The sequence below is a fragment of the Scleropages formosus genome, chromosome 19 (genome assembly GCF_900964775.1).
Source record: "Scleropages formosus chromosome 19, fSclFor1.1, whole genome shotgun sequence".
NCBI lineage: Eukaryota > Metazoa > Chordata > Actinopteri > Osteoglossiformes > Osteoglossidae > Scleropages > Scleropages formosus.
Genome location: NC_041824.1, coordinates 15,119,801 through 15,239,158, shown reverse-complemented (window position 1 = coordinate 15,239,158; position 119,358 = coordinate 15,119,801). Strand labels below are relative to the sequence as shown.

Below are 119,358 nucleotides of genomic sequence, written 5' to 3'. Positions count from 1 at the left end.
ATTGTAGGTGGCTGACAGGAACGTGTCCTTCGCCGGGCGTCCTCTCGTGATGTTGGGTGTAAAAGTAACATATCTTTCTACCTCTTCCTGATTTAAAAGAAAAAAAAAAAAAAGAAAAAATTTCTGGCACTTAATTCCAACCTGCAGAGGCTAAATTATGTTATTTTTACATCCAAACAATGACTTTTATTGTTGAGTTGTGCTCTGGAGACCCGGAGGCCTTTGCAGCACTCCGATGGCATCACTGTACAGCAGTGGCTTTGTGTTGTACGAATCAAACCTTGTAAGTCAGCTTAGGCAAAGGTGTTAAGGAAATAAAGGTTTTTGTTAGTATTAATAATAATATTAAAAATTTTACATGACAAGTTTGAAGGAAGTCCACGTAGCCTTGGTGTAACATCTGCCTCAGTGGAGCTCAGGTCCGAAGGTCATTCGGTGTGGTGTCCGGGAGAGTTCAGCAGTTTCCTACACGCTTCCAGAATGGTTGCGATCCTCCGCGGGTTTCGGAAGTTGCGGTCTTTTGTACCTCCACCACGGAATTAATTCTCATCGATATTTCCCTTCTGCCAGATTCGTGAGCTTCGTGTAAAGGCTCCATAAAGCATAGATGACTCTGGGGCAATCCGTTGTACTGTGTGTTTCGGTTAATGGTCTCGTGTCTTTGTGTTGTTTTTTATACTTATTTCTAGTGCTTGTCATTGTATATCTCAATCATCATCATCATCATCATCATCATCATCATCCTCCCTACCTTTATCAGTATAGTTCTTTTTGTGGTCACAAAAAATTGGTTTTAAGAGGGTAGTGAGTTCACGGTCAAGTAGAGAGAGCTGTAAAGTGAATGGACCGAAGAGCGGCACATTCTGGTCAACTTCTTTTTCCTTAAAGGCCATTTTACCAGTGATGTAAAGAAAACTGCTGTAAGTGTACATGGAACAAATCTCTCATAATTGGTATCTTCAGTAATATTTACCCTTAATGAAAGTGTGAAAATGTAATATAATTATCTTCATATTGGGAATATGTGAATTTCTTCAGTGCACTTAAATCATACTTATTTTTTCAGTGTTGATTAAAATGACCCATATTAACTTATATCTTTTGGTTCTAGAAATTTTTATACTATTAAAGAATAAATGAAACCATAGGTTTAGAGTGCAATGCGGTAGTCACTGTTCGAGTATAGAAATGTACGTAATATATTTTGCACCTGTTTCTTTGGAAGCAACAATGCATTGAAAAGGTTGAAACCCTCGAACTGGACTGGTGACGCTGGACGAAGTGTTGGATTGCTCTCAGCGAACGTGGTTCAGTTTGCGGTTGGAAACGTGCGCCACGTTCGGTCTGTCATCCTGCTACTAAAGCTGTCCGGCCTGTAACCGCGTAACCGCGTTCCCGCGTCTTTGCTCGGCGTTCGCCGGAGGGAGGACCCCGGGCTTCCAGATTGGAATGTACAGTTCAGCACCAGCAAATGATCAATTTGCAAAGCCCTATTCCGGCACCTTCCGCCGTGGCTATGAATAAAAACAGGCCAACTCGACACTGTCCTCGTGCCATCAGACTGAGTGCATCTTTCAGTGCCTTTCAGCCAGTCTCGCTACGCTCCTCAAACTGTGCTGTCATCAAGTGTTATTCTTGCTGTGTCACGAGTTGCCGTTGGCGGCGGATCCAGGCAAAGCCTTTAGTCGCTGGGCGCACCGCGGCACGGTGCGATATCCCAGCCCTACGGGGCCATAGCTTTGGTCAGAACAGCAAGAGCAGGTTTCAGCTGGACAGCGCTGGCGTCTAATCTTAGAGGCACGTCCTCAAGTAAGGGTGACAAACAGACACGTCGTGCATTGTGAGCCTGGGTTGAATTTTTTTTTTTTTTTTTTTTTTTTTAAAAACTACGTGAATTCATGTGTTGTTTAGGTTTCTTCAGAACATTTTCTTTGACGGTAGGACTGGCTTTGTGATCAGTTTTCCAGTATACAAAAACAAGTATAACATTTTCAATCAAATGGATAGCATTTAGCAAGTGAGTTTTTAGATATAGAGTAGGTTTACCGAAAAAGAAAAAAATGGCAGCTAATTTTTGTTGTTTTTGGTTGTTCTATATGTCTTAGGAAGTTTTGCCTGGGGGTCATGGCATGCTTTGTGTAACGATATCAATAGTTGCTCCTGTTAATGTCTGTATCAAGGGTTTTCTTTATCTTTAAAAATAACTATAAATATGTTAGTACAAACATATGATCTAGGTAACCTTTTTGGGCAAACATAATCATCTACATTTAATAGAACTCTGTCAAATGTGTGGATCTTTTCAATTGTATAATTGTGTATACAAACATACACAATGGAATGCATAGACTTTTCTTGTATTTTTTTAAATAAATAATTTTAAAATGGTTCTGATTTGCATATGACTGGCCTTTCTGAAAGAATGCATACTATTAGTGTGAAACCTCCTCTCTGGGAAATAATTTAACTTTTTAAAATGATTTCTGTGCCAAGTAGGAATTAAGATTAACACTTGAGAAATTTCTGGAAGATTTCTTCTTCAAAATATACAATAACTAAAGACTGCTTGACAAAAGAATATATTTGCATTTAAATTCAGCAGTTCTTGGGTTTTAAAATGGAAGAACCCCTTGGAAGACATCTATATTCATAAAGCATTTAAGAATATTTTGAATAGGAAGAGGTTACCCATTATATTACTCTTTAAAACGAGAATTCGAAAGCGACTTCTTTCCTTGAGACTTAGCGCTGCCAGGACAGAGGTCCCCTTGACCCCAAAGCCTGTCTCATGAAAGTGTCTCCCCCAAAGCGTGTGAGATAACGGTGCTTGTCCCCTTGGTAACCTCCGACGGTGGCGCTGGTTAACCAGTTTTAAAGTCACAAGGTACATTATGCACAAATCTTAGCCCCAGCTGCGCTTGTTAATTATAATAATTGAGTAATACGAATAATAATGGTCATTACGTTCAGTCATGTCGCACATTCCCATTAGCCATTTACAGATATTTTCCTCAGAATTTTATGGATTGACTCTCTCCTGACAGCTCTCTACACTCGCAGGGCATTCGTCAGCTTTAGCTACAGGAGATCCCCCCCCCCCCAATAAACTATTAATATGTTAATATGTACACAAAATGGTACATGATGACATCAGTTAAACTAGCCAACACATCTCAGCATGCAGTCGTGTGAGTCCCGACTCTGCAAAAACCACAGATGTAACATTCATCATTACTGATTTTATTCTTATTAAGAATATTCTGAAGACCTACATTCAAGTGGACCCGCAACACCAGGTGCACGTCGATGGATTGTGCTGCAATACATTTTGGATGAGATGGTGCACCCAAAACAAAAGACCAAAGGGTTAGAGAGTAACTGATTATAATCAAGCAATAGCGTCTAGAGGTAATACTTTCACACCCTGTATAGTAGTAATAGTAATAAATAAGTGGGAAATAAGACAGTGCATTGCATTCTATCTTGTACAGATGAGGACAGAGGCAGATACCTGCAGTTATGTCAACAACGAGGCAGCAGCATCTGGTGAGGTACAAGATGTTCTCACCATTGCACCATAGTAGGCCATGTGCTCACAGGGCCCTACAGTGTCTCCATGGGAGAACTGGACTCCATGTGACTCTGAAGGCCACACAAACAAAATTAAGCGTGGAGGCATCGCTCAGGTACTTGTTCCTGTTCCCGATGGGCCACCCGAGTGCCCTGCTCCTACACCCAGTTTTCCGGCTGGTTCCTTGGCCCTTTGGGCTTCCTGAAGCGGTTCCCAAATCCTTAAACAGGAAAAACACACACAGAAACGTGACTGTTCTGGGACCCGGCAGAACTCCGGCTGAGCTGCTTTACGCGAGTGGTGAAAAGAGGGAAGTAAAATTATACGTTCTTAGTGTGACGATTGCACAGATTACTCAAGATTAGATTTAAATGCATAATTGTACTGCCCGGTTGTGCAGCAAATAGCGCCGCTGAGTCACAACGCCTGGATGGTATGAGAGGACATGGGCTCGAGCCCCTCTGTGTGTGTGGAGTTTGTGTGGGTTTCTTCCGGGTGCTCTGGTTTCCTCCGACAGTCCAAAGACATGTGTTTCAGGTGATCTGGTGACTCTAAACTGCCCAGAGAGTGTGTGTGTGTGTTAGTTACCCTGCTGTGGTGTACAGATGAATGATTGACTGTAGGTAATGTACTGTATTGTATCTAATACTTTAAGTTGCCTTGGATTAGAAGGTTTCGGTTAAATACCAGGTAGCATTTGCTGTAAGTCGCTTTGAAGAAAAGTGTCTGCTAAACAAATGAATGTAAATTACATTATGCAAGGTCAAAGAGAAAGTGGGACCTATGGAAAAACTCCTGGGCAAGAAGATCAAGCTGGGGTGCAGGCAGACTGCGAGGCCAACGGTGATGTGATCACTGGAGCTGAGCGAGCCTTTGAAACGGGAGCAGAGCGATAGAAACAACAGCAGCCCACGGAGGAGACCTTTCAAAGCAATCAAGCCGAGGCACAGGGTGGTGATGACTGCAGCGCTCCAGTGGAATGTGTGTGCGTGCACGCTTGCGTTTAAGGGTGACCTTCACGCAGTAGGGAACGGTGTTGGCGGAGCGGGGACATACCAAATCTGAAAATCGGGGTGATACCATAGGGTGGAGCGGGTGCAGAAGGTGCTGAGGATGGAGGTGGATTTTCCTTTGCTGAAAAGGGTTTTTTTTTAAAAAAAAAAAAAAAAACCACAGTCATGAGCTGTTTTAACCATGAAACCGAAACAACATGTTGGTTAGAAGTGGGTGAGTTTTTGTTTTCGCTTCGGTTCTTCTCAGAAAAGACGGTGTCACGTCAGGTGCGAAATACAAATTCACCTACTCCGATAGGCTGTGAAGACGAGCGTCTTTTGCATGACAGAAATGTGCGAGTTTATACTGTGTGCTTGTCATTCTGCTTCAGATGAGCTTGTTTTAGTTAAGGAATCCAAACGTGTCTCCTGAACACCATCGCCTAAAGGAAAGTCAGTTACCAGCAAATGTGTTTAATCTTTTCTTTTACATTAAAGATCACCATTGACCATTGAGTTAGCTATGATGATTGAAGAACATCCAGAAAATACAACTGAATGAAAATCTACATTAGAAAGAGCATCCTTCTCCAAGTAGCAACTAGGTCAGAGCTCCGGTCAGCACCCACACTCCTACACCTGCTGGGATCGCACTTCTTCCCAAACTATTCAGCGGGCGCAAGGAAAAGGATGCGACACATTCGGATTCGGCCAATTATGACCTTTGGCTGTCTGAGCCTTTCCTGCCAGTTGGCAATCTCACAGCTAAAGCCTGTTAACGGAAGGCTGACCCAGAGTAATTCACATTGATGTGTTGATGATGAGTTTTTGAGCATCCCCCACCCTTATTTATTTATTTACACCGTGCGAAGGTCTGCACTCTTTTAAGCAGGTGTTAAATCGTGGGGATGTGAGTGGCACAGCTTGCGAAGGCAAAGCACGTACAATAACTCAAACCCCAAATATAGGCTCATCTGCTTCCTCTGGACCAGGCTCTTCTCAGTCACTTGTTTTCATGGCAGCTGCCAACACTCCTCAATGGTGAGGTATCATCTCTGCGCTTGTGTGTGTGTGTGTGTAAAGACAGCAGCGGGCCTGGAGGGGGTGCTAGACCCAACAATTTCAAGCTAGATATGAGGATCCACAACAGCGCCAAGGACTTTGTACCTTGCGGTGCAGTGAAGCAAAATGACAAATGGGGGCGTTTTCTGAAACGTAATGACGGTAAAAATCACAGGCATTGTGCGGCGAGCGAAATCCCACACTTACGTTTCCGCATATTCTTCAGGAACTTGAGACTCTGCAGAGAGACAAGAACAAAGCCCTTTATGGGTGCCTCAGCCATGGAGAAGGGCCCAGAATCGCAGTTCGCCAATACATGGTGAAAATTAAAGTCGATTAAACAGACCGGCCGTATTAGCAGTACGAACACTAACTGACGAGGTGATAGCTGGTCCCCTACTTGCAAACTTTGCAGTCGCAAACTCGCTATTACAAACTTTGAGAACCATCTAGTATTTATTTTTTCATGACTAGAGCTACCATATGTTTGAAATCACGTGGCAAAGCTTGACCCGATCAGCTGACGGCTAGTAATCGCGGATAGTGAGCGCTGCCTTAAGTTTCGTGACACCCTACTAGCTAGAGCTCAGGCCAGGGTTCTCAGAAAGTTCAGCTGAGTGCACGAGGCATCCCTGCTCACCAGAGGGAGAGGCTCTCTGGCACCCTGCTCTCTGCGAGCTGCTCAGTGAAAAGGAGGGAGAGAGAGAAGCTGCCGCTCTGTTCCTCTCCGAAACACGGAGCTGACATGTTGCTGACGTTTGTTACGTTTATTCATGTTTAACAAAGTGATGTACAAGTCACAGCAAAAAAAAAAAAAAACAAAAGTGCATTTCGCCAACAGACCGAAGACACAGATACAGACACGCGATTCTCAAAAAATAGTGACTAAGTCCAATATAACCATTTTTGCCGGTCCACGTCGTGCAAATGGATTCACAGACAATTGGAATATAAATATAGCATTGATTATGAACCCCTGGTCCGCTATGTTCCATATTTGACTATAAGACTTTGAGTAGCAAAGCCAACTCTTGCTTCCAGCTGAGTTTGTAAGTAGGGGACCCATTGTAAACTACTCAGCCCTCATGGCTTCGTGACCGCACTGCTGACAGCTCAAGGTCTCCTGTGCTGATGATGGGGGCCACACCTTAGTCCTTGGTTTGTTGGAAAGAGGGGTTTTCTCACTGCTCTGGTTCAGCCTGTCGCCTGGTACCGTGGTATCAGCGGCAGCTCCACTGTCCACAGCTTGGCTCCCCACTGGTACTGAGCACAGGGCAAAGAGGCTGCACTGAATATGGTACATCAGGCTCTAGTGTGTGTGTGTGTGTGGGGATGGGACTGAAGGCTATACTGGGAGTATGTGCTCGGCATCACTTACTGTTCCCTCCCGGCGTGAGGACGGCATTGCTACAGATGGACGGACATGCGAACAGCAAAGGCTCTGAAACAAACGAACATAGCTGAGCACCGGGCCTTTCTGTGGCCAAATCTACATGAAATAAAACATGAGTGCGTAAAGTGTGGCCCCGACGCAGCCTATTTCCCCTAAGCCGCGTGCCGTCTCGCACTATCCTGCAGAAACGAACATAACGGAGACACGTGGTGTGCCAGATGTCTTACTGTAGGCACTGTGTCTAGGCCTAAAGAAGGAGGGAAAACATTTAAAAAGCAGAAACATTTGGAAAAATAAGGAACATTTCTAAAACCAAATTGTCGGACAGAAATGCAACAGTAATAAAACTTCAGAATTACACTTCAAAAACATCATTCCAGAATTTCTAGGTATTTTCTAAGAAAGTTTCTTTCTTTGACTTCTCCATCAATCACACTGTTCAACGTTAGAATTGTCTGAAGTGCATCACATCAATCAATGTAATTCACCTGGTGTTTACCCCTGTCCCCCCCCCCACCACGTTTCGGATTGAAAGTACGTAGGGCCACAAACACCGATATCCAGCGCTGAACACAGAGTCTATTGCGAGGCTCTTGGACTCCACTCCTGATGGGCTGAGATTACCATGTTTTTCACCACTAACAGCTCCACAGGGGAGTTAAATAGGCTCAGCGAAGGCATTAAGTTGCACCAGTTGGTTCACTGCTCATCTGGAACAGCCCAGTTATTCTCAAATGCAGACTAAATGTCAAGTTTCCATCCTGATCTCCAACTGCCCTTTATGAGTCAAGCCCTCGGACTCCCTCTAGCGGCAGGATATGGTCTCTGCATTAATTGAAGCTTGACAGCAGCTGGTCAAACCAGCATCCAGAACATGGGTGTCCAGTTACCCTTACAAGAGTGATGGGCTCTGCAGGGGTTCTGTTTCCCATTAAAGTAAAAAAAAAAATAAAAAAATAAAATAACACCACCAAGTTTGGGTGTGGCCTTTGATAATTTATTGTTCATTTAGAACTTAGTTTTTGCCTGCAGATAGTTGTCGATGTTAATATCACCCTTAATGCTTAAATGGTTGCCAGATGACAACCAAAAAACCTGCAGACCTAGCTCCCTGGCGCTGCTCTTGAGTGCAGTGGGTCACGTGAGCATCCTTTACGTAATAACCCAGTCCGGTCCAGTCCATTCCAGCAGGATCTGAACTTGGGCGAGAGGGAAATTTCCTATGCAATAAATAGGTGCACGTAGGACAGGCTGTCGCCCCTCGAGGTCCTTCGCCAACCTGAAAAAGCACGTATGCATTCCCCCCGGGTGGTCCTCGTGTTTTTGATGTTTCGCTGCTCCCGCGGAGGGCGCCACGCAACTGAGCCAAACGCAGGTGGCTTTTACCGGGGAAATTTAATAAGGCAAAAACTGCAAGCTATTACGGAAAAGATGCGTGAAAAGATTACCTTGCTTTGAACTTCTCACTCGAACGCTCTGCAAGGGAAAGAGTGAGATGCATGAGGGTATTCATTTCTTAATAACCGTCGTGGCTGAGTCATGGACTGAAACGTGGGCTTCAGGCTTATTTGGCTTAATATGAGTGGAAAATCATTTCCATAATAATTTCAGCCACCACCTCTGAGCCCAACACGGAGCTTGGGCTGCCTTAAATTGCATTACCTCTAATTTGTGCATTATATGAATTTTAATTTGTATCATCTATACTTATTATGATGTCCAACCCGAGACTCCTGCGTCCGAAATGTGGCCTCTGTGCTCTCCGAGCTCATTCTCGAAGTAGCTGCAGATCTGATGTAATCGGCCATTTGGCCACATAGTAATTAGACGGTACGGGGAGGACAGTCCCTGACATGGGGTCACCTTGCTCCTGTTCATCACGGAATCCAGGTGCTTCTTAGGCTGGGCGTTTCCTGCCCACTCGCAGGATGTGCCGATGTGCTGTCTGTCTGGGGGATGGCTGGGACCCTCTATCAGGTGGTCTAGAGTCAAGAGCACAGGTTACGTGTCAAAGACACCTCTTTCATTGTGTGAAAAAGACTGTAACCGTCCGGCAGAGAAACAACAGCGAGCGCAACGTGACGGCAAATAAAACGCCGTACCCTGTAAATATTGTATTGCGGTAACCGATGACAGATAATCAAACAATATGGGCAGGTGCACAAACCGTTTTTAAACACAAGGGAAGAGGAAGAATTATTTAACTGAACAAGTCAGCAGGTGCTATGGTTTGAGATGTCACAAGTTTGAATCCCACCTGCTGTAATATCCCTGAGTAAGGCGCTTATTTTAAACTGATACGCTAAAAACGACCCAGCTGAATAAGGGGGTTAATCGGTGTAATTAGCATTGTATGTTGCTTCAGAAGAAGAGTGTCAGTTCAATAAATAGATATCATAACATCCCAGTGTGTCCATCCTCAATAAATATGAACATAGGATACTAATAAGCTTTTCGGGCCAGAGGAGGTTTCTCTGGGTTGTGCGTCGGAGGGCGGCCTACCCTCCTGAGGAGCCAGGAGAAAGGACTCCGGGGTGCGCTCCGGAAGAGGTGGCGTCAGACTTCGAGGGGGTCCTGGATGCAGAACAGGAGGAGAGGAGCCTGCTCAGCCAGTGAGGTGACAATACAAGAGTGGAACGGCAGGCCCTCCCCATAGAGCACGGCAGGGCGGGATGTGAACGCTCATGACTGCATCACTGAAGCAGAAGAACAGGACTATGGGCACTTTCTACATAGAGGACACGCTACAAAAACACAGTGCTGATTTGATATTAAGTTTTCATTAAGCAAATCCTTTGGTGGCTGTTGTGTTTCAGTGCCTGAGATGAGTCATTCCTTTAGATGGTCCTGCTGTGTTTTCGGAGCCTTTGCCGGACAGCTCACCCTTTACATGTCGGGGTCTGCGGAGGAGAAGGTTACGGCTCACCTGCGTCGGATGGTGGAGGAGCAGGAGGCGGAAGGGAAGGAACGGGAGGGAGAGGAAGGAAAGTCGTTTTCTCCAAGGGAGTAGGGATCGGAGGAGGCGCGAAGGATGGCACAGCTGTAAAAGGAGAGCGTCCATCATCGACCGACATGATCTGCATCGAACCCCAGTCCCAGGGCCGGCTTTAGGATAATTGAACCTATCTGAGCCAATGGTGCACCGCAGCCACACTAGGATTGCCACCTCCAGCTTGTACAAATAAGGAATGCTCTGCAGAAGACTTGGAAAACCCTGGAACTCCTCACTTCGAATGAGAGCTACAGGATTTCCGCGTTTTAATTTATCGCTGTACGTATATTTTTGACAATACTAGTCACTCTGGAGTCGGGGGAAAGGAGCTTTTAAAAGGGATTGTACCTTATCTAACTGGTCAAACAGGCCCCAACGTACATTCCTTGCAGTATCACCCGTTAGTATGTGACGAAGCAAAGGCCTTTTGAAAGAGTTTGCGGAACAGGGTCAAGAAGGACTTCTCTGCAAGTATAGTTTCAACAGATTTCATGTCATAATATAAGCCAATAAACAGTTATTGTTTTGATTTTTACGCACTGTAATAGCATACATTTATGACACCTAGTCTGAAATAATGTTAAGCCCAGAAGGTGCCACCAGAGCGATCCAGATTGGGCCCCACGGTCCCCAAGGCCGGCCCCTGCCCACCCTGCCCCGCCTCTCCAAACCCGCGTAGCCACAGCGTGTATCCGGCTGCACAGGGCTTGCTCAGGTGTGTTAGTTCAGGTTTTGTGCTGAGATGCACTTCACAAAGCGGTGCCAGGCAGGAAGAGAGGACACAACTGACAAACAAACCCCTGGGACGGCGACAAAAGAGTCCACGGTCCTGCAGGAGGAAAGCGCCGAGCGTTTGGCGTGTCACAAGCAGCCCCACCGAGAGCGAAACGATCAGAAGTTTTCCGGAAAGGTTCAATGGACTTACCTGGGAATGACATTCTAACTTTTAAGCTCTGAAAGAGAGCGAATTGGTGGGTGAATAATCACAGCTGCTTTAACTGAGCAGAAATACAGAGTCCTGTAGAGAAGCAAAGTCCTGAAGTGGCCGAGGTGCCGAGGCTCCGTGCGCCACATTAATACAGGAGCTCATATGTATCGCTTTTACATTTCATAAGTAGCGTTTTTCTTCATGCTGCCACACCTGCCTCCTCGCACGGGGTACGCGGTGTTGGCTAGAAATGTTAACGTGACGACCAGGTGCGCAAGACAACATTTATGATTATAAATGATCTCGTCTCTTTTTTGGCTTAACCTTTAAAAAGAGGACCTTTGGCTTTTAGAGCTGGTTGAAACACAGCAAAAAAACTCAACGTTTAGAGACGTAATTAGCAGAAACATTGATAGCATCTCGTGTTTATCTCCATGCACATTGGCGTTTGCGAAGCTAATCGTTCCCAGGACAGCGGGGAAAAAAGAAACTCGAGCTTTCATAATAATTTCATGAGACAGTGATCAAAGTCATCAGAAGGTTCCATGAGGCAGTTTAAATGGTGAAAAAAAAAAAGTGATCGCTGGTTTTTATTACAGCCGTCACTTTATTACAGACAGGGTGCTAACCGCCTACCTTGCTCCGTTTCCACATCTTCGTCTTTTCCGCCTGAAGCTCTGAGCTCCCGCACCACTCCTGGGATGTTCCAACCCGGGCGCAACTGGCACCAGGCGTGTCCCGAATCATGTTTACCACCAGGTCTGCAGGGGAACAAGTGGCAGCAGGGGGTGCATTGGTTAGGTTTGCTTCCTCGCACTCAAAGGACTCGGGTTCAAATACTACCTCCTGCTGCAGAACACTTGATCAAGGTGTTCAGGCTGAACTGATATGGTAAAAATGATCTGTGCTATATATGTAGTATAGTACACACACGTTTTCTGAACCGCTCGTCCCAGATGGGGTCGCGGGGAGCCGGAGCCTAACCCGGCAACTCAGGGCGTAAGGCTGGAGGGGGAGGGGACACACTCAGGACGGGACGCCAGCCCATAGCAAGGCACCCCAAGCGGGACTTGAACCCCAGACCCACCGGAGAGCAGGACCTGGTCCAACCCGCTGCACCACCGCGCCCCCTGTAGTATAGTATGAATAGATAAATCAGTGTTGCGTTGGGAATTGATGTAAAAATCTCCTGCGTTGCCAGTGCCGCCTGTACCAGGAGGCGGCAGGTCGGTGGGTCACGGCTGCACCCCCTGGAGGGCGGTAGCTCTTCACCATTACATCGGCAAGAAAGAACAGCTTTACTGGCTCGTCTGATGAAGCTGCGATATGAAGGGCTGCCATCGGTGTGGAGAGTCCAACACAAGAGCGAATAACATAGACACCCTGTCCTGGTTACTTTACCTTTGGCGATCGCAGGGCGCAATTTAGACTTGCGGTGAGGCCTCCTACGCTTATCATTGTTTCAAATTAGGTATCTGTTTTTATTATCTTACATTTTAACACACAACATGTTGAATCAAAACGAGTAACAAAGAAACGTTTCTTGCTTTCGGTTCTGGAAGCTCTTTTCAAACTTTGTCAAACTTTTTCACGTTTTTTGCTGCACCACATTCTGTGGATAATATTGTGAGGTGTCGAGTCCATCTTGGAGCACATTTGACCGTGGACAAGATTTGATGAGTTTTAATTTGGCAAAGCTCCTTTCCGCTGATGCTTTGTGAGCCATCCCAGACTTCTATAGATTGTTCCTTATTTTCAAAAGCTGGAGCTGGCAACCCAAGTGTGGCCCCTCGTGGGTCTGGAGCCTCAGGCAGGTTCCTGTGGCCTAAGGCTGGTCATCTGATTATGTACTGTAAATGAGCTTTGAATTTGCCTGAGTTATAAAGAGCAAAATCAAGCGTTCTAGAAAGACGACGTGCGTGTCGGTGTTCCCCGTACCTTCCCCGGTGGCCAGTATGTAGGATTCCGGGGTTCTCTCCGGGAGTGGCGGTACTGGGGACGGGGGCCCTCCTGCAGACACAGCATTTCTCACCATGACAAAGACACTCCTGTCCCACAGCCCACGTCCACCGGAGGCCAGCCACGTGGACCCAGATATGAACTTACCGTCCCCATGGAAGACATCTTCAGTGTCAGGGGGGTAGAGCACCACCAGCCCCCGGCCACGTCCCTCAGGCTCTGCGGGATAAGTCTCTCTTTCTGCTAACGTAATGCACACATTGTATTTTTTATGAGGTCGCTTTAGAGAAAAGCGCCTGCGAAATGAATAAATGTAAATGTAACTGCAGTATTCAGCGAAAGTGTCTTGACACACAAATAGCGGCAGCAGCACCAGCACCCGGTATCAGGCAATGTGAGAAATTGTAAAGTACCTAAACTTTCTGGAAAGTGTTGAAATATATTGTGCATATATAGTCTGATAAATATGGAGAACAAAAGTAATCTGGATCTTAAAACTCACCTCACCTTAATTACAGCACTGAGGTCAACTTTTCTAACACGCACTGAATGACAAGAACGTGATGATTCTATATATAATATATGTACTGTATACTGTACATGTATAATTGTATTGTAACATCCTGCCAGATGAATGACACATCTGCAGTTTATATTTACTAACCCTCTCATGTACTACATTCCAGCTGTACATTATATTAATTAAAATTAGACAAGAGTCGCTCCGCAAAAGTTGACACGGTGACCGCACCTGTCCCGAGGTCTGGATCCGGCTCCGGAACTGAGCGGATGAGGAAAGGCTGACAGGTATTGGGGAGAGGAGATACCAGCTTGCTTGACTGGTTATCCGACTTGTCAGCCAGGATGAAGGACTCTGGGGTGCGTTCTGGCAGCGGGGGCGGTTCATCGTCATCGGGGGAAGCCAGGGCCATACCTGTGAGGTGCAATAGCCAATAGGTCACCTGTTTGGCCCTTCTCAATAGAATAAAAGTTCTGCTGGACAAGGTGTGGCTTTGCTTATCATACACCTACAGGGACCCTCCCACAACATTTCCTTCCTGGAGGTACCTTGTCTTTTACTGGAAGAGGCAGCACTTTTGACTGATCCCGCCATATTGACAAGTTAACACTAACTAAGTTCTCCAGACCGACTCTGTCTATGCTTAGGTTCGGGAATGGAGAGACAGCGTACGGTGTCACGAGACCCCCGTGGCACATATTGTATCGTGTGCCTCGTTATTGTACACGAAAAATGCACCGCAAACATTTTGACCAAAGATGAAGAGCGAGGAGGCGATGCGTCCATCACCTGTGCTGAGGAACCCGGTGTGTGTGGGCTCCAGCACCTGTCCGTTGAGGGCCAGACTGGGGCCTTCACAGTAGGAGCTCCTGGTCCACTGGACACTGAGAAACCTCTCATCTACCGACTCACTGGGGCTCTTGTGCTCCAGGGCAGAACTGAAGTATGGGTCTTCCACAGAGGACCACCACCCCTCCGACTCCTCTGGGGTCTCAAGGATGAGGTCCGGCTCGATCTCCTTCTCCCGAGAGGGGAGCTGATCCACTTGCTGCAGTTTGTGGCCCACCTTGTCCTTGAGCATCAGAGAAGTTCTGGGAACAGGCTGGGGTTTTTGCCTTCTGACTACTTCCTCGCTGTGGTGGTTGCTCAGCTCAGGCTCTGTGGTCAGAGCCAGGAGGTCCTTTACAGGGTCTTTGGGTGGGAGAGACACATGGATGCTGGGAGGGGCCTCCTCCACTGCAGGACACGACAGCTTCAGGGATTCGGTCAGTTCAGGCACATGATGTGTCTGGTCAAACTGCCAGTTCCCCCTTTTGCACCTGAAAGAAGAATTAAACAGCCACCGCATATTCATGAATAGATCTGTATGAATAAAGTCCCAGGGATGAAGCCTCTGTGAATTCGAAACATATAACTTTTGATATATCCAGTGATCAAAGCACTGAGGGAGACTTTGTTTTTCTGGATGTAACACTCAGATGCTGGTAGATATTCTGGCTTCAAACTATGGTAATGCAACATCTGATAGACTGAAAAGAGAACAGATTTTGTTAAGTTATGTTTTACTAAACACTCCAAGGACTGTGTGTGTCTGGGTGGGTTTGAACATGTGTGTTCAGCTCCATACCACTCCACTGCCTTTGGGTCTTGCTCAACCATCTTCAGGAGAATCTCCAGCTCCAGCTCTGACGCTATCCCCAACTCCTCGCTGAAGTCTCTCTCGCTCTCCGCCTGGATGGGCAGGCTGGGTGCCGGGATCTGTGTGCAGCCAGAGGAGCCTCTGTGAAAAGCTCAGTTGGATCTTCGTATTGTAAAAAATTTGATTTATTCATTTGTCTGTTTTTTTCTTCTAAAAAAACTTCTAGTTACTGATCCATTTAAACAGCTGGGTAATTTTTACTGGAGTACCTTAAGATAAGTATTTTGTTCAATGGTGCTACAGCAGTAGGTGGGATTAAATCTGGCAAACTTCAGATCTAAAGACAGCAGCTCTAACAGTACACTACCTGTTACCCCCTTGTTACTGGAATAAGAGCTGAATAATAAGTGAGGTATTAAAAATCACAGCTTTTAATAAGGCAACTACCAAAAACAGGTGGATGGCAGCTCTCCAGGGTCAAACTTGTGCCAGTTTGTTGCTCAATAAGCCATTGTGTTGATGTTGCTCACGGAACAACATACTCACCGAGCAAAAATACTGCTGATTGATGCTGACATATATTGGTGCTGGTGCTTTATAATAAGTCACGCTATTGGTGGGCAATGACATTGCAGTGACGATGCATTGTAGGGGTCTTTATTAATCCCACTTTGTTGTATAGCTCATCATCACAGAAGATGAAAAACCAATTCAGGCCTCATAATCATAAATAAGCAACAGCCCTAAATGACCTTTCTGTGCAAAACACATTTCTCACAGACTCTCGATGGCACTAAACTAGTGATCCTCTCATGTGTCCTTCTGGGAAAAAAAGTAAATCAAAAACAAGCCTGTTCAAATGTTGGATATGGCACATAATTTGATTTCTGACTCATATTTCATTAGCGCTCACATGACAAAAATTAGACCGTAACCTTGCAGAAGGATGAATGGAATGTCTGATGACAGTTTAGACTGGGGAAGGTCGTCATGCCAAAGATGAATTTGTAAACAGTGAGGTGAGATGAGGTGGAGAAAGAGGACACCTCTTCATCCTTCTCATCCTGCACCCCTGGGTGGATCTCTTTCAACATGCTGGTATAGTGAAAGACTCGTGAGGGTGCGGTGCTGGTTTTGACAAGCTTGCATATGGGATGGGAATCACAGGGTTAAGAGCCCTTGTGAAAGATCTCAGTGTTCATACTGAGGCACAGGGACCAAAATGAATCTTTGTTGTCACCAGCGACGGGCAGCTAAACTGTACAACTGGGTCAGTCTCATGAACCATCTGTAAATGACATCTGTGCTCATTTCAATTATTTAGCCTTAAACAGGTGGTATTTGTAATATGACCCTTGATATTTTGAGATGACCCTTGAGGAAACCATTCATTTTAAAAAATACTGTTAAAAATGTGAAATAATGCACAAGTACTGTGAAAAATCTCCGCTATACAGTCCACTATAAACAAACAACCAACCAATGTAAACAATCGCTTACAGGGTGCGGGGCTGAGGGGGGGAGTCCTCCCTGGACGGGATACCAGTCCATCGCGGGGCACCTCAGGCGGGACATGAGCCCTGGACCCACCAGACAGCTGGCATGGGCCAAACCCACTACGCCGCCGCCGCCCCCCCGCCCACTATAAATTCTGAACGACTCCAAAGATGACTTGAGCACTGAGAAGGTGGCTTGGGGAGGGCTTTGGGTTGCTTGGTAAAAATGAAAGCTGTTTTGAGTGAAAATTCAGTTGTCTTGTGTTTTAGTCCCACCGTGTAGGGGCTGCCTCTGCCTCCACCACGGCCACAATACCTTAAAATGTTATTGTTTACTCCGCAACCTCTGTAACACCATGGGTTTCCAGTAGTGTAACAGGATTGATTTGAAAACAAGAAGGAGGTTAAAACAAAACGCTGAGTCATTTCGAAAGACATTAAAAGGCCTAAGATGGTTTTAGGAAAATTTTTGAAAAATCATGATGGCTGCCACCATTGTGAACAAAAACCTCAAGTATTCTAAATACCATTACAATTTTCTCATCCCATTTGGGTTAAAGTTCATGAGACTGAGACGACAGTGCGGGACAATAGAGACGCAAATAGAAATGCAAAGCCACCCACCCCACTGCACAAATGGGACTCACCTCCGTTCTCCTTGGGTTTAGGTCTATTGTCTGCAAGAACCTCTCAAACAGGAGCGTAACGGCCCGGTAGACCAGCTCATATTGTTCCTACGGTGAAAAACCGAATTAGCTGTCCATCACGGCTACACGAACGAATCCTCTTTTACTTTTTGTTGGGTCTGTAAGTGCAGTATATTGTGACACTGTATTGCATAGTGAACGGAAAATGAAAAGGCTTCTCACAAGCATAGCATAAAATGAAACTTTTTTGAACGGCAGCCGTGGCGTGTTGACCTGGTTCTATGGTGCTCCCATTACAGTCTGAATGTGTACTAGCAAGACGGACTCCTTCGATGAGCGTCAAGCTCTGTGTTGTACCTTACGTTCAAGACATACAGTGCTACTAGAAAGTATGTGATCTCCTTGTGTACCTTAGTTTTACCACAAATGGTTATTTAAAGAGAATATAGCTTTAAAGAAAACTGTGTGTAGTAGAAACAGAGACGCAGTGCAGATGCGAAAATAAGTGAATATCAAGTTCCCTTGGTTAAATTCAATATATCAGTTCTTGCAAGGGTGTCATTGAATGTTCTGAAGAACACCAGCACAAGAGACCCTGTCCCAGATATGCATTTACTGTATGTAGCTTACTGTACATGTCAGAGGCATGTTTGTTTATTGGACTAAAACGGAGGATACATACCTTGGTCTGAACTACTGAAGGCCGTTGGGTTCGCATGTCCTGGACTAGGTGGAAGATGCTGAATTTTTCTGTTATCAGCTGATGGAGAATATGCCCTTGAATTAGACTCTTGGCAATTTCTTTGAAACTGCATTGCCTGCATTAACCCCCTGGGCTTGCTAAGAGACCCCCCCCCCATGGTTCCCAAGGGACTACCACTGGCTTAGTAACATCTCACCTCATTCTTGAGCAGGTTCCAGGTGTAGTCAATTGCACATAGCGCCCCCGTCCTGCCGCAGCCAGCACTGCAGCCACGTGGATGTGCCAGCCAACGGAATATGGGGAGAGAAGAGCAGCAGAGCAAAGTGTGAGTCTGGTGTGACAAAGTGCAGTACAGATGGAGTTCACGCCCTACTGAGCAATGCACAGCTGACTTTTGACTACAGATGACTTGATGCCATGATATCACAGCTTATTACGCAGCTTTTCTGGATGGACAGTTTTCAGGCTAATCTTCTCATCTTTGTGACTGAGATGCACACTTGGTACTGCATAAGCAAGGAGCCAATCTCCCTAAAGGTGTTGCGGGAGTTCAGAGAATGCTCCTATGTAAGGAAGAGCTTCTCATTTATAACAGCAGGATGCAGGTTTGAATCCCATCCCTTGCTGTAGTACCCTTAATCAAAGAACTGGTAAAAAGTTATCCTGGATTAAAAATGAGTGAATTGTAAATAGTGACCTAATTATTTGCTATGCTTCTCCAGCTCTGGCTGATTGGTGGTCCCATGCACAAATCAAAAGCCTGAAGGTTCTAAGTTATAGCTCCAGTGTGCTGGAATGAGCTCCCTCTGCCCCTCAGGCTAATGAATTCTTCTCAGTGTTCAAGAAGGGTTTCAAAACACACCTCTTTCAAATTCACTTCTCTCCTAATCTCCTATGTGATTCACATACTTGCCCTGCATTATCAGTCATAAATACTAATATTTCAGGGAAGTGGCTGCTATTGCATCCGAAGGTTGCAGGTTTGAACCTCACCTCCAGCTGTAATACCCTTGAGAAAGGTACTTACCCTAAAATTGCTTCACTAACATTACCCAGCTGTATAAATGGGTAAATAGTTGTAAGCAGCTTAACATTGTAAGCTGGTTTGGAGAAAAGCGACAGTGAAATGAATAAATGAAAAAATGTAAATGTAATGTAAATTTTCTCCGTTCATTATGCAGCCACCCTTGTAATGAACACCAAGAAAGCAGTGGCATTGAACAAACCGGCAGAACATTGAGAATCATGTGTCTGCATCTGTTTCTCTATGTCGGGTGAAATGCAGCGTCTTGTTCTGCTAAATGCAGAAATGTGAATGCAGGTCTAAATATCTTAAAAAAAAATTAACTGAATAAATAAAATAAAATAAATGTAACTAAAATAACATCTATGTCAGTTGTGTAGCTTGCAAGCACTTTTATCCAAAGCAACCTATTCATACAACTTATTTAAACAGTGTCCAACTTTCACTGTTGCACCTATGGACAAGCTGGATATTTTGCATGGCGTGTCATATGGAGCTCTGCTGGGAGTGTGGAACAACAACCTTTTGACTAATTATGATCAAGTTTCTGATTACCATGCTGGTACCTCATTCTGCGGAGCAATGCTCCATTGAGCCCGTTGCAGCAAAAAAAAAAAAAAAAAAACTCATGAATGGATTCGCAATAAGGCTGCAAAACTAGAGGCTGAAACACGGAGCATCTAGAGCCGAGTACCACAACAGCTTCACAAATGCCTTTGTCTGACAAGTGTTGCAATCGCGCATCTATTCTGAGGCGGGGCGCTCAGGGATGCTAAGAGCAGCTACCAGTGGAAATCAGCATTTGACTTTTGTGCGCTTTTTTCTCGTCTTTTTCTCGGTTAATGAAGTTGGTGGTCAGCCACCCCCATCTTCCTGTGTGAGTACTTAGAGTTGTGGGGGGCAGGGCTGTACTAGCCGTGGGCCGTAAACAGGATGCTCCTGTGACTCAGGAACTGGTAAAGCCAACCATCTCGGTGTGCAGGGGCCGTGACATCAAACATGACCGCTGGTATGGCTCACAAGAGCGGTGCACGCAAGAGCTTTCCTTCTGATGCACGGCAGCTGTGCTCTCCGCGACTCCCTCTCTAGGCGCGAGCCGCTATGCTCCCCCTGCTCGTCCCAGTCACGGGCTGTGATAGAGGGCGGTGTGAGCTGCACCCGGCCCTACAAGCGAGTGAAGTTCAGAGGAAGGGGGGGCCCACCTGCAGTGGATGCAGATGGGGACGTTCTCATGATCCTGGTACATGCGCATCTCTTGGATCATCTCCAGGATGGGTGGGATGGAGTCCGGCACGCCGTGGTCCGGCCAGTTCATGTAGTGCAGCTGCCAGAATTTGCGGGTCAGCTACAAGCGAACATGGGCAGAGCAGAGCGAGTACGGACTGAGTATGGAATAAGCACACACGGCCGGCGGACTGACTTCACACCTTGAGGAATGCGCGCTCGGCTGCGGAGCACATTATAGCTCTACGAACACACAGTTCGCCTTATGACTGCTGTCTGCCTTTCGTGATTCTCTGTATCATTTTGACCTATAACACAACTTAATATTTTATTAAACGTTTTCATACTGAGTATATGTGTAAAAAACTGGAATGTTTGCCACTGTTAATAAAGCACTAAACGCATACACACACTCACATGCAATGGAATCTTTAATTACAATGAATCACGGTTTTTCTATTGATTTAAAGTGTTTTTTTTTTTAATTACAATTAATTTAACTATAATGCTGATGGGTGATTGCATGTGCTGCACATTTCAGTGTAACTCAAAGTGTTCTCCGACATGCAGAAGGAGCAGCACGCCACGGGGAGAGAATGATTTGACAGCGCGTTGCTGCTCACGAAGGCGTAGCACAGGTGTGCACTTACGTCACGGTAGGTCACTTTTAAAACCCTCGTCACGTAGTCCCCTTTATTTTCCTCCGACTCCTAAAACAGGGGTTAAATGAAAAGCGAGGATCAGTACATGCATGGCTCGCACTCACCCTCTTCAGCGCAGGCGGTTGATTACTTTTACATTTGCATTAATTCACTTACCACCAGACACTTTTCTCAAAAGCGACTTTCATGATAAGCAAGTGCGCAAAAATAATTTAACCACAGCCTAACTCATACGCTCTCATATTTTCACTGCTCGCATCTTAAGCAAATTTACATCCTTACGAAGTCACGGATAAAATAAAGCGAGATGAGAACATGAAGATTGGGTGTTAAGTGCTCTGCCGGATGTACAACTTTATTATGGGAGAAAGGAGGTCGTTCGGCTTTCATCTTCTTTTGATCTTCTGCTGGCACCAAAATGAAATGTGTTCATTTTTGGATATTGGACTTGTATGGAATCACGGACGCACGGCCACACGTTCAAGGCAGTAAAGAGTTAAGTATGTTTTGCAGGCGGCGGGATACCGAGGAGGATGTGGGAGCGATACCAAGACCGTGGTGTAGGAATCGATGGTGACGGACGGCCGACGCTCCGGGCCCCTTACTGCCAACAGAACCGCACAAGTTCGAACGAAAGGGGAACTGTGGAGTCCCCCGCGGCCGGCGCTCTGATTAGCCGAACCTCAGTCACTCAGCCTTCGTACCTCAGTCGCACGCTTAAGTCGGAATATTTGTTTGCGTCTGATTCACGGACGTTGCTATCGGGGAAGGAACAGCACATCATTTGCCAAATTTGCTGTTCCAGGTGCGACTAGGCTAGTGCGGCTGAAGTGCAGCACGTACATTACAATACGCACAACGATACGGCTGAGAGGGCATGAGCAGGGACAGCGGCTTGATCCTTCATCTAACTTCATTAATTCAGTAGTCGCTTTATCCAAAGTGGCGTACTATGATTATTATCTATTATTTATCTGACAGTTTTATCCAAGGTGATTTCTAGTGGTAGAGACACTCCAGTAAACTCACTACAGCCGTTCATTCACCCGTGCAGAGCATAAGGTTTTCCGACCGCTGTGTACGGAGTTTTGACGGGATCTGAATTTTTTTTTCTCACATCCCTCAGCAGTAAAAAAAAGTGACTTTGTTGTCGTCACACATATATTTGAACATTATCTCACTCGTCTCGGTTTTGTTCATTTGCTCAGTTGTTCGTTTAATTAAATTTTCAAGCCCTGGGGGGAAACGCAACGAGGAGGTTTTTGTTAAAATAAGCGCGCATGGCTGGAGTCAAATGACTGTAATAATTACAAATGGAATCGATTGGACTTGGCCCTTTGAGCACTCTCTCACACACACACACACACACACACACACTGAGTGGGAGTAGGAAGTGGTGGTGGCTTGACAGGAAGTACTCACGCAGCAAACGGTGAAAGGGTCACACACGAACACTTCCCCCAGCTTCTCCGGCCAGTAACGTTCACACTTTTTCTGAAAGATTCATTGTCAAAAGTGAGCGTTCGGCTGTGCGTAGCTGCATGTGCCGTGCGCCCCTTGCGAGACCTTTCTAAACGCAGCGTGACTGACAGAAGGGAGCACACGAGATGAATACAATGCATAATACCTGCACTATAACGGAATAAACTGATGTTACATTTGTTCATATCGTAGTATAGCACGGGGGTGTCCATCACGCGGCCAGAGGGCTTCATGTAATGTGGCCTGCAAGGACACTTTGTAAAATTATTACTATATATTATGCCTTCCATAAATGCTAGAAGTTCTGTTGAATCACGTGATAATACAGTTATTTTTAGGCACACACACACACACACTTGAACCCACACCATACCCAGATAGGAGAGAAGTGACAAAGTATCTGCAATAACCTATTTTCCGATTAATGCAGATCATTGAAGCGCTACTTACTGATTTATGCTTGAAAAATACAATAAAATAATAATCTTTCAATTCAGACATTTAAGATTCAGTATGTTACCCACTATGATTTTAACCTGCATAGTCTTCAGACCTGTTGATAATAACGACTGAGGCCTTGGGCCAAAACAAGTTGGACGCTCCAGTATAGGAATTTGGAAAGGAATATAAATAGAAGTGTACCTCCAAACCACTCATTTTGAATATGTAAATGAAATTTGTGAAAATATATGTCTTTAAGTACCATTTTCTTAAAGGGAATTTGCTCAATTTGCAATTTAAATTTTTTTTACTGCTTTTCACTGATATTTAAATATTTTTTACTGATATGGTGCAGTATGTGCTACACTGAGCTCAGTTCAGAATAAGAGGGTGTGGTGTGGCAGCAGCAAATGTGGCTTTACCTTGCCCATCTCAAACTCCCTGCAGGCCATCACGATGACCTGAAAAAGGACAGAGGCACTGGGTTATCATGGAGAGTTGTGCCATCAAATCGTGGAGCCCACATGGCTGCTCTGCACCTTGCCACTGCATAGCATCACCACTGGCAAACAGCCACAAGTGTGCATGCAGGTAAAGATGACAGCGCAGGACACTGTGACACCCTCGGGATGCCTAAAATATACCCAGAGAAAAGCACACGCAGAAGTGCAGACGTAAATATAGGCGATGAAAGATCCATAGAGACAGAGAAGCACAAACAAACGTAAACACAGTAAAGCAGAGGCAAACACGAACGCATAAACACAGCAAGGCAACCGTAGACGCAGACACACCAAGAGACACGTGTACGTGAACAAAATCGAGGCCCAGAAAGGTGAAGACATGAGAGGAATGGGCGGGCCAACAAGAATACGGTGAAATCTCAGAGCATCTTGGCGGTACGGTTACCTCCACATTGTACTCCCAGATCATCCTCAAGAAGTCCACTATGGTTCCGGCCAGGGGACCCTGGGTAGCGATATAAGCCTGTTCCTTGAAGACACCCTGCAAACAAAAAGCAGTGGCGTCACGCACAACACGTTCCGCTGCGAATAACCGAAATTAAAATCAAGAACTGGAAACGACAGCCTGCGACATCTAAATCTTTCCTTTAACGCTGGCCCTTCTTCCAGGATTAAAAAGCTGCAGTGAATTTAAAATGCTATGCAGATTTTCCATGTTTGCATGTCACTTTGGTGAAAACAATATTGGAAAACACTGTACATCACACACACACACACACATTTTCTGAACCGCTTGTCCCATACGGGGTCACGGGGAACCGGAGCCTACCCGGCAACACAGGGCGTAAGGCCGGAGGGGGAGGGGACACACCCAGGACGGGACGCCAGTCCATCGCAAGGCACCCCAAGTGGGACTTGAACCCCAGACCCACCGGAGAGCAGGACCCGGTCCAACCCACTGCACCACCGCACCCCCTCACTGTACATCAGTAAGCTATAATATTATAAATATTAAAAATATCCATGAGAGGCAATCAGAAAAAATCCATGACTATTTATAGAGCTTTTTCTTAAGTTGGTTAGCAGAACTTCATTTATACTGAAATACAAGCACATTTTATTTACTCGCATTCATATCGCATTTCTCGGCAAACACTTTTTTCAAGGCACTGCAAACAGAAGTGTAGAAACAGCGCAATTTTCAGCACACGCTCTTGTGGGAGATTTTCCTCACTTGGCAGCACATTTGGCTGGTACCACAAACACAGGAACATATGTCTTTTAGCAGCAGCTGAGCAATTCTGCCGAATGACGGACGCGGTCACGTACACACCCCTGCGTCCAGTCCCGCTGCCGTAGCATGCACGCTCGTCACTTGCGTAAACAAACGCATCAAAGTGCCGCACTCTCCTTGCCAGATAACCCCACATTGCATAAATATTTGTTTCATTTTAGGAGCTGAGCACAGAAGTGACACACACACACATCTGATACCGCTTGTCCCATATGGGGTTGCAGTGAGCCGGAGCCTAACCCGGCAACACAGGGCGCGAGGCTGGAGGGGACACATCCAGGACGGGACGTCAGTCCGTCACAAGGCACCCCAAGCGGGACTCAAACCCCAGACCCACCGGAGAGCGGGAGCCGGTCCAACCCACTGCGCCACTGTGCCACTGCACCCCCCTACCACCGAGACATATTAATAATATTTAAGATGAAACTGGAGTCATTTTGGTGGCTCATGCTGAGCAACAGAGAGCCTGAGAAGCAGATGTAGCACCTTTTTTGATGCTTTAGTCATTCCGAAATGAGAAGTGGCCTATATTTAATGCACCACAGCCCGGTCTTCAGTACAGATACATCTCTGTCATGCTGCAGAATTTGGACATTAATACTATTGAGTATTGTCATGAGCGTCCATGCTTCCAGGGTGGGGATTGAGAAAAGGAATCATAACACATTTGTTATTGGGCTGCATGTCAATGGTTTTGAGAATGAAGGCAAAATGAAAGAATATGCATATTTTCTCAGTCGTGGTGTTTTCCTTTGCTTTGATGGCTATTAATAACCTTGGGAAGCCTCTTCCTGCATATACTCTGGTGTGCACACGCTGCGAAGATGTTTTTCCTTATAGCTTTATTTACATTGACATTATGTAAAAAAGACGCTATGTATTTCTCGCACGCTGCAGTCGTGTTTTATATTCGTGTTGCTTTCTTCCGGGGAACAAAAATTCAGGGAATTGCGTTCATATTTCTCCAAGCAAATGAAGGTTCGGTGTGAGCGCTGGAGTGTGTGTGCAGATATACCGCTTACATTTAATTTTTGAGGACTGTTTTCCTTAGATCTTAATTGAGTTGTTCACCGTGCGCAAAATGAGAGCAATTTTGTGGAATGAACTGTTTTGACAACTGTATTAATATTTATGAGAAAGTGAAATATTATTTTAAGAACCTGGCATAAACATCTGAGAAGAACTCTTGTGCTGTGCTGCATGTTTACTTTTAATCCACTCTTTCAAATAATGCTTAATCACTTCTATACATTTTAGTGTAGCAAAAATTGATAATTCAACAAAATTGCTTAGATCCAGCCATGTAGGAAGTAAACTCTGCCGTGTAACATCGCCTCTAAAGGGGAGTTTGTTTTCAGAAAGGGACCTTATACTCTCTTGGAGTTAAACACTGCTCATTTCACAGTGTACTACAGTGCACCATGTTCTCCTACTGTAGTGTACTCTACATGAGAGAAACAAGTGGTGGGGAGTCTTGTCTTACCTTGATGAAGTTGGCGTTGATGTAGTCATTGTTGCTGGGTGAGGTACTGAGGGAGAGCCTCACTCGACTGTGGTCAACTGGAAAGTGACAGAACAGGACAGGACAAGACAGTGGTTGATGCCCAGAGCAAGGACATGTCATAAAAGAGAGAAGCCTTTGAGGGCAGTAGATGACGCAGTGGTTAAAGCTGCTGCTTTCAGGTCTCATGGTTGCAGGTTTGAAACCAGCACACTGCTGTAGTACCACTGAGTGACTTACTTACTATAAATTACTGTAGGAACAATTGCCCACTTCGGGGGGGGGGTGCGGTGGCACAGTGGGTTTGACTGCGTCCTGCTCTCCGGTGGGTCTGGGGCTCGAGTCCCCGCTTGGGGGGCCTTGCAATGGACTGGCGTCCTGTCCTGGGTGTGTCCCCTCACCCTCCAGCCCTACGCCTTGTGTTGCTGGATTAGGCTCCGGCTCCCCGCGACCCCGCATGGGACAAGCGGTTTCAGACACTGTGTGTGTGTGTGTGTGTGTGTGTGTGTGTGTGTGTGTAATTGCCCACTTGTGTAACTTGGTCAATCATTGTTTGTAGCTTAACACTGCAAGTTTGATTGGAGAAAAGCATCAGCTAATTGAATAAATACAAATCCAACAATGTCGCTGCATTCCGACTGACTTGTACATTGACGTTCTTTTCGTTTGACCCTATTTCTTGGGGTTCTCTCCTGGCAGTGTGTACTTGCCAGCGTGTGGTGAAATGCACTCTGGTTTTAGGTGGTGGTTTGCGGGCTCTTTCTAACAAAAAGGGCAGCCCTGTCACAGTGGAACTGAGGCCAACAGCTCTGCCCAAGCCGGGAGTTTTAGGTTTTACCGGTGGCACCCCATGTATTAGCCACACCAGCTTTTAAAGGTGAGGTGAGCTTCCGGGTTGGAAGTGAAGAAGGGGGGGTTGACTCACATGGTACAATATCTTTGTATCTGTTCTTCTTCACATTCTCCTGTCTTTCTGCAGCTTTTGTCGGGTATGTCTTCTCAGCGCGATACTTGGTGGACTGTCTCTTTAGCTTCTGTGGACGACAGGCAGGTATGTCATTGCTATTCCCGGACAGAGAGTGTAACACCGATGTGGTGATGAACCAGCGTGGCATCTACTGAAGGGCAGCTCCAACCCCTGGTGTCCTCCTGCACCACGGACCCCTCGCGTTGCCGCCAGCCTCGCCCTTCCTTCCCTGTGCCGAGCGGGTGTGCGTGCTGGTGTTTGTCTTTGAAGGCAAAATGGATCTCTCTCTTCAGTACGAGGCAAGCCAAGAACAAACACTTTGCCCCATAATCTGTCTGACACCTGCCCCATGCTGGGGCCCGGCTCATTGAGCAGCCCAGGCGGTCGGCCGGAGACAGGACGTCCCTCGGAGGAAGTGGAAACTCACTGGTGGCAGTTTCCATAACACCCTTTTTCTCTGCTCCACTGTACGTGAGAGACTCAGCTCAGGTGATGTTGGCTGTCACTCATGGTATTGAGACACACAAATTTAAACACGCACACCTTCACCATTTCAGGGCTTCATTTATAAGGAAATGCATACTGTTTCTACATTCCTTTGAGCTCTGTGTAAAGCAGGAACTTAACATTGACGTCATGCTGGTACCTCACCTCAAGCTTGTGATTAGTGCTGCATTATTTTTATTCCCACAGGGACCTTTGGTAACGCTTAGTAAACATTTTGGGCTTAGATATACAGGCAATAAACATACTTTGATTTTCACACAATATTTTTTTTGAAGTGTGCACTTAATGAGTTTGCATGAGTTGCGCAGTTTTTTTTCTACAAAATATTGGTTTAAAAATTATTGGCACACCCACGATTAATGCTTGGTGATGCCTCTTGTGAGCCTCTTCCTGTAACGTATGACAGTGGATCAGATGGATAACATATGGAGGGATCTCGGGCCACTTCCGAAGGCAGAAAAGATAAAAGTTCCTTTATATCCCTAGCAAAGTAAAATTTTTCTGAGAACAAAAGGGGATTATTTTTTTCTGTACAAAAATTTGTACTACTTGGGAAAACTGTTTATGTTTAAAAAAAAAAATGCTGTTAAAATGAAAGTATATAGTGTCCCCTTATATTTAAGCCCAAAATGTTACCAAAAAAAAAAAAATATGGGGATGCGGTGGCGCAGTGGGTTGGACCGCAGTCCTGCTCTTTGGTGGGTCTGGGGTTCGAGTCCCGCTTGGGGTGCCTTGCGACGGACTGGCGTCCCGTCCTGGGTGTGTCCCCTTCCCCCTCCGGCCTTACGCCTTGTGTTGCCGGGTAGGCTCCGGTTAAGGGACAAGCGGTTCTGAAAATGTGTGTGTGTGTGTGTGTGTGTGTTACCAAAATATCCATTTTATACGTTCATTTTTGCTTGTTTCCAGAAAAGGCACCAATAATTATGGAGTTGACTGTAGATATCAGTTAGGTTCTTTTTTCATATCCAGATGCAGTGAAAGTATTTACTGTGAAGTGTTTGTCTGCAACTTTCATGTCTTTGACTACATTTTCACACTATACACGCAGAGAAACCTGCAGGACGGGCTTGAGAGAGGATCCTTTCAGGAATTACCCCAGGAGTCCCTGGGAATACGCAGATGTAGTACGATGATGATCAATGCGTGCGCGCACACACACACACACACACACACACACACACACACACACACACACACACACACACACACACACACACACACGCACGCACACACACACACACACAGACGCACACACCTACTGGAGAGATGTTGTAACAAAACCTGTTGGCCCAGCCCTGACGAACTTTCTTACAACTCACTTCTTCCTTGCCCTGTCACATCCTGGAGAGCTTGGGAAACAACCCCCCTTCGCCAAGCAACAGGCCTCTCACACCTCCGTACCACATCGCACTAGGTATCTACACTTCCCGATCACGTAAACGATGACTCAGTCGCAAGTACGGCTTGAGGCGCAGACCCCTACAAACGAAGTTAGCTGAGTACCCTGAGACACGTAACTTTTCAAACTATTTAGCCTCATCTCACTCTTTGCTCTTCGCTTCAGCCAGGAAAGCCTTCAGAACAGTTTTGTGCAATAAATATTTACATACTTTGCGCAGCATTCAAAAACAAGTGTGACTGCTCACCTAGCTGGAGGACGGGGAAATGTATCCATATGTGAGAAATGATCAGAATACACAGCTGTGTGGGGTGTATCCGGTGATGTTTAAGATATGAAGATTGCTCACTCGACAGGCCATTCTTTTTTTATCTATGTGTTGGAGGTGCATCGGGTGTTGGTTTTCTTTTTTGCGAAACACTTCGGCAATTCGTTGACGCGGACATCGGCGTTGAAAGTTTATGACCTCCATACCGCACATAGTGTCTCAGATGTAAAATCGGACTCCTCCTCCTTTGCTTTGTGCCTCCAGCTTCCACTCTTGGAGGGGGGGTTTGCATGCTGGTGTAATTTCAGCCCGTCATTCCCTTTGCTCATATCATTGTGTCTCAGTTTGGCAGCGGGGAAAATTTCAGCGGTGCATTCTGGGAAATAATCCACCAAATTTCAATTTCAGTTCATTTAAATTATTTTTTTTAGCGTGCTCTTCTCAGCAGAGTGACGCAGAGGGCAGAAAAGCTGAGTCAGAATGCTCATAAAAACAAATAACAGAAACAATAATGGTACAGAACAAAGGGCAAATAAGCCAGCTGTAGCTGAGGTGAGGAAAACAACAAATATTCCTAGCCACAAAGAAGGGGAGAAAAATAAACCTTTGGAGGTCCAGGTACGAGTGCCTGCCTCTGTCTCCTTGCCATTTAAAAAACTAAATCGTCCAGGCAGCCAGAAAATTTTGGACAAAGCAACAATTAATTTTAAAAATTCCAAAAAGAAAGGTCTTTCATTCCCTGGTGTCAGCTACCCCTCCCAGTCTGACTGTGCTGTGACCCCATATTCGCCCCGTCAGATTTATTTCTGGTGTATGGTTAGTTCTTCTCCTCTGTGTAAAATGCTTTTGAAGCATATTAAAGTGATACAGAAAAAAAAATACCGCTCAGGCTTACAGAACTAAACTGAGACTTCACGACGAGCCCGTATGGAATCCCTTGAGGGTGGCATAAGTGATTTCGGTGAGGCCCCTCGATGATAGGAGATGTTACAGGGCAGCAGGTCTCTTTTCTCTATACACTTGGTGAGGGCACTGTGGCACTTGCTTAGTAACCAGCAATGACAATGTTTTTTGTTTCCGGCGCAGATGGTGCCACAGCGGGATAGCTTAACTAGGGAGGTTTCATGACTACAGATATGCAAAGAAGCCTGGAGGTCTGATGAGGACTGCATGAACCACAGTGTCCAAGGGGAATGGTTGTGGAGTGGAATGATCATGCTTTGCTGCCTGGGTGAGATGAGCAGAGTCCTCTATCCTGAATGGCCATTCTGGCCAAAGTGTGAACAGACCACCAGCAAGCTCTTGAGGAGACACGTTAATGCTTTTATCCCGAGCAAAGTACCATACTCAGAATAAAAAAAAAGGGTTTTCAGTGATCTCAGAGATGATTAAGTTAATTCTGACTTTTTATATCATGACCCTTCCTGTTTTAGATATAAGCAGAAAGGTTTTCATGCATATTAAATAGATGACATTTTTCACTGAAAAAACGTTACTTTAATGTATTCGGATTTTAATTATTTATAATCAATACATTACGGTACAATATTGCTAAAAATGTGACATGATGCACAAATACTGTTAAAAATTTCCGTCTGCTGTCAACAAAAATTTTAAGTAAAATTATGGTGTCTGAGCATGATTCTCAGCACTGTTACATTTTTTCAAGTTCTTGTTATACCTACAGACAAGGGGTAAATAAAGTCTGATTCTTCCATGATACTTCATCAAGATGAGTTCATCTTTTGTTTTTCACACCTTAAAAATGTAATTTTTTTTCTGTAATCCCTATAACACTATGAGTGCCCATTGGTACAACATGATCTCCTTGAAAATCTTAAGGAAATCAAAATAAAACCATTAATCATTTAGACAGACAATAAAGCGCCTAAGATGATGTTGAATTCTGAATCATCTTTCTTCCACCACTGTGGGCAAAAATGTGAACAGTTCTTATTATTCTAACACCATTTTCTCAGCTGCTTTGGTTTAAAGTTCATGAGACTGAGCCAGCTGTCAGGTGCCTGTCCTTTGCCCATTCACACATCTGGGCGTTTCATGGGAATTCGTTGAGGTAACTACATTGCCGAGCTCTCCGCTAGCACATCTGCGGCAGAGGCAAGGCAAAAGCGACACAGCAAAAATAGAGCTAATAAAGAAAAAAATCACAACTGTCACCGTGTTCTTGGTCTGTGTGGCAGGGTTAGTTTACTCGTGCCTCTGGGGAACACAGGACTGGGCTATTAATTGCTTCTCGTGGGCACAAACCTGAACCATTTTATTTCTGTTTACTGTATACCGAGCAGATCTGAATTGATACGTTCATATTAATCTGTATTTTCCCCAGAAAATTCAAGTTTGTATTTATTTATTTAGCTTTCCTCCAAAGGCACATATGATGTTGATGAACTTGTATTTATCTGACACCTTCATCCAAGGTGGCTTATAGCGTTAGATACAATGACTCCCTACGGTCATTGACATATCTAGTCTCGGAGCAGCGTAACACACAAACGCTTCAATACCTCCAGAGTTGTCTTCACTGGCCTTAACTTTAATGAAGACACAAGTCCATCTTAATCCGCTTGGGTGTGAGACAGTTTAGCCGATATGAACTATCCCCCAGGCGGAGGGATGGATGTAGGGTAGTTTATACTATTAGGGTTAGTATTGTTGGTGGGTGGCAGACTGTGGTGCTGCCCACTGTGGGTCACATGTGAACATGTGGGTTAGCATGTGAGGCTGAAATTCAGCTCATATGCATGTTCATGCGAGTGCACGTGTGTGCAAGCGAAGCTGTGAGCATTTCGTACGTCTGCAAACGAACCGCCCTGCCAGAGAGAACCGGGGTGCAGAGCTACGAGCGAAACCGGCCTGGTCAAACGTTTCAGCGATGAACACGGGGCTTTAAACTCACGGTGGCAAAAAGTTCGGCACGATCTGAGAGAAATCGACATCGATAGCGTTCCCATCCCGCGGTTCTCCCTGTCCGGCAGAGACGCAAGATCTGGCACGTCTCCTCCTTCTCTTGCCTCGAACATGGACAGCAGCGTGACGGCAAAGACGTGTTTAAGCAACCGACTTCTGCGTTCATATCTTTAGTGCTGCTTAGAGTTCCTTTTTTTTTTTTTACACCACTTGTTCTCAGAGTTGGGCAACAGCGTGTGAAGCGGAAGGTGGGGGATGAGTTGGTCAGCAGTCCCCAAGTACAGAAAGAAGTTGTGCGACACGCCGGGGGGGGGAACCCTTGTGGAGGCGAACCTCAATGGGTTACGTGTTGGAGAAAATGATGCTCCCTGCTTCATGATTCACTTTTTCAGGCTGTAGTCACACGATAAGAACTGCGTGCGTGCGCGCGCACGCACGCACGCACGCACACACACACACACACACACACACACACACACACACACACACACACACACACACACACACACACACGCAGAGCTGCATGTCCTTGCCACACTTCATTGTTTCCAAACTCCTTTGCTTGTGTCGAAAGAAGGTATTTTGCAAAAAAAGAAGGAAGCGACAGGTGGTCGCTGGTCCACAAACCGACAAAATAGTGAGCGTCACAGGAGTGTACCGACCCTAATCGATTGCTCTCCGTTACTGATGGAGGGGACCTCAACTTACAGAAATCCTCCATCGCACTCCGGTGTGTCCTGAGACACAGGAGCTGTCACTGTGGACACTACGTAGTTTATCTCCGCCATCCGGTTCTCAAGCACTGTCAACATCAGAAGGCACAAACAAGAAGAGAGGACAGTCCTGCAGCCCAGTCATCGGACCCCCAGGGCAGCGAGAGACAGATGATGTCAAACTCACGAGGAACTCCCCGACAAAGCCCCCGTCAGCCTCCGCTTTTGCCTCCTTGCTCCTCACGTGGGCCAGGAAGCCCCTGAGGACCTGGGTTTGCTGCTCCATCCTGGGGCCGCGGCAGCTGGACACGTCAGGGCATGGGTGCTCCGCGTGGGAGGGTGACGGGAACTCCAGTGGCGGTGGTCTGCGCTCTCTGCCTGGAGGAGAGCGGCACACAGGTTCTGTAGACGGGTTCAAAATATCACGCACCCTCTTGCCCTTGGCCTCCGGGTCCTAAAGGCCGCCTAGTGAAGGAGGGGCTCCCGCGTGTGCAGATGTGTGTGTGCTTGCGTCCGTGCCTCCTGCGACAGTCTCTTAACCAGAGCGCGGCAGGCCGCGCAGCCAGTTTGGTCACATTTAGGAAGGCGGAAAGGGGGCGGAGCCAGACGGGTCAGACGGGTTCCTCCCCTCGCCTGGCATTCCTCGGCGCCGCGCAGTTGCTCCTGCTCTGCTGCGGTGCACTTGCAGTGAGAGACGCTCTGAGGGTTTAAGAGGACAGACCAGCCCAAGGCCTCGAGGTCCTGAATCATAGGTTTGGTATGCTCCTGCCAGAGAATTGAAATATGTCCACCTCCCGTGGTGTGAGTGACAATTTTTTTAATAGGCTGCCACGCTCAGACATTGTGCTGTCACGTTTTATTAGCCATAAGATCAGCATCAGCTTGTTCTTCGCTGTTGGTGCTGGGGCACTGAAATGCCCTTCCTGTCCATCGGTGGCATCTAGATTGACATAATGGCATGCGGGCGATGCTATAGCCCACATCACATCCGTGAACTCAGTGAGTGCCAAGTGAAACTTTTGCTGCACGGATAACAGACTACAGAGGAAGCTTGAGAGCAGCACGATTTCTCCGATGTCTTGGACAAAGGTGCGAAAGCTCTGAAAAGATATACACTGGCTCCGTGACTTCTGAACAGTTGAGTTAGGAATTTTAAAATGACATAACTGGCCTTTGAACAGTTTTTTTTTTTTTTTTCCATTTTTAGCTGTGTTTTCTTCACTTACCTGTTTTACCTGTTATAAAAATCCTGCTTGCTGTGGAGCAAATGGGACCTGCATTTATGCGTCCAGCCTACAGGTGTCAGTATAATGCAGAAAAAGAGAACAGGAGTGTGGGCCCATACTTCCACACTCTGCCTGCTCCAGACTGATGTTCATCGGCATTGATGATCAAAGGCAAGATGATGAACACCTGTGCGTGGAACGAATTAATCAACAATAGGCATTAGTTAAGAGTTTGTGGAGACAGCATGTTTTTATTTTCAGTCTTTTAAAATTTGTTTTAACGTCGTTTTACGTTAATAGAAATATTGTCTTGTCAAACCTTTTTTTATTAATGCTATTTCCAAGATTTTTACTGAACCAAACACATAAATAAATCAAAGGAGGTCAGTTTTATTAACATTTTGTTGACTTAATACTGGAAGTGACTATGGATTTATGAACAGACATGACCGTGTTCCTAAGGGGACAGCTGGTAGCGTAGTGTGGTTAGAGCGACTGCCTCTGGACTCAAAGGTTGCAGGTTTGTGCCTCATCTCTGGTTATAGTACCCTTGAGCAAGGTACTTACCCTGAATAGCGCCAGTAAAATTACCCACCTGTATGAATGGGTAAAAGATTGTAACCTTAGCATTGTAAGTTGCTTTGGAAAAAAGTGTCAGCTAAATGAAGGGGTGCAGTGGGTTGGATCAGGTCCTGCTCTCCAGTGGGTCTGGGGTTCGAGTCCCGCTTGGGGTGCCTTGCGACGGACTGGCGTCCCGTCCTGGGTGTGTCCCCTCCCCCTCTGGCCTTCCGCCCTGTGTTGCCGGGTAGGCTCTGGTTCCCCGTGACCCCGTCTGGGACAAGCGGTTCTGAAAATGTGTGTGTGTGTGTGTGTCAGCTAAATGAATAAATGTAAATAAGTTTTTGACTCAGTATAGCTGAATAGTTTGACCAGATCCATCACTTTGAACAAAGGTGATGAATTATAACAGTTTCTCCCTGGTCTAAAGGGATGCAGAACCAGTTATGACTAAAGGGTATCAAGGGGAGAGGCACTGAGTCCACACTGGATGTGTGCAGCTGGATCATGCTGGTTCAGCAGCAGTTTGATCATGGCTGATATTGAGTACCCTGCTGTACAGGACTCGAGCTCTTTACCGGCTTCCTGTCTCATTGTGGTGAGCACATGTTCAAGCCCCTCTGTACTTTTCCTTCCCTATAGTACTTTTAAAGGCCTTCAAGCGGAGACTCAAAAGGAGGCACATTTGTCATGACCTTCGTTTTTCATTTAATCGCGAACTGCAGTAGAAAAGTGAATACAGATTCAGAAGTTCAGAACAGCCCTTGCGGTCAAGTATAAATGGCCAGGTTGCAATCTCATTTTATCTACAGAGCCCATACAAAATTCATATGTTTTCAGTCACTGTAATGCAGCAGCAGGCAGGGGCCTCTGTGATAGATCTGATGCTTAAAAATCTCTCTGAGTGACCTCTGCGAACTAGTTAATAAAGTTTTACTTTCGAAAAAAAATTTCAATATGCTGCCTGGGCTATACTCACTACTGTCCTCTCAAACCCTCCACTGCCAGATGTTTTCAAGACCTACAGCGTTATGCCGGCGGCCTGTACAATGTCAGCGCGTTTGAATCCCATGAAAATGATTGACAGGTTCATATTCTGGTTGCCCTAAAGAATACATATTACCCATGGAAATGAACGGTATACTATCTCATTTGCATTACAACCGCATTTTTTTGTAGGCATTGTGGCAGTTTTTTTTAAATGTAAAATTTCTGCTTTCTTTGAGGCTTCAGATTAATTGTTATTTTTTTTTTGTAATATATATACATATTTTATGGTCAGCACGGATGGGTGTGGAATGAGAACCAGGGGCCTGCAACATTCTGGAGACAATCTTAGATCTGTTGCGTTTGTAACCTTCTGCAGGCAGCCCATGTGTCAAAGGCGCCATCTAGTGGTGTCATAGTGAGGATACAGTTCTTGTTCACATGTAGTTGGTTTCTGAGATTTAATGTATACATTTTTAATTTGAACCCATACTCTAAAGTCACATCACAGTGTCTTTTTTTCCCTCCATCCCTGTCCTCAGTTATTATTTTGAGTAATTAAATGCCTTTATTTTGGTGGTTTTTCACCAGGTGTTAAGATGTCAGAAATAATAGGAAAGCTAAAAGGGCAAATAATAAGAAGAATAATAGAATCCCTTTCGGTGTCATACTCTGGGTCGTCTTATTCCACTATAACAACAGTCCCATGTAAACAAGGCTAGAGGTGAGAGGTTGAGTTTAAAGATCTACACGTGTGACTTCCAAAGGGTCAGAAACCTTGTCTGTGTCCCACAGTTGTTCTTCCACTGAGCAACAAAAAGAACTTGCTTAACCTCCGAAATGTATACATTGACTCCTCAAATTCTGAATTTTCAAAGTTATGGACATTTTCCAGTTTATTAATGTGTTTTAATTGCAATTATCTCTAAGTATGTCTTTTATAAAATTCCTGCTTGTGGAGCCAAAGTGAACTCTATCGACACCGTCTGTCGGTAGGCCTCAGTAAAGTGTGGGACCTTCTCAGTTCAACTCGCTTCCGCACTGTTTACAGCTCAGAAATGGTGTTCATTGGTGTTGGTGACCAGTGACAAAATTACAAATTCTGCATGTTTATGGGAGGATTCAGTCAACATCTGGCATTGAGAAGGAGTGTGTGGAGACCAAGTTCAAATGAATGTAAAATAAAAAAAGGCTTACGAAGAGTTTTTATTTATTATAGAGAAATGCAAAATTTTTACAGACTATAAAATATATTGAGGGACATTTATATTATTAACTTTTTATTGAATTAGTTGTCAAAGCGACTTTGGACTTACGAATATGTCGAGTTATGAACAGACTGTACAGGGTTTGTACTGTAAAATGAAGAGCCAGTGTAGCTAAAAATTGAACAGGATCAGTCACTAAACTTAACTTTTGACATACTCATAGCAATCACGGACTATGTAATTTATGAAACTTCCAGTTCAGATTTAACGGGGACTAGGCAAAGTGGAAATGTGGTAAATGTGAACTCACAGGCCTGTAATAACAGCTCAAGTGAAGAATATTTCCACTGTTCCATGCAATTCTTATTGTAAGTATCATTTCTGAGCTCCACCTACACAGTTAACAAGTGTCTTTGTAAACCACAGTCCACTTCAGCTCTACATCCTGTTTCATTTCAGCTTTAGACCAACAGTGCGTTATGCAGCTTATATGGCTTCTGTTGCTTTTACAAGGTACGTATTTTAAATCTAAGAAAAAAATTGAAAATGTAAAATTTATTCGTAATTTAAACAATATGCGCAACACCTTGTTTGTAATAAATTTTAAATCTCACAGATTTTAATTTTCTTTAAAAATTATTATACTTTTACCAAAGTCGATATACTAAAGACCTCTGTTTTACAGCACGTTTTTAAATCAGCCAATAAATTCAAAGAGAGAAAAATGCGTCCAGTGCTAATAACTCTTTATATGAGGACTCTGGTTTAAGTACTGTATTCTGAAGGTTAGTTCCACTGTAGCTCACTGTATGAAGCCATCTAATGTCACTTTGACAGTTTTGTAATGTTTCCAAAAAGGCTTAATACCTAGAACTCCATAGCAATAATTCAAAAATGTGCAAACTGTAGAAATGCAGCTTATGAAATTTGCCTTCTGTCTTAGAATGATGATGTTGATGAAAATCCTCCTTGTTGTACAAATTTGTGTGAAAGCCAACCTGCAGGTAGTGCTAAGTGGTGCTGAGACAGGTGCTCCGCTCCTTGGCTACATGGTGCCCTGAACTTGCATGCTCTTTCCACAGGCAGTGCCCAGCTGGAGTGTGACAGGACACACCTGCAGGGCATTGTGGGTGGCAGTCTGATGGTGATGTGTAAGTACAACACACATCGATTCATCTTGAGCAAAAAGTACTGGTGTCATGGGGATTCCAGGTCCACGTGTGAGATTCTCGCAGACACAGAGGGCTTCACCAAGGCAAACGTCCGGGATCACTTCCAGATTCGGGACTTGAGGCAAAAGGGCTTGTTTGTTTTGATGGCAAACCTCCGGTTGGACGACAGCGGGGTGTATTGGATCGGGATCGACAAGATATATGCCGACATCATGAGCCGAATCCAAGTACGGGTGTCTGAAGGTACAAGGCCGCTTCACTGTGCTGTCGGTAAAAAACGTGATTAAACGTTGAATTTTTTTATTAGATGTTTATTAGATGTTTGTTGCTGTCGCTTGTATCAGCTTTGCCCTTGGAGCTTCTTAACAAGGTGCAAGTGCACCTTTTGACACCTCATTTATATACACACCACAGGATGTAAATCTGTATCTAAAGCATAACTGACATCAGAAGGTAAAAATAGATTTCGGGTTGCATCTCTATTTCAGAGATTTTAACAAAGCCTAGGGTGTGGTTTCCAAGCCCACCACAGTCATCATGTTGGGGTCAGCCCGTGACCGTGCTCTGTTCGAGCGACCGCGGGACCCGAGTCCGTTACGCTTGGTACCAAACTGGAAGGACCCAGGATGTGAAGATAGCAGACCAGGATAGCCTTCATTTGCATTGCGCCGCTATGGAGGAGGATGGGCGCTACTACTGTGTGGCGAGCAACAGCCTTGGCAGCGAGAGAAGCCGCACCGTGACTGCGCAGCTCCTGCAACCTGCTGAGGAGGACTGTATCTACGCTGTTACTGTAAATAGTAAGTGCACTTGACTGGTTCCATTCCATCATTTGCAAGATGCCACATACATGCAATTAAACAAAAAACGCATATCAGAAAGTATGCGTGAGTTTAAAATGGATGAATGAAAGGTTGGATATATAGGGGGTGCGGTGGTGCGGTGGTGCAGTGGGTTGGACCACAGTCCTGCTCTCCGGTGGGTCTGGGGTTCGAGTCCCGCTTGGGGTGCCTTGCGACGAACTGGCGTCCTGTCCTGGGTGTGTCCCCTCCCCCTCCGGCCTTATGCCCTGTGTTACCAGGTAGGCTCCTGTGACCCCGAATGGGACAAGCGGTTCAGAAAATGTGTGTGTGTGTGTGTGTGTGAAAGGTTGGATGGACAGATGGATGGTGTATTACAATAATTAAAACTTTTCTCATCAAAGATCTCCTGCACAATGAGGTTGATTCCATCTTTAAAGTACAGGGTAAATTTGTTCTTTTAAAAGCACCCTCACACTTACATTTATTCGTTCAACAGACACTTTTCTCCAAAAAAAGGGAAAAGTGCACTTTATCAACAAGCTGAGCGATATAGATACACACAAGGGGTTCTTGAAGTACAGTCAGTTTTTCTAGTGCCACTGATTACAAAAATATTTCATTTTTTCAAAACGCATAATGAAGTGCAAATTTTTGGCTGTAGACGTGATGATTCAGAAAGAAGTGAGTCTGAAAGGGATGTGTTTTCACTCTTCGTGAATGTTGAGAGGGATTCAGCAATCCTGAGTGAGGGAGGGAGCTCATTCCATTTAATCTCCCCTTATTTTGCCCAGGGGTATGCTTCAGATAATTACAGGTGTTTTGGACATATTGTGTCTGGAGGAGCAGGTCTGTGTCTTAGTGGTGTGTGTGTGTGTGTGTGTGTGTGTGTGTGTGTGTGTGCATGATTTGTTTGTGTCTCTTCATGGTCAGATGAGAGCTCATACAACTGCAGAGAGAGACTGGGTACCACCACAACTGCGCTGTCAGAAACCACACAGGAAGAGAACGAGATCTGCTTCGGCTCCTCAGCCATGTCCATTGATCACGCCACAGGGCTCCAAAACTCCAGGTGAGAACCAATATCCAGATTGCCCTTTATGAAGCACCGACTCAGTCTTAAAGGGCGAATATGAACAACATGAGCTCACTATGTCTCCTGTAGGACGATGTCAACATTGCCATTGTGGTACAAGGTTCTCAGGTGGCTGCTCCTGTCTGCTCTGCTGCTGATTCTGGCTCTCGTACGGAGGCGTTCAAGAACAGCACCCCGGCCCGTCCTCAGAAGAACTTCTTACCCAACAGCATGCAGGCATCGTGTTACATTCACAAAGACTATGCATGAGGTGAAGCTTTGACCCAACCTTCACTGCTTCACCCCGTGCATACTTTGACCTTTAAATTTGATCTAAATGCCCCGTCACTCACCGGCTGACCACAGTCAAATGAAGTTCTTGTCTATTATGTGAAATAGTGACAATGGTTGCAAGAAGGTGCTTGGCCAACACAGAGAAAGCTTCAGAGAACTGCATGTAGGTTTACTGGGCACCAGATTGCCTTGTACTTGTAATACATGTTAAATCCCAGTCTTCTACACTGCGGTTTAAGCCTGTAACTCACATCTTCTGAGCTGCTATGTGGTTGCAGGGCTCCGGTCCTGGTTTGCATGTTTTCTCCCGTGTTTGCAGCAGCAGACATGCATGGAAGAAGGCACAGACAAACCATTTCCGTTCCTCCCTGGTCTTGAAAACCGCGAGAGCGGGGTCGACTCAATGGCACGTCCATCCATAGTTTAGCCCTGACTGCATCACCAGTAAGTCATGGTCTCTTAGGCATCAGATTAATTCCTCTATTTTTACTCGTTATTGTGGCTATCATTATTATCAATATAAAATTCTGAGACGTTTTTGTCTTGGATGTGAGTTGAATATGAACTTGAGCAAATAAAATATTAAAATCCATCAGTTGCTTTGAATTGAAACACAGAGAAGGTCATGTTTAGCTTCACTCCCCTGCGGTCCATGGCGTACCAGACAAAGACCTGAACAACACAACAGGAACCACATACCACAGTGTTTTTTTGCTCCCTTTCTGCTGTCGTTTTCAGTATTTCCATGCGTTTGATATGGCTGTGTTTCACCAGCGTTTGAGATGGTCAGAAGAATGTAAAAGTCAATAGAAATGATCCCTTTTGGTGTCAGTTTCTGGACCCTCTTAAACAAGTGTCAGTCTGACTGTATCCCCAAGGAATGCACATTCTCATTGATTTTTTTCAGTAATTAAAATTATAATAGATTAAATTCTCTAAGTAAAACCAAGTAAGCAGGAGCTGATTTGGAGCTTGAAGATCTTAATTTTGATTTCAGAGAGGCACTTGTTCTAACCTGGATTATGTCATAATTATGCCATAATTATGTCATAATTTTCATATATATGAACATTATAGTTTGAACAAAGGTTCTGATGTATCTGTGCTCCAGTTACACAATCTGAATACAAGCATAAATTGTGAATTTTAGAAAACTAACATTTTAGTTCACATCCAATGAGGAGTAGCCAAATTAAAATTTGTGAGAGAAAGTTATGTAATATCTCCACAAACAAAGGCCATTTCCACCAATTCATGTTGCGCTTGTGGTGAGTTAAGTGCATTTGAGCACCCCGTAAACAGTAAAACAAGCGTCTCTGAAAACCACAGTCCACTTCAACCCTACATCCTGTTTCATTTCACATTCAGGGCACAGCATTTTAGCATCATTCAGCTTAGGTGACTTCTGTTGCTTTTTCAAAGTACGTATCTTGAAGTTAACGGAGAACATGCAATCCAAAATTTATTTGGTGCTAAATCAATATCAGCAATGTCTGCTTTGAAAGAAATTTAAAAACCTTGTTTTTTTTGGAACATCAAGTTCCAGTTGTCTTGTTCATGTTATACTTTTGCCAAAGTTTGTTATACTAAAATCCTCTGTTTTTGCAGCGCTTTTTAAAATCAGTCGATATAATTCAGAGTGAGAAAAATCTGTCCATCGCTAATAACTTTTTACATGAGTTGGTAAACCCTGGTGTAAGTACAGCGGAGATTCGTTACACTGTAGGTTACTGTATAAAGTCATCCGATGTCACCTTTACTGTTTTTGGGTTTTTGTAATGTATCTAATAAGGTATAATACTTAGAACTATTTAGCACTTTTTTAATAATGTATAAATTCTACAAAATAGAATTTAGAAAACATGCCCTGCTGTTTATTATGAAGATGTCAATAACAATTCCTGGTCCTATATAAACTCTTGTAAGCAGTGCTGACTACTTTTGTAAGTAGGCACAGCCACACAGGGAGGGACTGCTTGTGGTTCTGCGCTGCATGGTGCCGTGAACCGGGCTGAACCAACGCCGATGCCCTGCTCCAGCTACAGACACTGCCCAGCAGGAGTGTGACAGCGCACACTTGCAGGGAACTGCGGGTGGCAGCCTGGTGATGAAGTGTAAATACGAGGCAGCAAGAAATACCGGTATCCTGGCAAGTACTGGGCATTCTGGGGATCCTTGTGGACACGGACGGCTTCAGCAAGGTGGAGCTCCAGGGTTGCGTCCAAATTTGGAACTCGCTCATTCAAATGGAAGACCCCCAGAGAGATCACACTTTGGTGTACTGGGTTGGGATTGACAAGCTATGCACCATCCACTGTAGTATAGTGTATCTAGCACTGCAGGTGACCTTGGGGAAAAAGGTCAACTAATTACTTCATAGTATTACATTTACATTGATTCATTTAGCAGATGTTTTTCTAAAAGGGACATACATCTCTGAGAACAATAGAAAAAGTGCATTGCATCAAGAGGAGAGATTTGGCTGCAGACACGTGATTCAAGAGTACAGTCAATTTGTCACATTCCACCGTATGAACCAGTGTACATTACATGAATAGCTGCATATAGGCTTATGTAGCAGAATGGTTGGGGTGTAGTGAGTTTTCATCATAAGTTTCTTTGGAGAAAAGCACCTGCTAAATGAATAAATGTAAATGACTAAACACTGAACCTCACACGAAACTGAAGCTCTCCATTTTTCATCCATTTTTTTCCCAGAGATCACCTTCTTGACATCTCACGAAAAACAATTGCACTCTTCTCATAAACTTTTTAATCAATGAAGTTTTCAAAATATGCATTGTAATTTAAAAATTACCTTTACATTTAACAAAAACATGTTCTAATTTTAACATGGAACATATGACAAGAAGTAGGTGTGGGATATGGGTAGAATACGTTTTCTGTGGAGCTGAATCTTTATTTTTTTGTTGCAAAATTCCACATTAGACCAAACATCCCTACATGTATACTGTACCAGAATACTTGTTAAAGAATTAATATAGAAAAGAAAATTTTTCTTGTTGCTTATATATTTAAATTTATTAAATACATTTATAATCAGTAAAGTTACTAAAAGGAAATAATAATCTTTCCTACTGGTGTTTTTTAATTTCTTGTACATTTGCACCTGGTATTTTCTAAATTGATTGTATGTTGTTTGGAAGTATGCTATATACAGCTGAATTGAATTATAGCAGTAGAAACTGAATTAAAAAATTCATTAAAATCTATAAGATATCCAAGGATATAACCTGTAATTTTCTTTGGAGAAATTAACCGTGACATACTGTTCTTCCTCAGTTTTTCTTAATCGTTACTATGATTCTGTGACTTTTTCAAACTAGACTTATAAGGTTTCTTATGATTATGAACCATTTAAACTGTAGATTATTCTTACTGTATCAATTCAGGGAAGATTAGATAAATAAATAAAGCACTTTGTTAATATTACAATTTCTAAATATAGCCCTTTGTAGCATTCATAACTTTCTATCAGAATTTCGATATGATGTTATACAAAGAGACTTCAGTTGTTTACGAGCCACTGTTTGCTGTAACGGGTGCATTTAAAACTGTATATTTTAGCACTTGTAGGAGCCTATTGTAGTCCATGTGCTCAGTGATGAGAATAAATCTACCGACAACGAGCCTGCATTCCAAAAACAGAAAAGAAGCTTTGTTCATTATTCCTTCTGACGAGAAGGAACTGTTCAGTCTTTTCTAACCCCGCCTTATTGCACATTAACGGTGTTGTACATATGCAGTATCTGCATCTTCTTGGGTAATCCAGAGGACTTCCTTCTTCCAGTGCTTTTTCTGAAATGAATTCAAGCCCTATTTTGGGAGCTAGGGTGGAATCTGTTCGTTTCCAAGGGGAAACAAAGACTGGCTATATCTTGTGACTGGTTACCACGACAAGCCATATATCAGAATCAAAAATCCAAATCTGAATATGTTCAAAGAGCAAAATAGGAGGTGCGGGACAAGGTACGGAAGCTATCTGTCCTTTAATCGTTGGACAATGCTGTGACACATTTCCTCCGCTGTGAGAGATTAATATTCTGTTGCTTTTGTAGTGTAATTCTTATCGAATGACACACTTTCCCTTATGACTATGCAGTTCTTCCTAGATGTTGTAAAATACATATAATTTTAATAGCAATACAATAGTCCCTCTGTGTAAGCAGGTGAAACAGGAGAGACCTGGCATCAGAACTCTGGGATTTTGATGACACATATCCTGTTTTCAAGCCACTCCTTTTTTTTTTTCACAGTAAAGTAGGCCACAGTTAACAAAATACAAATATTCCAGGTAGAAAAACAGCTGAACAATTACTTTGCCGTGTATCACGGGATCCTTCCAGGTGAATTTGCTGTATTATCGTTTTATTGAAATTGCTTAGGCCATCGTAAACAAAATGTCTCATGACAGCAAGCACCATAACTATATTAGCCAATAAATCCCTAACATCAGACAACAGCTTTACAGCGCATAAGCAGAGACAAAGGTGCAGTGTATCCAGGCGTTTGCTATGGTTTATACAGCATTTTCACCTCATTTGTACCTCAAAAAAAACAAAAAAAAAAACATGCTCATTGGACCACATACGTATAACTCTGTGTTTTACTGCTCAATGACAGGTGAACTCTTCATTGCAGTGCTTACAGTCATGGCTCCGCATTTAGTGAAACCTCCACAAACCTATTTTTTCAGATCTTTCTTCACAAGCATCGTAAATGGAAATCCCAGGAGGGCGGGGTGTGGAACAATAGGAAGAAACACTGTAAACATGCAGCAAAATCATCCTTTCAAATATTAAATTAGAATAGTTCTTTCCAGCACTTTGGTAAAAGAATGACAATAAGCAGCAATGACTTTATTAATGAATAACGTACAAGCAGCAGTGGAGATGAAAATGAGATTTCATTCTTCTGATAACTTCTTTTCTAAACACATAAATTTAAATGGCTGACAGGAAAGCTTGCTGGATTTTTTGCTTGATACTCTTTAAGTATTTTGAGGTCACAGGGTATTTCAACAAAGGGCTCAGCAGCTGCTCCTTTTATGACTAAGAAGAAAACTCGGGTTATTACCAAACTGGTTGCATTGTGTTGGTCAGTAGAATGGCATTTGTAAATGCTGTCATTAAGAAATATTCATTCCTTCAGGTAGAAAAGTATGTTTCAGTCCACTATCAACCTTTCCTTTCCTCTTTACAGCAGGGAAAGTTTCAACGTCCAAATGCTGTTGGCAGTCTTCTTTACAACCGCATGTGCTACACAGCTCTATTACATATTATCAGATAATTACGTGGACTTAACTGGAAGTAGAATAGTGACATTGTTTGTCCCAGGGAAGAGAAGGCTGACAGCAGGGCTTGCAGTTGATACTTTGGCAAAAACAAAAAAAAACCCACTGAACATGGAGGGGTGCCTGCCTGCATACCTCATGATAACATAGACTGTTCCTGGGAAAGCTATCTCCATGTTAGGCCAGTCTAAAGGTCATGACCAAGCAAACCTTCCTCATGAGTTTTGTCTATTAGCAACAACCATTGCAGCACCAATTACCTAAAATACCATGAAGATAACAAAAGACTGTTAACATTCAAATGGGGGACATCTGATAGATTGTTGCTGCAAAATCATTAAGGCACAATTAACTACTTTGTTTTTTTTTTCAGTTGTACATGGTGGCAATGACCTCATACCTTCTCTTTTGCTTAACCCCATATTATGTGATCTTCTTCTCCAAACTGAAGGTGACAAGCATTAGACTACCATATTTACAGATTCAAGCCATTCAGTGCAAAACACCAAACCACACAAGTCAACAGTAACAACGAATTTCCTCCCAAGCTGAATATCTGTCATTTCTCATTTAACTTCATTCTCCTGTCATACTTTGGTCATTTTAGTAGTTAGTGATAATAAAGGCTACTATTAATATTGACTCTGGGCATCAGTTTCCTGAAAACAATACAAAACACAGCTTGGTGTTGACATAGGAAGCAGAAAATAATTGACATTTTGAGGCATTTGGTTTCCCTGGAAGTGACATCTATCAAGGAAAGAGCTACTGCTTTTCTCTGCAACAGAGAGGATCTAACCTTGCATGCATGGCTGTTTTAAATGTTGAGGGGATATTTTGTATGAACATGGTTCAACTCTGGACTTTCTAATGCTTCGTGTGTGATGGGCAAAACTGACTCCATCAGAAACAAGGACAAAAATTATATTAACCGTCTTGCCTTATTTAACCTCATCAAAAAAAGAGAGTTTCTCTGATTTTCAGTGTATTCAGCCACTGCTTTAACCAATTGTAAAAGGGAACTAAGTAAATTTTGGCTCAGAATTCCTCAACGAAGTCTAGAATATGAAATGATCTAAACATCGATACTGGTGTTAGAATGATAGTACATACTGAAACTGCTCAAAAGAGAATAACCACGATAAGTTTCCTTAGACATACGTTTTTAACTGAAAACTACAAATATTCGGCAGAGTCAAAGAACTTATCTTGGAATTTCATTGATTTGCAGTAAATGTTAAGAGTACATTGAGTGGCAGGGCATTGGAGTTTACCCTAGAACTGACATGAGGATTTCAGAGGGCACCCCCACATAGAGACATGCTCACATTAAGGACAGTTCACAACTCACAACTTCACCTACACCAAATATTTTTAATATATGGCAAAAATGCAGACAACCATGGGGAGAATAGGCCATTTCCAGAGGGAGACCCAAATCTGTTACTTTGGAAATTGAAATTAATTATAAAGACTGACAACAAATAACACAAGCAGTACTATTTAAATTTCTTGAGCATATGCAGTTGCAGAGAGCCTTTCAGAGATTCAAAGATTCAAATACATGCGGATTAGAGCGATTAGTGTGCACACAGCATTTCCCGCACAGCCCATGTGTTAACCCAGAGGCTTTGTATTTTGTGAGAGTAATATCTCATGCACACAAGAAGACCACAGATTCTATCATACAAACTTTCTCAAAACAATTGCATGTTGCAAACTGGGAGGAAGGTGAGTCTGGCTGCACTATTGTTTTAATTACTCTGTGCTCTAAATAAGGACTGAATTTAGTAAAGTCTGGGTCTTGAAATAAATTATAACAGCGTACAGAGTCCTGATTTAGGCCGTTTCCTTTTCCGAGGCTCTTGGTTCGAATCCCATTTCTACGGTAGCAGATTTGGGAGCTTTTATTATACTGAAATAACACTATTGTAAACCGCTCTGGATTCGGTTGGGGCAGAGAAGGACACGGTGATATCGTTCATTGAACGTTATTGGAACACGGGCACGCTACAAAAAATATGAGTGAATTCCAATGGAAGTATTAATTTCTGTCCTAACACCCTTTTCCTCAGTCAAAGCCTTACACCTCAAAGTGAGCTTACAGTGACACTCCCTCTACAACTCAACTGTGTTTAGTGTTTTCACATTTTCCTCATGTTCATGTTGACGCTGTTCAGTAACTAACGCGGGTTCTTCGATGTTACATTAAGAATACCTTGCAGCGGAAACCGTAGTTTTATGTAAATCGATGTATGATATAATTTACATAAGGATCCCTGGGCAGCAGCGACAGAGAAATAAAGGTCAGCGAATATAACTAATGGCGCTCCGTCCCTCCCATAACTGTCTCACGTCCGTCTACATCCAGCCTGTGGGGCGGAGAACTGCCGCGAGCCGTTTAAAAAGCCGTAGTCAGCAGGGGGCGTTCGGTCAGAGGCGCGCGGAGACGGCGGGAGCAGCACGCGCAGTACGGTACGTTCACATTTTTTTTATTTTTTATTTTTTATTTTTTATTTATACATTTCGCATTTTACAGTACAGGTGCTCGTTCTCCGGAGCTGTTCTAACAGCGGTCGCTGGTAAAACAATGTTTCGGTTAAAAGAACACCGTTACCTTGTCTCGTTGGGGCACGTACGGACGGTTTTTTAACATTCAACGTAGCAGGAAAAGACTGGTCGTAACTCTGCTGCGTGATGAATGATTAATTTAGCTGTTCCTCCCAGAGTGACATACTTCATGTCAAATTTATGTGTTAAGTTGCTTAAAAATCATGGTTTCGTAGTTTATAACAGCTGGATCATAATTTTTACACTCTGAACTGAGGTCGTGGGGGTGAGTACCTCAGGACCCTAGGCTAAGGCTTACGGTACCCTTCACCTGTGCGACTTTCCAGTCCAGGTTAATACATTTTGTGTCTGAAATGTTCTATTTATTATTATTGTGCTTTTTAATTGGAAGGTCTGTTCCCCTAGGCTAAGATGAGAGATGACATGTCTGTCATTAATTGATTAATAACCATGAGATATGACCGTTAACATGAAGCACATTGATTGAGTCAATTGAGGCAGGCAGTGATTCGCACCTGTTGTAGTAGCGCACATTTTTGGTAGAAGATACGCAGTCCAGGTATTTGCCCCAAACACAAACTGTGACGGAGTTCTTATCTTCCTGAAGGCAACCATATGTTACACTACAGGCGAATACGGGTCCTGCTATATAGTATATGATGCACATATTATGAACCCAAGGGCTGTGTATAATAAAAAAACCTACAGCGCAGGGGGAATCTATACTTGATTGCTGGCAGGGCTCTGCTGGATTTGTGGCACATTCATTGTAACACACCATAATTTATCATATTTTATCTTCAAGAAACAGAATTTGGTGAAATAGTTTAATATTTAAAATGCCTTTTGTCCTGTATTTAATAGATTAGACAATGTGTTCATTGATCAGATTAGAATTTAAGCATAAAAGTCACTAAAAATTTTTCAAAATGAGAAAATAAAATGGTTGTATGGATTTATAAGATTTTCTTTTGGTTATGTTTAAGCTTATGTTTAAAACTGAAGGTGACTAAAATCCCATTTAGAACTGAGCAATAATAAAATTTCTCCTATACTCTATGTCATATTATCTGCTAAACTCAAATTATGGTTAGATTTGATTTTTTTTTTCCAGAAAAAATGCAAAAAAAAAATATCCAGATTTTGTACAATTAAAGAGATGCTTTCATTCTTAATGATTATTTTTCATGTTTGCCGTATAGGATTCAGACCACTGGAACTGAGGCAAATAAGTCTACATAGATACCACTGCACACTAGAAGAAGAAAATATGATTTTCTGCAAAATTTTGAATGTTTGCTGTTTACTGCTTATGGGCCTTACGTATGGCAATGTCGCTGTATACGGTAAGACAGTGTACGCAGGTTTCTTAAATAACTTTCTATTTAATTCTTTCCATTGCATTACTCTGTTAGGTGAATCCCCATTGTGAGGGGTTGGCTTCTTCTAGAAAAAAATAACTGGTTCCTGGATGGAGAATATTACCAAAAATTAATAAAAAATATAGAAAATGATCGCTTTTGGCACTTACCCTAAATTGCTCCAGTAAAAATTACCCATCTGTATAATTGGGTAAATCGTTGTAATAAGATTAACATTGTAAGATGCTTTGGAGAAAATAGTTAGTTAAATGATGATACTAGTAATACAGATTAATCTGCTATTTTAGTTGTTATAGTGTGTTATTGTTTGTTGTTCTGGTGATAAATGTCTATTTTTTTTCAAGTGATTTAAACATTAGTCATGATGTCCACACTTTACCCTGTCTCACTGTTTTTGGTAAGTGTCTTTTCTGCATTTCACCCATTCTAGCTCAGTGTACTAAACCCCCTGCGTACCCCAACGTGAGTTTGACAAGCGAGTCCTTGCAGCTCACAGAGTTCCCTGATGGTACTATAGTAAAATACGAGTGTGCTGTTGGCTACAGGAGGACACAGGGATCAACATCATCCACCTGTACTGCAGGAACATGGAGCAATCTGGAGCTGAAATGTGAAAGTAATGCCAACGTTTCTAAACACCGAAGGGATGCAGTGAGTGTAGTGGTTAAGGACACAAGCTTGTAACATAAAGGTTGCTAGTCCATGGTAGGACTAGAATTTCTATAGTAAAAGTGCCAGTAAAGCAATAGAGGAAACAGTAAAGAAGTTCATATTGTTTACTGCTTGTGTTTGATTCCCAGGATGAGCTTGAACTCTGATTTGTTTTCCCAGAAATATCCTGTGGTTCCCCTCCAGAAGTGCTGAATGGCAAATATAACTTATCACAGGGTCTAGAATTCGGGGCAGTTATTGTGGTGATTTGCAATAAAGGGTGAGTATGTTCACACTGCTGATTGTTGCAGTGCTGCGTTACTGGCACACCAATACTGGCAATACCGGTTATTACACAAGGGTGCTGTGCTTTGTCTTCTGCTCCTTAATTTGCCTTTGCTGCTTCTTGATTATGCATTTCATTTGTTCTTTCAATGGTTTGTACTTACAGTAAAAATATAAGACTATGCATACATTAGAATTTGTTACATTCAGAATGCCCATGATTCAACTCGTAATTGTAATTTTTTATTACATTTGCCTGTGTAACTGCTTCTTATACCTGAATCTAATTTGTTTATGGTTTTTTCTTAAGGTATGTACTTGCAAACCAGGTAACGTGGAGAATGTGTACAGAAAGTGGTTGGAGCAACAGAGATCCAGTCTGTGAAGGTGAGTGAACTGCATATGTATAAGTCGATGAGCTATAAAAAAAAAAAAAAAGGAAAAGAAAATTATGAATCCTTCTCAGCTGACCATGACTGCTGTTTATGATCTGTTGCCCCATGTATCCCCTCAGTGGTCAAGTGTCCTGCTCCACCTACAGTTAGTCATGGCCACGCCAATGTGGATCCAGATACGACTATATCATACGGAAACGTTGTTCAATATACCTGTGATGCTGGTTATGACCTCATCGGGAATTCGGAAATTGTGTGCACAGAGAATGCAACGTTCCAGCCACCAGCGCCTGAGTGTAAAAGTATGAATGTTTTTGTTCTTGGTCTTTTAATTTGCTACTTGTACTGTACAGAGGTTAGTTGGAATTTTAGATCCAGGTTTAAATTCTGTGTTTGACGTTATGAAAATTAGTAGGGCAGCAGCAAAATGCATTCACATACAGTGTTCTTACACTGTTCTCACTATTTAGCAATCCTTAGTGGTGTTACTTGCAGGACATCCTTTAACAGTAACTTCACACAGTTAAGACAATACAGTATCAAAACTGTTTTTTTTCTTTTTAGTGTTTAATGTTTCAGCACTTCTTCCATTATGTTTTGAACAGATGTAAGCTGTCCAAACCCAGTAGTTGAAAACGGCAACCGAGTGGGAGGAGGACCTCCACCATATAGATACAAGGCTTTTGTTGCATACCAGTGTAACCCAGGCTATGAGCTAAAAGGCTTAGCAGAAATAACCTGCGATGTGAATGGCTGGTCACCCCCCCCTCCAACTTGTGAGCGTCAGGGTAGGACTGATTCACCATTCTCCTTCTTACACTCATGCACACTGGCCTGCTCTTTTATGGTATTCTGCTTTTTCCCTCTACAATTTGAGCTGAACAACCCTTTCCTTGGCAAATGGGCTGAACTGCGCATGAAAAACTCAAGTTGCACTATTTCTCTAGTAACGATTAGACATATGCACCTTTCAGTGGGAGAATCATGAATTTAATGGGCCTTTCTTAGGAATGCAGACTAATTTTAAAGGCAGTTATCTGTAGCAAAAGGATATCTCAGTAACCATAGTTGCAGTAATTTTTTTTAACACACACAATGTCTACAATCTCTTGTCCCAAGCCGGCAGTGGGGGGGGATGCCAGCCCACCACAAGGCACCCTAAACAGGACTCAAACCCCAAACCCATCACACAGCAGGCCCTGGCCAAACCCACTATGCTACCGCACCAGTGCATCATTGCATCACCCATAATTCTTTAAAGGCTATGAAAATCTTTAGACATGTTACTACAGTGTTTACAAAACCTGCTTTGAGGTTTCTTTTTGGGAACTGTTAACTTGTTTCCCGGAAACAAACCTGTTTTCCAGAAACAAAGCTTTCTGTTGCCCAATCACTGCTTCATTGCTGTGCTGTCATTCAGACTCATTTGGCACCCCCGGGACATCTCAAGAAATGATTTTTTGGAGATAGCATATAATTTGAAATGCAAGCCTAGCTCTGATTACAAATAGATCTAATAATATGGTTGTACATGTGTCCTAACAAAATAATCTTTGCATGCATGGAGCTGTGATTATAAGGCTATAGAAGGGGCCAGTTGACAGGTCTGTGTGGTTGACTTAATGGCTTGGAAAAACAAAGAAATTACATTATGCAAAAATATATCTCTTTTTTTTTCTCTAACATATCCTAGCCTGGAAAATACATTATATTTAATATTTTAAGTTACTTATTTTACAGGTTCCCCTACAACAACAAGAACAACAACAACAACAACATCAACAACTAATACAACAAATACAGCAAATACAACAAATACAGCAAATACAGCTACTACACCAGGAACTCAGACTAAAGTCGTGACCACAGTAATGACAAAGTTTACAACACAAGGTAAAGTTCAGTTCATCCTGTCTAATCATTGACTGACCCTAATAAATTATTCACCTATCTGAATCATTGCCAGGGGGCGTGGTAGCACAGCGGGTTTGGCCAGGGCCTGCTCTCTGGTGGTTCTGGGGTTTGAGTACTGCTTGGGGTGCCTGTCCTGGGTGTGTCCCCTCCAGCCTTGTGCCCTGTGTTGCTGGGTTAGGCTCCAGCTTGCCGCGACCCCACTTGGGACAAGTGGTTTCAGACAGTGTGTGTGTGTGAATCATTGCCATGAAAATTGTCCTCAATATCTAGTTCAGTGGCAAATTTAATGTATTAACATATCTGGAACTAAGATGTTTGTTCATTTTTTTTTTTTTTTGTAACATCTTGTCTAGTGCTGATTCTCTCAACCACTGTGCAGCTACAGAAAATGTTTGGTTGAGGTTATTGCTGCTGAAGGAGGTTCTACCAGTTACTAAATACAGGGGATCACATACTTTCTACAACCTGGACACACACACACACACACACACACACACACACACACACACACACACACACACACACAATCTGAAACCACTTGTCCCAAGTGGGGTCGCGGTGAGCCGAAGCCTAACTCGGCCACACAGGGTGCAAGGCTAGAGGGGGAGGAGACACTCAGGACAGGATGCCAGTCCTTTACAAGGCACCCTAAGCAGGACTCGAACCCCAGAACCGCCAGAGAGCAGGATGCGGCCAAACCCGCTGCACCACCATGCCTTCCTTCCCAGCCTGGACTGTAAATGTTTAAACTATATATCCAGTATTGACAAGAATAAGTATAATTGTTTGCGTGTTATTAGTTTAAGCAGATTGTGTTTGTCTATGATTGTGACTTAGTTGAAGATCGTATTTTATGACTGTCGTTACTTTTAATATGGTTTTGTGATGCATACCTCTGTGCTATTTATGCCCTAAGGGTAAGTCAAAGTATCAGCAAAAATATCTGTAAAAATGCTGTTGTAAATTCTTTTTGACTTGACCTTGTATTTAAGTGCTATGAGGTAACCTATTCGAGAAGAGTATTTTACAACAAAAAACCTGAATCTAGTTCAACTTATTTACAATTTACTGACATTGTTTAAACCTACAGTAAAAACCACATTTGTACTTAAGACTGCTTTGAGCAGTGTTGCTTCATATGAACATACTGGTGAACTCCTTTCCCAAATTTATTCCACAGGTTCCAATGGAAAAGCCCCTGGCATGACCTCTCATGGTAAGTGTTTTCATTCACTTATGTGAACTATTCATTTTATTTTCTTCTGTGCGCTTTAAAACATCTGATAGTGGCATGGCACTGGACTGCATAGTTTTTGCACAGAAATAACCAATTACTGTGAACTTTGGTTAGTGGTCGACTCTTGCATGTCACTTTCAAAGCTGTGCGCTCACTAAAACAGTTTGCAGACTGCGTGCCTGGCTTGTACATGCGGACAGTTACCATCTACAGTTATCTTTGCCTGAGATATATTTGAAAAAAAAAAACTTTGCTGTGCTTAACTGGAAACATAATGGAAAAGGAGGAGGGCTGAGAAGAAAAGTAGTGCTATTTCCATTAATATGCAAAGGAGAAAACAATGACCTTTTTAGGAAGTAATGGTGTATTAAGGGAAAGCATCAAGTCAAGTTGCTCAGTCATGTGGTTTTTGTAGTAAGGGGAGGGTAATGATGTGGTTTACCCTTTCCTTTCTTTGCACATATCTTTGGGTTGAGAACTCAGGGAGAATATGCAGACTATACACCATGAGCTGGATTTGAACCAGCAGCTGAATAAGTAGATCTAAAGCTGTCATATACCACCATTACCCACTGCACCACTGTGCCATTGAAATGGAAGCTAATACTGTATAAATGCAGTGTCAGTGAGAAGGAGCTGCATTTTTTACACCACTCTTGTGTGTTTTTGGTGTGCAGGTTTCTGCTAAAAATCAAAACGGGAAGTCTTATGTGAATGACGAAAACAAACTTAATTAAATCGTAAATAGAATAGAATAGAATAGAATAGGATGCACTGGGGGCTATTTCTAAGTACTGACTGATGGGGTGCTCAAACTTTTTCACGTCACATTTTATGTTTTATTGTTCCCAATCTGTCAATTTCAGCAAATAGACAATTGTGCATTAAAACTTCCAGCAATATGTTATGTTTGTTTGCTGCAGAGGTTAGAGTTCTTCTTTTCACTTAGAAAATCAAGAAAACATATCGTTAGACCAGGAGTGGTTACTTTTTGTGGTTGATGTTCATTGATCATGTTTGTATGTTTGGGTGTATATACAGTGCTTTGCAAAAATATTAAGACCCTCACACAAAATCATGCATTTGAAATTCAAAATTGAAAGTGAAGACTTTACTGTCATTGTACTTCTGTGCAAAACAATGAAGTTACAATGATATTCCCTGAGTTCCTCAGACAACAAAAACAACAATATAAAATGCAACCACTTAAGTATAAAAATTAAACAATTTAAACAAAATAATACAGTAAAACAGTAGGACAAACAATAAAATAAACTTTTGGGGTGCATGTGCAATTACATGCATTATGTGTGTATTCGGGGGGGTAAAATCAGGCAGTATTCAGCTGTTTTATAACTTTAGGGAAGGAGTTGTTTTTCATCTTAGTGGTATGTGAGTGAATTGTCCTGTATCGCCTGCAAGAGGGGAGCAGTTTAAAAAGGTGGTGTGCATGGTGAGTGGAGTCTCTGATAATTTTGAAGGCCCTACTCTGACATCTGGACAGATAAATGTCCTCGACTGCCAGTAGCTGTGTGCCAGTGATGTCTGAGCTGCCCTGATAACCCATTGCAAAGCTGTCTGGTCTTCTCTTGTGCAGCTGGCGTACCATGCTGTAATGCAGTAAGTCAGTACACTATCCACTGTACATCGGTAGAAATTCACAAGAAGATTGTAGGGCAGTCTCGCTCTTGTCAGTCTTCTCCAGAAATAAAGGCGTTGTGCCTTTCCAATTACAGTAGTGGGGTGTATGGCCCGAGAGAAGTCCTTTGTAATGTTCACCCACAAGAATTTGAAACTGATTTAACTGGATAACAAAATGATGCTTTAACATTTCTTTCTATGTGATATATCATTTCCATGCAATATTTTAATTCAGAATAATGCTACTCATTACGAATCACATGTACACGAGTCTTGCATGACCAGTTTTTACAACTCCATTTCCAAAAAAGTTGGGACAGTATTTAAAATGCAAATCAAAAAACAGAAAGCAGTAATTTGTAAAGGCTTTTTTACCCATATTTAATTGAAAACAGTACACGGGCAAGATCTTTAATGTTTTACCTTATAAACTTCAAATAAATTTGTAAATATAAGCTAATTCCGATTTTGATGCCTGCAACATGTTCCACAAGTTGGGACAGGCACCTATTTACCTGTGCAATGTGTCAAAAAAACCTGTTTGGAACTTTCCACAGGTGAATAGATATCAGGTGACACTATCGTGATTAGGTAAAAAGGGAGCATCCATGAACGGTTCCATCATTTACAAGCACGGATGGGTCGAGGCTCTACACTTTGCGCTAAACTGTACAAGTGAATAGTTGAACAAGTTAGAACCAACATTGATCAACGTACGATTGAAAGGAATTTAGGGATTTCACCATCTGGGGTCCATAACATCATTAAAAGAGTCAGAGTCCAGGGAAACCAGTGTGTGTAAAACTCAAGGCCACTAACCAATACTGAATGGATAATTTATCTTTGCATAAGTATTTAAACCCTTTAATTGTGACAAACTATTGCGCACAAAATTACCTTAATGAGGCACCCCGACAGCTGAGTGGATATGCCAGTGTGCAATAACTGTGGTGTATATAATAAAGGATCACAGATTTCAAGGTATTCAGGATTTCAGCATAGGTAAAAGCAAGTTTAGTTTATGCTACATTTACATTTATTCTTTTAGCAGAGACTTTGATCCGAAACAGTATACACACACACACACACACACATTTTCAGAACCGCTTGTCCCATACGGGGTCACGGGGAACCGGAGCCTAACCCGGCAACTCAGGGCGTAAGGCTGGAGGGGGAGGGGACACACCCAGGACGGGACGCCAGTCCGTCGCAAGGCACCCCAAGCGGGACTCGAACCCCAGACCCACCGGAGAGCAGGACCGTGGTCCAACCCACTGCGCCACCGCACCCCCAAACAGTATACAGTACACAGTAAATAAAATGGCATGTCACCAGCAGACAGAGTGAGAGGCGAATATGCGACTCTTGAAAGACAATCTGCGCAATACCACTGATACACATCACACCCATAGGTGCATGTCGATTCGATGGGGAATACGTAGGACAGATGGTGTGATGCAAATTTACAGTGCTGTCAAGAGAGTAGGTCCAAAAGAGGACTTCTTAATAAAACTGTCAAATAAGGAAATCAAGATAATAAGCAGTGTGTTTTCACATAAAAAAAAAAAATTAATATTGTCTTTGGGGATACATCACACAAAAGTATTTCCAAGAACTCTACATACATAAATCAGAATTCTTCTCAAAATCAATGTATAATGCAAATTAAAATTTTTAACCAAAAAATGTCTTTTAGCGTCACATAGTTTTGTCATTCTGTGCTAAATATGTTTGTGTTGACTTCCCACTGAAGTTCCTTTTGCGTGCGATGTGTAATGCTGCCGTGACAGAGTTTTAATGTCAATATCTGTGCTGCTGAACATCTGTCATTCTGTCTGATGGTGGAAATATGTCCGCAAGGAAAAATCAAATATTTGAAGTCTCTTTTTATTTGTGTGACTAGTTTGTATACTATGCACTATGCCGACTACATGAGTTTTTTTTTTTTTTTTCTCTCCCCCCTCTGCACATTTCACCAAATGCACCTGTACAGTTCCAAACCAACCTGTTGACTGACAGTACCAGCTTGGAGAAAAATATTTTACTCTTCAATTTGAAACAGAAATGATGCACTGTAATCCACTGTAATTGTAATCCTCCCCAAGTTTCCTACAGGATGGGGTTTTTTTTTTTTTTTTGAAGGATTTATCCAAATCTTTCACAGATCTATTAAAAATTTTGGCCATGCTGAGGGCTGTTTATCCTCCCTTAGACTAAAAATCACAAGCCTCCTGTTTCCCTTTATTTCTCTAGCTGTCAGTTTTCTCCATAGGCTGTGTTAAGATGTGTGAATTGCCTGTTTATACAGCAGGGTAATTTTTACTGTATCCGTTCAGGGTAAGTACCTTTCTACTACAGCAGGATGGCATTCCAACCTGAATCTTTTAAGTGTAATGCTGCACTTCTGACCACTCTCCCACTGTTGGTTCTTGCCTTCTTTTTTGGTCAGATGTACGTGATCTGAATGTGCTTCTCCCCACCCCAGGTCTTGGACTTATAGCTATGCCGCTGCTCCTGGTTGTTCTGCACCTGCTGTTCTGAGATGCATTGAAATCGCCACTCCTTTGGGCACGGAGGACCTCTTTGGACTGCATGTGAATTTTTTTTTGTGTACGTACCTCTTGACTCCCTGGGGATTTCGTGTTTCTGTTCTGTCCGTTGTCATTCACAAAGTGTCAAATTACTGAAAACCCTCTATCAAACTGACCTAATCAAAACTTCATAATTTTTCTAATCTGTTTAATCAAAAAATGTTACAAAATGGTTTAGATAAGTACAATTGAAAAGTGATTCTTGAATTTATTTTGTATTAATGTATTGAAAAATTTCAGTTCTAAAGACATTAATTATTGAACATTTACTAATTAATCTGATGCTTTTCTCAGAAGCAACTTACAATGTTAAGCTACATATAATTTTTTACCCATATATACAGCTATGTTATTTTTTTATTGGATCAGTTTAGGGTACTCGGGGGTGTGGTGGTGCAGCGGGTTTGGCCTGTGCCAGCTCTCTGGTGTGTCTGGGGTTTGAGTCCCGCTTGGGGTGCCCTGTGACAGACTGGTGTCCCATCCTGGGTGTGTGCCTTATGCCCTAGGTGTCCAGGTTAGACTTTGGGTTGCCACAACCCTGCTTAGGATAATCAGTTTCAGTCAATTTGTGTGTGAATTCAGGGTATTATACCAGTAGGCAAAATTTATACCTGCAACCTTTGGGTCCTGAATCAGCAGGTATAACCACTATGATATCAGTTGCCCCTGCCTAGCTTCAGACAGCTCTATGCACTTTTCTGTCTGGCCACTGTATGAGAAGGTTTTTTTTTTTTTTTTTTTAAAAGGTACACCTAGAGCTACATTTTTGATTGGATCACAGATTCCAAAGACATAAAGAAAATGAAAATAGTGGAAAAACTTGAAAAGAAGCTGTTGAAGTGTAATAGGAAAGCATTTGTGTGCAGTTGGCAATATTGGCTGACACTGAGTGATGAGAAATAAACATATTTGTGTTGCTGTGAGTCTATTTGTCAGTGGTGGTTCTAAACTAAATAAGATAAGCAATGGCAGTAACTGCTTTCTGAATATACACAAGTGTTTTGCTTGTTGAATTGTAGTTATGCTCTTTATAATTCTGTTCCTGTGTGTGTGTACGGTGAGTTTTGAGTAAACTTGAGTTGGTCTGGAAATGGATCCTTATTTTTCCATTAAAATATAACAGGAACAGTGTGTTCTCTGGCTGGACTCCTGTTTAAAGAATTTTCAGGAATGAAAGGTGTCTGGATATCAGGTTCTAGGTGTATTAGGTGTTGCTGTTAAGAAGGTTGTCAAATTACATTTTAGGTTGCCATTATTATCCAGATACTTTCAGTACCTGAAGAGGGATTTTTCATAAATTAAATAATAATGATAATAAGAATGATAATAATAATACATCGTTGTTGTTGTTGTTGTTGTTGTTGTCATTTTGTTATTAATAATAATAATAATAATAATAATATTACTGATGCCCAGTTGTACAAAAGAGACCTTCCACAGAGTTACAGAGTAATACCAATGTCACCTTAAGCATTTGCGATAACTTCAGTGTGTACTTCGGGATGCATGATGCCAGTTGTAAATCTTGAAGTCCAAATTACATGTTTAATTAATGGTATAACAGTTGTTCAGTATTGTTTGTTATTTTAAGTATTTACATATTTTTATATTTGATTTTATGGTATTGAATAGATGGTTTCCTTTTCAATCATGTGCGAGAACCTCAGCTTGTGTTCATGCTGCCCTAATGAAATGTATTTTGGTGTATCTCTGATTTTGAAGGAAAACACTTCAGTACATTCTTTTCACTGCCTATGATGTATGCACATTTTTACCTAAATGGGAACTTGCATCAAGTGTAGCAATATATTTATTTAACCTCCCCCATAAATTTAGATATTTATAATGTTAGATGCACTCTTATTACTTTTCTTCGAGTTAGAAGGCATTATAGTTAAGTATGCTTTGCATTTGAAGTGTGTGGGTTCTATTGTGTGCGTGTTTGCGTGAGGAAAGCGTTGTTGGAAAGTGCAGTGGGGCAGTCTTCCTGTCTGCCTTTATGCTTGTGAATTACTAACTTTATGGTGCTCATAAAAAGTGATGTATGAGCTACACTGTACTGAGTGGGGTGGTGACATTGTCCTTTTTTTGTGCTTCTGCTAACAAGTCACCTTCAGTCCCTTTTGCACTAGTTTGACTGAGTTCAGTTTTTTCAGTACAAAGTAGTAACTTTGATAGCATTTCCTATGTACGTTTCTGCAACAATAAATCGTTTATCTGCTTTGCTATTTCACTGTGGGTTTCACTCCTCTTTCCTGCATTGCTTCATACATTTCACAATAGTATTTATTTCCCGTGTTTCTTTTTGATTGAACAAATAAGTTTTGTATCTTTTGGAATTTAAAAAATAAATACAGAATTTGTCTTGAGATGAATTGTTCGTGTATTTTTCTTTTGTTACTGGCCTAATGCATGAATACATGCCTAGATGTACAAAAGGAGGCTGTTCATTGCAGTCACATTTTGCAATTCACACAGCATTAAAAAAAGTCAATTTCTCCACCCATACAGCTACTGACACGTCAGGAATTAGTTGCTGTGGATAAACAGTAAGAATACCTTTATCAGAATTGTTTTATTCCAACATTGAGTCACATTGACTAGGTACATTGATATAAAACTGATAATGCACAAGGTCACCCACATTCTCCGTGAGTCATGCCTGTAAATACTGATTAAATTCCTTTTTCAGATCAGAGTGGCTGTAGGAGGAACTTTGTTACTGTGCAATGTTACATCAATGTGCTGAAATAACAGGAAACCGAAGACCATATTCATTTGCTACAGTACAGTTAATTTACAAGCCTTTTGGTATTAAACCATCCAAGCAAATAATTCTGTCAAGTCTAGAATGGAGTTAAACTGCACAATAGGAAATGTTTTGATTTCCGTAGAAAGGCACTCCCTATAGCACTAATGGGAACAATTATCTGTGTTTGTACTAAAATGTTTTGCATAAATTCAGGTAATTGGATTTGTGTTAAAAGTAGTGATAAACTGAAGATTAATGAAAAATTAAAGGAGGAATGTGAAGCACACATCCGGTCTAGAATGCCAGGTCTGTCCACAATAACGAAATAGCGCCACCTTGTGGCACTTCTGAGCAACTTGAAAATTATTCCTTTTGCCAAGATCATTTGTACTAACCTTCATTTGGCTGGCAGTTGTATCCAAAGCAACCTGTATTGTTGGATAACTCATTACAATTTTTTGTAGCTGGTAGTGTTACTGTATAAATTCAGGGTACCACCTTCCACTTGAAGGACTCAAGATTCAGATCCCTCCTCCTACTGTAGGACCCTAGAGAAAGGTACTTACCCTGAAAAAAAAAGAAAAGAAAAAAAACTATTTTGCTGTTTAAATGCAAAAATAATTGCAAGTAGCTTAATGTTGTTAGACACTTTGAAGAAACACATCAGTTATATGAATTTGTGAAAATCCAACAGAAATGGTATTCAAACCAGGGATCTTTAAAAGGAAACTGCCTGTCGCCTTGACTGTGTACCATAGAGTATCTATGGTGGTGTATTTCCAGCGTGTTGGGGAGCCCTTGAGACTAGTCAAGATACAGGAGGAGAAGGTGAAGGGGGTGCAGAGCTACAAGTACCTGGGGGTCCAACAACATACTAGACGGGACGGGACTGATCAGACAACACAGTAGCGCCGTGCAAGAAAGGTCAGAGCAGACTCTACTTTTAGAGGAAGCTCAGGTTCTTTAATCTGTGCAGGAAGCTGCTGAAGATGTTTCCTGTCTGTTGTAGCCAGTGCACTTTTCTCTGCTGTAGAAGCAGAATTAGTTCAGGTGAGACCAAATACCTGAGCAAACTCATAAGGAAAGCCAGTTCCATCACAGCACTGACCATGGACCCCCCGGGAGGTAGTGGAAAAGGAGGATGGTGGCAAAATCTGAGGCTATCGTGACCAGTTCTGCCCATCCTCTTCACAGAGAACTATCCTGGAGCACTTTTAGCCGCTGTCTTATTCCACCACGATGTACCAGGAAGCGCTACTGGGGATATCTTCTGCCAACTGCCACTAGGACATATAATTCCTCTTCCTCCTGATGTGCCTCCCTCAGCCCAGAGACAACTCAAGACAGGAGTTTTCAGGCATTCAGTCAATTCCAGTTAATGGTATACCATACCTGCTAATTTATACCTAATTTATTCTGATTTTGTACTTATTTATATTTTCTGTGCACTTTGTCCCATGTGTTTGTGCAGTGTTTATGTCTGTTTTTGCTGCTGTATGCAACTGAGTTCCCCCCGGGGATCAATAATGTATCTATTCATCCACCCATCTTGCTAAAAGTGCACTTCACTACTTTTTACAACAGAGCCTATGACAATCATACTGGATGCCAGTTTTAATGGTTTACCTTCAAGAGTATAAAATGTTAGTGAAATCTTTAAAATAATGTTGATGGTAAATTAGCTTTACAATCAGGAATAAATTATATGTTACTGCCTGCAGTAGCACTGCCAGTCTGCTTCATAGGACCAGTAATGCCCTTGTGAACAAAAATCTATGCAAATGGTTGGGAATAAATTATGCAAATTGTTTAATTTCTGTTACTTTCCATCTACTGCTTCAAACAAATATCGAGGTGAAAAGTGTAAAAATATAATTAGCTTAAAAAAATTAGCTTAAAATTTCTGTGGACAAAAGCAACTGATGAACAACCTGTGTCCTCTGCCAAATTATAAGCCAACTTCAACAATTAAGTTTGATGACTTGTTTGAAAACAAAATGTACATGACATTGCAAATGCTGAATGCTTTTGAGTTATTCCACTGGTAAAGTACAGTTCAACTAGTCATCTTTTTATTTCCAGGAATCGGGGCACTCCATTAGGCAGTTAATTGTTTTGCTGTAGCGCTAAAAATAAAAACTGCAAGAGCTTCAAATAACAATTGAAAGGCCCAGCAATATCATGATGCTTATAGAAGTGCGTGGTGAAAAAAGTGTTGGAAATGGCCGGGACTACTGGAAAAACAGAGTGTAAATGGAGGCCTACATACTCCGCTCATTGCCAACGCGAAGAAGGATCCTCTTTAAACCTGTCAAGTCTCTCAATATTAGACTCGTCTCCTAACAGATCAAGTCTGGTGTTGAGCCTGCTTACGCAAATCAGTCCCAGTGATATTTTAACTGTATTCATGCACTTCTGTAATGTATTTTCAGCATCTACCAGTAAAATCAATGGAACAAAGTGGAGTGTGTCTGAATCATATGTAAATGAACTGTTTTCAAATTGCAACCCAGCATAAACACATGACTCATATTATACAGGCTAAATGAGCATCCAAAAACATTGTGTGGTTAAATCTCTTCCGTGGCTCAATATTCTTCACGTTGCCTATTGTGCGTCATGTACAAAGTTTGGCGGTTAATAACAGAGAACGGGAAGGACATTGCACAGAGGCACTTATAAACAAGTACTTTTGAACCTTGGAAGAGTCGGACACATGATCCCGTGTTTCTCCCCTTGTCGCCTCTCTCTGTTGGCCTCTGTGGCTGCCTGTATCTGGTTCGATACTGGTTATCGATACTGATTATGGACAAGATGTCCAGTGGCTCAGCACCATGATACCTGCAGTACCTGATCACTATCTAGACCCTGGCCAAAGCCCTGCACTCCTTTACCTCTGAACCTAGGTGGTCCACTTTCTCCATCCTTCGGCATTGCTGAATTCCTTGTAGCATTCAGATGGGCCTCATAAGTCACCTCTTTCGGATCCATGTCTCCATCTCCTCACTGCTACATACATTAGACCAGAATCTTCTGCTATGATTATCTGTTTGTTACTCGTATGTCTCTTCTCTGAGCAGCTACGTGACTCATGTGTGCCAGTAAAACAGTGCTTGGCAGCAGGAGGAGGATTGTCAGAAACCCATGCTTGGTCTACCTCAGCAAATCAGAATTGAAAGGGTAGAAATAACAATGTCCCACCCTGTTATATGCGCACTATTCTTTTTTAACTTCAGTATTTATGTGTTGACTTCATTGTGGATTTGTTCAATTCAATTCTAAGCTCCTATAGCGCTGTCTCGATTGACCACGCCAACTAGCCGCAAGGTCGAAAGTTCAGTGTATTCACTACTGGCCCATGGAGGCTCCCAGCAGTCCACTGGATCTGTTATCAACTCTCAGTTGCACCAGACAAAGAATTCAATGGATGTTTTCTAGCAAGTGCTGATATTCGGTAACATTGCTCACATGGACACAAACGTGTTGTCATGTTATACATAAGATGATTAAAAAAATTAACTATTTGATATCCCTATAAGTTATTTTGGACAAAGGTGTCAGCTAAATGAATAGTAGTAACAACATCAATTATGATTAATTACTTGTTGGACACACCAATACTGATGCCTAAGAACAGCATTTAAAAATTGTATGACTACAACATGCTTATGTGCACTCACCCAAGGAACGTCTTCTCCGTGAATGAAAATATTTGGCATGATTTTTTGGCAGGAATACAATGCAAACGTGTACTTCAAAGAAAAATCCAAAAATTCTTTCCCTTTTCACTTTTAAAATTATGGTTAAAAAAAACTCTTAATATTAATAAACTGTACATTGTGATCATTTTCATATTCACAAATTATTATCCCTGAATTATTTAAAAATTTTACCTTTTGCATAACCACATCACAGAAATAAACCTATTCATACTCCTGGCTCCTTGCTACATCTGATCAGAAACTCTTTCTTGCTACAGTTTTATTATTTTTAGTCTTTGTATTTCCATAACTTCCATACATGATCATCTAATTCAGTTGCACAGTTATGCATCTAATTGCTCAAAGGTTAAATACATATCGTTTTGTTGTTTGTAATGTTTCATTTATTGCTAACTCCCATAAGGCAAAGTAGTAATTTCAATAAAGCATAAATGCATGCTCATGTAATAATACACTAATTAATGAAAATGCCTTCTAATTAGAACATTTTAAGGGAAAGGTTTAAAATGCAGTACACATGCGCATTTCCTGAACGGGTTTGGTCTGCTGAAGAGCACTGCTGTTCTCTGGTAGTTTGTGTCGCCCACAGGATACGGTGTGTGACATCCTGCAGATTTCCCTCCTACATTGTAACCGATTTCAAATGGTGCTAGAAACTGAAGGAGACTCTGAACACCAAAAGAAATCGGTCAGCCTTGGTGAGAGGACAGAGATGCTGACGGTGAGCATGTGCGAGGCGTGAAAAAGAAAAGGCTCAAGAGAAAGCGTTTTTCCTTTGCCACCACCTTGTGGTTTACCTGTAATGACCTGATGATGTGACGGGCTGTGGGCGTCTTTCCCACCCCAAGAACACTGATTTCAAATGGTGCTAGATGAATAACATAAAACACTCTAAGCCACCACCTGAAACCAGCTTCCAGGGGAAGATACACTTCCTGCTTCTCCATCCTTGATGCACTTTCAAGAATCCTATAAAGGTGTCTCCCAGGACACTGCAAATAAAAACCCAGCAAAGTACTGGATTATTTCTGCTTTTGTTGGTCTTTGCGTGTGCTCCCATCCCTAGGCAAAGGTGCCAAATATCCTTCCCTGAGAGAGCCAATCAAAGGACCTAAATTCAAATCCCACCTCCTGCTATTGTACCCTACAGAAAGGTACTTAGTCTGAACTGCACACACATACACGCACACGCACACCCACGCACATTGACTGAAACTGCTTGCCCCAGCGGGGGGGTCGCGGCGAGCCGGAACCTAACCCGGCAATGCAGGGCGCAAGGCTGGAGGGGGAAGGGACACACCCAGGATGGGACGCCAGTCCGTCACAAGGCACCCCAAGCGGGACTCGAGCCCGAGACCCACCCGAGAGCAGGCACAGGCCAAACCCGCTGTGCCACCGTGCCCCCCTTAGTCTGAACTGATAGTAAAAATTATCTAGCTGTACAAACATATAAAAAACTATAAGTAGATTAATGATGTACATCACTTTGGAGAAAAGTGTCAGCTAAATAAATGGATTTAAATGTAAGCTTGAGAAATGTTCTTAACCTGAGTGCACTTTTAAAATTATATAGCTGTATGAACCGGCAAAAACTACGTCACTCTGGAAAAAAGCAGAAACTATGAAATGTAACAATAACTTCAACATATAAACAATTGTTCGTGACAACATATGCCAATGTGGTGACCAACGTGATAAGAAGAAAAAATCTACTACCTGCCCATTATCGTCCGCAATGCTAAGTGTGAACCTCCGCCATATTACGCAGAATTTTGAAATGTTTGCAACTTACGGCACCTGAGCAAAACAACTCCTACGATCATGCAATGAGAGTAATTAGTCACGAAGCAGGGCAGCGCTGCCTACATCAACATGCAGGGAATGTTGGGGAAAGTAATTGCCCTTGGCGTCAATCAGTAGTGTTGAAAGGTAATGTTCAGGCATTAATCCGCCATGTCCAATCCTTTCTCCAATTAGAGGGGCAAGACTCCACAAGACTGGCCCTTGTCACCCTTGGCAACAGAGACATCCAGTTTAGATTCAGCTGTTGTGACTTTTGAACTATGGGTTATGTAATATTTCTCACATCTCATTGATGTGAAATCATAACTTGCATCATTATCATTGTCAGAGTTCCTTGGCTAGCCATATGCAATGAAAAAACACAAGGAGCTGTTGCAAGCAAAACCCAGGACGCCAGCTTTACAAGAGGCTTTCCAGAGACCAGCGTTAACTTCTGATGGAGTTCTGGCCACTTTCTTAACTGAGCGCGAGAGGAAATGGAGCTTGCTTGTGACAAGAGCAGAAGTCGACGGGTAGCAGATGGACCGCGGGCACGGTTTTGGGCCGAGGGGGGTGGGGTGAACCTGTAGAGCAAACCAGAGTTGCGCTGGCCAGGGTGTTCCCATGGTATGTCTTCACACGAGCCTGCTTCCACTGCCAAGATCTCTGCTGTCGTTTCTGAGAAGAAACCAGATCACCTTACATAAGCCGCTTCAGAGCACCGGATGAAGGATCAGTTTGAAAAAAATTAAACGAACAAAATATCAAAAGGACAGCACAGTGGCACAGTGGGCAGCACTGCTATTGCAAAGCTCCTAGGCTGTGGATTTGAATGCAAGTTTTGACCCCGTTCAGACTGCGTAAAGCCTGCATGTTCTGAGACTGAGTGTGTGATTCTCCTGTGATGGACTGGTGTCCCATCTAGGGTGCTGACTGTCTCACACCCTGTGCCTCCAGACTGCGGAACACTGCTACCCTTCACTGGTTACTGATGACAGATGGAAAACACAGGGAGCTGCAAAAACCCAGGCATTTGTTAAACACAAGTTGTATGAGTTTCCCGTTTTCAGTTACGTTCAGTAGTTTTATGAGACCTAAAAAGTCACCAGCCAACTGCTGCCAGATATCACGCTAAGCAAATGACTTGCAAGTTCACCTGCATCTATTTTTGGCCATCCATAGGTATTCAGCAGAGGCTGTATCCAACCTCTTAGCAGTGCCAGCTACCTGATAGCTAATACAGGATATAAGAGCATTCTGTGGGCAACACTGTACGGCATACATTTAAAAAGTATTACAAGACGGGTAGGGCAGAACATGGTTATTTGGTTTATCCTGTCTTTGTTTTGCGGTCATCACTGTTTAAGAGCTTCCCTGTGGTCAGTGCGACAAGCCACCTTGGTATTTGCATCAGTCTTTAACAAGCACAGACAGTATTTACTTGGCCACTGTACAAAATAACCTGCAACTGTACTGTCATTTTACAGTAACTCTACTAGAAATAACTCATATTTCTGATACATGTGAATCTCATCCCTTTTTTTTCCAGCCACTTGCAATATCATCATCAAAACCCATTTCACGTATTGGATTTTAATATTTCTAAGAATTTCATTTGCAAAATTATCATTAATATTCCTCAGAAGAGTCAACACAGTTGCATTAAACCTCTCTGGCCACTAAGCGGGTATTCAACAGAACATCCGTTGAAGGAAAAAAAAAAACCGAAGAAAAAAATCAGATGACATGCAGTTAAGAGTACCAATGTAAAGTGACATCGCAGTTACCAAAATGCAGGTATTACCCATGGGCAAAGTGCCTTTAATTTAGCATGTATTTTCACTCAGGAACAATACACGCACCTTCACACACGTTTATGTCAGAATTCTGCACCGAGCGACATTCGGCGAGAAGTGCATGCCCAAACACACCCATTCTGGCAGGAAATTCAACACTGTCCAGCCCTTTTCCTCACACAGCACAATTGCTTTTCTCTGCCACCCGCCCAGAGAATATCTATAATAAAAGCCAGCGCAAACCAGGACGCTTGCCGCGACTTTCTTATTAGTGCTGCAGCTTTCTGCCCCCTTTCTCCCAAAGGAGAGGTCACTGCATTTTTGTGGAATTGCTGCAACGGCCAACAATCACTGTTAAAGCACAAGAAGTAATGCCCTTATCAAAAAATTTTATCCTTCCTAGACAAACTACTTTACAGCAGGATGTTCCGTAACCCTTTCCTTCTGGTTTCAAAGGTCACCATTACGACAAAGCAGTAAATTTTTAGTACTGCATTTTTTAACAACTGCACATGATTAGAACATAGTACGAAAAGCATCGTATTAGTCATGTAGTATACTTTCAGCACTATTTTATCACTGACTCATTTAGCACATAGAACAGCCATTTTTTACATCAGCAAATGTTTTATATTGTCAGCTCCTTTCAATTTTATGCGTATTACGCATTCGTAATGAAATTAAACAAATATGTATATATATTTAATATTTTTTACGCACACAGACATCTCCGTGCATTCCCTCTGCTGCATGCTTGCTCTCCAAGACACTGGGTGGTATTTCGCTTCAGAAGCCCGGTTTATAGGGCTGATCGAAAGATGCGTATTAATTGGAAAGCCGCCGGTTACCTGACAACCTCTGAAGCACGGATGTGCGCGATGTTAATTCAAACTGCGTCAGAGCTTTATTTGTACGTGTGCTATCTGGAACCAATCGCTTGGCTGCAATATTATACAAGCTTACTGCCCGTGAACACAGAACCATGAACCCTTCTTCTGAAGTCAGGTGGGGGCCAAGTGACAGTGCGTGGAAAGATGAACCCGGTACTGCTGTGCTGTGTAACTGTGGCTGGCAGAGGCACACACATATGCCAGAGAGTCTCACATATACCCCGTACGACCTCACTTTTTCACTTCGGACATCTCCTGGCCCACGGCCTCACGGGACTTCAGGGGGAACAACGGTGTACCTACAGAGGTGATGAAAGAAGGTACATCATCAATACAACATTGAACGCTTCACATAAAGTGGGTATAACATATTTTAAAAACTTAAAGGTGTACTTACTGCAGATATGACTTTATAAAGCACGTCTGTGATTAGTCTGGTGTAGATTTGGGGATTCTGAAGGTGTGCGTGACACACTGGGAAACCCTGAGAAAGCGACCCCACCTCTAGAGCGCTATCAGTTTGCAGTAGACGCGTCTCCATCTCTTTCCTCTGTCACGGAATTGCCGTCAGGCAGGTAAAAAATCCCGAGACGAACCCCTCCCTTTATCTCCGCCATCCACCTGGCTCACCTCTGCGCTCATGATTCACACGTGCAGCACGCTTAGGTCCTCCATGATAGCCGCTTCATCAGCCATTCTCTGAAAAGCGAAGCAAAAGTTTCTCAGACCTTCTGAGCACCTGAGTAGCAAGAGCCACGCTCCTGAGGGAGAAAAGGCAGAGGAGTCGCGGGAGATGAGAGGAGCTGGGTGCTTGGTGCGGCTGCGATGTCTTCGATCCCACCTTCTGCCAGCCTGGCTCTCATAGTAAGCTGCGTCTGCTCCCTGTCCTCGAGCGGCCCAATGTGACACTGACTCCTTTTGAATGTGCCGTCACTCCAGAGTCTCCTCCGAGCGTCCGAAGAGGAAGTGGAAGAACTGCTTGCCTTTTTTTTGCTTTGTACTTTGACTCCTGTGCCTGACCTCAGCGCCTCAGACGCTGGGGAAGCGAGAGATCCTGGCAGGGAGCGCCTCACCGCCGACACACTGCAAGGGTGTGGCAGTAGGTAATCGCCAGATGACTAAGTGCCAGGCAAAATGGCAACAAAGCGGTTATTTGTTCGCACCTGGGCTCATGCGCTCCCTATCTTTCTGTCCTTTTCCATCTGGTATACCCCACTGCGACCCCAAATGACCCCATGACAAGCACACCTACAATCCCCAGTTTAATGTGTTATTTTAGTTTCTTATACAAAGCCTTATACTTCCAGCCTGTGACAGCTGAATTCACAGGTAGATGATGAGTCTCTCTGTTCCACGATCAGCGAAAGAACAAAACCTTCTCAACAGGAAAGTATCTGAGAGTCACGTTTTCGGGAGATGTTAGTGGAAAGTTTTTTTCTTTTTTCCCAGGCGGCCAGGGGATGGGGAGGCAGGACTTACGAGGATTAACGCTCGGCTCTGGAGAGTTGTTTATAGGCATCTGCTTTGTCTCTCACTCGACTTTCCTTGCCTCTCTTTTTCGACTGTCTGTCACTCTGCTGCATCTGACCTGCCGCGCACATCTATAAATGATTAAAAAATCCAGCATCTCTTTTTTTGGATCCTCTGGAAACAAACAAACCTACTGTCTCCTTGCTGATGCAACGGTTATTACAGTGCAGTTTCTTGACGTTATGCAGCATAATCAATTTTAGTTGCAAATTTATGATGCACGTGTAAAACAACACCCTGCTGAGACTGAGGACTTCCTGGTTAACATAACGTCTGGGAGAGGCAGAGTCAGATCGGTCTGCCTGTTTCCAGATGTTATCCCGGCTTGTTATCAGCCGTAACAGTGCAGAACTACCATTTCTCACCTGGGCACACCTGTCCCATTTGCAGGCTATTCCCACGGGCCAATGATGTAGCCTTTCACCCCAAGTGACCAGCCTGTCATGGTCAGGGGCACTCGCCAAGCCGAAAGGTATACCGTACAGCTCTCTTGCACGGTGAAATCTGCGCAGCGATGTTGCAGCGCTGACCGACATGCTGCCGCTGCGCTGCTCAGAATGGGAAATAAATCTGTCATCGTTCCTATTATTTCACCTCTGTGTTGAAAACATATGGACTGCTAATGTTTGCTCAAAAGCCTGGCCTGGGTCGTAGCTAAATATCCGCTGACACGGTCCCAGAATAGAACACATTTTTAAACTTGTGTTCTTGGCCAATGCTATGCTTGTTTTCAAGCAGAGCCCGTGTCCCATTTGTCAATATTCATTACCGGCACTCCACGCACTGGAAATGAACAATATGTTTATACATAGATCAAATATAGTCCAAATAAAACCTACTGCGTCATCGTAGAACCATTTAGGATTCTCAACTAAAGAGGACACTGCAGCCTCTGGGAAAAAAAGAAGAAGAAAAAAAAACCATTTAGATTTGGAAAGTGAAGCGACAACATCAATGAGAGCAGAAACAGCTGCCAAGTTTCAGTAATCTGGGTGGAAATGGGTGTTTCTGAGGGAGTGTGCGCTAATACAGCTTTCACAACGTAAAGTTCAGTGCTGCGTGACATCACAACACTGCTAAAGACACAGAAAAGTCAGCTAAACCTGAGGGAAGCACACGGAAATAGCGGTACTCACAGCGGCACACGCTGACACTCCTTCTTGCAGTGTACATACCAAGTAGGAGTCGGGAACAACCCATCAGTTACTACCTGCTGATCTAGAAAAGAATCCCTGTAGCGAACATTGCATTCTATACACGGCCGGCACAGTGCTTCAGAACAAGGACATACAACCAGAAAGTTGTTGGTTTAAGTTCCTGGATGAGCTTCTGCCGTTTTATCCTTACAAAAGATACTTCAGCTGAAATGCGTGTCACAAAAGTTCTGGGGTTCGAGTCTTCCTTTGTCGGGCCTCTGCGAAGTATCTAAGCATGAGAAACATCTCTCAGTTAAGCTGTCGGACAGCCTGTGGAAAATCACTGCCGAAAGTAACGTGCCGTGTGCCAGTGCACATATAGATAAGTACGTAAGGGAAACACAGGGTGAGGAAGCGACCGCACGCTTAAGTGCGTGTGTGTACGTGCGTATACAGATGTATCGGAGACAGATGCAAAGAGCACGCACTGGAGGAACGGAAAAGGAGAGGTCGCGTCGCGGACGAAAGAACTCCTATGGACAATCTTCCCCAGCGCCACCCGTCCGGCAGGTTTGCGGTTCAGTTCCGCAACCTTCCTCAGCCACCCTTCGCAGAATCTTGGCCTGGGTTCCACCAAATCCCCTCATTAGGATTCTCATACATTCCACATACCTGGCAAAGGAAGTTTCCTTGATTACGCGGTGACACACATGCCCTCCGGGTGCATGTGGAGGCCTGTAACCTCCCCTTTTTACATTTATTTTTCCTGCTCCCGTTTTTTTACATTTCCACGTCACATTCTATTGCGGCTCTCCGAATGACGTCCACTTTGTCGAGAAATATCCGACGAGCCGCATCGGTACAGCAGGAACGCACAGTACCCATCTGCTGGAGATGTGAGGGAGAGCACCGTGTTTGCACGCCGTTCCCGATCCTTCTTCAGGACAACTGCTTCACCCCGTTTCGCCAAACACCTCGACAGCACTGCGTATGCTAACACACGGGTAAACCACTTAAACCTGTTGCTATCCTAATTTCTGAACACCACATAAAATGAAGGATTAAAATTAAGATTTAAAACCTGTACAGCTAGGCCCTTAGTACTTCACTTTTGCCCAAAGTATTGCAAACTATCAGGTTAAAATTACATAGCTTAACATCTACATCTTTTATACTTTAAAATCTGTGACCGTCGCTTGTTTTTATAACGTAACTACGCAACGATACGGAAAACATCAGGTTTCAAGATTTTTCCATTTTTCTCCGGCACCCTTTCTGGGATGTGACCCAGCAACGTTCTGGTCTTAAGGCCAAATCCTGAATAACTTGCTTCGTCATGCTCCCGCTTGTTTGTACCTCCCCCGTGAGGAGCCACGGCGTGGTGAAGTGGTAGTCCTCCACCTCCTTCCATCAGGGCGTCTGGTCTCGAACCGGTCTGTGGCGTCCACTGCAGTAGAGTCGGACCCCCGCCCACATGGTCTCCGTCCCCGCCTCCCGAACACTGGCGGTGCCACGCAGCCGCAAATGCCGGGGACAGGCCTGCGCAGCCCGCCGGACAACAGAAACCCCTGAAAATCAACCGAACGGCACGTCTCCCTCCCCGAAGGTGCTGAAGGAACCTGCCGTCCTCACGGACGGGTACTGAGCCGAAGGGAGAAGAAACGCATTTGTGGAAGAGACCGAAAAGGACACGCAGCGCGCGGAGGAGAGCCAGCAGCCGCAGAGGAAGCGGAGGGACCAATAAATGCCAGGGCGACGGACAGACTCCGTCGGCCGCTCAGCGCACCTAAATTACGGGAAAATAGGGCTCGCGATAAACCAACAATCTCAATTCTTCACCGGCACTTCTGACAGTCGGCGCTCTCCCCTCATCTCCGCTTCATTTTTCATCTTGCAGGAAATATCAAAAATAGACAATCTGTGTCAGTCAGGAACCTCTAGGGAACACAACTTGCTAATCCATAAATATTACGACAATATTCAAATGCGGTGATTTCCGAACTGCTTTCTTCGCCGCATACCATAGTATGTCAAGACACACCCAGCGAAAAGCATGCTAGCGAAAAGAAAAAGAATTTGAGACCCTTCGCAAGAACATTTACGTAGCGAAGCGCAGTTAGAACTCTGTACACACAACACGGCTCCACCTCTTACTAAACATGACAGCTGCACCTCTCAGCCAATGAGAGGAGGCCCTCCACCTGCTTGCATGAGCTCAGCCAATGAAAACGCAAGCCTGGCACTCAGGGGACCTCCCCAAAGCCAATGAGCGCAGAGCTGCGCTTCATAGGCCAATGATGCGGCTGCATTAGGAAGTCCATCGCACGCAAACTGGACGGCTGCCAGCACAGAGTCACCAAGAGAGCAAGGTAAACAACTTTTTTTTTCTGATCCAGAGCCATGACATTTAGACCCCCGGAGCCGCTTTCGGAGCCAGAGCCCCTCTCGAAGGCTCGCCGTGCACCCCTGCGCTGCTGGGTGGGACAGAACTAAAAGACAAAGTGAGCAACAGAGAGGAAAAGGGAATGGGAAGAAAGGAGTGTGCCTGTTACCTCCCTGGGCAGAGTAAAGATCACTGCGTCACCACCTCCGTTCCTGCCGGCTACGCAGAAACGATTGTCTCCGAGGCTCTGAAACAGGAGCTGGGAGCCAGTACTGCGAGCACCGGTCCTCCTCCAGGGCGGCAGCTCCAGCGCTGTCAGGCTTTCCAGGGGTCTCCAGCTGTGCTGCCCCCCCCCCCACCCTCGAACCCTACACCTTGTGCTGCGCCCCGCCGCCCCGAAAAAACGTCAGTCGCAGCCCCACAAACGGTTAACTTGACCGTAGGAGAGGAGAGCGGCGTTATCACTTACCGTAAGGCTCCGGGTCCGAGTGAGAAAAGCAGGCCGACGGCAAGGACCGGACGTCGGAAAGGGAAAAAGGGAAGTCGCACCTTAATCGGCTCGAAAGGGATGCAGCCCATCTCAAGAACGCAGCGCGGATGCTCGCGCCCGTATGTACGTCACGCGCACGTATGTGCGAAGGCACGCGGGTATATGTGAGTTTGTGTGCGCGTTGGGTTTCTACACATGTTCTGCGTCCGCGCCGTCCGAACAACGCCTCACCGTGCGAGAGTTTCAGGTGCCGACGACCGACACGGACGCTGCAAAGTAACCCAGATTGTTTGCATCACTCCAGATTATCCGTATGCGCCTCTTCTCAATAAACGGAACCTTCCAGAACAGTCCTTCTTCGCTTCAACTCGTCACTTTGCCGCCCTCCCCATCCCCAACGATACCCTTTCCCGGTGCGGCACCTGAACACTTGCCCACGACCACGGTAAAATGCGTCAACGCGTTTTCAGGCTCCAGACTGCAACTCTGCAACACTATCCCCGATTTAGGCAACAGTGCCCATGGAGAGGTGCTGGAACAGCCATAACGGAAACAAACAGTTTAAAGAGGACGACGGAGGAGGGAAAAAAAAAGGCTCGTTTAGAGTTTGCGTCCACTCTCAGGTAGAAAATCTCAGGACTAGGCTCCTGTTATCTTAGCCGCTGTTTTCCTTTCGACGTGAAAAAGTGACGTAGCGACTAATCCAAAATCTCCCTCTCTCTCTCTTCCTCCCTCCCTCCCTCCCTCCCTTTCTCTCTATTTTCATCTAGTTGCGGCAGCGGCGGTAGCATTGGGCTGTCAAACATCGACAAAGCCAGTTCTCTCTCTCACACACACGTACACGCATACACACACGCACGCACACACATAAACACTCTGACAGATACCCACACATGCGAGTGCGTTGACTGTCTCTCCCTCTCTCTCCCTCTCCCTCTCCCTCTCTCTCTCTCGCTCTCTCTCTCTCTCTCTCTCGCTCGCTCTCTCGCTCTCTGGCTCAGTGTGACGCAGCACTTAATTCTCCAGCCTTTTCTCCCGATGTTGTATCTACACAACTGCCGCTTCTGGAGGATCTCAGGCCAGCGGTGCACTGCCGCACACGGCCACGCTGACTCTCTGCCAGGGCTACGGTTAAAGGGCCATGGCTGGTTGTGTGTTTGCGTGCCCATGGTCCCTCTCCCTCTCCTCTCCCGCCACTGCCCCGTGTTTACCCTTGTGCCCGGCTGTTCTCCCAGTGACACCCTGAAACAGGGTCTCACTAGCACTTTCTCTGCCTGTCCATGTCCCCTCACCCCCCCCCCCTGCACCTCTGCCATGTCCGTCCCGCTCACAGTCGCTGTTTCTCCCTGTGAACCGAGACGACTGTGTCTCCTCAGTCACCTGACAGCCCACTGCTTTTAAAGGCACACGGTCCCTTTTTAAAACAAAAACACAAATAAAAAGGGGCACGGAGGGAAGCCGACCCAAGGGGATTTAAAGCCAGCCTGAACCTCCACTGTTTCGCTCATTAACCTCCAAGAAAGACCCTTGGGCCGCACCTGGGACCGGACTGTGGCCATAGGGTACGCGGCCTTTATTGAGGAGGAGGTTGTCATTCGTCTTTTCCTAACGCTCGTCCTCTGATTTTGGGGAATCCAATGACGGCCATCCGGTTTTGCGACAGAAAGCAAGACTGGATTTCCGAATAATCGCTGCGACACATCCTGCCCGCACCTGTCCCTGAGAGAGGCCCCGGCCGCAGTCCGCAGTCGACGCTTGGACCAACGCTCGGCTGTCGACTGCCAGCTCACGAGTGCTTGAGGAATACTAACACGAGGCTTTGGATACACAACATCATTTGGCAACGAGCAGGCTCCTCCTGATGCGCAGCTGGAGCTGATTCAGGGTGCCGCTACATGAACATACCTTAGGCTTACCATACCTTCTGGTTCTACCTGCATGACACACAGCGGACGGGTCCAGACAGCAGAAGGCCTAAAGTCAGATCTGGGCTCACTGCTTTCGGCAATATGAACACATGACATCTAGAGGGGTTGCGGCCCGCGTTGGCCCAAACTGCTCTCTTATTAGATCACAGCTGCCTTTTCTCAAAGCTAAGAACAATCACTGATTCTGAATGAGCTTATTACCGCTATGAGCTTATTGCTACAATCACTGTATTCGTCTGATATTTCGCTCATTGCAAATAGTCTTATTACTATCAGTTACGCTTATTACGAACAGTGCTACATGATACCAGCTTACTTCAGAGATGTGATGCAGCCGTGCTTTTGCTAATGTAATTTATCAGCTAGGATGCTGACGCTATATATACTTATGCAAGTATCTGCTTTTTTGTTCAAATTCACACAACCTCTGGATAATTTTACTGACAGAAAAAACGGAAACAGTAGACTGTATGCAGTTCATTTGCATGCTTCCTGAATTTATTTTAGCTAATTATAGGGATATCCCCCAGCATTTTTTTCTAGTTATTCCCACCAAAAAATCCACGTTCCCCACTCAGAAGATGGGGTGCTAGTGTTTTGTTGCAATGCAATGGAACTGCTAACATAATGCTGTCAGTCTGGATGGTCTCCGTCTTCATTACCTGGTAAGGCAGTGAACTGCGATGCCGTCTTCGTGGCACAACAGCCGTCCTGCATGTATTCAGCAGACTGTTTCAGTAACGAAGAACCAACTTTTAAACAAACGAAGTACAGCAGAAGCCTCGCTCTTAGACTAGATGGTTTTGTATATCCTTTAATACACTAGTTCCTTCATTCCTCTGGGTGACTGGCTGGTGTTTCTCATCACATCAGTTCTCACATCAGTTTGGGAAAACTCATTTCCATACCGGCCTGTCTTCCATGATGCAAGGGCAGCTAATTTTTGAGCCCTCAGGACCTACCCCAATAGGTCATGGACAGATCTCTGACCTAAAAGTGAAAACAGCTGATTTCCATATTGTTTTGACCTGAAGTAAACCCCTCTGTGTCTGAACAGCATCATTTTTGCTGATTAAGTAGAGCACTACTGGTCCCTGGCTTTTGTGGGGGACGGGGCAGAATAATTAGCAGTGTCTGGGATGAGTTCATTTAGAGGTGTTCTATGCGCACCATTTGCATATACAGATACTCTTTTACTTACGATGGTTCAGCTTACGATTTTTCGAAGTAACGATGGTACAACAGCGATACGCATTCGGCAGAATCCCTACTTCGAATTTTGAATCTCAATCTGTTCCCACACTTGTAATATGTGGTATGACACTCTCTTCCGATGCTGGGCGATGGCAGCAAGCCGCAGCATCCACTCAACCACACTCCCAGTCTCTGTAGCGATCACGCGAACGAGTGTAAACAACCACATGTAAACAGCCTGTCATACATACTTTGCATTTTATTTTCTAAAGAATATCACAGCAAAAACCTAATTCTAATGAGAACACCTGTACGTAGTCACTTGGTGCCCGGTATCATACACGGAATGCTTAGCAATGGAATCACTCAAAGTTTCCCCTCCCTGATAACAAAAAAACAAAGTATAAACTATTGTAAACATCTGTCTTCTTATCATTCTATGTGACACAGAGCTTCTCCGAATGGGTGAAAAGGCCACATTTCCCTAAAATTAACTACCGAAAGAACCGTGGTGTTACGCTAACTCCTGCAGTCACAGCACATTTTATGGCTTCTATAGCTGAATGTGGGACAATACACATGAGAGTTATAGTGGCAGTGATGTCATCGTCCATAATGACAATTCTGTCACACTGTGGAAGCAGCTTCTTAAAATATGTTCAAATTAAGATGTGAGAATTCCCAGACATCGAAACTTCGGACCTCTGCGTTTCTCTCGTTGCTCTCCCGATTGCCACCTGCCTGGATCTGTTTGCTGAATGCAGGAGGACAGCAGACAGAGGAGCACCATCTGTGGTCATGTGTGACCTGACATGAGTAGCTTTATACGGGGCAGTCAAAGTTACATTTATTCATTTAGCTGACACCTTTCTCCAGAGCAGCTTAAAATGTTGAGGCACTTACAATTATTTACCCATTTACATAGCTGGGTAATATTAGGGTAAGTACCTTGCTTAACAGTACTACAGCCAGAAATGGGAATCAAACCTGTGATCTCCAGGTCCAAAGACAACAACTCTAACCACTACGATACCAGCTATCCCAGCCTGGAGCTGAGTTGCTGTGTGAATGAGGCCTGACTATCCTTAGACTGTCACTGGAGGACTGGATTTACTAGTGTGTCCATCAGGAAAGTACACAGCAAGATACAATGCTCAGAGGTCCAGGAAGTCTACTGCTTATTGAAGCACCAATGTCCACTTTTCTTTTGTTTTCACGGTGTGAGCTACGGCTGAGCATCTTTGTGCTGCTGCTGGGAAGGCCAAAGGGTGGGCGGCAGATTCCCGACGGGTGGCAGTCCTGCTGAGCCTTGAGTGATGGAGTGATAGAAAGGACAGAGGAATGCTGGACTAGGACAATGCAGGCAAGCGTGTGACAATTTGTAAAGACGCACATAAGCTTCTTAAAGATAAGAGCTCCCAATTTAACCAAGGGAGCTAGCACTCATTGAGATAATGAAAGCAGAGAAAAAACCCACACACACACACACACACACACACACACACACACACACACACACACACACACACACACACACACACACACGCACTTTAAGGATAGCATTAAACCCCAAAACCAGAGACTCTGATACAAATGTCTGAGAATCCTCATACACAGAATGACTGAACGTGTGTTTTGCTTCACGCAGCAAACACATGCACTTAGTTTGTCCTCTTAATACAACCATTTAAACAGGCACCTCCATATGTAGAGCTCTGCTGTGTCGCTGCGATATCTGAAGACTCGAGGAGATGGCGTTCTGTAGGATGCCGATGGTGTCTAGAGAAGTAACGGGGGAGTGTGCACAACAAGCCGTGCCTCAGCTCAGATGGCCCAGCGCCTCTGTGCAGGCGATGAGGAAGTGGCGCCCGATCAGATCAGGCAGGGATGCAGCCGGAAAACAGCTGCTGGCTCCCGTCAATGGGTGCCACCGCCTATCAACCAGGCCTCACACGCATCCAAACCCCGTGACCGCGGTCACTATCGGACAGAGTGGAGAGAAACACAGAGAGAAAACAGGCCCCTCTGTACTAAGAGAGAAGCGTGCCCATCATACTGTATGGTGTGAAACTGGTGACTTGAGTCTAAAGCTGTTCCATTTTTCTTGTTCCTGAAAGTGCGGACTGGCACAACACGCGGTCACGTGGAGTGCTTACTGACTTCTGTCTGGGATTAAGGAGCAGGCCATCCTCTCATCAGAGGACAGTGACTGGTAAATACAGTTCATACGATGTCCTTACAAGGTGCGGCAGTACATGTCCCACCAAGAACACTGATCACTATATCGGACAAAGGACAACATGGTTACACACTTGGGCCTCTTGTCCGAGGGACTAAAAAGGGTTCTAGTAGAAGAAATGTAATGTTGCAAGCAGGTTAAAACAAGTAATACTGACATTAAACCTTAATATGTCAAATGACTTTGTGAAAAAAAAGCTTCATATTAATACCCTAAACGACAAAAAAAAAAAAAAAAAAAAACAATACTTAAAAATGGCTCCAGTACACTATGAACAATTATACTTGAATACGCAATATTTAGCTATAGTTTTAAGCCAATGAAGTCAAAGAATCATTTCTTCGTTTGTAGATCACATCTACTCTTTAGAACGCTAGTCATCACGCAGAGCGAAATCAGGCAGTGTCAAAAAGGTCTGATTTAATTTGCTGCAGAAATATGCTGTGATGACTCGCAAAACCTTGGTTCTACTGCAAACCACTAGAGGGAAAACCATTGCATTCAATGGTAAAGTGTTGTCATCTGCCACGGCTTAACAAATGGTTGACGGTGAAGTGCTTCAGGTCCGGTCTCTGTGGTCGACAATGTGGCCACAAATACACACACACACACACACACACACACACACACACACACACACAAACTATTACTGCTTATGTATGTAGCTCCTTCTTGTTGTCTATTTATAGACCATCATTCAAGAGAGTAGGGTTTTAATTTTAGCAGACTCATCTCTTTGCTGTATTCCACTTCCTAAACTTTAATCGGTGGCAGGGACACACACTCATTCTTTGTTTTCTCTTTTTAAGTTCCAGTGACCACCATATCTCAGATGAATTATTACATGCCTCAGCTCTGTTTTCAGCATGTTCTTGTTAGTTGTACACAGTGAAACAGTTGAGTGGCTGTGAAGAACACAAGCTGGAGTAAGACTGCAGGCAACAGTGACCTTAATTACGATAGCAAAAAAGAGGAAACCAGAGGAATAAGTCTCAGGTCTTGCCTTTTGTCTAAGGGACCTTGTAGCAGGTGAAAGCAGGCTGTAGAAAATGTGATTCATCTTTTTGTTGATGCTGTTTTGCATTTCACTGCAGATACGGACCAACTTTGTTGTTCTTTGCGTAGCATCTCTTAGATGTTTCACAATTATGTAACGACATGGCCGAAACCCAAAGGTTTCTTGTTAGGTAGGACATTTACGGTCTCAGGGCGCAAGTACAACATCTCCACAACTTTATTATCCATTAATGTGTTTCATTTCCCTAAGTTTGGAAGTCACCTTTTCAACTGAGGCGGAAAGATTTATGTTAGCCTGCACGGCTAACCGTGTTAGTGAGAAACCTCTTTCATTGTACATTTTGTCAGCCTGGCACATAGCATGAACAGGTTCAAAGTTCCCAATATTTTTCTTTTTCTAGTTAGTAAGAAAAAATGAAAATGCTACAGCAGACTACTGCAACTGCGAGATAACTCTGAGGTTAGTATTAGTACATCAGAAATGTTGTTATCTTTTGTATAATCTAGACCTATATAATGGAGCCTTTTGGTGTCATGTGAAAGCTTACCTCTGTTTTCGCCGCGACATTTCTTTGACTCTGAAGTCTTTCACCTTTTTCTCTCCTCTTCAGATATTCTACTTGGACTCCACCTGCCGGCGCCGCTCCTTCCTTTGCTGGCTGAAGTAGAGATGCGGCGGGAGCTGGCGTCTTTCCCCGTCCTGAGGCACCGAAGCGCTGAAACCCGTCGGATGGGCATAAGCATCACAGAAGGCATATTCAACTCCTACGATGAACATAACAGTTTTATTCATGTAGATTTCTCAACTTCTAACCTAGAAAAAAGGCATGGTGCCACTGACTATAGTGTGGGCGATCTCTGTTTACACATTTTTGTTTGTGAGCCTTGAGAACCTGAAATCTTTAAAACCACCTATTAGAAAAAGCACAGGAAGAGGGTGACTCAGTTCAGAGTAACACCGTTCATTCAGAAATAAGGGCACTTTTGCCATTTTGAAATGTTGGCTTCCTACACTTTTGCACTTAAAATTCAACAACGTTATTGTAAGACAGTAACGTTTCTGAAAGCCACAATAACCTACAGCACCAAAGTACCAGTGATTATGACAAACCTTACTGTAGTCAGTCCTACGCGACACAACTCTCGTGTTAGACCTATCATCTGCACAACAGCGACACCTAGCGCTGGAGGCGAGCACTGCATCCCTATTTGTTTACATCTCGCTAAGTGCGTAGGGCATCAGTATTTGTCGCAGAGTGCAATAATTCCCAAGATTTCCGCCTATCGATCACGCGCTGATAAAATCTCCCAAAAAACATGTAAGACGCCCGGCTCCCCGTATTATATTAATATGTAAGCAATTTTGTTAAATTTATTTCATGTTTTTATTACTTTCATAAAAATATGATTCACTTACTTATCACGGGTATATGTGAACTTGTCAGACGCTGGATACGAAAGAATATAATAATATTAGCAATAGTCCTCAATGGAATTACACACGAATACCGGGGGGACACACTGCTTGCTTAAACGACTGGGCGGGGACAGACCCCTCGCCCCCCGTTACGCCAGTCAGTGGCATGTATGGATAATGCAATCGTGTGAATGAATTATTACACAGTGAAATGTGACCGAATTCCTTATTTCCCGCTCACCTGTGTGTTTTCCAAAACAAACATGCGCTGTATTATACAAGGTACGTGCCCAGGTGATGGAGGTGTTTACAGTACTTGCCCCTGCGAAATGGCCACTCGCTCTGAATAAGAAGTGCGTAACAGTCTCTGTCACGCGGGGAGGCACCCCCCCGCCTACCCCCCCCTCCTGTTTCTCGCGCGCGCACTCTCTCCGGCACACCTTTGCCTCACGCGCAGCATCCAGCAGCCCCGACCTCCTCCTTCGACTTGTGTTTGTTTGTTTGTTGGTTTCTTGGTTTGTTCGCATTCTGGGTCGGTCACTCCTCGACCCCCCCCCCCCCGCCCCCCGAGTCATCATTCTTTTTGCGCAGTTGGCGTCATCGTACAGTAACAAGTGTGAAGTTCATTTTTTTAAAACCCTGTTTTTTACTACCGTCTCTGTGATTTTACAGCTCGCTGTGCGCCCTTCCATAACCACCAGTTTGACGCAGTATTATCATCCCTTATAATTCCAAAGGTTATTTCGCTATAAGATAAATTAATAATAGTAACTTAATACATAGCGTGTTACGCTGCGGTATACACAAAGCTATGCAGTATAAATAAAAGAAAAAAAAAAACATCTTGCAATTTGATACTAAATTCTAAAAGAGATTACCTAAAGCGCAGAAGAAGACACGCTGCTCTGGTATATATGATACATTTATAACAAATCTTGCGTCACAAATCAATAACTATCTTACCTGAACACTAACTGTCGCGTTCATCGCCGTCCTTTGGCGTTCCCGTTCCCGTTCCCACTCCGATCGATCCGTCACCTGCTCAGCCGAGCTCAGACAAACAGTCCTACCTCCGCCTCGGTACAACGCAGCCAGCGAATTTTCCTGAGCGCAGCCACGCGAGCCACGCCCCTCACACCCCCGCTTCGCCATTGGTCCCGGCGCCGCTACTTATTTCTCACGTCACCGTCACATGCGTTTGACGCATGTTTACAAACATTTCATGAGATCACGTGTCACAGGGAGCCATTTTACCGTAAGTGCTGAAATATTCTCGCATTGTCGTTCGATAAACGGCCACATTCGATTAACGTGTATTACCTATCTTGTGATAAGACAGGAAATACGGGAATTCCTTTCACATCCTATACATCAGTCTCACAACACTGGTACCAGATAATAGTAATTTGTGTAATGCAGAGCTGCTCAGCAACAGTTTCATGTTTTTGTGATTTGTTTTTCTAAAAGCACGTTCAACTTTCTAGAAAACGATCTATGTGTACATAAGCATGTTATTCATCGGACATGCGCAAAACGACGAGCAACGCGACATAAACGCAACGCTCAAGCAACCCGGGACGTGTCGTTTAAAGTCTAGGATTTTTGCGCCCCCTCCCCGTTCCCCCGCTGCGGCAGTTCCTCGCCGATGCAGCTTTGCGAATAAGCGGCTGAAGTTATACTGGTGGCACTGGTTGAATTGGTCTTCTGTATTCAAAATCACTGTTAAAAACGGTGTACAGAAACGGTACATGCTGCCTGTCCAGCGGGTGCAGCGACGCCGAATGTTCTATGACTAAGAATAACGCTCCTTCATCAATTCCTGTAGTCACCCATATTGATTGTTTTTTTTTCCTTTTCCTTATAGCGTGGTCCTCAAGATGGGTAAATTAATAAATTAACAGATTATTAATAATATGTTAATTAATAAACTGTTCATTTTAAAAAAGCATATCGGAACACTGCACTTTTATGAGGTGAGAAACTCAATATTAAAAATAATGTACGATTAGGACTGTTTAAAGAAAGCCGCCAAAGACAACCCGGTGTTAAGGCACCGTAAGGTAAATTCCAGTGGTCTGTCTATAGCATCAATCTGGACAGCACTTGTGTGTAATCCCCCTCAGGACTACAACATTTCTAATATTTTAACCCCCCCCCCCCGCCCCGAACATAGTGTAAGTCTAGCACTGCACAGCAGGGGGCGCGTACTAGCGAGAGCCGCTCCCTGTGGATCCCAATCTGGTTCGAATCTCGCCTACTGCTGTAGTACCCTTGAAAATACACACACACACACACACACACACACACACACACACACATTTTCTGAACCGCTTGTCCCATACGGGGTCACGGGGAACCGGAGCCTACCCGGTAACGCAGGGCGTAGGGCTGGAGGGGGAGGGGACACACCCAGGACGGGACGCCAGTCCGCCGCAAGGCACCCCAAGCGGGACTTGAACCCCAGACCCACCAGAGAGCAGGACCCGGTCCAACCCACTGCGCCACTGCGCCACCGCGACCCCTCCCTTGAAAGAAAATATTTCTCCAAAAAATTGCTCAGTTAAAAATTACTTATTTGTATAAATAGGGGCGCGGTGGCGCAGCGGGCCGCGACCCCGCTCGTGATAAGCGGTTTCAGACAGTGTGTGTGTGTGTGTGTGTGTGTATAAATAGGTAAACCCTTGAAAGTAGCCTAACACTGACAGTCGATTTGGAGAAAAGCGCCAGATAAATCAATGAATGTGAAGGAATTACTGAGCAGTCATAATGATGACGGTTTTTGACGCTGTTCCCGTTTCGTCCAGCAGAGGCCAGTATTGTCCAAATAAAAGGTCGCTGCGTTCCGCTTCACTTTGCGCGTTCTCTCGTCGCACGTGCCATGTGAGACCCCGAAAACAATATCATAGTTCATTTAAATATACTGTCAACATGCGCTAGTCTACGGACTCCCTTTTCGATGTTGCATTTTCCACGGGACAACATTCACCTTTGACGTATCATCATTTTTATGAGAGACACCGTGTGAAACTGCTCTACAGCGCCACCTTGTGTTTGCTATATTGAAGTAGGTGCCGACCACACGATCAGCTCCACCAAGCTTCAGTGATTAAACTTGATATCTCTTGTATTGTTTTGAGGTTTAAGTTCGCAGTGTAGCTTTGCTAGATTAATACAAATTCCTTATTCAATGGGTCAGTCCAGCATCTAAAATCCAGGACTACCTTTGGCACGTCTACATGCCTACTGTTATTCTGCTGTGTTGTGTTATACTTTGTGCGGAACGTTTTATGTGCAAATAAATAAGCCTTAATGTTTCAGACTTCATCCCCAAAAGCCATGCAGGTCCTCCAAAACATCTAAATCCTATATCAGTTATTCCAATAATGATGGCATAATTCCAAAAAATAAATAGCAGCCCAGCAGACGAAAAGAATAGATGCAGAAAGGGTGACTGGAGGGCGTTGCACTGCATAGGAAATGAAAGGCACTGAGTGTAACATTGCTTCATCACAGGAAGAAAGATGCAGTATTTTCCAGATTCCTTTGGCAGATGTGTCTCAGCTGGAACCTGGTCAATGTTAGTTTAGTGACACCCAGAGAAGCTTTGCTTTGCAGACCAGGAGGAATTCTATCATGGTACTTTCAAGATCAATCTCCTGGACATTCTTGGATATTATCAGATGAGCTACGCTGACATTTCATGAAGGCTAGAGAATGATCTTGAAGCAGAAGTCTATGTTTGAGTTTCATATGATGTTACCTGAGGGCTTCTCTAACTCAAAGAGCTCCAGTCAAAGCCCATTTCAAGCATGTTCAAAATCCACACAATGTGCAGCTTTCACATAATAAGCTCACAGCCCTGCTGTTAATAAAAAAAAAACCATCCCTTCTCAAAATATTTTACACACAAAGGATTAAATACGGCTCTGTGGGTCCTGTGACAGCCAGAGATCATCCTACGGAGCTCGGCTTTGTGCCACCGGACCATCCTGCCATTAACGTGTGGTGGGGCGAGTGGCCTCGTGTGCTCAGATTGATCACCTGGATGCTGCACCTGCTCTTCATTTCTGTGCAGACCCTTGTAGCTCCACACCCAGCACGCTGCTGTGTTCATGAATTAAGTAACCGTTGGCAAGCATCTCTCTCAGCTCTCCCAGTGTACCACACAACGATGTGTTAAGATAAAAGAGCACACGTTTCTGCCGCAGTCATGTTTTCGATGTGTAATAACTAACTCAAGTGTGTACATGTATGAGAAAGAGGTTGTGTGTGTGTGCGTGTGTGTGTGAGAATCAATGAGAATTAGGGTGTGTGTATGTGTGTGCTGGGAACACCCTGTTCTCCTAGGACATATAAAAACTCTTTTTTCCCAGGGGCCAAATGTACTTGGATATCAAGGCTCCCCTCCCACCAGATCCACTCGTCACAGTCACGCGTTTGGACCAGGGCCCGTTCCTCCACCCAGATCTCCTTGCACTAGCCCCTACCTCCACTGGACCAGGTGGTCTCCCATTTATGGAACCCAGTACGCTTGTAAGAGCCCTAAGGCAGTCTATGTCTCTTTCACAGCTTTATTTAATCATGTGGATGGATTCATGTTCATGGCTGCCAGAGATCAGTTATGGATAAGCTTTCATATTAATAACCCTCAGATAGTGCAGCAGGGTGGTGGTCTGATGTATCCCTGGTAAAGGTTAACATGACAGAGTTATGATCCTATATGTTTATATATATCCGCTCTCTTTGCATGAGTTCATAGCAAAAGTCCATCGTTGCCACTGTCGATCATCGTTAGATGACCTGCATTCTTGGTATGATAACTTTTCAGTCAGCAGTTACATGGGATAAAGTATATTACGAGTTCAGCATAGTTCATCTGGAATGTCACTCTCCCTTCTTGATTTTATAGTAGTGTACATTCCAATACTCTAGTCTGGAGCCTATCCCAAAATCACTGGGCGCTAGTCACGGAGGACTACACCCCGGATAGGAGCCCGGTCCGTTGCAGATATATTTCAAATATACATTCAGAAAATGTTGCTCTGATTATGAATATGATTATACTATACTGTAGGACACCATTCATTGTGAATGTTTATTGGACCACTGGCACACAACGAGATGTATCTGTGTTAACCATTGAAAATAATTCTCTTGGTCCAAGGACCCCTAAGTCCCAGGGACCTGTTTTTTTTTTTTTTCTATGGCTCAGAATGGATTACCAGCCCACCAAAGGTGTCTGGTTCCACACACTGTCCAACTCGACAGGCAAAAATTTCTCCATTCATCATCTCTGATAATCAAAATCTTTTTTCAATAAATAAATAAACCCTAAAAACTGTCATGCTAATAATAAAATCTAAATCAAAACAATGAAAACCAGTAAGACCAACAATATAAAGACTGCATGACAGAACCTTTCACCTTTTTTTTTTTTTTTCAAACTTGATTTGATAAAGTTATCAATAATACACAATTAAAACAATACATTAAAATCTACAATCAAACAAACCCAACACCATTTTCTTACAGCTGGTCAACAAGGTTACTAAACAACCATTACATAAAATACATTGTCAAGACAAAGTCTTTCCCATAACAATCCCTTTCTGGCTTCAAGAAATATAACTGACCCATGTCTTCCTCACACCAACATACCCAAAAGGACTGTCCCCTAGTAGCAGCCAACCTTTAACTCTTACCTCAACCCAGCCTTTTCACCCCTTTTTTTTGCCTTCCACACTGCGCAACAGGCACTTACCCCCTTATAATCCTTGTCAGCCCCCATAGTGGTTGAACAACAATTTTTCATTTTTCCCACAATTCCCAGTTATTCACAGCAAACATCTATTCCCACTTAAACATGACACTCCTCGGTAATGTGGATTGTTACAGTAGAATTGCATCAACATATGTGCAATTCTGGTGTACAGTAACCTCAACAGATACATGAACACAAAAACCTGTTGCCCAGTTGCACTGATTCTGAATGTGTCAGGTCCATTCTATGGACTTAAGGCAGTTATCATCTTCTGAAGTTCTCTTCACTCATCGTCTTTAACATTACCTGTACGGTGGCTTACATTCCCATCGAAACAGGCACATTCTTATAAACTATTACAGTGAGCATTAATAAACACATAAGCAGCCTTTGTGGTCCAGTGCCTATCTGAATGGAAGTGACCTTCTTGTGACCTTTAATAATGGGATGTATTTTAATGGTGATCTCAACTGAAGATGATCAGTTGTGTGGTTATAATTGGTAAAGGAGGGTTGGAAGTGGTTCACTGTTGCCTTCTTCTTTGGATTATGAAGATGGTAAGAACGTGCAAATTCATACCTATACCTCAACATGTACTTCGGGCACTGGTTATATTTTACAGTACATTATGTATTATTTATATTCTGTGTAGTGCAAGCAACCCGTCTGCTTTGCAAATGAAAGGCATATTAAAATGCACCCATTTCTGCCTGAAGTAACACCCTATTAATACATAACATGGTGCAGTCTTTTAAAGAGTGCGCAGAGGTAAACGTCATTGTTTTCTGCAGGACAGCCTTGGGAAAATGCATGCTTGTTTCTTTGTTGGGGGGCGTGGTGGTGCAGTGGGTTGGACCGGGTCCTGCTCTCCAGTGGGTTTGGGGTTTGAGTCCCGCTTGGGGTGCCTTGCAACGGACTGGCGTCCCGTCCTGGGTGTGTCCCCTCCCCCTCCGGCCTTACGCCCTGTGTTGCCGTGTAGGCTCCTGTTCCCTGCGACCCCGTATGGGACAAGCGGTTCAGAAAATGTGTGTGTGTGTGTGTGTGTGTGTGTGTGTGTGTGTTTCTTTGCCTCTTGCTCTGATACTGCATATTTTCTGATCAGTTCTGCATTGTTTGTTGTGCTGTGCCAGAGCAAGACTGCATGGCCACAGTTTTCTTCCTTTGTACTGCTGTCCCACAGCTGAAGTACAGTATTGGGTTTTGTCATGGAATTTGTTCTTCAGATTCCTATCGTACATCCACGGTTTTACCTTCATCTGACTTGCACCACTTGGTGTGTTTAATGTCACTACAGGTCCACAAGGTTACAGTAAACAGGCCCTCAGAGGCGACAGTCAATGTCTAGTATATGTTCTTGGACAGTTACACTATTAATTAAAGTCTTCACATCTGGACAACTAGTAGTATAGTGGTTATATTATAGCTGCTGCCTCTGGAGGTTGTAGGTTTGACTTTCACTAGCTGGTATAATGCCCTTGAGCAAGACACTCACATTGAAAAGAGGCAGGAAAAAGTTCTCCAGCTGTGTGCAATGGAGGTGTGGTGACACCCCCCTCTGCATTGCATACAGCTGGGGAACTTTTTCCGGCCCATTTTCAATGTGAGCGTCTTGCTCAAGGGCAAGACACTCGCAAGTGAGTCTGGGGTTTGAGTCCTGCCTGGGGTGCCTTGTGGCGGACTGATGTCCCGTCCTGGGTGTGTCCCTTCCCCCCTCCAGCCCTTCACCCTGTGTTGCCGGGTTAGGCTCCGGCTCGCCGGGACGAGCGGTTTCAGACTGTGTGCGTGCATGAAATGCTAACTAACTGTAGGTAGCTTAACATTCTAAGTTGCTTGGAGAATAGTGCAACCAAACTGTAGAACACATTATTAAAAGCAAAAGTAATTTTTGTATTTATACTCCGTTTGTGTGCAAAGCGGGCTAACTAAGAATGCTGCAGTAATGACAAACTGATACACAGATAGAAACGCAGACATAGATAAATATGTTATCGATCACGAAGGACATTGCACAGGGCAACAGCAGAACATGTACAACAAACGAGGGACAGGAAACTCTGGAACAACTCTCTAATAGCTGAGTACCACACCCAGACTGGCACAGAGATTGCAAAACAGACCGTGAACTGTAGCTAAACAAAAAGCAGCACTGAAAGTTAGAATAGAGCTGTAATAATATGCCCTACTAATAAACAAACAAACAAATAAATCCATTTTCATAAAGCCGCTGTCAATCAGTATCACAATGATCTACAGTCAATCACAGGAAGCACAGCGTACAAGGAACAAATATTCTCTTATCAATAGCATCCTTGTGTGTACTTTCGGCGCGTTCTTGCATAGTGTATGTCATTATTAATACACTTTCGGTGCGTTGAAAATGGTCCTAATATAAGTTAGTCCTGAAACAAGTCAGCATGAAAAGTGCACCACTTAAAGTTACTAAAAATTCACTTTTTTAAAAGTCTTGTTACCTCTGAAGTTCGTCTGGATCAACTGTGATTCGGCTGTGGTCTAGAACCAGTGTTTGGAATTCCTTCGGTGGGCCTGCGGCAATGTTTCTCATGATGTCAGTCAGTGAAACAGGGAGTGAACAAGGCAAGTATGACAGAGACCTGCTTTTGGCGACGCTTCTGATTTCTCTTACGTCAGTCGAAATGTGTGATTAATTAAAATGCCGTAACCACCCATACATAAAAGCAGAAAAGCAGGGCTGTCATTCCTTTTTTTTCATTTATATTTATTTTTTCTTCAAAACCCTTTTGTGAACATCGGTTTCAAATCAGTGCATATACCTTCTCAACATTTTAGTTCTCTGTAAATCCATCTCATACATGTGGAGACATTAATAATTGTGTATGTTACTCATTATAATGAGAAGAGACAAACAGAAGACTGAAGTTTTCCCACCGAGGGAATGAGGAAGTTGGTGCTACGTTCGTTCACAAGCATTGTTAGCTGGGGAAATGGAAAGTTGGAGCACGAGCGGTTTCTCCTCAGACCTTCGATATGTGCAAACAGAGCCTCGCAGTGTTCCGAGGAAGGAAAATGACTACTTTCGCAGAGCAAGGAGATGACATCTTCTGCCCGCCAGTAACCTGAACAACCAGGAAACTGACCAGGAGGCTCTAACAATTCCTCCATCTACTCTCACTGCCTTGGAAATTCACGAAGTGAGCACTTAGCTTGTAGAGCCGAGACTAAGAGTTTTGCACTAAAAAGTCAAACCAATATTTGCAAGTTGCTGCGGTGTGAAAACAGAAACTTACACCTGTATTTAATTAATTGCAAATGTTGTTATCTGCGATTTAGGTATGCAGACCCTTCGGGGAGGTATTACCAGCAAATATAGGATGTGCAGTGCTCTTCCAACAACCTTTTATCTACTGTAGCTGATTAAATGTAGGCATTGATAAAGAATAATTTGTTTTAATTAATACACAAAATCAGTAATAATAATAATAATAATAAGAAACCATATGCAAAAGGAACATGGTTCTATTCCTCAGTATAAAACAGACCAGATGCCTCTGCACCCAATAGGAGTCTTTGACCTTCTCCTGTTTCTCACTGGTGTAGTTTTGGCTCCCATATCTCTCAGTTCCTTGGTGTGGTTCTCTTTTGATTGGCAGGAGGGACAGGGAGGGGGGCATTACGTGTCTCACAGCTGCACCAACAACAAGGAACCATCTCGGGAAGTTCGTTGTGAAAACACCCGCCGCCCTGACTTCCTAGTCTCTGACTCCTCCTGTGCCGCACTGGGATGGAGGCCCAGGAGCTCCTCACTGCTCCTCTCCAAGGGGTCACGCATCAGTTGTGCTCCTACACCCCTCTCCAGTCCTCACTTCCCCAGCTGTGAAACCTCGACCTGCCTTGAGCTATATATCATGCAGTGTACGTTGGTCCCACTGTGTGAGTCCTCCAGTTATCTGAACACACTGCCCCTTGCAATCAGTCTTGATCATTCTCTGTTTTTTGTTATAGGCCAGATGTGAAAGATGTGTTGACCCTTTTCTGACCCAGGCTCGTCTGATAATGCTAGAGATTTATGTACCCGTCAGTGTTAACTTCCTGTTGTGTTGTTTTTTTGTATAAATTCAGCCATTCGGTTTCCCAAAGAACAGTTTTCATAGTTTTTCACACCGGATGCAACAAAGAGGTTTATTTTTTGTCTTCTGTGCCTCAGGGCAATTTGTAAAACCATTCATAGTAACTTTGGATTTTACAGCGATTTATTGCTATTTTCTCTTGCTGTCAAAATTAAAAAGCTTTTGTGTTTTGCTTGCTGTGAATTGTTGCTGCTTTTTAGGGGATGCAACAAATTTGGGTTTTTGCAGCATGACATCATTGCACAGGGTTTGTGAGATATCATGGATGTATACGGTGATACTCTTTCCAAGCCCATGTGAACACATTCCTTGTCCGGGTATCACATGCTGTGAGAGTTGCATGTCAAGTAAGGGTTAGGGTCAGGGGGAGATGATACATAAGATTTGGTTTTAGTTTCAGGGGGAATGCAGCACCTAAAATAAGACCTAGGGCTTAGCTTAGGTGCGCATATTCTTGAAGAGTTGAATATTGGTTGAATCGGGCAAATCCTCTCCTATCGTCAAACTGCTCACAGTCCGAGTAATAGTTTTCTCTGTCTTTTAGTTAAAGACGCTAAATCTTAATTTTGCACCACTCACAAATATATATGTGTGAAGTGGTCACTTAATGAACAGTGTAGGATGTATCTGTAGCCTGGGCATATGAGTCTGGAGATCAGATTCTACATGTGTATGTGTCTATGTGTGTGTCTGCATGTATTTAATGGATTTTGACACCGGTAGCAAAAGACACAGAGAAACCACTAAAGGACTCATCATTCACTCATAATCATACTTTACTGTATGTGGCATACAGACCTGAAGCACTACACCGGGACGTGGCGATTTTATTTACACATACAAAGTTTCATGAAACAATGCCTTTGTTCTTTAAAAAAGTATCTATTTTTCAGCATTCAATACTATCCAGAACACAAATAAAGAGAAGTCTAACAGTTTAAATGGCTGCTATTAAAATGAAAAGTTGGTCCTGAAATGTAAAAAATGAAAAAAGAAAATGAAAAATAAAGCCCTTTTTAATTAAATGTTTGTAAAATTAGCTTGTCAGGTTATGTGACCAACTGAATTCACAAAGTCACGACTTTGGTTTATTAGCGTATCCCAAAAGAGTTGTTTGGTTCTTTAATAATTTAATAATTTAATAATAATTTAAGGCCATGTGACTGTGGACACATGCCCTTAAATTATTATTCAAAAGTTACCTTGATGTGATATTTATAGTTTGCTTTTGAAATCCTCAAGTGTTACTTTTTAGATTGTACATAATGAAAACAACACGTCTAAAGAATTCATTGGATATCAAACAGTGCATCTAGCAATTTACTAATAATAGACAGACCAAATGAAAATGTACAGAAAGGGATAGCAACACATCTGTGTAAATGAACTCATTAAACTAAGCCAAAGAAATCTGCTGACAAGAGAAAAAACAAAAGAAAATGCTCAAAAACTAGCATCCACATAAATGGAATGGCTTCTTAGAACCTGAGAATGTTTATTTCAAAGGGATTTTCATCAATGTGCAGCTAATATTATAGCACGGTAATTGTTTTCATCTTCAAAAATAGCACTTTCCAATGAAAATCTATTTGAAATATTTTTTCCTTTGAAAAAGATTGTCGAAAAGATATTTTTTGCCGCTGTTACCTCTGAAGTCCATTTGCATGGGTGGGTTTGTAAGTCTCAACCACTCTCTTAAGCCTGAGGGGCAAGAAGAGCTTCCATAGGTATCTGGGAGGATGGCTGGTGATACTGTTGAGCTGCTGTCAGACACTTTTCCGCAGCTGGTGGGAAAAGGAGGATGCAAGATGTTTGTTTGATGTGGGCATCAAGGCAGAATGAGTCAAGAACAACAGGCAGATGGGACTCTGAAAACTAGGACCTAAGAATGGAGTACCGGTTTCGAAATTTGTGATGAAAGTTTGCGCTCGGCATTAGAACATCAAAAGCAGAGAAAAACCTGTCACTGAGCACGCTCACACAGAGATGACCCATTCCTCTTTCATGATCTCTCTTTGTGGCTAGTTTACTCAACTTATCTCACAGATATTTTTACAGTAGTTAAAGTCAATCCCCAAAAAGTCAAACTAAAAGTTACATAATTAAGACAATTATCAATAAAATAGTGGAGTAGACTATGACATTACATAAGATAGTAGACAAGAATGTAATACTGACAGAAATGGCTTGATGCCTCATGGAGAGAAGCTTTAACTCCAGCAGATAGGGTATAGGACTTACAAGCCAGTCGTGTGAAATTTCAGATATTGACAATGGCACTGCAGCTAAGCAATGGTGGATAACCCACCCTGCTGCATGGGAGATGCGGCTCTCCATGATGGCATGTTGACTGATCTTGCTGTAATGAAGGGGATATGTATTCCTTGTTCACCTTTTCCAGGTTTTCTGGCAACACTGATTAAGCACCACCAAGATATCAATCAGGTTTTGCCAACCCGGCCTCTACTCTTCAAGGTTGTCTCCCCTGGTCACTACGTTGTCTGATTTTTACAACTTCAATCGTAAAAAAGAAATTCCAAAAATTAATTTGTTAATTTGTTCTGACATGCAGAGAAGGAGATCCTTTGATTTGTCACCAAGAAATCTGTCCACTGACCACTTCCTGACAGCGTGCAACACATGTAATTACTAGGTAGTCAAGAGGGTTGCAATTCTGTTGTCTCTTGACCAAGCATGAGAATGAAACATTTTTAGTAATTTAGTAGAAAACACAGTGAAAAGATCAGGTCCTCTCGTCGAGTGCTGGGGTCATATTACTGAAATTAGCTCAATTCCAGCTGCTGTGCATGAGTTACGCTGCAGCCCTCCAGCCGGCTCCAGTGCTTCCAAGCCCGTCATCCTTTGAAAGGGTGTGATGCAGAGGGGTTTCTTCACATTAAATACCATCATCATCTTCATCATCATCAGCTTTGACATTGTTGCTACTGTCATTTTCATAGACATCATTTTGAGATTGCTCTCTGGCTCTCCTCATAAAGTGTCCCACAGAGAAAACCTTTGGATGTAAGGGTCTTGAGGTGCAGGATTTGGGCAAGAAATGTAGTGGCAGGGTCAGTTATGTCATCAGCGATGAAGTGTGGAGGGGGCGTGGTGCTTCCTGTTCCATTGTGTCAGGGTCAGTGAAGAAGATGTCAGGCTCAAAGTTCTGTATCAGCCACAGGAGTCTTGGTGGCAGAGTGGCCATTGGTTGTAGCACTCCCAGTTCCTGCAGCTGGTGGCTGAGTCTTGCCACTATCGGGGGACTCTCCATTGATATTGGGCTTCTCCTGAGGCTCAGGCTGGCTGAGGGGTGCCACAGAAACCAAGGTGTTGGCTTGGTTCTCCTCATCTCCATGGTAGGACTCCTCTGCCTGCCGGGAGACAGAGGTGCATGGTGTAGTCAGAACAGAGTCTTGCCCCATGGTTTATGAAGTACCTTGTCTACAGAAAGACAGAGCTAAACCCAACCCAGCTGACATCAGTTGGAGCTCTGCTGCTAGTGACAACCTCAACACAGTACACAACTGCCTCAGATAAGAACATGCAGCAGATATGATCCCATCTGATGTCCCGCATGATTCTAGCACGTGACACTTAGTCTCCCGAAGGAGAAGAATAAAGCCGCAGAGCACAGTGAAATCAGCAATGCGGTATTAATGCTGCAATAGCTTTGTAGGATCCCAGCATGTTTAAATCAAATGCACTTCAAAGCTGATTTGACTCACTTAGAATTGTTTTAGTACTGCTGAATTTACTGTGTGGTCCCATTGACTGCAACTGCATATCAGTGCGTGACTGTCGCTCTGGGTGTGCTCCACTTGAAGGGCTTTTGCCAGTGATTTCATGAGCAGCTCGGAGAAGCAGCTGCAAGCCCTTGGCAAGCGCTTGAAAAGCAAATAGCCCTGGCAGCATGAGCCTTTTTCAAGCACCTTCTTAATGGCATCTGCACTAGAATCATTACTGTACTTAATGCTCTGTGATATTTTGTCAGTTAATAACAAGACTGGCGGAAGTTTCTGAAACATAAATTTACTTTTTTCTTTTATCCCCCTTAAAAGAAATGCCCAGTGAAAATGAAATGTGCATGCAAATCAATAATGAATGTTTATCTATATTGTAGACCTGTATACATATGTTACTACTTGATTCTCTTAAAAAAATTCAGAAAATTAGTGGCATATATATGTATATAGACTGTATTCCAATAATCTGTATACAGTATATACATGTATAGACATTATAATGTATATAGGTGAGCTCTTCCAGTTTCTCTATATATGTTAGAATTTACAGACTGTAGGAGACTGGGAGTGGATGATTCAGTGTGGACCGCCGCAGGTCACCCCCTCACACAAGGTTGACCCATGGGCTTAGCACTGACCAGCCTCATGCCCTTAGAGCTGTGGGCCCGGTGCATCTTGAAACAGTAGCCCCCCAGGAGTGCGACCAACAGGAACAACCCAGCCAGCAATAGGGACACCAGGACAGTGGGTGGGCGCTTGCCCCAGGAGACCTGTGCATCCAACACACCCAGCTGCAGAGAGACAAAAAGGGAGTGGTGAGACATGAATGGGGGAAGTGGAGGGTAGGAGGCTTGTTTTGAGTCTGAGGACATCATGGTATGGCTGTGATACCCATAGATGCATTTGTTTTTAGTTCAAAAAGCACAAGGTGAGGTCACCCTGCACCATGAATTTAAGGTGTGACACAAATACAGTTTTTCTCAGTGGTGCTGCTGGTCATATGTGTTTGTTTCAGGAGCACGGACGAGGCTGTATTCTTGAGACATGAGAAGATTCACTGCTTTCTGAGAACATGTGCTATCCCTAAAAAAACACTGCCGGTGTGTTACTGGTGGTGTGAACCGATCAGACCGTATTTCAGTGTGCATGCTGTGGCTCTTCCCCACTGTGGCTTTCAGTAGCCACAGCAACATCCGGAGTGAGGGGGCCTGACATGCGTTTCCATTTTCCGTGATACGAGAGGAAAAGCAAGAGCGCAGATGGCCCTCTGCCGTCCCTCTTCCCCATGCAATTCTCTTGTAGTGTGAGGACCCCGAATGAGAAACAGATGTACAACCTGGCCGAGGCCTTCAGCCTGAAAATTAAAGTTGTAATAAAGTGGGGCGTGGAGTGTAGGGGTGGGATTTCGCTACCTTTTTGAGTTCTGTCACCTAAAATCACCTTCCCTCAGAGGTGGGAGTGAATGTGCCTCACAGTGACTTTGCCAATGTAACTCAGATTGGGGTTTGTGCTCTAGACAGGGACTTCATAGAATTAGAGAAGTGCACAAACTGCTGCCTTTATGTAAACACAAATAACTGGCAACTAATGAGAAGGGAGAAAAGGGCCAGATTTATGGGATTACATTATGGAGCCCTAACATCATTACCAGCAGAGTGTCACGAAAGAGTCCCTTGCACTGCCATGCCTCGTGTTTTCTTTGACCCCCTGTTGATTTTTGACACTACAGTGGATCACTGTTGCCTTTGTCTTAACTGCTTGGGACCAGACCCTCTCCATCACTGAGAACTGGGTTGAGGAGGTAGTGCTAGTTTGAAGACACCCCTTATTATTTCTAGTGGGTTGTTGTTCCATACCATACCTTATTTTTAATCTCCTCATTTTTAAACATTTCAGCCATGGTGTTTGGGGCAGCTGCAAGGAAAGGCAAAAAAAAAATTGTTGAGAACCAACATACCGCTGAATATATTGTGTAATAACATTACATTACATTTGCCTTTACGCAGTCATGTTTGCAAAACCACTTATCCAGCATAGGGTCCAGGGGAGCTGGACCCCATCCCAATGTGGGTTGCAGTACAAGAAACAACCCAGTATGGGATATCGAGCTATCGCAGGACACACACAGATTCATTCACTCACTCACTCACTCACTCACTCACTCACTCACTCACCAGCAAATATCATCCAGTGACATTTTTAATAGTATAATTGGACACAAGGGATTGTGTTTATATTAGATATTCTGTGTTACCATACTTATAATTAGTTTGTTAGCTCACAAAACCAAAAGAGTGTAATCAAACCAACCTAAAACATTTTCGCCTCTAACAATGAGTTTGTCGGAACTATCAGCTTGGAAGAGCTCAAGTTTGCAGTCATTTCCACACAGCATTCCTACAACTTCTTGTAACTTCTCCTTGGTGTTCTCCTGCAAGAATAAAAAATGAAGAAACAAAATGTCAAATAGAATTACTCAGCTTCGATTTTGACAGCAGTAACTTTTTAAACTTTTCTGCTGTGTAAACTGTGGTTTGTGTGTGTAGGTTCAGCTATGGTCCAAAAGACAGAGCAGCACTTGTTATCTGTGATGCTGAGATGAGCGTTCTCTGTATGAGAATTTACAGGGTTAGAGTGTGACAAACATCCTGGGAGACCCTCTTTATGATCCCCTCGAGACATCTGCTCTCCCTGGACTTTTTCTTTTATTGTCTCTATCTTCATGTCACAGTGAAAACTGCCCAGTTTAACATACAAAGGCACACACATTCACACACAAAGACCACATGTCACAGCTGCCCCACATGGAACACGGGGTTGACAGCTGCAGAAACGGTGTAAATCCCTCTCTGAATGAAGCCTATGGAGAAGAGTGTGCATGTCCTGTGTGTGTCTGTGTGTCCGTCTGTGTGTTTGCCGGAGTGAAAGGAGCACAGTCCCCCATCTTCTCCCTGCGGCCGTATTAGTGACATCACCAGATTGCACAAGGGTCTGGGAACAATCCCCACTCTGTGTAATGAGATCCAGACATAGTGGCAGCTCCCCCCCCAACACACACACACACACATACACACACACACACACACACGCATTGGATCCCTGAGTTAAGTTAAGTAACCGGCAGCTGGCTGATTTTATGACACCGTCTTCTACGGAGGAAATGCCGTCAAGGGGGCCATTGGACTAAACATGCTAGCGGTCTGCCCACCCACTCTCAATATACTCACGCACGCTTACTGAACTCAGAATGACTTCTGAGTTCAGTTATATTTTGTCTCTCTCTTCCAGAAAAATATCTATGAACCTATTTATGACTTAATATCTATGAACCACTTGAGTTAATCCTTATTTTAGTCCCAGATATACAAGGCTCAAGGCGAACTTCTGACTAATTAACTGTTCTCTTTTCCTGCCATTGGCAAGTGAGTAGCTGAAGTTTCCGCTGCTGTCGGGATGCCCGCTTTGAGTCTACTGTCACCTCGTTCGTTTCCTTCAGTTCATATGTGTTAATATTAGCCAGGGATATTTTTACAGTGACTAGCATTGGGGTCTTTTCCTTCTGGGAATAGAAAGAGGCCAATTTTACGGCACATGGTGCATTCCCGGTTTTTTCAGAACAAGTTTTTTTAGTACTTTCTCCATTTATGGGAACATTTGTGTGGAAATAGTATTTCAGAAGTTTAGCATATCAGGGATTTTAAGGAGCCTGATCTTGCCACAGACAAACACCCCATCCAACAGTTCTCACCAAACTAGGTCCTTCAGTTTCCCTGTGGGGCAAAGAATGGGGGCCTCCATAGGAACTCTTCACAGAGTCACCTGTGGTGAACTTTAAAGTCCTTGTCTCCCGCACACATGACTTCAGCTCTGTCAGCTGAGTGTTTGTGAGCTTCTGGTGGAGAATGCTGTGCATTGAAAAGCATCACAGATAAAGAGTTACAGAGAGCACAGTTGCTAGCTGTGGGAGTGGCTCTGATGAAGTCAGGAAATTACTTTTGTTTTCTGAACGTGGTACATGTGCTGTGTTCAAAATGATAAAAAGAACCATCATATCATTTTCAGACTGACGCTTCATGGAGTGTCTGAAAGGCAGCGGTGAACTGAACATGAACTTCTGAGAGTGTGCTGATATCTGCAGTTCAGTGTCTGAGGGTTTTTGATGATTGGGAACCTTTTGTGAGCAGCCTTAAAGCACCATGTCCTGTCTAGTTTTGACCATTCAGTGTTTCAGGCACAATCCCTTTCATCAGACAGATCCACCCATGCACACAGTGTGACACCAGAGCATGCAAAGGAACACTCTCATCCAGTCAGGGGGTAAGACTGTGTCTACTCACACAGCTGGATGATTCCTGCAGCCACACGTGCACTGCATCCTCGTCTTTGACTGATTCCACACAGCGGATGTTTTCCTGCAGAAAGAAATGTTTCCTTGGGTATATTATTGCAACACCCTCCCCATATATCCCTGCTTCTGCTGACTCCCGTTGAATGACGCCAATCATTACGGATGCTCTAGGCTTCTTACCTGAGGTTCACTCTCTACCATGATCTCTGTGTCTCCGCCCTCCTTGGCAAGCACTGTCACGTCGAAACTGGAAGGGGTCGCGCTTGCAATGTCACTTTTTGAGACACCGGTCAGCATTGCTGTGGTCAGGCTCATTTGGCCTGCTGAGGAGATGGTGGTCTTGGCGGCTTGTGTCTCGCTGTTTGCTGAGCTCTTGCCAGTTGTGATCATGTTACTTTCATCGGAGGTGGTAGTAACGGACGGGATAGTGCCAGCTGAATCAGCAGCTGTACTCTGGCTATCTGCAGTGCCTTGACTGTCCCCTAAAATGTCATTTGCTGAAGAAAATAAATGTTCTTTTAATTGATGGAAACTATTATTTATTCAACAGCTGCTTACTGCCAGCAGCTACTTCAGCATGGAATAGTTATGTTGATTTAGGTATAAATTGCTATAATAGCAATGGCTGTATGCAAGCTGAATGCCTCAAGTTATTACATATATAACCTGAAAGGCAGGTGAAAAATATGTAGTTTTGAAATGAGTAAGTTGTTCATGATACATTTCTATTTGTTCAAGCACTGTGAACTGTGGGTTGCAGGGGAGGTTATGACTTACGGAGATACGGACTAACCTGCTGCAGTAGCAGCGCTGATGATACTGCCTGATTCCGCCGTAGATGGAATTACACCATTATGTGTTGCGGGATCGGTTGCTGAACTTTCAGAGATCGGTATGCTGGTTGTGGTGTCTTGGCAGACTGCACCATCTGATAACATGAAGTAAAATAATAATTTATGTCCGGAACAAAAACAAATATCTGAAGAATGATGCAATGGGCCTGGTGGTTTCAGTCTTGTCTACAGAATCAGACTGTTAAGACCCCCAGGTCTGTCAGTGTTCTCCTGGTGTTGTGACCCACATGGTGATTTATTTGAGGCCCATGGATTACAAAACGGACTGGAACGCCAGAACCTGGCATTTGGTAAAAGGACTTCTGTTTACCTGACTCTGAGATGTGGAAATTTTGGGCACTTGTCCCTTCACAGTTTGCTGCTATACATGAAAGCTATATTTCTGGAGCATCGTAGTCTGATTTTCCTGTGCTTTTGAGCTGATGCTGCCTTCTTGCCTGCCCCTAATGACGACAGTGATGGTTTGCGACAGGCTGACAGCATGGCTAACTGCTGAATGAACAAGCCTTCCAGCTTAAGTAATGAGCGTTGTCTACAGTCCTCTCCTCATCTGCCACCATCAAGGCCCATTTCTCATTTCGCTGCTTATTTCCCAGCACATTCTGTACCTCTGTGTTGTTTCACGGCCTGGTCGTTACCGTGTGTTTGCAACAGCCTGCCAGTATTTGTCTTCGCTGCGGGCTCGTCTCCAGCATATTGGGACGATGAATTCACGTGTTCCCTTCCATTCTTTTGTCAAGTGGCAGGGGCCAGGTTCATTTACCAGGAATTTCGGCGCTTGGTGCTGTCTTTTCTTAGCTGTGACTTGGGGGTGGGGGTGGTTTAGAAAAAAAAACTGAGCGCCAATGCCCAGACCAGAGTTAAACCTAAATGAGACTGCTAACTCAAGAGCTTTGGGTAATTATTATCCTAAGTGTGGAATAAGGTCCTACCATGGCTTGTGTAAACAGACTTTACCAGGCCATCACTGTGAATGGTCATGCCTCCTAAATCACTGTACCCCAGCAACCCTTTGGGATAGACCCCTTTTCTAAAATAAGAATGTATTTCAGATTGAATGTCTGTGAAAGTGTGCCTGGCCCAAATCTTAGTTTAATTACTGTATTAAAAAGGCTAAAATACTCAAGTTTTCATGGCAGGTTTTGGACACTGCACATAGCTGGTTGTGAATCTGTGCAGCCTTCAAGTTTTCTATCCAGTATATGCATTGCTATGTTTCATCAGTCAGGCTTGGTTGGACACTCCTGATATTTCAGAGTGTTTGGGGGGGGGATTGTTCTCTACTCTTATCAGGAGATCCAAGGCACGCTGTTGAGTGAATGCCTTGTCGAAGTGGTATGGGAGACACTGAAGCCCTCCTCTGGGCCACATTCTTAGTGTTGTCACCTGACTCCCAGCTCATTCTCAGCTAGGCTTCCGAATGTGGGCACATCTTCCCTCTGGGGTGTCTGGCCTCCCCATACATATGTCACAGCATAATCTCATCACGCAGATGTGTGCCTCTCTCCCCGGTTATGCTAGATGAGTCTATAGAAAATTTTTCTGATTAATGCATGCTAACTTCATACAGATTAATGCGTTGCAAATTTTATTGTTGTAAAAAACAGAATGTTACTGCACCAGGTGGATGAGTGATGTCTTTCAAGTTGTGCTGATGCAGATCCATGTGCAAAAAATCCAGTGGTATTTGTCAACTCTTTGCTTTGTGGCCATTTCATGTCCTCCTCCCAGGACACACAGGTAAACAAGTGACATGTTTCACATGATGCATCTCATTCGGCTTTCTTTGTCAACTGAGATGAAGTATTACCACTAAAATGGCTTAATAGTGCAATGGTTCACTGTCTTCCTCATGAGGCTGCAACCCTGTGTTTCACAGTAAGTAAAATCATTTTCTGCATATGCAAGATAGGTGTAACTCAGTTTATGATATATGGGCAGGTAGTGTTTTTAATGTTGACTGAGGTTTCAGCTAAATATTCCTCGATAACTACTATGTCACTTTGCACACAAGCATCTGTTAAATCCAAATGTGGTCTGATTTAATATGAATTTAAGTGTTATTTACAAAAGAGCTTCTGTACTATATCTTTTACGCTGCATTATGAAACATGTCAACTTCCTTTACTTACTGTTAATTCTGAGGGCATCATGAACGAACAAGACACTGAGCAGACCGGTCATACAATTTAATGACCACAGCAGGACATAAATTTGGGAGAATGTAATGAGGCTCATAAGCTTAGTAACCAGCTGCTTTTGGCTAAGCCTTGATGTGTTCATTCAAATCATAATTATAAACAAAAATGCAGTTAGGCTGTGAAATTCAGCATGAGTCCTTGCTGACTTGCTGCCTGTGTTTTCGGATTTGAATTCAAATCTTGAAAAAAAGGTTTTCTCTCTCTCTCTCTCTCTCTCTCTCTCTCTCTCTCTCACTCTCACACAGACACACTTTGTTATTGCCTGAGTTGAATGTTATTTATATTGTAACTGCACTGAGGGGGGATGATGTAAACTAATGTAAATAATTGGTGTTAGTGTTCATTCTTGTACATGGTCCTGTGTTCCTTTCTGATTGGTTGTGATGTTACTGATGCTCTGTCTGTCTGCCACTGATGGATTCTAGGGGGTTCAACGGGTGATCCCCTAACCATTATGGGGTGTGGGGAGGCTCAGAGTGACCTGTGGGAACTCTCGTGTGTTCTGAAAGCTCTCTTGTACTATCTATTCCGCCTTTGCCAAATTTGCTGTTGAAAGACATTTGCCCATCCAATAAAGAGTACTTTTCCAGAAGCCTGTCTCCAGTAGCTCTATGGGAGGGTGCTACAATGAATTACTGCAAACCTTATTAAGATATGTTTTTCACTTCTTTCACCTGGGTAGACAGCTTGGTGCATTGTGTTTAAAAAACATTTTAAAAAGACAACACTTGTGGTCAAAACTCTTGTGAGGTTCACTGCGGTGTCAGTGAATAGTACTAATCATGGTCCTAGCATGATGTCCCTGATGCTAAAATACAGATGCTTCATGAGGCTGCACTCTGTGCATTGTCAGAAGGACAGCAGTTTGTTTTCATTGCTGCTGTTGGACTGATCAACTACCACCAGATCGGTTACCAGCCCCCCCACCCCTAACATTCCCACATCTCTGGTTTTTCCATGACCCTCCCCCCCAGTTCTGAGACCCCAGTCTTTTTCTGTCAAGGGCACCAAGTGCACACTGGCAAAAAGACACCAGCTTTTAATCAAAAGAAGTCCCAGAAGTTGTCCTATTTTTGCACTCCTGAAGAAGGCATGGACTGTACAAGTTGTCTGGGATAAAGGCATTTTTCGGACAAATTAAATAACTAAAATTTGCTTTGTTTCTGCTATGGGAAATCTAGATGCGAGATAGAGGCTTTGAGATGTTATTTGACAGGAGCCATGGGAATGTGACATGCAAACAGAACCTTCCTCTGGAATCCATTGTGGTCTGGATGGTGACTTACTCTTGGAAAACACTGATAAGGTGGTGACCTGATTGCAAGAAAAGTGGCTCACCCCTATGCTCACTGTCCTCTGTATGAAGACTCTTTGAGGATCACCATCTTCAGTGCTGAGACACTGGAAGATGCTCTGAAGTCTATGTAAGAGGCTGACTGATTTTTACAGAAAGCATTGGCATATGTGCAGGGAATGTGGAGGAGATTGTGGTGTCTTTTTCGACAGTCACGCTGTTGGCGTATTAAGTATCTTCACATCCATCAATAGCTGATGCCACCCTCTAAAAGCATGTATCGGTTTCATCCGCTGTTGAGCAAACTTGTACACATCCAAAGGCTCAGTGGTTACAGTAAGAAAAACTGGAGTAAAGCACAACAGCATGTGAAGAGTGTGCACAGTTCCGCCCTATGATCCTGCCTTATTTGGGGTTTCTTGGACCGCAGAACAGCAGAAATATTAGTTCATCTTATTAGCCCGGTTGCCACAGCATACTGCGCCGTCATAGCAGATAAGAACATTTGCGCCTCTGGTCAAGCTCCTGGGAAAGCCTGCCATCCTGTTCAACACCCATTGTATGCCGGGTATGAGAAGGTAGAGGGGTGAGGGAGATTTAAGGATGATGGCTTTGTAGAGACATGTTGGAGAATGAGGCTTGCTGTTCCCCTTCTGCACCCTCACTCTACACACTACCCCCATCCCAGCTTCCAACGAACTCTTGACCACACCCAGACTTCTGTAATGCACATACAAACTCATTTCCCCTTCTGCACACAGAGGAGCTGTTCAGGGCAGGGGAGGGATTTGCGGGTTTTGCCAGACAACTGTGAGGGATTACTGAGAAACCGCTCTCTACTGATAGTCTCACATGAACCGCTCCAACTCACGACTGTCTGCGTGCCAGTTTCAGGCTGTGCATGTACATGTAAAAGTGACGCATTATATGAACGTTAAACTAATCATGAGGCATTTTCCTGTTTTTTGGAAAATTTCCTACATCACATAACATAAGTAGAAATCATTGACCTCAAGCAAATCTCTTATTTGTTCAATGGTTCCTTCACGAGGTCAATGAATGCCCCTTTTTGCGCCTGGACCTTGGGGGCGAATACTCTGTGAGGTTCACAAGGGAAGCTGCGAACCTGGGGGCAAGTACTGGCTCTGCGTGCAGCTTGTTCAGAGCGCAGGACATTGGAGTGAGGCTGACTTAGAGTTGCTTTCCCTGCCAGAGGAGTCCTGCCCTGCAAGAGCCTGTCTCCTGGCATGCTGCCAACAACATTGACGTAATGCGTCGCCTTTCTGCTTGTCTCCAGAACCGGTGGCTGCCAGCTTGTAAAATGTGGTCACCAGATTTGTGACACAAAAAAGGAGTCAGGGTAGATCAGTGCATCTGACAGCATTTTCACATGTAGAGTTTTGCACATATGGAGATCGCAGCCCTTGGCACAGCCCTGAACATGGTCCTGACTCAGTGTGGGAGGGAAGCTGTAAGGAAAATCCATATCCTCCCATCTAGTAAGGTGTTATTTATTTATTTAGCTGAGACATTTGCTATGTGACTTGCGATATTAAGCTTCTTACAATTATTTATCCATTTACACAGCTGGTTAATTTTTACTGGCAGAATTCAGGATAAGCACCCTGCTCCATGGTGCAACAGAGTAAGCGGGATGTAGAAGGTACAGTATATTCAGAATTCTCATTCTGTTTGAGACTGATTATGAAGTGACACCCTCGTCTTCCAAAAATCATCTATCCTCATAAAGCAGTAGCTTGTAAAATGTTACAATGCAGGTTTCAGAACGATTCTTACAGATGATTTTCAGTTTGGATAGATTACCAAAATAGGCATGGCCTGCCTAACAGGTGGTAAAATTAATACAATATTAAGATCAGTGAGGCCCATTGTCAGCCATGCCCTGCCATTCCTCTGCGCTGTGGTGTCCCTGCACACGCACTGAAATGTGGGAATTGTTTATGGAACAAAGGAAGGCTTCCTGAGAGTGACCGATCTGCACATAACTGGAATCTCTGAGGTTCTCAGAGCCATTCTTCTACAATGGCTTTGTGCTAATTAGTTGCTGTAATTGACTCAACGCTTATTGGAATTTTCCACACTGCTTGGTGAACATGCAATGGCAGGGTAGATGGAATGCGCCGATGTACTCTCACCCACCACGGCAGCAGCTTCATTCCTTCTGATGCCAGGGGCTGTTGCACATTCATCTGTGATTTACTGATCACCTTGGGCGTTCCTTGGACTTCTTCCTGAAGAACTCTCATTCACCCCCACTCCTCTGCCTGCCTGTCTGGCCCTCCCCCATACTCTCAATGTCCACTTTGCTTTCCTGTTTAGATCACCATCTTTCATCTTCCCTGCCTTCCTAACGTCAGAGTTCACGGCAGGAAGAGGAAAGCAAAAAATAAACAAGAAGGGTGGAATTAGAGGAAGAGGGAGTAAGAAGGGAGTTAGAAGTAGCAAAAATACTGGGGTCCTGACTGGATAGAGCATATCCCATTTGACTGGGCATATTTTTCTGATAATATTTTTTCCCCACCTTGAGAAATAAGGATGTAGCTCTGTACTGGGAGGACTCCTCCCAGTCAGCATATGTTGATCTCCTCTGGGAGTTTCTGCTCTCCAACTCCTCAGCAAAGACTGAGGCTCTGACGTCTTAAGTTAGCCCTCCACCCAGGCTCACTCCCTGTCCATTCTTTGTCCCCCACAAGACATTCTGTTCCCAATACAATCCTGCCTTACTCCTTCCTGGGAATGCAAATATGACAATGTAACCCAGGTTTTTTGAGTGTGAACTCAGACTGCCTTACTTTAAATTATGTTACCAATATGACCATCACAGAAGGTCTCCTCTGTCCTTTTTTTTTGTCAAGAAGCAGCTCTGTGCAAACAGAGGTACATCTTGCTAATTTGAAAATGACAAGTTTCCCTCAGGTCCTATCAAAATATTATGAAAACAATTTTTCTTCTGACAATTGCAACTGGTTGCCAGCTCTCAGTTGAAAACCATTCAACTCCTATGGCTCTTTTAACAAAAAGCAAATATCATAGTTAAGTCAACTGTATTTTCTGAAGCTCTGGAATGTTCCATTTTGTACCCTGGGATATGGGCAGTGTCTGACTTTGCGGAGTTATATTTTTACCACATCTTCCTTGATGCAGCCTTTGTGATCAAAAGTAGTGAGACACCACGGGAAAGCACTCTCTTCCCATAACATAGTTTTTCTGCAATTATTTGGTCGCTATAATAACCAGTGAGGCTCATGACATTTGTATACTTTAACCAGCATGTGGTATGTAGCTACGCTCCTGAAAAATACAACTGCATCCTGTTTCTGACTTCCTGAAAAATCAGTCTCCATGTGACACTAAATAAATTGTTCCATTTAGTGTGTCTTTTTTACAATACTTTGACATTTCTCCACAATTTCTTCTTTTCCGGCATTGAATTTCAACAATGGGATAAAAAAGGCTGAATCACATGGGTTAAATTTTGAATTTCTGGCCTTTTTATAATTATACCTACTGTAGTGTACAAATGGAGTGGAACTTAAAGCAGTTTTTAAGTATGGTTTTAATAAAGCTCTGTGAAAACCCTTTTTTCCCACACTAACAATATGCTGGTCTCATTACTGATGAATTGGCCTTCTCCCTGGAGCACTCCCTGTTTTCTGACAGGCCATTTCCCCACCTTGTATGAAGCCAGACGGCTGAGTATAAAGTAAATTCTCCCTTGTCCAGCTTGCTCAGATGTACATGGATAAGGACCAATGCACTGTGCCTCTGCACTCTTGTGCGGATGAAAAGGGAGGCTGTGTAAAAGGATATCTAAATGTTTGGTCTTGTTCAGACTGACCCTACGCCACAGCCCGAGAGGGGGAGTTAGATAAAGAATGTGGCAGTCAACCCTACTCCTTAGCAGGTTAAACGTGTGGTGCAGTTTTTCCTTTCTGAGAGAATTGGCCCTTGATTCATGCCTTGGGGCCCTGTGGCTGATGGCAGTGGGTTCCAGGCCTCAACCATAGAAAAAAAAACCATAATGAGAAAATTTCAGCACTGTGCAATTCAAGAAAGAGATGTAACCGCATGTTTTCAATTAGGCCTATTGCAAACCCCCACCAATGCATTTGCTGCCCGGAATTAATTACAAGCACCAATTACTTTTCCAGAGAATGGGGGGCTCAGCCAAAAAACATTAAATCTGTTTATTTCCCCAGGCAAACAAATTATATACATTTCCATAAAGTGGCTCACTCTCTCCTTTAACAAGCATGCTATAATGATGTGTACTGGTCAGTGCTGCGTTGTTATTTTGGTTTGCTTTGTGCAAATGCAGTAGCAGTACCGTCACAAATTGCAGTATGTCGCGGGACTGTGGAGCAGAGGGAGATGAGGGTGATTCCTGCACTGATGTCTAGTAGGCCGAGGGAATTTAGAAGGATTTTCTGTGGTGGGCTTTGAGTCTCAAATAGACACATGAATCCATTTCCTCCAAAATGCCAACATGAGCACAAGCCAAAGCAGCGGTTCCGTTTGATTACCTGGATTGCTGTCGTGTGCTTGCAAAGCCCCCCACTGCAGCACTGCTGGAATGCAACGGCAGTGTTGGACCACTTTCTTTCACCCTGTTGGGCTGCACTTAATCCATCACTGATGGCTGAGCTTTCACTGGGTATTTCCTATGTCTGCGCCTACAAGTAGTATTGATTAGCAATGAGCTTAGTATCCCTCTTACCAATAAGGCTGTTTTACAATTAAGACCTTGCATCTGGACTGAGGGATGCAAGATAAAAGTACAGGGCACATGGCTTAACCAGTAGCTGTAACTGAAAGACATGAAGGAGTGCCATGGTCTGCTTGGTGTTTGTGATTTGACCTGGCTACACAAACCTGATCACTAATGAATGCAGAGTGTTTTTGATCAGGACTCAAGCTGAAAGTTTGTGCCACAAGCAAGCCCAAGAAATACATTCAGAACATTTCAATCTCTGATCCCAGAAGCAGAACATCTCTTTCCTGAGTATTTAACTCGGGCATTTAAGGTTTCAAGCATTCAGTTTCTGCAGCACAATCACTGGAAAAACATGGTCTCAGCAGTTACAAAAAGTGTCCTGAAACCCTGATACCCAACTGCCGATGGACTACAGTAGCAGCAGTGGAAACCCCAAAAGGAAGCATCTTGAAACCCTGATACCAGTGGCTATGGACAACAATGCTGCCAGTAGGAATATCACAATAAAAATCAAACCATACCATTTTTGACACTATTAACACATCATGTTTTTCACAATCTCAAGGAATTTCTTTACATAACACCTATCTGTACTTTCTTTTCATGGAGGCACAAAAAACTTGTTTGAAGATCGAAGTAGGACTTCCTGTCAAGGAATGGCCATGTACTGAGCAGCGAGGCTCTGGCTGAAGGTAAAAGTCTGCCTGGCATTATATAAGCCCTATGAGGGTGTATGACGCAAATGCTAGATTACTAATGCAGGACTGAAGGAATGCCAGTCAATAGCTCAAGGGCATGAGGGAAACAAAGAGACAATATTCCATCCAAGTTACCTTTAGCCACTTATTTTGTTGTTGAGAAATGACCTTGATTGTGTACTCAGATATAGAGTCCCCTGGCTTATCAGTCCAGTCCCTGTGAATAAGTCTCAGACTTGCCCTCTCCTCTTCACTGTTTTACTCATTGAATGATTACCGATAACACTAGATTTTACTCACAAGTGGATACTGGATGAAACAGTAAGACAGCAAATGTGTAAAATGCCAGGACACCAGCAGCCATGGAAATTCCTCAATAACATTTCGCATTGCAAATCCTGCCAGAGCCAATGAAATCCTGTGATTTTTGCTTACATATTTACAAGGCGGTGTCATGGCTGAGCTGATCCACAGGAAACAGCGACAAAGTAAACTTGTGTAGTGGGACTATGTGAAGGCTTCCACACAAACAGCTGTCTGGTTCTGCAGGATGTTACTCTGATTAGCACTCACACAGGGGCAATTGCAGGCTTCCTTCACAATGAGGCACACCCTCAGCAGGTGAGTAGTAACACATTATATGTACTCTGTTATACTTTTGCTTTTACTTGAGCAATATTTTTGAAAACAGCAGGACTTTTACTTGAGTACCGCTTTTGGCTACCCTTCCCACCTCCGGTGGAGGAAGCATACCACTTAGAAAAGGACCTGTTTACTTTTCAGCTCCCTGTCACCCCTATGCTCATAAATCTCTAATGACTTCTCCCTCACCTTGTTAGAATCTGCACAAACAGATTTTTTCTCAAGGTCATTGGTGTGCTCCTCCAAGATCATGTTCTTCTGTCCCCTTTGCCTCTCTCTATGTGATCCACTGCCCCGGACCCCAAATCCTCCTGCTTCCAGCAACCACTCAGGTGGGATCTTACCGGGTAACAATCACTTGAAGCCCACTGTCCCCAGAACCACCCCATCATTGTCCCTTCTGGGCTCCCAGTAACAGAACAAACTTCTACTCAAAAACCAACTTATCTTTTCTGTGATCCACCCAAAACTGGACTATGTTCATGGTTGGTTCCTATTACTGCACAAAAGGGCGTTTTAAAAAGTCAGTATCAGCTGCCTTTCTCCTCTCCAGGCCACTGACATCACCAGCACAAATCTACTGTGTCACTGATTAAGCCTTGTCTAAAGCCAATAATTCAGGAAACAAGACCAGCACTTTGTGCTCCTTGCTAATGTGGATTCACATGGTCATAAAGAAGAAATAGCCCCCAACCAAGCACAGTGTATTTGCCCCAAATTCCATTGTACATCTTCATCTAGCGGCTCCATTTGACCTTTTTTAGTGCTTCCAGAAAAACAGCTGTGTATTTTTAGACATGAATTACAAAAGTCCGCACGATGTGTAGTGGCTATATTAGTATCCTTGTTAAACGTTGTGATTTTAAAACTGGCTAAGCATTCAAAACGTCCTTCAGATTAGCATGGCCAAACCTACAGTATGATGTCTGAAGGTAACCTGGGCTATAACTGTGAGGCCTTTTCAGCATTACGGTCAACATGTCACATTCACTGGCACAGCCACATGCCTGCAAAGGGTGGCATAGCGGTGTCAAAAGCATAACGCTCTCGTGTGACCGTTGGAGTGCAATTGACCATGTTTTCTGAGGCTGGTGAGAGAAAGGTGCAGTTGGCAATATTGGATTGTGGTAACACCCCTGTGGAATGCCTCAACACTAAGTTGAAAAGCCACAAATGGGGTCAGTGTAAACCAGGTGGGACAATGCACCAGACTACCTTTTTCTGTGTTTATACCTCAATGCTGGGAAGTGTTGGCATCATGTTGAAAAAATCCACCATCATTAATGTACCAATGAAACCTGATGTAAATGAAACACCCCTGAATTGTGAGTTGAATTTTCTGACATTAATGTGGTGGCAAATTTTTATTAGACTTTCTTAACTTTTACTTTCTTTCTAATGCTTTCTAACTTATACTTTGAGTATACTGTATGCCCATGACAGGGAGGAGAGCGGAAGGCAGAGTTTTTGAGCGCTTGCCAATGAGTGTCTATAATTCTTCCACACTGGGGATGGAGCACAAGGAAAACCTCCCATGCCACGCCATATGCTGTGGAGAGGAACGTCCGTTTTAACTTGGGCAGGGGCTCTGGTGGTCTGTGCTCACCTTACGAGAGGAGAGGAGAGCAGGTGTTTGGAGATCACCTCACCCAAAAATGGGTGTCAGCCCCACCCCCTACCACAGGCCTTATTTTAACCCCTGCTGAATCTGCAGAACAGCAGACACTCCCCCTTCTACTTGTATCCTTTCATGAACCCCTTGTCACCATACAAGCACACATCCTGTTCTGCACATCTACTGATCACATCTACATGATTCCCAGACCACAATCAGTAGCAGGATGAGAGTCCAGCTTATCAGAAGGTGTCAGTGCATGGACTCTGGCTTTTGAGAGCTGTCCTTCAGAAGCTTGGCTTCCTTGAGAACCAGTTTGCTTTTTAAGTGCAGGCAGCCCATGGGGTAGTGAAGTGGGGGTTATAGGAACAACTCTCCAGAACAGGGTAGACACAGTCAACAAAGGGCAGATTTTATGCCAGCATGTACAACATGCCCGTCCTCAGTTCGTAAGCAGCAACAAGTCAAACTAAGCAGGAGTTCCCTCCAAAAACGGAGTCCATTTGAAAAGGATCTGCCACTCCTATTGCTCGATTGGTTTAACTGAATCCATGTTGGTAAGTGGAGGCAAATATTGTTTTTCCAGCAGTACATAGGCCAGGGTCATACATGTCAAGTCTGACACAGATATAATGCCTTTCCCTCCATTTTTTAATCTTTTTTAGCTTTGTATGTCTTTATTCAGTGGTTCATGTCCCAGGGTAGTAAGACCCACAGAATTTAAGAATTAGACTGTGCTCACAAAAATATTTTTTCATAAAAAATTCCAGGAAGTAAGACCAATAAACAAATTGCCATATACTGTACGTTAAAAATGATAGGTTTTGCAAATATTTGCTGTTAAGCCTTCCTGCATAAGGTGGGTCTAAAGTTTCCTAGGACATGTTTTTCAGTCACTCACCATTCAGCAGCAGAGAGTAGGCCACCAGCACCAAAGCAATCCTTCTCCAGGGTCCATTTGCTGTCCCAGCAGACGCAGCCATGCCTCCTCTGTACGCAGAGCTGGTGTGAGTATGTGAGAGAGCGTGTGAGTGAACGTGTGTATGTGGGTGTCTTGGGAGAGTGAGGGTTTCCTCTAGCTGTGAGTAACACTGGTGGGATAAAGCTGCTCTTGTGTGCCAGCAGTTTTATATGACCCCCCCCCAACCCACCCCACCCATCTGCTGCTGCTCCACACCCCTTTTCTCACTGGCTGCCTTTAGTCTTCAGCTGGTCCTCCTTGTCAGAGAGAGAGGGAGAGAGGGAAGGGGGGAAATTTGAGTGTGAGCTTAAATCATTGTGTCTTTCATTTGAACATTTCCCCCACCCTCCTAAAGGCCTCTTTTCAATTTTTTTATATACTTAGATCTCAGCATAAAGAATACAGCAAGGGGATGAGCTATTGTAACTGGCCAAAAGATCAGCCCTGCTGTTATAGCTTTATCTTTAACTGTTCCTGTTAAATATTCAGGTGTATAAATTGTTAATATTATATACAAAAGTGTGAGTAGCAAAAATAGTAATAATTCTTTTTTACACTGAATGGTACATTGCTTTGGAAAAAAAACACCTACCAAATGCATAAATATAAAACAGGTGATGTTAATAATGTTTTAATTATGCTAGAAACTTTATATTTAATGATATAAAACTGAACTAAACCAAGGATGTTTTACTGTTCCATGTTCCTGTGCGGAAGGGGGGCGCGGTGGCGCGGTGGGTTGGACCAGGTCCTGCTATTCAGTGGGTCTGCGGTTCGAGCCCCGCTTGGGGTGCCTTGCGATGGACTGGCGTCCCGTCCTGGGTGTGTCCCCTCCCCCTCCAGCCTTACGCCATGTGTTACCGGGTAGGCTCTGGTTCCCTGTGACCCCGTGTGGGACAAGCGGTTCTGAAAATGTGTGTGTGTTCCTGTGCTGCATACTTGTTACCTGTCACTATGAAACTTCCTTGAGGGTCAGAATAGACTCAATTACTTCACTACTCACATTCCCAAAGCTGTTCTGAGATTTGAGATTTCAGTGTGGGGTTGTGGATAAACTGTGGGGGTGTGAAGCTAAACAATAATTTTCTTTTCCAGCCAAAAAATGTATTAGAGTATTTGCTGTAGTGTTGTGCTCTGGCTTTACTGCCTCAAAACATGTCCACTCTCTTTTTGCTGCCACACCTCAGCTCTGATGTCTGCACATCACATCCAGTGCAAGTAATTCTTTTTTTTTTTACTTTTCCCGCTGTTTTCCTTAGAGAAAGATCACAGTTGGTGATGTTCTAACAATGATGCAACAGGCAGAGAACAGCAAGTTAGTGAGAAGCAGGCTCTCTCTGAATGGCCCTGGAAATAAATTATGGGCAGACTTACATTTAGAGTTCACCAGGAGTTTGTCCTGCTAACGGGGGATTTGAGACGTCTGCTGCCACTGGAGGCTATGTTATGGAGTGGTGGCTGCTGCTATGAAGGTCCATGTGGCCAGCAGAGAGGACACTGCCCTGAGTTCATATTAAGTGTGAGTCTAAGGCTTTCTGTTAGTTCATAATCGGTTTGCGGTGCTGCACAGTACTTTGTGTTGAGACCAAGTAGGGGTTTTGCACGCCTCTGAGACCAATGAGTAACACTGACTCATTCATAACATTCAGTTCTATCAGGCTATAATCCACATTGTCAGGAAGCCAACCACAGAGAGTGGTTGTTGTTAGTACTGTGAATGGTGGATGAGATACTGAAGTGCAGTTTGAATGATCTTGCTCCTCACTGAGCGGTTTTTTGTGATAAGAAGATTTGTGTCTCCACAGAGCAAGGTCTTTGTGTATACACAACATCTGGAACAGCTGGAAAGTGTCCTTGTATTTCTTGGGGAATTACTTGCCTAACAACCTAACCAGATGGGGCCAAACTGAGCCAACTGCAAGCAGCTGGGATCTTCTTGCAAACTTCCCTCTTATTTCATGAAACATCAGCCAAAAATGTATTTCTTCCCCAAGTTCTCTGCTTCCTTTTCCTTTACCATACCCCCTTCTCAGGCCCTGCCCTTTTCCCTCACATACCCTTCCTTTAAAGCACATTCTCAGCAAGAAAAATCAGCACAGGACAACCTGCCCCGCCACCCCTAGGTTCAAACTTCCACTTGACACTGATCCATGGGAGACTCAAGCATTTGAGGTCCTCGGGGCCAACCTTAGAAAAGGCGTAGGCCTTTGTTGGGCTTGGAGAGGCAAGGAAACCCCAAGTCTAGCAACTAGGGTGTACATTCAAAATACACAGGACAAGATGTTATACCCCATGCGTTTATTACAATGGTTGTACGCAAAGACCCAATTCAACCAACAACAACAACATGAAGCCACAGAGAACATCATCCGGCGTAGCCAACATACATCTCCATAACTTGAAACCAACAAACCAAACCAATAAACCAAACCAACACAGGATACCAATATGAGTATTTCTTTGAGGTTGTCAAATGGACAAACATATATCACAAATTTTGGGCTTTGCTCAAGGTGGAGTACAGAGAGTACATGTGCAGCCAGGGAGGAATTTTTGCTAAGGGGTTCAGTGTGATTCTTGGTTTGACACAGTTCTAAGAGATATTTTTTAATTAAAGTATTTAATGTATTAATTAAAAAACCCTAGATAAGACCTTAGGATTTCTAAGACCAAAGTGTCATGTTTCCATTCAGAAAGTGGGTCATCAGACCCAAGTGCAGCGCAGAGGTGCACAAGGTGATGGGATGATCTGAAGGTCGTGGTCAGGAAACTAGCAAGGGTCACCGAGGAGCAGATGTTATTACGAGGAGAATCTGAAAACCGTGAGTCGAAGATCAGGCAATGGGTAGAAGGAAACGAGGAAGACAAGGAGAGTCAGGAGGAAGAGGGTTGAGGAACGGGAGCTAGAACAGGGGAAGTCAGTTAAGGTAAACAGGGCAATGCGAGTAGCGCTGGTGAGCAGTAAGGCTAAACATGATTCTGCAACATTCTGAGCTTCAGGCTGTCTTTTTATGCGTCTGGACCCTGATCAGCTGCAGGTGTTCCTTGTTGCCAAGGTGGAAGGCGTGACAGTACCCCCCTCCCCCGGCCACAAGCGGCGCCTGCCGCTCCGTGATGACCCGGCCGACGTTCACGGGGCACGAGGCAGAGGTGCGGGCCGATTGGGGTGGTCCCGGTGGAAATCCGAGATCAGGTTGTGGTCGAGGATGTTCCGAGCGGCCACCCAGCTTTGCTCCTCTGGCCCATAGCCCTCCCAGTCGACCAGGTACTGTAGGACACTGCCCCACTGACAGGAGTCCAGTAGGGCCCGCACTCTGTAGGTGGGGCCGTCCTCATCCGGTAAGGGCAGCGGAGGCGGGGAGTCTAGCGGCGGCTGATGTAGGGACGTGGCGCAGGGCCGGAGAAAGGACACGTGAAACATCGGGTGGACCATCAGATGTGGGGGCAGCTGGAGACAATAAGAGACCGGGGTGACTTGGCGGAGGATCTTGTATGGTCTGATGTACCGGCGGCTGAGCTTTTTGGAGAAATAAGCTCCCTGGAGGCCCCTGGTGGAAAGCCAGACCCTCTGCCCGGGCAAGAAGAAAGCAGGCGTCTCCGGTGGTCAGTCAGTCGCTTCATCTGATCTTGGCTGTGTCTGAGATGACGCTGGACAGTTCGCCAGAGGTGCTGGACGGTTCGCCAGACTTCGGCGCTGGCCTTGTACTAAGCGTCCACTGCCGGCACGTCACTGGAGGCAGGTTGCCATGGGAACAGCAGTGGTTGGTACCCCAACATACACTGAAAGGGAGAGCAACCAGTAGACTCATGAGATAGGGCATTATGTGCATATTTGGCCCATGGCAAGTACTTTACCCAGTGCTGGGGCTGTTCCATACAGTAACTGCAAAGGAACCGGCTGACACCTTGCTGGAGTCTCTCCACTTGTCCATTTGCCTACAGATGGTACCCCGACATCAGACTAACCGACACGCCCAGTTTGTGCCAGAATGCCCTCCACACACGAGAAGTGAACTGTGGTCCCCTGTTGGACACTATGTCCTCCGGTAGACCAAAGAGTCGAAATACGTAGAGGAACAGAGAGTTTGGCCATCTCCAGTGCCGTTGGGAGCTTGGGGAGGGGTACCAGATGGCAGGCCTTGGAAAAGCAGTCAACGACAGTAATTATGGTGGTCTTACCATCTGAGGCGAGTAGGTCCACTAAGAAATCCAATGCAACATGGGACCATGGACAGTTGGGCACCGGCAGGGGTTCCAGGAGTCCCGCCGGCTTCTGGTTAGAGGGCTTGGCTTGGGCGCATACCCGGCACACGCGAGCGTGGTCCTGGGTGTCCTCTGGGAGTGACGGCCACCAGAAATGTTTCTGGAGTAAGGCCTGGGTCTTGCTGTAACCTGGGTGGCCGGCCGAGGGATGATCGTGGGCAAATTGCAAGATTGTGGTTCGCATCCTGGGGGGAACATACTGTTTGCCCGCAGGCTTACCTGGGGGTTCGGTAGCCTAGGCAGGAACGAGGTCTTGGGTGAAACCCCATTGTACTCGGGCCACAAAGCAGGTCCAAGGCAGGATGTATTCTGGGTCTTGTTCAAGGGGCTCTCGATCATGCGTATGTGAGAGGGCATCTGCCTTGGTGTGCTAACTGCCAGGGCGATAAGTAACGGTAAAGTTAAACCGGGTGAAGAAGAGGGCCCACCTGGCTTTTCGGGTGTTGAGACGTCTCACCGTTTTCAGGTACTCTAAGTTCTTATGATTGGTGAGGACGACGAATGGGTGCTGAGCTCCCTCAAGCCAGTGCCTCCACTCCTCCAAGGCCAGCTTTACAGCTAGGAGCTCCTGGTTTCCGATGTTGTAATTTCTCTTGGCCTGGGACATCTTTCTTGAAAAAAAAGCACAAGGGTAAAGTTTAGGTCAGTCCCCTTGGACCTAAAAGCAGTCTTCCACTCATCGCCCTCACGGATCCTTATCAAGTTGTATGCACCACGCAAATCTAGCTTGGTGAACCTTTGTGCTCGGTGAACGTTTTCCAAGGCTGTTGTGATCAGAGGCAGGGGTGTGGGTATTTGACTGTGACGCGGTTCAAACCTCGATAATCGATGCAGAAATGGAGGCCCCCATCCTTCTTCTTGACAAAGAAGAACCCGGCTGCAGCTCGTGAGGTGGACTGACGAATGATTCCAGCGGCCAGGGCCTCCGAGATGTACTGCTGCATGGCTCTTTGCTCAGGCAAGGAGAGTGGGTAGACCCGGCTGTGGGGAGGTGGCGCTCCTGTGAGCTGGTCAATGGCACAATCCCGTAGCCGATGAGGAAAGAGCACCACTGCCTGCTCTTTACTGAACACCTCAGCCAGGTCTTTATATTCAGGGGGTATATCAGCCTGTGGAGGAAAATCAGCACCCTCCACCGAAGTGGCCCTACAGGGAAGTTCCAGACAGGTCTTTCTGCAGTGTGGTCCCCAGGAGACCAGTTCTCCTGTGCTCCACCTGAAGACAGGATTGTGCTTGGAGAGCCATGGAAATCTGAATATCACCGGGGTCTCTGGCGCTGTGATCAAATAGAACTGAACCTGTTCTTTATGGCATGTCCCCACGCCCAGGTAGAGGGGTTCGGTCTGGGTGTCGACAAAACCCCTTCCCAATGGTTGCCTGTCCAGTGCACTCATTCGCATTTGAACAGTGCACTGGTGGGTAGGCACCTGATGTGTCATGACGAAGTTGGTGTCGATGAAACACCTGGCAGCCCCGGAGTCCACCAACACTTGGGCTGTCACTGAATACTTGCCCCAAGAAAGAATAACTGGTACAGTGAGATGGTTGCATTGGAGGGAACCACTCACCTGGGACTCAGGGCAGATGGGGCAATGAACACGGAGATGACCTGGGGTTCCACAATAGAAACAGAGGTTACTGCGCACTCTGTGCAGTTGTTCGGCAGGGGTGAGGCGGCCATGTCCAAGCAGAAGGGGTTCCGTCTCCTTTCAAAGCTTGACGGGGCGTTCAGGAGCTGAATCCGGGCTGGGATCCTCCTTTCGGATGTGATTGTCTAAAGCAAC

At 44.0% G+C, this 119,358-nt stretch overlaps 3 protein-coding genes and 1 long non-coding RNA gene across 4 annotated transcripts; 1 reads left to right on the top strand and 3 right to left on the bottom strand.

Moving 5' to 3' along the window:
- Nucleotides 1–3,118: 3,118 nt before the first annotated feature.
- ptpn22 (protein tyrosine phosphatase non-receptor type 22) lies at nt 3,119–33,221 on the bottom strand. The gene is made up of 27 exons (XM_018760582.2): nt 32,964–33,221; nt 26,920–27,028; nt 25,977–26,053; nt 23,645–23,740; nt 23,158–23,196; nt 22,235–22,306; nt 20,801–20,860; nt 20,129–20,271; nt 18,099–18,165; nt 17,882–17,959; nt 17,200–17,286; nt 15,045–15,175; nt 14,207–14,736; nt 13,649–13,831; nt 13,045–13,140; nt 12,877–12,948; nt 11,575–11,699; nt 10,936–10,963; nt 9,945–10,058; nt 9,521–9,592; nt 8,882–9,000; nt 8,467–8,494; nt 7,004–7,066; nt 6,773–6,888; nt 5,833–5,863; nt 4,628–4,705; nt 3,119–3,791 (listed from the first exon to the last, which is right to left on the bottom strand). The coding sequence occupies exons 1-27, from the start codon at nt 33,060–33,062 to the stop codon at nt 3,730–3,732; spliced, it is 2,775 nt and encodes a 924-aa protein (XP_018616098.1). The 5' UTR covers nt 33,063–33,221; the 3' UTR covers nt 3,119–3,729.
- Nucleotides 33,222–47,798: 14,577 nt separating this feature from the next.
- On the top strand, nt 47,799–58,254 carry LOC108939191 (C4b-binding protein alpha chain-like). Its single transcript, XM_018760342.2, has 10 exons — nt 47,799–47,885; nt 49,184–49,327; nt 49,794–49,979; nt 50,195–50,294; nt 50,610–50,686; nt 50,814–50,996; nt 51,300–51,482; nt 52,435–52,587; nt 53,789–53,824; nt 57,972–58,254. Exons 2-10 carry the CDS (start codon nt 49,252–49,254, stop codon nt 58,025–58,027), a joined length of 1,050 nt encoding a protein of 349 aa, XP_018615858.2. The 5' UTR covers nt 47,799–47,885; nt 49,184–49,251; the 3' UTR covers nt 58,028–58,254.
- Nucleotides 58,255–68,772: 10,518 nt separating this feature from the next.
- LOC108939039 (uncharacterized) lies at nt 68,773–83,436 on the bottom strand. Its single transcript, XR_001966476.2, has 4 exons — nt 83,317–83,436; nt 81,485–81,652; nt 69,650–69,718; nt 68,773–69,318 (listed from the first exon to the last, which is right to left on the bottom strand). It is a non-coding gene; the product is annotated as an uncharacterized LOC108939039 (long non-coding RNA).
- A 9,542-nt stretch (nt 83,437–92,978) lies between these two features.
- Nucleotides 92,979–113,460, bottom strand: LOC108939319 (hematopoietic progenitor cell antigen CD34-like). Its single transcript, XM_018760561.1, has 8 exons — nt 113,252–113,460; nt 101,105–101,239; nt 100,492–100,808; nt 100,301–100,375; nt 98,274–98,394; nt 97,825–97,877; nt 96,602–96,754; nt 92,979–95,591 (listed from the first exon to the last, which is right to left on the bottom strand). The coding sequence occupies exons 1-8, from the start codon at nt 113,331–113,333 to the stop codon at nt 95,379–95,381; spliced, it is 1,149 nt and encodes a 382-aa protein (XP_018616077.1). The 5' UTR covers nt 113,334–113,460; the 3' UTR covers nt 92,979–95,378.
- Nucleotides 113,461–119,358: the final 5,898 nt, after the last annotated feature.

What these genes read in the sequence shown, in the direction of transcription:
- LOC108939191 (XM_018760342.2), top strand. Translation starts at nt 49,252, where the DNA reads ATGATTTTCTGCAAAATTTTGAATGTTTGCTGTTTACTGCTTATGGGC. An exon ending in CAGAGATCCAGTCTGTGAAG is followed by an intron (nt 50,687 to 50,813) that starts GTGAGTGAACTG and finishes GTATCCCCTCAG; the next exon opens with TGGTCAAGTGTCCTGCTCCA. An exon ending in GACAAAGTTTACAACACAAG is followed by an intron (nt 52,588 to 53,788) that starts GTAAAGTTCAGT and finishes TTTATTCCACAG; the next exon opens with GTTCCAATGGAAAAGCCCCT.
- LOC108939319 (XM_018760561.1), bottom strand. Translation starts at nt 113,333, where the DNA reads ATGGCTGCGTCTGCTGGGACAGCAAATGGACCCTGGAGAAGGATTGCT. An exon ending in ATGAGGAGATTAAAAATAAG is followed by an intron (nt 96,755 to 97,824) that starts GTATGGTATGGA and finishes GTCTCTCTGCAG; the next exon opens with CTGGGTGTGTTGGATGCACA. An exon ending in GCTCTAAGGGCATGAGGCTG is followed by an intron (nt 95,592 to 96,601) that starts GTCAGTGCTAAG and finishes GTCTCCCGGCAG; the next exon opens with GCAGAGGAGTCCTACCATGG.
- ptpn22 (XM_018760582.2), bottom strand. Translation starts at nt 33,062, where the DNA reads ATGGAGCAGCAAACCCAGGTCCTCAGGGGCTTCCTGGCCCACGTGAGG. An exon ending in CCCATCTGCATCCACTGCAG is followed by an intron (nt 18,166 to 20,128) that starts GTGGGCCCCCCC and finishes ACGTGGCTGCAG; the next exon opens with TGCTGGCTGCGGCAGGACGG. An exon ending in CCTGAAGAATATGCGGAAAC is followed by an intron (nt 4,706 to 5,832) that starts GTAAGTGTGGGA and finishes AACCCTTTTCAG; the next exon opens with CAAAGGAAAATCCACCTCCA.